Source organism: Nannobrachium achirus (assembly GCF_963921795.1).
Source record: "Nannobrachium achirus genome assembly, chromosome: 19".
NCBI classification, from domain to species: Eukaryota; Metazoa; Chordata; class Actinopteri; order Myctophiformes; family Myctophidae; genus Nannobrachium; species Nannobrachium achirus.
In genome coordinates, this window is record NC_137826.1 from 28,284,959 (window position 1) to 28,429,137 (window position 144,179).

At 41.8% G+C, this 144,179-nt stretch overlaps 8 protein-coding genes across 14 annotated transcripts in view; 5 read left to right on the forward strand and 3 right to left on the reverse strand.

Moving 5' to 3' along the window:
- The window catches only part of ncor1 (nuclear receptor corepressor 1), a 69,719-nt gene extending 54,718 nt beyond the window's left edge, over positions 1-15,001 (forward strand). For 3 of the 5 annotated variants that reach the window (XM_080749695.1, XM_080749696.1, XM_080749699.1), the window contains 21 exons: positions 2-87; positions 275-443; positions 537-662; positions 748-831; positions 1,331-1,581; positions 2,034-2,349; positions 3,909-4,136; positions 4,368-4,574; positions 5,004-5,153; positions 5,950-6,144; positions 6,755-6,896; positions 7,233-7,789; positions 7,926-8,042; positions 8,366-8,514; positions 9,105-9,334; positions 9,409-9,588; positions 10,131-10,273; positions 10,486-10,539; positions 11,384-11,587; positions 11,825-11,995; positions 12,692-15,001. In XM_080749695.1, coding sequence (XP_080605821.1) covers positions 2-87; positions 275-443; positions 537-662; positions 748-831; positions 1,331-1,581; positions 2,034-2,349; positions 3,909-4,136; positions 4,368-4,574; positions 5,004-5,153; positions 5,950-6,144; positions 6,755-6,896; positions 7,233-7,789; positions 7,926-8,042; positions 8,366-8,514; positions 9,105-9,334; positions 9,409-9,588; positions 10,131-10,273; positions 10,486-10,539; positions 11,384-11,587; positions 11,825-11,995; positions 12,692-12,894 — 3,962 coding nt within the window. In that variant the 3' untranslated portion in view covers positions 12,895-15,001. The remainder of the gene's footprint in view (position 1; positions 88-274; positions 444-536; positions 663-747; positions 832-1,330; positions 1,582-2,033; positions 2,350-3,908; positions 4,137-4,367; positions 4,575-5,003; positions 5,154-5,949; positions 6,145-6,754; positions 6,897-7,232; positions 7,790-7,925; positions 8,043-8,365; positions 8,515-9,104; positions 9,335-9,408; positions 9,589-10,130; positions 10,274-10,485; positions 10,540-11,383; positions 11,588-11,824; positions 11,996-12,691) is intronic. The other 2 variants (XM_080749698.1, XM_080749697.1) reach the window with 2 other exon arrangements.
- Positions 15,002-16,002: 1,001 nt separating this feature from the next.
- Positions 16,003-31,230, forward strand: p2rx5 (purinergic receptor P2X, ligand-gated ion channel, 5; the record flags this gene model as incomplete). The annotated part of the gene is made up of 11 exons (XM_080749362.1): positions 16,003-16,157; positions 23,679-23,829; positions 24,237-24,308; positions 25,685-25,760; positions 25,945-26,029; positions 26,312-26,392; positions 27,596-27,737; positions 27,978-28,111; positions 28,359-28,452; positions 28,579-28,644; positions 31,138-31,230. The coding sequence occupies 11 exons, from the start codon at positions 16,003-16,005 to the stop codon at positions 31,228-31,230; spliced, it is 1,149 nt and encodes a 382-aa protein (XP_080605488.1).
- A 4,116-nt stretch (positions 31,231-35,346) lies between these two features.
- emc6 (ER membrane protein complex subunit 6) lies at positions 35,347-37,008 on the reverse strand. 2 transcript variants are annotated; one of them, XM_080749674.1, is made up of 2 exons: positions 36,826-37,008; positions 35,347-36,208 (listed from the first exon to the last, which is right to left on the reverse strand). In XM_080749674.1, the coding sequence occupies exon 2, from the start codon at positions 36,156-36,158 to the stop codon at positions 35,826-35,828; it is 333 nt and encodes a 110-aa protein (XP_080605800.1). In that variant the 5' UTR covers positions 36,159-36,208; positions 36,826-37,008; the 3' UTR covers positions 35,347-35,825. The 2 variants fall into 2 exon arrangements, with proteins under 2 accessions (XP_080605800.1, XP_080605799.1); XM_080749673.1 differs by having other exon boundaries at positions 35,347-36,211.
- A 171-nt stretch (positions 37,009-37,179) lies between these two features.
- Positions 37,180-46,434, forward strand: shpk (sedoheptulokinase). Its single transcript, XM_080748822.1, has 7 exons — positions 37,180-37,444; positions 37,619-37,760; positions 38,482-38,656; positions 40,146-40,298; positions 40,667-40,842; positions 42,260-42,460; positions 44,950-46,434. The coding sequence occupies exons 1-7, from the start codon at positions 37,304-37,306 to the stop codon at positions 45,342-45,344; spliced, it is 1,383 nt and encodes a 460-aa protein (XP_080604948.1). The 5' UTR covers positions 37,180-37,303; the 3' UTR covers positions 45,345-46,434.
- Positions 46,435-46,497: 63 nt separating this feature from the next.
- Positions 46,498-68,776, forward strand: trpv1 (transient receptor potential cation channel, subfamily V, member 1). 2 transcript variants are annotated; one of them, XM_080748795.1, is made up of 17 exons: positions 46,498-47,186; positions 47,667-47,838; positions 49,823-50,068; positions 50,317-50,474; positions 50,576-50,728; positions 52,913-53,050; positions 54,076-54,374; positions 55,031-55,210; positions 55,551-55,703; positions 56,294-56,389; positions 56,500-56,570; positions 56,936-57,101; positions 57,226-57,292; positions 57,721-58,076; positions 65,842-65,963; positions 67,436-67,548; positions 68,180-68,776. In XM_080748795.1, exons 3-17 carry the CDS (start codon positions 49,848-49,850, stop codon positions 68,290-68,292), a joined length of 2,406 nt encoding a protein of 801 aa, XP_080604921.1. In that variant the 5' UTR covers positions 46,498-47,186; positions 47,667-47,838; positions 49,823-49,847; the 3' UTR covers positions 68,293-68,776. The 2 variants fall into 2 exon arrangements, with proteins under 2 accessions (XP_080604921.1, XP_080604922.1); XM_080748796.1 differs by lacking the exons at positions 46,498-47,186; positions 47,667-47,838 and having other exon boundaries at positions 49,952-50,089.
- Positions 68,777-69,622: 846 nt separating this feature from the next.
- fam222ba (family with sequence similarity 222 member Ba) lies at positions 69,623-108,964 on the reverse strand. Its single transcript, XM_080749825.1, has 3 exons — positions 108,839-108,964; positions 83,883-84,010; positions 69,623-73,437 (listed from the first exon to the last, which is right to left on the reverse strand). Exons 2-3 carry the CDS (start codon positions 83,962-83,964, stop codon positions 71,693-71,695), a joined length of 1,827 nt encoding a protein of 608 aa, XP_080605951.1. The 5' UTR covers positions 83,965-84,010; positions 108,839-108,964; the 3' UTR covers positions 69,623-71,692.
- A 5,338-nt stretch (positions 108,965-114,302) lies between these two features.
- On the forward strand, positions 114,303-122,122 carry eral1 (Era-like 12S mitochondrial rRNA chaperone 1). The gene is made up of 11 exons (XM_080748410.1): positions 114,303-114,532; positions 115,896-116,054; positions 116,240-116,367; positions 116,463-116,540; positions 116,634-116,680; positions 117,002-117,063; positions 117,205-117,317; positions 117,770-118,072; positions 118,791-118,940; positions 119,370-119,450; positions 120,499-122,122. Exons 1-11 carry the CDS (start codon positions 114,436-114,438, stop codon positions 120,619-120,621), a joined length of 1,341 nt encoding a protein of 446 aa, XP_080604536.1. The 5' UTR covers positions 114,303-114,435; the 3' UTR covers positions 120,622-122,122.
- Positions 122,123-126,691: 4,569 nt separating this feature from the next.
- The window catches only part of LOC308304538 (flotillin-2a), a 24,542-nt gene continuing 7,054 nt past the window's right edge, over positions 126,692-144,179 (reverse strand). Inside the window, exons 3-11 of the mRNA XM_080749162.1 lie at positions 140,137-140,227; positions 136,149-136,272; positions 135,129-135,247; positions 134,892-135,005; positions 134,449-134,568; positions 134,118-134,332; positions 133,347-133,530; positions 130,090-130,239; positions 126,692-129,424 (exon numbers count right to left, since the gene is read on the reverse strand). Of these exons, the coding sequence (XP_080605288.1) occupies positions 129,374-129,424; positions 130,090-130,239; positions 133,347-133,530; positions 134,118-134,332; positions 134,449-134,568; positions 134,892-135,005; positions 135,129-135,247; positions 136,149-136,272; positions 140,137-140,227 (1,168 nt within the window). The 3' untranslated portion in view covers positions 126,692-129,373. The remainder of the gene's footprint in view (positions 129,425-130,089; positions 130,240-133,346; positions 133,531-134,117; positions 134,333-134,448; positions 134,569-134,891; positions 135,006-135,128; positions 135,248-136,148; positions 136,273-140,136; positions 140,228-144,179) is intronic.

The following is a 144,179-nucleotide window of genomic DNA, read 5'->3' on the forward strand; positions in this document are numbered from 1 at the left end:
GGAGGCCCATTGCCATCCATGCAGGATGGGAGAGGCAACCCTGCCAAGATGGGTGAGGGTCTAGCTTTCAGAGGATCAATCACTCAGGTAATGAATATATTTTGAGTGTCTTTTGTGTGGATGTGTTTTGCAGACATGCAAAACTCATCTGTAGTCAAATATATGCATGACTGAAAATGCATCTGGCTACCACTGGCTGGATTGGTCATGTGTATGGATGTCATGTTTTTGGTTTGTCTGCCGTTTCTCACACCTCTTGCACTTGCTGTAACAGGGCACGCCAGCCCTTCCTCAGTCCAGCATTGCTGCTGACCTCCTCAAGGGCACAATCCCACAGAGGCCCACAGAGGACCTGAGCAACCCAGACAAGGCCAGGGGAGAGCAGCTGGCCAAGGGTCATGTCATCTACGAGGGAAAGAGTGGCCACATCCTCTCCTATGACGGTAGATTCTGTGTGATTATTCAAATATTAACACATCTTTAGCCAGTCCATGAACAGGGAACATTAATGTTCATTCATTATATTTCTCCAAAAGCTATCAAAAATCCCAGGGAAGCCACCCGCAGTCCCAGAACAGGCCATGAACTGAAACGCACCTATGACATGGTGGAAGGACCCATGGCTAGGGGACATCCTGGCAGGGAGGGTGCGCCATTCGAGGGTATGTTTTGTTGATTGTGGCCTTATATATGCATTGCTCTGTGCATTCTTTTAAAGTTGGGTGACGGTATTGCTCTTTTTCACAGGCTTGATTAGCAGAGCCTTGCCTAGAGAAGGTGTTCATGGAGATTCTAAGGAGAGGCCGCTGATGTCCGGATCCATCATGCAAGGTGCCTACATTTCTAAAGTTCAATAGGGCTGCACATATTATATTTATAATGTTGGGATATTAATTTATACAATTAATAATGATGTAAAGCTACAGTCCTTAAGTTTCGTCAGTCTCCCTCTCCCGACAGAGAGAGGTCATTGTAATGATGTCGGAACAGCAATACATATCTATATCTATTGTCCAATCTGGTGTGCCATCTGCTTCAAATAACCATATTGACATTGTCAACTAGTTGGTGTCCTACCCAACATCAGGGTCAGGGACAAATTGCATTCTATTCATAAAAATAAGTCCTGGATTGCAGCTTTAACAATATTTTTGGTATCTTAATTTTGTTTTAATATATAAAAAATGACTGTTTGGTGTGTGCAGCCGATATCATGATTCATATCATAATCACAACATGCAGTACAGGGAAAATATCACAATATCCTTTTTGTCCATAGCCATGAGAAGGAAAGAATAGCATACATTCTACATTCTGGGTTTTTCTACAGGGACACCGAGGACTTCTGCAGAAGCCTATGAGGATAGCTTAAAATATGGGAAACAGATCAAGCGGGAGAGCCCACCCATTCGTTCGTTTGAAGGGGGTATTGGCAAGGGTAAGCCATATGAAGGAGTGAACACAATCAAAGAGATGGGCCGCTCCATTCACGAAATCCCACGACAAGAACAATCCAGCCAGGACAACCGCAAAACACCAGACATGTCTGACCGTAGGGTTATGGAGGGTTCTATGTCTCAGGTAAGAATTACTATGACTTTTTACTTAATAAGAAAAATAGCAATACCACAATTTAGAAATATTCTGTTAAAAGTGAAAGTCCTGTATTCCAGGTATTGGCATTGGTACCAAAAATAAAAATTCTCAATTATTTTGCAGAATTCTTTCAGAATATTTTCTAAATCTTTTAAATATGACAGATCTACACGCTCACAGTGCATCCCTTTGTGTACTTGTAGATTGATAGATTTTTGCATAGACAAGTATAACATGAGGCTTAAGGTTAATGTACTGTATGTTGTAATACTAATCAAACTCTGCAAAGTAACTTTTCAAATAATTATAGTGGAGTAAAAATACAATATTTGCCTCTGAGATAGGTAGTAGAGTAGACGTATATAAATTATTGACAAATTGACATACTCAAGTAAGGTAAACGTGCCTCAAAGGTGTACTTCAACTCTGTTCCTCAGATGCATCCTCTGAACCAGCCTGCTTTGAAGCACAACGTCAAGTCTTTGATAACCAGTCCCAGTAAGCTGCCCCACACTATGCCCCAGCTAGAGGCTATGGAAAGAGCCAAGTACGAGGAGAGCAAGGCAGCGGCAGAACGTGCCCAGCGCCAAACCTCCGTGCTCAATTCCACCGCTTCTGTACTGCGCTCTACACACCAGGAGAATGCCAGGTCACAGCTCAGCCCGGGCATGTATGAGGACGCCAACGCTCGCAGGACCCCTGTCAACTATTCCACAAACAGAGGATCGCCCATGCTGGGACGGGCTCCAGAGGGTATAATTCATATACCACCATCATACAACACACACATCAGTGCCCTTTGAGTTCCTTCTCCATTCAGTATTCTTCAGAGATATTGAGCTTCAAAGTTTTAACTTGGTCAAATCATTTCATATTTATAAGTTGGAGGTGGACCCAAAGGACGTCGGGGCCAGGGGTCATCAATATGTGATCAAAATGTCAGTGGCAAAGACTTGGTCTTGTCCATAGCAAATCTTTCTTTTTTACACACATAATGTTCTTATTTTGATCTTAAGACCCAATTACCGAAGTCTCCAGGTTTTCTTCAGAATATATGACACTTACTTACTATGACACTAGGCATATTAGGAGTCCACTAGTACTAGTGGTTCTCAAATGTTTTATTTTCAAGGACCCCATAACTCTGAGAGTGTACAAATGCAGATCCATTTGGTTCCATTTGTAAACTCTCAGAGTAACAGACCTGTTATGGTCATTCAGGGCTAGCTCTTTTGTGTGTTTCTGGTAATATTATTGTCCACTCATTTTGATGTCCGTGGCAAGAATTTAACCACAAGCCAGCATGGCGATGACCCCTGGTTGGGGCAGCATAGTGGAACACTGGCCCACCACGTCAGTGAGGCCCAGGAGTGGCCGTGCCTCCTGCATGGTGAGCAGTGGTGAGGCACTCCAACAATAATAGTTGGTGGTATTTGCAGGTGGGAAGCCAGCAGGGAATTGTCCTTCTCCCTGCACTAGTGACACCTAGTGGTTGGTCTTGCAAAATTAGAATCAGGATTTCATATAAGGTAGTTGCTAGAACGCCAGTGAGAACAGCTGCAAAGAAACCTATGCCTACTGCTTTGGCAGCCAATCATGTCCATCCCACAACAGGTTTTGAGCTTGTAGATTGGCTATCTTAAGTGGTTAAGAAACTGTTCCCCCCCTCTGTATTTTCGAACCATTTGTGAGCCTAGTTCAACACGAAGGGAAACTGGGGAAGATAACATGAACCTCCAGACATGTTTTACACTCTTCGATAAAACTACACTGTCCATGTGTATTGGGGAGGCATGTAGTTGTCTGTAAAGATCTATAATGTAATGATCGCATAAAATTACATTTTCAAATACAATTATCCTGCATAGTTGTAACATAACATGCAACAGTCAATTATAAATATGTAAACTCTTAGCTCTTAACTCTTAGCACTACAGTAAAATCAATGACCATACATGAAGCTAGTCAGCATTTGTTTTTGTTTTTTAGGTTTCTTTAGAACTTTGATTATATTGTGTTTTCTCTAGATAGATATCCATTTACATTGTTATATTGCTGTTAATGTACTGACCTATTATCTTGTTTATTATTGTGATGTTGTATCTGCTTATTGTAAGTCGCTTTGGATTAAAAGCGTCTGCTAAATGCCTAAACTGTAAACTGTAAATAACTAATTTAAAAATAGAAACACCTAGCTTGATGGATCAGGTCATTTATTTATATAAGCAATTGCTTTGGGTGCACAGAGTTGGACCTGAATGTTTCATGCAATGTGGTGATACCATTTGTACTATGTGTTCATCTCTTTGAAGGAGGCATCAGCTCTGGGAAGCCTTCTCCACATGATAGGAAGAATGCCATGACTCCAACTCAGAGGGACAATGTCCCGGCCAAGTCCCCAGTGTCAGGGGTTGACCCCATGGCCTCTCATAGCCCCTTCGACCCCCACCATCGCTCTGTTGGCCCTGGAGAAGTATACAGAGCTCATTTGCCCCCGCACCTGGACCCTGCTCTGGCCTTCCACAGAGTCCTGGATCCTGGTACTGCACACAACTTTACACTCAGTCTCTACTGACACACACATCTACCAGCAAAACAAAAATAGGCCAGATCCTCAGTAAATGAAACGAGGGCAGATCAGCCCAACTAATCCATAGGCACTGTGTTGTTTCTGCCGCAATTGACGTCAGCAGTAGCGATCAGTGTGAACCTTTTGTTCATGTTCTTGGTGTGGGGCCTTGTTTTCTTTTGCCCTTTTCCGTCCTCTACAGCGGCTTACATGTTCCTCAGGCAGCCGTCTCCAACAGGCTACCACAACACCTACCAGCTGCATACCATGGAGAACACACGGCAGACCATCCTCAATGATTACATCACCTCCCAGCAGATGCAAGTCATCCCCAGGCCTGACCTGGCCAGGGGCATGTCGCCACGGGAACAACAGCCCATCGCTATCTCTTACCCAGGTGGAGCTCGAGGTACGGTTCTCTGCCTGCTGAACCTCCCTGACCTGCTGCTGCAGACAGGAGAGAGGCCATTGAGCAGGAGGGGCTGTAGTATTCAGACGTGTGTGCTTTTAAAGTAGTGGCTACCTTTTCCAGACGCTCAGAAGCAAATGACCCTGACAAATTTGTTGATTTGTTTGATATTTTCGGGGGGCTGCAACTGATTCGGCTAAGACTCAATTAATCGATTGGGTTTGGTCACACAAACTTATAGTTGCTGAGTTGGTCGCCTCGTAGAAGGTGACCGCTATTCCACTGTCTTTGCAGCCCTCGTTCCTTACTCACAAATCTGTAATTGGGAGCACTAACAGATCATGGTGATGGGTTATCTATACGGTGTTCATAAATTGATGGATTGGTTCTTGTTGTTCACCGTTGGCCCTTTGCTTCTGTCTGTAAAAGGGATAATTGATCTAGCCCAGATGCCTCCAACTATCCTGTTGCCTCACCCTGGGGGAACAATTAATCCCACTTTGGAACGCATCGCCTACCTCCCTGGAGCTCAGAACCCTTTCCCTCCTAGGGCTTTCAACCCAGCTTCCATATCTCCAGGTGAGGACCCCTCCCTTCCCCCTCCCTACTGTTCCCTTTCCCTTCCCTGACCAACCCTCTTAAGCACGCTGCCCTGCACTACCCTGAGGTCTGAGTGAGAGTTGGTGCTGCCTGTCCACAAGCATTCAAATGCCATTTGAATGATGCCTCAATCAACAAACGTCGGGAGAAGATCTCTCACAAAATGGCCACTGACAGTCCTCTACTATAACCTTTTGTTTTTGTTTTTTTCCTAAGGAGCACATGTGCTCCTAAACTGAGAAATCTTGGGAGCACACAGATAAGAAATTCAGGAGCATGATGAGTGATACTAAAGGAATCAGCTAAACTTAACTTTGAATTTAAAGCTACACATGCTTCTTCATTCAGCATAGTTATTCTTTTTGCAGCATGGTTAAACTGTAGAACCCTGTTTTTTGCACTGATGAAATGCCTCTGAAATGGTAACATAATGTTGTAATATTATTTGTAATTTGCTCTGTAATTTCACCAAGAAGCTGGTGTTCGGCATCACGGTGAGAGACAAGTTTCAGACTTGGTCAGTAAGTCACTATGACACTGTATTTAAAGCTGTCTGAAAGCCCACCCTCCCACCCCCTGCTGAGGATCCCAAGTTTGGAGCGCATGTGAAGTGAACCCCTTCTCTGTGTGTGTGTGTGTGTGTGTGTGTGTGTGTGTGTGTGTGTGTGTGTGTGTGTGTGTGTGTGTGTGTGTGTGTGTGTGTGTGTGTGTGTGTGTGTGTGTGTGTGTGTGTGTGTGTGTGTGTGTGTGTGTGTGTGTGTCTTTGTGTTGACAGGCCACCAAGCCCACATGGCAGCCACTGCTGCTGCCAATGCTGAGCGTGAACGAGAGAGGGAGCGTGAGCAGCGGGAGAAGGACAGGGAAAGGGAGAGAGAGCGGGAACATCAACACAGAGAGAGGGAACGTGAGCATAGAGAGAGAGAACGGGAGCGTGCAGTGGCGGCTGCTACAAATGAATACATGCGTGGAGGTGAGCTTGCGTCATGCTAATGATACTTGGGGCATTATTTTCATAATGAGAATAATGAAATTCATGCTTACAAACAGGTATTTGAAATGAAACGTACTGTAATACCAGTAAGACGCACAAGGGCGAGGTCGCGCCATCTGTCTTGGCCATATATGGATTCTGTTAGTGTGGTTTTCCTAACAGGGCATCATCTGGGATACAATCCCTTTTATGCCCATATATGAAGATCCCTAACAGAATCCCTTTTATACCCATATATGGAGATCACTGCTCTGGGTATCTGACATGTCACCTGTTTATGCCCATATATGGAGATCCCTGCTCTGAGTATCTGACATCACTATGATGTCACCTTTGATGTCACAGTGATGTGTCAGGGGAACCACAGTGTCAGGTGTTACCCGTCCGGACGGACGGATACGGTCAAGCTGTGACGGTTCTGATTGTAATCTGTTGTTATGTTGAGGCAATTAACACTACTAATTGTGTATACTGATTCTATTATATTATAGTAATATATTATAGTAATGAAATATTGGACCGTTTTCCAAATGTGATATGTTATACATGTCTTTGATTCTTGCTGAAGTCAACACTGATTGTCATTCAGGTCCAGAGCAGCCAGGCAGGCCAGGGAGCCGAGGGTATCTACGTTCCCCCTCCCCCTCTGTGAGGTCACAGGAAGGGGTGGTGCAGCAGCGTCCCAGTATCTTCCAAGGCACTAATAGCAAGAGTGTCATCACTGCTCTCATGTAAGTCTAAACATACTCTAACCGTTGAAAGAGGTCTTAACTATACATTTTGGGGAATTTATTTATTTGAGTTTATGTACCTTTATACTTCATTCTCCCACATTGTAGTCTGCAGATGTTTTATGCAGACAAATCACCTGCCATTCACTAATTCCACATATTTCTTGGAATGCTTCACGGCATCCAAACAAAGGAACATGCCTGACACCACCAATTTCTCTTGAACCTGTTTTTGAGCGGTGCTAACCGCTTAACACACACTTAATGAAATAAACTCCTAAAAGGCGCAGCTCACTTCACTTTTTTTTTTATTTTTTATTCTCTCTCTCTCTCAAGGCCACCTTCATCGTCGGCATCCCAGGGCAATTCTCGCTACAGCACCGCAGCTGACGCCCTGGCTGCCTTGGTAGACGCTGCAGCCTCTGCCCCACAGATGGACGTGTCTAAGGTGAAGGAGGGCAAACACGATCGTGAGGATGACGTGTCCTCATCATCGTCCTCATCCCAGGCTCGGCGAGCAGCTGAGCAGCAACAACAGCAGCAGCAACATCAACAACAACAACAACAACAACAACAACAACAACAACAACAGCAGCAGCAGCAGCAGCAGCAACAGCAGCAGCAGGAGGTAGACAGGCGCTCCATGCAGTCCCCCTACAGTGCCATGTCTCTGCCAGGGGGGAAGCCGCACCCGTCATATGCAGAGGGTCCTGGCATGGGGGCCAAGGACAAGGTCCCCCAAACCAAGTCGCGGATCGAAGAGGAGCTTCGCACGCGCGGAAAGACCACCATAACGGCTGCTAACTTCATCGATGTCATCATCACACGGCAAATTGCCTCAGACAAAGACTCCCGAGAGAGAGGCTCCCAGAGTTCTGACTCTTCTAGCAGTCGTAAGTTGCAATAGCTTGGTTTGCATCATCAGTACATACAGTAGACCTTGGGACTGTTTTATAAGCTAATCTAGTTGTTTCCTTTCATCTTGTCTGAGCATTGTTGGTAACTTGCGTTTCAATCTGTGTCCTGCAGTGTCATCGAATCGGTATGAGAACCCCAGTGGAGGAGCAATTGAGGTCATCAGCCCTGCCAGTTCTCCAGTGCAACCACAACAGGACAAACCAGAAGATAGACAACAGCAGGCAGCAAGTAAGAACACTAAGCCCTGCCAAGTTACTGCTATAGTTTAATTAACCTCCTGCTGGACTTTTCAGTCAATTAATAGGGGGAGGGGCATAACATTTGCAGAGGAACATGCTATCTCTCCCAGTTCTGCTCCCTGCTGAAGAGTCTGTACAACCTGTACGAGTTGCTAGTGCAGTGACAGAAAACACCCTCCTCGGCCGGCATGGACAATTGCGTTAATTGGTGCACCCGAAACCAAGTCCACAGTGTGGTGAGCAGGAACTTTACCCCTGTGCCACCAGGATGCCTTCACCTGCCTGAAACTGTCTTTGGTCTTTACCCTCCAGGCATGCGTCCCTTTGACATGAGCCGCTACCGACCGCCAGGAGAGCCACCGCAACCCATGCCCCAGCAGCCCCCCTCCTCCTCCCAGCAGGACGGCTACTCACAGGTTCCCAAGACCCACCGGGTCATGACCTTAGCAGACCACATCTCGGTAAGTGTAACTTGCACACAAGGCAGCGTAACGTGGTTGTATATTGAAGGCGAGTGGTTACCGGGTATTTTAGTATTATTTAGTCACGTCTTTCTTTTTGCCAAAAAATAGGGAAACAACACTTAAGTGTTCATCAGTCTCATGTTAAGAACCATATTTGATCCATACACATGTTTATTTTCATCCAGATTTAGCTGCTATATGTGGGTGAACATCACATCAAAACCGCTAGCATAGCAACCTAAACTAAACAGCCGAGTAGTGCCTGGAGAATAGAGGGCGCTTGTTGCCTTTACAAGCCCCGCCCGGAGACATTCAGTCACCGTCCTATGCATGCGGGCGGTGCTTAGAATCAAACTTTCCCTTCTCTAGTTCAGCCTCACAGCACTGTGGAAAGAAATGACGCACCTGGCTTTGATATAAACTGATTCAAGGTGGGGGTTATAGTCTCAGATACCACGGCAATTAAAGGGAAACCAGCCAATCAGAATCAAGGAATGGAACTAGACGTTTTAGAATCTGAAATCACTCACCATGTTTGCTAAATTGTTTCTTGTTACTTTTTCTGTCCACCTGTATCTGTCACACAGCACATCATAACCCAGGACTTTGCCAGGAATCAGGACCCTCCAATGGTCTCCAGCTCCTCGTCCTCCTCTACTAGTAACACATTCCAGAACGTGATGGCCCCTGTGTCCACAGCAGGCCGGGCCAAGTTTCCCAGCCGTTACAGCCCAGAGAATCAGGCCCAGGCTCCACTCCATCAGAGACCCTCTAGCAGGGTATCACCAGAGAACATCCCTGATAAGTCCAGGGCCAGGTATGTTAACATGCCAGTGGCCTGCAGAAATAAATCCAATAAGTCCTTTATCTCACTCATATAACATTTTTTAGTCTGTGTCCCCATATATCTGTTCTCCACAATTACAGGCCAGGAAAGTCTCCAGAGCGTGGAGGGAGGCCAATGGAGAGCTATGAGCCCATCTCCCCTCCCCAGAGTTACCAGGGTATGGATAAACAGGAGGCCGGTGGACCGCCATCCCAGAGGAGAGAGGCGGAAAACCCTGAGATCAGGTAAAGGAGCTGCACAGTATTGATTTTCATGTTGCTCGACTTAAATATCTCCTTTGTATTCCTTTTAGAAAGTAGTCGGGTTATGATGCATTCAAAGATCTGTTTTTGTCATTACCTGTAACATCTTCTGTTTTATGTTTTCTTTTTGCGTATTCTTTTATTTTGTAAAGCACTTTGTAAACCCTGTTTTATAAAGGTGCCATACAATTAAAGTTTATTGGGGCCCAAGCACTGGACCAAAGAGGAGAAGCCCTATTGAAATACAAGGAATTCAATTATTAGGGACTGAGCACTGGGCTAGTGCAAAGCCCTGTTGAAATGCAAGGAATTATTATAATTATTTAAACAACTTTTTGGAAAGCCTAAACATGTTCAAAAAGTGGTGCAACTTTGCACAAGTCGTGAACATTGACATCTTTTATGGGTCTCAATTTCAAAGTTGAAGCCCTACTTTACCATTTCACCTACATGTACAAAATGTGGTACAGACATGTATCATGTGCAGACTCTTTAACTCTCTCCACCTTTTCCATACCTATCAGGGGTGATTCGCGCTCCCCAGGGAACATCAGCTACCTGCCCTCCTTCTTCACCAAGCTGGAGAGCACCTCCCAAATGGTGAAACACAAGAAGCAGGAGATCTTTCGTAAGTTGAACTCTTCTGGTGTTGGTGATTCTGATGTTGGTAAGTGGGTCTCTTCTTTCTTTTCTTTTCAACTAACCCGCACGCATCATTTGATGTCATGTTTGCATGTAAGAGGAGCACAGTAACCCTGGCATTTTTCCCACCGTTCTTTTTTTATTCTTCATTTTTTACAGGGATATGGTTGCTTTGCGGCAATTGCACCCACTCTCCAATTCTCTGCTTTATTTTGTGATGATTATTATGTCTTTCAGGAAATGCACAGCCAGGCACAGAGATCTTCAACTTGCCTGCTGTTACCAGTTCAAGTAAGCAGTCATGTACAGTTAACCCATCATGCACAGTTAACCTGAGTCCATTCAAGTCACCTTTATTTGTAAAGCACATTTTAAAATAACAGAAGTTTACCCAAAGTGCTTCCCAATCAAAATAACACCAAAGTGAAACCAAATGGACCCTTATGGGTCCATTCGGTTTCACTTTACACTCTCAAGAGTTAAAAATCTATAAGGATCCATTTGGTTACCAACTCTCCATCATTTAGCGAGGGACCACTTGGAACCCCCTCAAGGACCACTGGTGGTAGCCTGATAAATCAGTCCGCACATCACCACCCCCTGTTGGTGGGTGGTGTGTAGTGTGGACTGAACCCGGAGATATTTTATTTTATTTCAAGCTCGCCTAAAGAGCGGGTGAATTGAATGGGCCAATCAGGGCTGTAGACTTGAGGCACGTGGTAGGCTGGTCCGGTCCCAGCCCCCTCCCTTCGGAGCTGTTCTGCCCACGTGAGAGTCCGTAGTGGACTCTGATTGGTGCTCTTCTGCCCACGTGAGCCCACGTAAACATGCAGTCATATAATATGTTATGAGAAATAACGTATTTTTGCAATGTCACGCCACGTCGCCGTCGCGGGCTCTAAGCGTGTGTGTATGTGTGTGTGACGTCAATAGGCTTTACCCCGCCCCCGCTGAAGTAGAATCTCCGTCCCCAGGCTCAGACTCAATCCCAAAACGAAGTGTGTGATAGAGTCTGACGCTTGCAGTCAGGCTACACTGGTGGTCCCCGTACCACTGGTTGAGAACCACTTGAGAACCTCCGTCCCCTTGTGTGTTCTATCTCATGTTCCTGTTTGTTTTGTTGTGTGATCTGCAGACAGCATTAATCCCAGGAATCACTCCTTCGGTGACCCAGCCAGTAACCTGGGCCTGGAGGACATCATCCGCAAGGCTCTGATGGGCAACCTGGAGGAGAGGCAGGATGAGCACCAGGGAGGAGCAGGCTCTCAGCCTGGCAATAACAACGCATCCTGTACAGGAAACGAGGCACGTCAGGAGGCCAACCCATCGCCTAATATAGGTGAGGTTTTAACTCGTTGTACTGCTTCAATTTAAAAATGTTGTCAATAAATATTCAATTAATCAAAGGTAAAAATCTCTCTCTCTCTCTCTCTCTCACACACACACACACACACACACACACACACACACACACACACACACACACAGTCTCAGGAGATCCTCTTATGTGTTCAGCTCGGTCACATATTCAACATGTATTGCTCACAGTCCTGGATTCTGTCTGTTGGGAATACAGGCAAGCAGAAACTTCAGAGCAAAGCCAACAGCCGGAAATCCAAGTCGCCTAACCTGGGTCAGGCATATGGGAGCAGTGAGCGGCCCTCGTCAGTGTCGTCTGTCCACTCTGAGGGAGATTACCACAGACAGGCCCAACCATGGGCCTGGGAGGACCGGCCCTCGTCCACAGGTAACTTGTGCACTTAAACTGCAACAGTGTCACACTGTATATGCTACCAAACAGTACCTGCTCATGTTCATGATGGTATAAATCACTGTAAGCTACACTCTAGGCCAGATTACACTTTACGCATTTGTTGATCTGCGAAACTCCAGTAGGGTCATCATGACATAAATTATGTCACCAGCTCAGTTACGCATGGATATCTGCATGTCTCCCAGATTTTGTGATTGCGCATACTTTATGAAGTTGCTGACTACTCAAGTATGCTGACTACTCACTCATGTGAGAACAGACAAATGGACACTGTTTGAGGAGAGGTTGAGTGTAGCATTACATGCTGTATGAGCATATAACAATAAAGAACTTGAACTTTGTTTGTTGGCCAGTTTGTTAAATAGTAGATTACAAAATATATAACAAAATATAAATCTGAATAAAAAAATGTATTCTTTAAGCTTTGCTGAGGTCTGAAGTCTTCAGAGAATAACAGAAATGCACAGAAATAATCGACACAGGTTGGTTAACTAGGACAAGTAGACCTCACAGTGGCCTCATTTCATAACACCAGTCCATCAGTTGTCTGGAAGAAGCTCACTAGGCTATGCCGTGTATTGAGTGCACCCTGTGTTGCTCTTGAATGCATGCGTATATGCAATAATAAATAATCATTATTATTAATAATAATAACTTGCTTCGTCCCAGGCTCCATGCAGTTCCCCTACAATCCTCTGACCATGCGCATGCTGAGCAGCACCCCGCCCACCTCCATGGCATCGCCCACCATTCAGAGCCAGCAGCAGCAGCAGCAACCTCCAGCGGGGGCTCCGGTGGCACAGCAGCGTGTCTGGGAGAGGGAGCCTCTCCTGTCGGAGCAGTACGAGACACTTTCAGACAGCGATGACTGAGCTCTGTCGCAAGAGTCCCATACCAGAGAAGAAGCCTACATTAACGCTGTTGTGCACCCCTCCCATTTCCCTAGAAATTAACCTCACTTGCTGGTGAGTGTAGGATCCAAGGGGGAAGGGGGTGGGGTCCCATTTGTTGGTGCTATGGCGCCCCCTGGCTGATTTGCTGGAAGAAAAGCTGCAACTTGTGTGACAGGCTGGGCCCTCCAGAACGGACTTCCTTTGACCCTGCTTGTTGTGGGAGGGGTAAATAGAGTACATGAGAGCTGTAATAAAGATGAAGAACTTTTATGTAAAAAGGCAAATGACATAAGAGACAATTTCAGAATTTTGTTTGACTTCTGTAAAGAAAACCATTGTCTAAGAAAATCATTGTATGTAAATAGAGTAACTTTTTGCAGTGTTTTCTTAACTTGATTACTTCTTATTGTAATGTTGCTTTTAAATTGATCCACTTTAAAATGGAAGAGGAGGGGTATAAAACTTTAATATCACAGTTAGTCCCTTCCTTTCCATCTCTGAACACCCCCCATCTTTTACTATACTGAAGCTAAGAGAGACCCTACTTGACGGTGAGTGGAGCACAGCATTGTAAACCCGCCATCCACCAAGCACCACCAGAGCCTGAACATTGTGGAAATTAGTGAATGAAACAAACACACAAGCTAACATTTCATGTAACATTGTCATTTGATGCCTGTCTCTGCAGTTGCAGAGACGATGCATGGATTGTAACAATATCGTAGAGGATGGTTGTGTCACCCCCATTCTAGACAGAAAATAAATCTTTGGAACAAGTTGAGAACACTGGTGTCGGAGCAGATAGGTGAAAAGTCTGTTATAAGCTTAATTTTGCCGAAGATGATGTTCTTATGACTACTTCTGGGCCCCATGTTGATCTGAATTATGAAAATTGAGCCATTTTCTTTCCTTTTCAATAAAGATGACCATGGTGTTAAGGTATAGCACAATCTCACCTATTAGCTGTCTCTGTGGTTTCCAACATGCACGGAACGATGTGCTCTGCATTGTCATCATGGTAACTAAAAAGTATGTCAGGAACTTTTTTTTTTTTTTCTTGAGAGAGATTTTCCCATGCCTTGTGGCTTGAGAAAGAAGGCAGCTTTAACTAATTTTCTCAGAGATATACGTTGATGTTTGTATTTGTTTGTTTTCTGTAGTCCCTTTTTATACTGTCCTTACAGAAATCTGAACTCAGTGTAATTTGTCTTTCCGTTAGACAAAAAGACTAAACTAACCAAACATAAAGAATGGTCTGCACCATTGTTGCACTTTTTGCTTTTTTGCTTTTTAGCTTTTGACAACAAAAGCATACTATCTGTTGTGTAACTTATTCAGTCTCCAGCACAGGAGTATATTGAGGTGTGCTTTAACCTTTCCCGCCACTCATGGAAATCTTGACATTTTTTGAGTTCCCGTCTTCTCTTGTAACTGGTACATAATTTCTTCATGACTCTTGCATCACAGTCTGAATTTTTTGTGTATGGTACAATTCAATGTTTTGGAGCTCGCTGTCACAGCTTATTCGAGATTATGACCTCTGACATCTTCTGCTTTTATTATATCCTGGATTGATAGCAACCATTTTTTTATCAGCAGGCATGACACTTTGGAAATATACTAGGTCAAAATTTAAAATGAGTAATGTTTCTTTGCAAGTCCCTTTGAGCTCTTGTGACCCCATACCATGTTTTTGGTTTCTTAAATAACAAAAATCAAAACTTGATATTTCCTTTCCGTTTTTATTATGAATAGTTTGGTCATAGCTCATGTTAAGATTTTTCAACATCAATGTTATTCATCCTGTTTCTATGGGATGTTATGTGTTTACAATGGCAGTGACAAAAAAGTTTACAAACTTGAATCTAAAAACAGAAATGAAGCCGAAAAAGAATTGGAGCACCTTTTCAGCTCTCTATCAAACACACAGTGGTGACTTTTATTTTATTTTTTTGTCTTTTTGAAATCGAGACTTGAAAACCCATGTATCCTATGATGTTGAAATGCAATGTTTGTATCGCACAATGTCTCTTAGTAGTCTATTACAAGAGTTCAGACCAATCAAATAAAGTGGATCAGTTCTCCACCTCTGAAAATGTGTTTTTAATGTTGGATTGTTGGTCTGCTTTAGATTCTGGTTACGGCTGTTTCACCATACATCCATGGCACACATGCACAGATGCCTTTCCTTTCAGGGCACTGGAACTAGCGAGAAGTTGGGAGTGATGACATGGATGGGATGATCAGATACTGTAACGGTGGTTAGTCGCAGGTGCCAATACCTGGGTGAGTGTGTTACAGATGTTTACTACTACTTTTTAACATAGTAGATGTAATTTCTAGTGTTCTGGTGAATTCATAGAAGTATCCAAATCTGTTCTTTACAGCATAATGTGTGTGTGTGTGTGTGTGTGTGTGTGTGTGTGTGTGTGTGTGTGTGTGTGTGTGTGTGTGTGTGTGTGTGTGTGTGTGTGTGTGTGTGTGTGTGTGTTTAATTTCTGAGCACTTCTCAAATGCGCCATGCACTGGTTTTGAGAAAATTGTATTAGGGCTAACATACTGTTTCACTGGTCTGGTCTGCTCCAGTCAGAGCGTTAGAAGGACCACGCAGAAAAACATGACTGGGCATGCTCTGGACCAGAGCTAGGTCGTAAACTGCTATAAGTATTCGTAGGGATTAAAGTATAATATTATATTACTGGCTTCTTCGACTGTTATATCACATCTATCTGGCAAGTGCGTCAGAACATGTCATGGACAACAGCGACCTCTAGCGGATCTTTGAGGCTACTGCCATGTCTGTAAGACCGTGATCCTACACAGCGATATTTAGCCATAAATCAAAACTCTTGTAGAGGTTGCTTATATTGGGACGTTAACTCTCTACAAGTAAACGTCCCAAATATAAGCGACCTCTACAAGAGTTATGATGATTTATGGCTAGGTCTGGACAAGACCACATTGTCCCTCACCCCATGGCTTTGCCTGTTGCGTGGAATGTCATGTCAACCAATATAGATGTGTGAGATCCTCTACCAGCCTGGAGATACCCGACTGTCGCACTGTGGTGCTGGTGCAGATCGAAGAATGGCGAGCTGTTGGTCTTGGAGGGACAGCTGTTGGCCAGGCTATATCCGTAATTTTTGGTATTATAAAGCAGAAAAATTAGTCATTGCCGAAAACAGAAGAATTGGAATACTGTTTAGACTCTATCAAGTAGCTGTGTTGGCATACATAATTGGGTGAGCATTGTCTGTCATTCAATGTTATTGTTATATGAGTTTTAAAAAAGGGTCTCAATGTAAATAAGCCGCACGTGCTTTCCTAGCTTATCCTTTTAGTTGACCTTGTGTGAACTGTACTGTCATGTATAGCCTACAGTTTCTATACTTTTTCCTATGCAAACTTATAATAAATACTTCAGTCAATCCACCAATTATTTGCGCCTGCATGCCCTTCACACACATTCATCATGTAATGAGCATGTTATGTATGGCAGTGACAAAAACGTTTACAAACTTGAATCTAAAAACAGAAATGAAGCCGGGAAAGAATTAGAGTAGCCTACCTTTTCAGCTCTATCAAACACACAGTGGCGAGTTTGTCTTTTTGAAATCGAGACTTGAAAACCCATGTGGCTATGATGGGACGATGCATGACACTCATGTACCTACTGTACTGTACTGTACTGTAGGGGAAGAGTGGGATAAACAGACACCCCTGTATCTATAGGCAATGGAACACATGTATGGTCATGTGACCATTATATTTTCAAGCCCCTTGAATTTCCCCCAGGAGAGGACCTGATAGTGCTGTGGAAAACATCATAGCGTGTCTTTCAGTCCAATTAGTTAATTCTGGGGTCAATTCAGTCAAGATATCATCAGATCAGATAATCTTCATGTTCAATGTCTTGTCTCTTCCTTTGCTGCATTTTAAGACTGTTTTGTTTCTCTTTATTTGTTTCTCTCTCTATCTCCCTTCCGATATCTTCCGGTATCTTTTTCTCTTCGGGCTAATGACTAGCCTATATATTTCCAGGATGTTGTCTATCCCTCTCGATGACTCTATTAGGGCTGTATTTTGATTGTACCAGCTCTTATGACTTAACTTAAAGGGGAAAACCACCCATTTTCAATATTGAACTATGTCAATATACCTTAGAGGAGTTGTGTGGAAATTAACCCCCCCTTACTGTGTTGCCTAGAACTGGAGGATTGATTTTGGGGTTTGTATTGCAAAGTAGTCTACAACGGTGTGATGTCATCACACTGGTGTTTTTTTGTTTCTCCTCGCTCTATGGTATATTAATGCCATAGTTCAATATTGAAAATGGGTGGTTTTCCCCTTGTCAAACGGCTTCTGCGCTGCACCAGAGCATCGAGAGGAGAGCTTAGAAAGGGAGGAGATCTTCTCGTCTGTTTGACAAGTAAGGGTGCCTGTGAGGTCAAAACAGCGGTTTGGTTGGTCTCAGGACGTTGTGTAAACACAATCCAATAAAAAAATACTAACTTTGAAGCTAAAGATATAACCGCACTAGAATAAAGTCTATCTACTCTGTTAGTTATGAGAGGGCCCGCCAAAATCTAGCAACAGGGGCAGCCGAAATCTAGCAAGAGGGGCAGCTATGAAAAAAATCGACTAAAGCAGGTATGAAGGGGTATGATAAAAGGCAGATTTAACCCTATATGTGTTTTGGTCTGAACGACTCCTTTAAGACAATCAAAATAGAACCCTTTAAATCTCTAGATTTAGATCCCCTTTTTATAATCTCCTCCCTCGATCCATGGGTCATACAGAATTGTATATAGCCCATAGGGAGGCCTATGTCCTACTTACAGTATGCACCATATGCGCCAGCAATTTATACCAGTAAGACTTCTTAATCTGGAGATAAGCGACCGTCACCGCCACAGGAATTATAGGAAATGGGACAGATCCATGTTGATGACATGACTGAGATACTGTGTACTGCTTTGCGTGATTTTCGGCCAAAATCTGTAGTAGTAGTGTCCAAAAATGTGTTTTGCAAAAATCGGCCTGATGGTGTCGCTAAATGGGACAGATGCATGTTGATGACATGACTCTAGAGATACTGTGTACCGCTTTGCGTGATTTTAGGCCAAAATCTGTAGGAGCAGTGTCCAAAAATATTGTTACTGTTTTGCAAAAATCAGCCATAGTGGCGCTAGAAGAGGGCCATGTGAAAAATCAGGGGCGGAGGTTGTGATTTATCCCTAGTAGGAGTGTGTGTGCAAAGTTTGGCATCAATAGGGCCAATGGTGGCAGAGATAAGAGTAGGGCAAAAATGTGACGTGACGGACAGACTGACTGACACCTGGTGGAGGTTTTGGTAGTAACTGCGACCTGACGGTCGCAATCAGGTCCACTAATTGATGGTGATGTCACCAAGAATACTGGTTCCTCATTTGCTGTTGATGGTGATGATGATGTCATCAACTGGTTGATGACACTGGTTGATGATGTACTTTGTGTTTTTTCAAGGGTCTTCCCATTAGATCATCGGAGGGACAGACAGACAGACAGACAGATAGATATAAATCATACATGGGCAACAGGCGGCCCTGCCTGGGGCCACATGCGGCCCCCACCTTCACTTAATGCGGCCTGATATATTGTTGATTTCAGCTGTTACAATTCCAAACATTACCTGTGATAGATAGTACATCTATACTGTGTTTTTAGTTATCATTTCTATGTGTTTAATGTTCTCTTATGCTGCTATAAGTCTGAAGTGTGAAAGTTCCCAGGACCCTTGATGTAAGAGTGAACAAATGTAGCCTCATGTTACGTTTTAGGAAGTGTCACCTTAGGTGAGACTCAAGATGTTTTAAATATATTCTCCTCTGTTGTTTCGCATAGTGGCGTGACTTTATTATCTCCTGGTTCTCGTCCTCTGTTGCCCATTTGTGTTTAGTTCAGCTGTTTTAGCGAATGACAGCTGGGCGGGGCTTATGATATAATGGTCTACTCTGTAATGTTAAGACAGAATTCTCATGAATAAACCAACGGAACGTCATATCATAGCCTATACACTTTTCTCCTCTCGTCTCTATTTATTATCAGTTTAATGATTATTTCCTACTTAACTGCTTTAATTCCGTCAGTCTAGCTTAATGACTTGTATAGTAGTATTAAAATGTATTTCTTTATGTCCAATGTATTTGTATTTAGGTATGTATTTTTTTTCTCTCTTATTTTCTTTTCTTTACATATCTACTGCATAGTACTGTGTTCTATTCGTCTGTCATTCAATGTTATATGAGATACTTTAATGGTTTCCTGTTGAAATAAGCTTAGTCTTTTCAGGATCTCCTTTTAGTAGACCTTGTACCAGTGAACTGTACCGTCATGAAACTGTACCTTTTCCTATGCAAACTTCTAATAAAGCCTTCAATCAATCAATCAAAAGGTTCATAAAGTTAATGAGTATATAACTAAATGCGTTTGAAATTAAATCAAAATGTTAAATTTCAGGATTCCAATTCAAAAATAGCAATAAATTATTCAGGATTCCAATTCAAAAGAAGCAAAAATAGCCGATCTACAAGCTCAAAACGCATCGCGCTGCGTTTTGAGCTTGTAGATCTGCTATTTTTGCTTCTTTTGCATGAAATATAGACCTACTAGAATGACAAAGTACGATGTAGCAATATGCAATGTGGCCCTCAGAAGTGAAGCTGGAAATATAGTGGCCCTCGTCGATCGCCACCATCAAAGTTGCCCACCCCTGATATAGATAGATAGATTGCTCATTTTGTCACACTTTTCAAAGTGGCATGCACTGGTGTGGTGTTGACTCTGTTGAGAGGTTAACATACTGTTTCACTGGTCCATAGTAAACTGCAATTAAGCGTTCGTAGGAAAGACTATATAATAATATTATAATTTAAGATACTGGCTTTTTCAACTGTTATATCGCATTCAATCTGAGTTCCCAGAAGTTCTTTATATCGCATTAATCTGGTGCGTCAGAACATGAACAACAACGACCTCTAGCGGATTGCTGAGGCTAGTGCCATGTCCATTAGACCCTGATATCCTGCCATAGAAGTCTATCCTACACAGCGATATTAAATAATGTCCTTCCTTTGTGTCCTGTAGTGTGACGCTCCAACATTGACCTAATAAGATATGCCTACATATATTTCCACTTGCTTTTCTTTAGGCTAGTCTACTGGAATCATTATCTGAGTCTAAACAAGACCACATTCTTGGTTTATGGACCCCTCACCTAACCCCTGACTTCATGGGTTTGCCTGCTGCGTGAAATGTCAACCAATATAGAGGTGTGAGCTCCTCATAGCAGGCAGCAGCCTGGCGATCCCCGACTGTCGCACTTGAGTTCGCCGTGCACGGCGTGCAGAAGAAATGGCGAGTTGTTGGCCAGGCTATGTCCGTAATTTTTGGTATTTTAAAACAAATAAATTAGTCATTGCCGAAAGCAGGAAAATTGGAATACTGTTTAGACTCTATCAAGTAGCTGTGTTGGCATACATAATCGGGTGAGTGAGCTGCATGCATGCCCTTCACACATTAATGTAATGAGTAGCCTATATTACAGTGTACCTCAGTATAAGTAAAGCTACTTATTTGACAAACTATTGACTATTGAGCCAATAAACTGGCATTTGGTAGGCCTATTTGATAGATTAACAAAAAAGAAAGTCTAACTAGGCCTACTCTTCTATGAGACAATTGATGCTAAGGCCCATTCACAAGTCCTAACAATTCATTAGAGGGCCATGGAGCGACTCCATAGCCAGTAATAAGGTTAAAAATATTTTAAAAACATAATGTCATAGGCCTACTTACTTACTTAGTCCTACTAACTAACTAACTTACTTACTTACTCTTATACTACTACTTACTATGCATTACATTGCCACTGACCCAAGTCCATATAGTCTGTTTTTTGTCTCCACCAGCCGAAGGCTGAGGGAGAGTATGTTTTCCCCTCCGTCCGTCCGTCCGTCCGTCCGTCCGTGCGTGCGTCCGTCCGTGCGTGCGTCCGTGCGTCCTCGCAGTTTGTGAGCAGCTAATCTCAGTCACCGTTGGCCCGATCGCTGCCAAACTGAGCACACACACTCCCTGGATGCCAATCTAGAACCTCTGCCCCACATTTTTCAAATCAGCCTCATGGTGGCGCTATAACAGGCCGATTTGTGTGGCCTGGTTGTTACCAGCTAATCTCCGGCGCCGTTGGCCCGATCGCTGCCAAACTGAGCACACACACTCCCTGGATGCTAATTCAGAACCTCTGCCCCACATTTTTTATTTTTTATTTTTTTATTTTTCCATAGGGTGAAATACCATTATTAATAATAGCACCACAAATGGAGCATATTGCCATTATCATTAATCAATAATGCTATACAATATTGCAACTTAAAATATTCATCTAATTCCTCATAATAAAGAAGCATAATACTGCCTAGTCATTAGTATACGGTATTATCTTGAAAAACACATGTATGTATTGTTATATTGTATGTATATGTATGTAGGCCTATACTGGGCGAGCGCTGGCGCTTTGGCATGGGATCAACTTTGACCCCAAAAACTCACAGACCTGGTTGGTTGTTTAAGTTGGCCAAAATGTGGTCATATTTTCCCAGATATGGAGATGACTGACGTCTGACATCATAGATGTCTGACATCATAGAGGTCTGATGTCATAGACCACATGAGGCTTAATTATATGGATCTCCATATATGGGCATGATATATTCATATTAAATATATTTCACAATATTTATGGCCTTAATCTAGTAATAATACTGTTACCATTGTTACTCAAATCCTTGTATATTATTATATATTCAAAGAATATTCGATATTCAATGATTTATTGTAAAAACCAACTCACACCTGATTTGGAAGTTGTTTACTATACACGATACACCAAATCTCTTCACTGAACAGAGCAGATCTACAAGCTCCACAACACAACATGTTGGGGGCTTGGAGATTTCATGCAGGTTATGTGTGCTCAAAACAACAACAAGAATGCTGAAGAAATGCTTGCCAACCAATAGATCCAAACATTGAATCTGAATAATGTTGATGTGTTGATGAAGCATGTATGGTACATGAACCACATGACCTGTATGTTTCTGACCCTTCATTGACGCAACTCTTTTTGATCTCAATGGCTCGCACTGACTGACCTGCCCATTAATGCCAGTTTGTGCCAACGTCCATATATGAGCTGAGCATATTTGCGTGCCCACCACACTGTCACAGACATTGGGGGCCCACCGCAGGCACTGACACTTTATACATAGTATAAGCAGAAAATCAGCTTGCCTGCTATGTTGCTAGGGTTATTGTGTTCAGGTTCCAGTTCAAAGCATTGGCCAGGTTATTGCATGGGTGAAATACTTTGGCTCCCTCACTCCATCCATCCCCCTGTCCATCATTCCCTCCCGTTCCCTCCTTTCCTTAAGTACGATACAAGTTAAGTTTCACAAGCCTATATGCTCAGCTTTCAGGCTGTGATTCTCTGGTCTGGGAATCCAGATGCTCCATTTGATGATCTATTCCACCACAAGCAGACCATTGAACTGGTAATGTGATTGATTTATTGGTCACAAAGGTGTGCTGGTGGAAGAAAGATCTCAGGGGGAAAATTGCAGTGTGTAAACGGGGGGCCCTGGCAGTATTAAGCAGGGTTGTACAATGTGTGGCCGTCAGGGGCCCCTCAGGCCTGGGAGACATAAACTGGGTGTGGCCCCTGGGGGCCCATGGCAAAGTATGTATTGTTGAATGACAATAAAGTTATCTGTCTATCCATCTAGTATTACTTACTTTTACTTACCATAGCAATAAGTCCATATTGGCTTATTCCATTTATTGTGTGTTGTCGTATTAGCTGATGTGTCTGAAATAAGTTGCAGTACCTAATACAGAACAAAAACTTGAGGTAATTTAGAAACCGTGTCATTACATTGTTTGTCCAGAAAAGTGCACATCGATTACATTGTTTCGATTGCTGAACTCATCCAAAAAGGGGCACATTGAGCCACACCAGCTACCTCCATATACGGTACTATCAAACTGCAATCTAGTGGGAATTTATGGCACCATTACCCATGCAGTTGTCATGGGCATGCATGGCTGGAAGTTGGATTAGAAAGATCTCAATTGCAATGATGGAAATACAGAATTGCTTCCCTAGATGTTTGTTTTAGATGTCTTCTTTTATTATTCAGATTTTTTTAGTGCTTGACTATTACATATTTCTTAGATATCTATTTCTTTGTTTTGTTGAGGATGAGAGCTCCTGTAATGCCTTAATTTACCCTCAGGGATACATAAAGTATATATCTATCTACAGGACCTACTGCATTCGTGTAAAATGGAACATCTTGGATGCAACCATAAAAACTGCAGTCTCCCTAAATGCACTTTTGGGCAAACCTTTCAAATGACACCAGTGAACCTTGGCCACCTTGTATGGTACCAACCAATCCTGTACCGGATGGACTATACTAGTCTGAAGGAGATCACCATGGAGTTCATCTGCAGTATCCAGTGAATACTGAGCACATGGTCAGACACTTCCTAGTCCCTTCACTTAGGGCTATGAATCTGCTTTCTTTGCAGCTTAAAAGTCCTTGGAGACAACAATCATCATGTTTTATTGGAGCTTTTTTCTGATTTAGAAAAGATTCAGATTCATGCAGAGTATTCAAAAACATGATGTAACTCTAACCTGAAGGTTTCAATGTATTTCACAGGTGGGTCTTTCTCGTAAAGAAGGGGTACCAGGAGAGAGAGGAAGCTATTCAAAGCTCAGTCATTACCAAACTCAAGGGGGTTACGCTAACCAACAGCTCCCACACTGGGCTTCACCTTTGGGGTGCTGAGGATTATGTCATACCGCCAAATGTAAGTTCTTAAATAGAATTTGTGTGTGTGTTGTTTGTGTTACATTGAGATTTCTGGATTTTATAAACCAGATCATTCTTAAGTCAAGTAAACAAATAGCCACTTCCCTGACAGCATAACAAATACAGGCACTGACTACAGTATATAAAGCACAATGTATAAGAGACAGAATTTACCCCCTTTCTTAATAGATACAACTCTATTGAACCTATAACCAATTAATTCACCTTTGGTTTGGTTTTCTGTACTGTCTGATCTCCCAGGCTGCACTTCATTAGTAATACAGACTTGCGTGAATTTTGTTAATGTGTAGGAATGCAACACAGCTGTTGAAAAATGTCTACACAAACTATTTTTAATTGCACAAGCCATAAAACATGAATGTCTGCATTTATTTCTTTTTGTAGGGTGAACAGGTGTTCTTTATTGTCACAAATTACATAGAGACACCAAATCAACGACTTGGGTTCTGTGCTGAGGTGAGTATATACAGTATTGTTGTGCCAACATTTCAGCTTGCTTTGGTGTTATAGATTGGTAACTTATAACATTTATTATTTTCTTTTTTCCTTTTCCTTGCTTTATAGCAAAAAGCTATTCATGGTACATGCATGGCACAGTTTCTTGATGATGGAATGTCAACATGATCATTTATTACTTGTCGTCATATGCACAATCCTTTTATTGAAGCATCTAGTTTGATTACAGATGTTCTAGAAAAGTGTTAGGATGTTATATACAAGTTTGTCCTCCTCTTTCAGCCTGGTGAAAGCAGCATGCATTCCCTCTGTAATCCCCCCTGATTGTGATTACAAATGTGCGACTCCTTCCTTAGTACATATTGGAACCAAATATAATACTCTTTGTCAGGGACATGCTGGGCCCCTGATTCAGCCCGGGAAAAAGAGTTGGAGAGGCCCTCATTTGTTTTTTGTTATATTTCGTCGTTTGTCGGGTGGAAACCTTGTATGTCCAAAACCGTTTGTTTTGTATTTATCATTTTAAAAATGATTTAAACTAGTGAAAACAGCCGATCTACAAGCACACAACGCCTCGCATCGCGAGGCGTTGTGTGCTTGTAGATCTGCTGTTTTCACTACTTTTGTGCAACAACCTTGTATGATGAAGCAGGGCTTTGCTTTGCGGAAAAATGTATACATTTGAAACTTGGAGATACAAGGTTTCTGTACGACAGTGACGATTTACTTTGTTGGCCGCCCAGCCCCCAAAATGGAACGAAGGCCGACATTTTATTTTACATTTTTTCCTAATGAACCGGCCGTTCGGGAGTTGTCCCGCTTTTCCCAATGGCCAGCATGTCCCTGCTCTTTGTTTTGGACACATTCAACACAAGCTTATAATTTTCCACCCCTGATTGTGATTGCAAATTTTGGAACCAAATATAATACTCTTTGTTTTGGACACATTTAACAAAAGCTTATAATTTTCCACCCAGTCCAACAGTTTCATAATTCAATATGTAGTAACAGGTAACTCACTGAGGATGTGTAGTTTAGAATCGTCAGCAGCCATTAGGACTGAAGGACAGAATTCTTTCAGTAAATTATTCATGATCACGTCCAGTGCTGCATTAAACTCCATTAAAACATCACCAACCTTAATTTGCTGCATCAGTTTGATGCAGCCACTCATCCATCATATGTATGTGATTATAAGATCCAAACATTTGAGATGATATCTTGTTTGTACATTGTTAATAGTTTCTCGCCCTTCATTTTCTGTGTTACAGCTGAGGAGTGTTTGAGGGGTGTTACTTTCATTTGACATCTATAAAAACACTTTAATAGATACTTAGATATTTAATAGTTTGCGTTATATTTCTTGTCTCTCACAGAGCCCCAAGGTGCCAGATGGACAATGTTTAAGAGATGATGACTGTATAGAGGGTGAATCTGTAATAGCTGGCAACGGTGAGGTCTGCTCATTTATTAAACTATAGCAACATTTTGTATCTTGGAGGAGAACCCTATTAAATTATATTTTATTCCCATTTGTAATTTGTTTAATAGTTTGGTTACATATTCCCAGCTCATTGAAAATTCTTTCTTTCTTTCTTTCTTTCTTTCTTTCTTTCTTTCTTTCTTTCTTTGTCAGGAGTAAAGACTGGATTGTGTGTAAACAGCACTGGGAGCTGTGAGATTCATGGCTGGTGTCCTGTTGAATACAGCAAAAGACCAAGGTGAGAATCCCCCAGAGTTTCTGTCATCCTATTGTAAACGTTTATCTATCAATATGTATGTATTATGAGACCTCTGTGAATTCACTCCTTACTATTAGAGCTTGCTTGCATTGCTGGTAATCCTAGGCTTTAGGCTTATTATACGGCTGCATTTAAACTGTAGATATGTCCCACTCACTATAATTGTTCGTATTGACTGGTATACAGTATTTACGTAACTCATTCTATTTATTATTGATACAGCATGGTTTTAACACAATTATTTCTCCCTTTAATTTCCAGGGAGCCCTTATTGTCTGAAGCAGAAAACTTCACCATCTACATCAAAAACTTTGTCCGGTTTCCTAAATTTGAATTCTCCAAGTGAGTGAGTGTTTCTTAAGTGGTGCTGACTACCACTGTGCTACACTTTTGAGAACAGGGAGTAGAGACATGCTGAGCAAAGGGGGTGTAGGTATCCTGATGCCTGGTTGGAATAACTTTGTGAGTGCAGAGGAACGTACTATTTATACCCGCCTATAGTATATGGCACTGGCGAGAGAGCAGTCATCTGAGATGTCCTTGACAGCAGGCCATGCCCTGGACAGGTGTCAGATCAGAGGGGGCTTTCCTCAGTGGTGGAAAAAGTACTCAAATGTTTTACTTTAGTAGGAGTATCAATACTGCAATGTAGAAATACTCTGTTACAAGTAAAAGTCTGGGATTGAAAATGTACTTGAATAAAAGTACAAAAGTATTGGTATCAAAATGTACTTAAAGTACCAAAAGTAAAAGTACAAAATGTTTGAAAATAGCTGATCTACAAGCTCAAAACGCATCGCGCCACATAGACACACTATGCATGCACGTAGCACATGCAAAAATAAAACCATTGTTGGAAAATGGAAATAAGGCATTTAATTCCTTTATTCTATGTATACTGTGCAGTGTGCATGCATGGATATGCTATTCATTATCTGGGTTAGGCAGGCAGTGGACCTAAAGCAGAAAAACATTAAAAACGATATGATGCAATTGTTATTACTAATATTGTGAGTAATATCGATATCGAGGTATTCAACAACGTTATCGAATATCGAAGGTTTTCCTAATATCGCCCAGCCTTATTACAAATACCTCAAAATGTTACTTAAGTACAGTACTTAAGTAAATGTACTTAGTTACTTTACACCACTGGCTATCCTGCAGCCCTGTGCTGCTCCCACACTGGTGTTGTTTTTCCATGTTCAACAATAAAGCGTGTGTGACAGCACACAGTCCATGACTAATTCATCAGTCATGATCTCAAGAGTTATTACGCAGCCATAAGCCAAGTGTTTCATTGCAGTGCACAAATAGTGTCAAATGGATTGTATGGAGACTTGTTTCTATGTTTAAAACGTGACGTATGTGGTCTGAGAATGTCATAGCAGTGAGAGAGAAGTAATGCATTTGACTTTAATAAGTTACTTAAAATGCTCAACACCACCATGCTTGGAATGTGTTATGTAGCTTGGTGTTAGGTATGTTGAAAGCTTGAATTTGAAATGGCCTAATTCTGTAGTGTATTGTAACCTTTTCTCTTAGGTCTAATGTCCTTGACACGTCTGATGACTCATACTTGAAAAGATGTTCCTATGACAGAGAGAACCATCCTTACTGCCCCATCTTCCGCCTGGGAGACCTAGTCAGTTGGACAGGACATGGTTTCCAGGACATGGCTGTTAAGGTACAAATATACAAGTAAACCGCCATAATGGCGAGTGGCGACTGTCAGTCTTAAGTCCTTGTGACTTTACTTCACTCAACAAAAAAAGCACTGTTCACTGTTCTGCAACATCCTAATTGTCTGTTTCAGAACAAGGGCATCATGGGTGACCAAACTATTGACATTACATAGTACAGCTGTATACTGTATTTGTTGAAATTCTTCATATCATGCATAACGTCTTTCTCTTTCTCCCCCCAGGGTGGTTCAGTTGGTATTCTTATTGAGTGGAACTGTGATCTGGATAAGGATTTCTCACTGTGTAACCCACAGTATAGTTTTACACGTTTGGACATGAACTTGAACAACTCTGTCACGTCAGGATACAATTTCAGGTAGATATTTTCCTATGCTGTAAATGTGGGTCTTTTAGTACAGTGTACAGCACCCCAAACAGGAGACCCATTTTTATGGGTCACGACTCAAGCAAAAATCCCACTTTCTTTAAGTACATAAAAAAACATATAGTACCGTATATAAATGTCTAATCTCTCTTTTGGATCTCGACCTGAAAGGTTTGGGAACCACTATACAGTATATAACTTTTATGAACTCATTCATTTCATGAATTATTTCCCCCAGATATGCCAAATACTATAAAGACGAAAATGGCGAAAGCTATAGGACTTTGTATAAAGTGTATGGGATTCGCTTTGACATAATGATCAACGGCAAGGTAAGACAGTGATTCTTTCTTCAGAATGAGTAGAGAAGTTTTGGTGTTGATTTACATATGAACACCAATAAATAAACATATATACATGTACATATCACTCTTCCACTGTTCTCTGCTGTTTTTCAGGCTGGGAAATTCAGTATCGTTCCTATGTTAATTGCCCTTGGTTCTGGCCTTGCTTTGATGGGTTTTGTGAGTATTGAAATATTCATTTTACTGTATACCCGTGCGTGTGCGTGTGTGTGTGTGTGTGTGTGTGTGCGTATGTGCGTGTGCATGTGTTTGTTAGTTAGTTAGTTTATTTATTTCAGTCATGATATAACAAAACAACAAGATAACTTTTGGCTGAAAAGCTGCAGACTGAAGCCGAAGCCCACCTTATTCATATTTAAATTAATTGACACTATAGAAAAAGGAAACAAAAGAGAAAACAAAAAAGAACTGCAAGTCTTACATATCAGAACAAACTAAACAGAACGTAAAGAAATATTATTTGGCTTTGCACCAATTACACAGACAAAATAAAAACTAAACAAAACAAAAAACAATTAGTAAATACCATTTACTAATTACAATATAACTAGCTCTTACCCGTTCAAAGATATGAGCTCTGAAATGATGTGCAGTGGGTGGGTTATGGGGTGTGCACTGTGCACACAGTATATGAGGGATGGAAAGTAACTTTAACTGGTGCTTACATGATAATATGTAGGAGCATCAATGTAAGAAATACCCGTTTCGTTTAATGGCTACAGAGATACTGTGTACCGATCTGCATGATTTTTGGACAACATCTATAACGGGGCCAGACAACCGACCCCCCCCCCCCCCCCCCGCCCGCCTGCGCACACACACACACACACACACACACACACACACACACACACACACACACACACACACACATACACACACACACACACACACACACACACACACACACACACACACACACACACACACACACACACAGAGCTGGTTAAACATGTTGCCTCATGCTAGATGCAGAATAGATATGCCTCAAGCTAGATGCAGAATAGATATAGGTACACCATAAAAAATGCTAATATACAGCATATGATTTGTGAAAGTGACAAACGGGCTTCACAGTTATGTCAGGTGTGTTCATATGCTTATGGTGATGCGATTTCAGATCAATTGCTCCAGCCACTGAGGAGAAACGCTGTGACAGACACTCAGACACTCAGACAGACAGACAGACAGACACTCACTCAGACATTCTGAAAATTATATGTTTGATATATATTTCTAGTATTACGTACTTGTTTCATATTTATAACTAGAAGCAGTGCTCTTCCGAGCACAGGTCTCCACCAGGTCAGGTAGTGCTGACCTGGTGGCGCTAAATGTGAAAAGGGTGCCATGTCTTCTTTGGACTTTAACGGCAATGTGACGCTGCATGCATGATTTGAGGCATTTTGTTTAAAAATTTAGTTTGGCAAAAGTCAACCTGCTAGTGGCCCTATAACAGGCCAATGTGCAAAGTGTGGCATCTGTTCCTTGACCTAGTGGGAATGTGCTTGCAGAATTTCTCTGTAATCATAAGCTGCGTTCATGATTTAAGTCACGAATCCTGCAAACTTTGGAAGCCAATGTTAGCCAATTAGGATGGAATATGAAATATCAGACAGATCTGTCTTGATTACACGACTATAGAGATACTGTGTACTGATTTGCATGATTTTTTGATAAAATCTCAAGGAATAATAGGACAAAATGTGTTTTACTGAAGTCGGCTTCCTGGTGGCGCTATAAAGTAGGGCAAAGGTTTTTCCTTGGCCTTTAGGGAGTGCACATACAAAGTTTTAAGTGGCATTTATTCCTCTGCCTATTGGAAATGTGCATGCATAGTTTCACCAAAATCGCACACTGCGTTCATGATTTCAGACATTTTATTCAAAACTGACCAATCCTGTAAACTTTAGAAGCCAGTTTTAGCCAATCAGTATGGAAAATTGGACAGATCCATGTCGATCACATGACTGTAGAGATACTGTCTACAATTTTTGGACAAAATCTCTAGGAGTACTGCCAAAAGTTAGTTTAGCAGAAATCGGCCTCCTGGTGGCGCTAGAACAGGCCCATGTGAAAAACATTGGGGCAGAGGTTCTGAATTGGTATCCAGGGAGTGTGGTATCCAGGGAGTGTGTGCACAGTTTGGCAGCGGCCAACGGTGCCAGAGATTAGCTGTTAACAGACGGACGGACGGACGGACGGACGGACGGACGGACGGACGGACGGCTCTCCCATGCCGTTCGGCTGGTGGAGACAATAATAATTGTTTCATAAACATAAGAATAATACATTTTCCAACCAATTGTGCAATCTCTCTATCTCTCAACCCCAAAGTTTTAAGTTATTAACAAAAAAGGCAATGCTTAATGAGTTGATCTGTGAACATATATGGTTACTGATTTTAACTGCACTCCTAGCTTATCTATCTTATTTGAGTTTTCTTTTAAATCCCTTCTTAAAACATTTATGTTTTTATTTATCAGAGAACTTTATATTTTATACAAGTTGTGTTCTTTTGCTTAATCTATTTAACATTTTCTTCAGTTTTATGCAAAGCACTTTGTTTTGATAATTGTTTTACAAATAAAGTTAATTATTATTGGCTCGCAAATACTACAGTTAGGTTTTCAACACTATTCATTTCTCCAGGGAGCCTTTGCGTGTGAATTGATACTACTCTACATGATGAACACAAGCACCATCTACCGAGAGAAGAAATTCGAAGTCATCGATTTCAAGTAAGACTCAGTGGTAGTTTCATTTATGGTGTTTGAAAAGCCTGAGCTCAAGATGTGAATGCAACCAAATGGACCCATTGCATTTGTACACACGAGTTGAATTGACACACATTGCTTTCTGTAAACTGAAATGATGTGCTTGACAGGAAAGAGATAGAGCGGGCTAACTCCAAGCAAAAATCCTCAAAGCCAGGACACAGTCACAGAGACAAAAAGTCCAGGAAACAGGCAGGGGATCAAGCAGATCCCAACTCTCTGAAGGATGAGGGAACCCGTGATCCATCTGCTTCTTCGGAGACTGAACAAACCGCGGAGGAACAGCCCACGATTCCTCGTAACACTGGACAACGATACTCTGCTATTATGTCACAGCCTGCTGGAGAGCCTAAACAGCACATCACTTTTGGGTAACTCAATTAACAGCTGATATACCACAGTGGTCATTGTACAGTATTAGGGTGTGGTATAAACAAGAAACTGTGATTTTCACTTCTCTTCAATCGGCACATCTGCTCCATTGCATATAAATGGAGCAACCCTTACAGCTGCACAACCAGTAGTAACAGCTAAACACCTAGAATGAACATACGTAGAACAGGAAGCTGCTTAGATAGACTTCTTGAGATGCATTGTGGGTAAGAGGGCGTATGAGAATTAAAGGGATATTCCACTTTCAAAATGGAGCAGTGGAAGGGCCTCTCTCCACATACATACCCATTGTAACGTCAAACTCCATTTTAACCATGATAGATTCATTAAAAACACCCATTTTTTTTCTGGTGACTTATTTTACCCTCCTAATACGTGAGCAGGCCGTGTTTTTTCGATAACCTTTTTCATTTATTTTTTATAATTATTTGGGAAAATGGAAAAAATGAAATACAAAAAAATAATTATTAAAAATAAATGAAAAAAGTTATCGAAAAAACACGGCCTGCTCACGTATTAGGAGGGTACTATGAGTCACCAGAAAAAATAATGGGTGTTTTTAATGAATCTATCATGGTTAAAATGAAGTTTGAAGTTACAATGGGTGTGTGTGTGGAGAGGCCCTGGGCCTGGAGGGCCCAGGGCCAAATATCTAAATATTCAATCAAGCTAATTAAAAACTGTTCAGGGTGTTCATAAAAGCCTGATTAGATGATAAAATTACCAAAAGTTTTTTTGAAACTGAAATATCCCTTAAGCTTGTAGCCAATGAGAATGAACATGAGGTGACGGACTGCTCTGTGGGAGTGTGAATGAATTAACCTTGTTAATGAATGAAGAGGGGGTCCGGGGAGAAGCAACAACCATATATTCTGACTCTCCATATATAAGAGAACTTCAGCAGGCTCTATTTCATAAAATATTTCAGCTCAGAATAACCACACCCATTTAGATTTACCGTATTTATTGCAATGCTATTATCATATGCAATGATATTGCATGCTGGAGCATGTTATGATTTAAGGTAACTTAGCCAGAGGAACAGGTACTGTAATATCATGCTGTGTGTGCCTTCTCCAGGAACCCAGTACAGATATACTATATATATTAGTAGACAGTGTTTTTCTTTTTTTGCAGGCAATTGCAATTCATTTCGTTTTCCATTTTCTAAAGCATATCTACTGTGCCAAAATGTGTAATAAGGTGTCAAAACCTTCCAAAGTACCTTAAATGTAGGCTTGTGAGCTATGATAAAATGGGAAAATGTCTAAAGTTGTCTACACAATAATCACTGTAGTGTGAGTAATTTGGGAGACATTTTATGTGGGTCCAAAGAGAGAAATGGTGACCACTGTAGTATCATTATCAAGCAAATTATAATAACACTGTGTGAAAGGTCTTATACAATATTATCTCGACTGAGCCATTGTGAAAGTGATAACGGCTTTTATCTGTTAAACCATACTTTATGCACTATGTTGTATCGGCTGGGATAATTGGAGTTTTATTTTGCTGTAGTGTTGTGGCTATTAACACACAGCATTGAATGAGTGAAATGCAAATACTGTCATGACTTATTAAGAGGCAAGATCCTATATAGCATGTTGTGTACGTCATAGATTTGTGTTCTGATACAGTATATTGAAATGCAAGGAATATCCTTCATCTTTGTTGCTCCTGTTTATATTTATTGAATGGTCTTTTTGTCATGTAGTTTTATCCTATTGACCAAATGGCCTTATATGTATCATAGAAAACATGTGAGTATGTCAGTCAATCAACAGGTGTTATGGCAATATTTATTTCAAGTCCAATAAGATTTCTTAGCCATAGTACTAAAAAGGAAAATCAGTCCAACACAATTCCTATGCATTGCACTCTGTGTGTACACTGTACAGTGATTCTTTACATTTGGTACTATAATTCACATAGTATGTATTTTATTTGTCCCAGTCCTGGCCAATATTAATCCCAAATAGTCAATGCAATTCTTAGTCGCTGCATACTGTTGTGCTCCGAGATGAGGTCCTATAAAGGTATCCCAGGGCTGGTTCGGAACACCTCCACATTGAGTTAGAAAACACTTTTCCCGAAATTGTATCCAAAAAGTAAAGGTAGTTCCACGCTCCCAGACTGTGGTTTCCTATCCCACGGTACATAATTTTTGTAATGTTTTCCCATTCAACCGGAACTGTTGCCAGTACTATAGTCTTGCGTAGCCAGGGAGCTTTTGCATCGCGTTAGGCAACAGTCTGGCAATCCCAAGACTACGCAGAGGGCTTTTCTGAATTTAATGAGACTAAATAAGCGATTAAACCGTTTTCCCAACGCCCTGGTGCAGGTGCATGTTCTATATGGGGCTATGCAATTCTGTGTGTCGTTCCATGAAGTCAGTACTAGGCCTAATGTTCAATAAAGAGGTGTTTTAATCCTGTCTGTGGCATGATTCCATTAAGGTATCATTTTCAGAGCATGGGGAATCCAAACATCAATGTTGACATTTGCAAAGATGCCTGTATGGCCACCATTTTTGGCCATCTTAAAATACATTTGTGTTTTATCTGGGCCTCTAGACAATGTAGAAACATAATACAAATACTAATCATGTTTTCTGGGTCCAGGGATCCAATGAAGAAGTGTCAGAAGTGGCACCCCCAATGGGTGACCACGGAAATAATGATAATTGTGCTTTAAAAACAGTGTTAAATATCACTTGCCAACAACAAAGCAGCATGTTATGTAAAGACACAATAATAAACACAATTCTAATTCAGGTGACAGGTGCCCACTCCTCCTCGTGCCCAGATTTCCCTAATGACCACTCCTATGGGTACCCACATTTCCCTAGTGCCCAGTTTTCCTGGTGTGGGCACCAACTTCCCCAAAAGTATGGTGTCCAATGTCTATGGCCTTTTCCCTAGTGCCCATCTTTCCTGTAGCAACCCAAATCATCCACATGAAAATGTATTTTCTGGCTGGAGTGGGAGATTATAGTGAGACCCCTGTTACTGAGCAAAATTATCTTAACTATAGCAATTCTGATAGCAATTACTATCAGAATATAGAGCTTTAACTTTGACAAAAAACATTGCTTTAACCGGAAAGTATGTGTGTACTTTGCAGTTTAACTGAGGGCATATTGGTGACCCCCCTCCCCCCATAACTTTGAACTTGAATTGAACTTAATATCTCCTGAACACTATGAATGATAAAAAAAGGTGAGCACAAGTTAGACTGGTTGCTTAAAGGCAATGCTGTTGTGAAAGTGATGAGTATTAACATTTGTTATCTGCTGGAGCTGTATTGCAAAACATTTGTTATCTGCTGGAGCTGTATTGCAAAACCTGTCACCATGACAACGGGAGGGACCATTAAAGGGCAGTCCGTACCGTCTCCGAACATCAAACTTTTCGTCGAAAAGGTCCGATTCAACTACAAAATGACGTCACTACTTCTGAAAAGCATTACCCCAAATTAAGAGTTCGGAAAGCTGCAGGTCGGAAAGTCAGAACTTTCCGACGAGAAGTTTGTGTACGGAGACAGTATGGACAACCCTTTAAGAGCCTACATAGCATACTGTGTAGAATATATTCATGTTGTGAACTTCTGATGTTGATGCAGGGAGTGAAATAATTCAAGGAATACCCTTCCTCTTTGTTGTTCCTGTTCATATTTATTGAATGGTCTTCGTGTTAATGTATAACAGTCATACTATGTACAGTAATGTTTTATCCTATTGACAACAACTGGCCTTATACTTATAGAAAACATAACTAGTTAAGTGTGTCAAAAGGTGTCATGGCAGTATTTCTTTCAAAATATCCAATATGATTTCTTAAATAACCACCATAGTACTAAAAATATGGAACACAATTATGCAGTCGATTTGATCCGTTTAGCTACAACCTAAGTTGCCTACATTGCAGCGGCGTGTAACCATCTATGGGTGTCAACAAAGAGCAACAGTTAAACTCTAAATAAATTAACACTCGCTGCTAAGTTTAGTGCAGGAGGGATATCGGAACATATAATTAGTGTGTACAGTAAATCTTCACATTTTATCCACTGTAGAGTACACATGATAGATTTCAAAATGTAATTAATTGCATATCTACAGTACAAATAGCAATAGTATTAAGGACACATCTGTTTCATCATCATGGCATATCATTAGTATACGTGCACCATTCCATAAAGGAAAGTCCAGAATAGGACATAAGTGAAGAGGCCTCCAACGAGGCCGCCAATGAAAAGCACCCGGCGAGATTTGAAGCACTTGTTCCACCGGCGTCCCGCTTTGAGGATGAGCAGCAGAGAGAGGAGGAATGAGGCGAGGAAGTAAAAGATGAAACCATAGAGTCCAGTCAAGCCGAGGATCCCTGCGGTGGCTCCCGACAGGGCAGATACTGAGGTGCGGCAGTAGTCCAGCACGGCGGCGTTGCCCCTCACAGCAATCTCACTGATGAACTGTGGTCCCTCACGCTTGGCTATCACTCCTGCCATGTCAGCGAGCCTGTCTCTTCTTGTCAATGTCCAGAGAAAGCTGTGTGTTGCTGCTGGAATAAAAGCAAATCACATCAGTTGTCAAAAAAGGTGGTTGACAGCAAATTAATTCCACACAGTCTTTACAAAGGATGTATACATAATAATGACAAAGTACTAGAACCAGGCTTCACAGACAAGCAAGCACTGTGACTGACTTCACAATGTATGCTACTGCAAATTGGCCACGTTACTTACATCTGTATTCTGCATCTTTGATTCTACTATTCTATCTGAGTGAGTGTGTGTGTGTGTGTGTGTGTGTGTGTGTGTGTGTGTGTGTGTGTGTGTGTGTGTGTGTGTGTGTTGAGTACAAAAAGGACCACTCTTTGCTTTGGATGTAAACAAGTCATAGTGCTTTCTTGGGTTTAAATTCTATTAGTAGACCTGTATCTGAAATGTACAGTCCTGTGCTTTTCCTATGCAAACTTATAAAGGAAATCTGGAGGTCTCAGTTGGAACTGTTACCCCCGCGACCCGATTCCGGATAAGCGGTTGAAGATGGATGGATGGATGGACGGACGGACGGACGGACGGATGGATGGATGTTTCAATCAATCAATGAATCAATGTGTGTGTCGTTAGCTTTAATGCTAGCTTCTTTAGCTGCTTGCTAACACATTCTCACCTCCTGAAGCGTCACAACGATGTGCTGCTGCGGTGTCCGCGTTCACTCCTCCACGAGCTCAACTCTCAATGTTCAACCAACAAGCGACACAAGAAAGACGATGTGTTAGGAATGTAATATTGTAATAAATAACGTTCAACATTCATCTAATATGCTCGCCTGCCGTTGTTCAAAGTCGGCCATATTATTTTCGAAACGCATTGTGGGTAAAAACATTAATGAGCGTACAAACGTCATGTTGGATACGTCACGAATGATACAAGGAGAGAGGAGACGTTATAATCATGGTTATAATATATAATGTATCCATTTACTGCCAGTTGTCTTGTCTGCTATGAATGGCGACAACGGCACCATAATAGCACAGTGTAGCTTTTACAAACGGCGCCCTTGTCCCTTGACCAAGTTGTGGACTTGGGACTGCCCTTTTTAAGTCCAATGTACAAAACAGGAAGACTACTGTCTGTCCGTAGTAGCCATGTCAAAATATGTCCTGGGCATAGATATAGGAACCACTTCGATAAAAGTTGTTTTAATAGAACATAGCTCTAAATCAGTAGTTACGCAGTACTCCTTGCCAACAACGTCTGATATCGTAGACGATGCAGAAATATTACAGGTAAGCGAACATGATGCACCATGGCATCACATCACCACCACGTCTGAGACAAGTGTTAAATATCGGTGTGTGTGTGTGTGTGTGTGTGTGTGTGTGTGTGTGTGTGCGCGCGGGCGCGCGCGTGTGTGTGCGTGCGTGCGTGTGTGTGTGTGTGTGTGTTTTCTGTCATTATAGGCTAAAGAGCAGGATACTGGCCAAATAATAAGAACCCTGAACAAATGCGTCTCTTTTTTGCCGAGAGACAAACGACAGAATGTCATCGGAATCGGAGTGTCTGGACAAATGCATGGTGTTCTGTTTTGGAAAGCAAAGAGTGGTGAGAATAATGCCATATTGTGCTTTATTTATGTTCTCTGACTGGCTCTCTGATGCTGTGCAGTGGTACTTAGTTCCCTCTGCTGGTTGTCTGGAGGATTGCACTTTTTTTTGTCTGGTATTTTGACAGATTTCCAAGTCACTTTAATAAATGAAGTTATAAACAGTAATCTACAATATTTCAGTGAAATTAAATGTCTATTCAATAACAATTAAATATGTGTATTTGGAAATTAAATTGCTGAATTATTGTGACCATTAAATGGTACAAATGATGAGATTCTAAATTAAGCAATTCACTAACAGTATCATTTTGGATCCTCTTCTCTGAGTTTGAATGAATATTTGCCCTGAAACCTCAAACCTGATGAAAGCATGCTCTCATCATAGGAATATGCAATATGAATGGTGTCCCTTGATCTAAATGAAGTGCTTCCATCCCCATAGAAAAAAGACAATTGGGTTTTACTTTAGCCCATACTGTTGATAATTTAGGATTTATTTTTTTGTTTTCTTTTGAAATAATGTCTTACTCGTGAATGAAGTGAGCAGAAATTAAGTTAAATTAGTAGTACTATTAGTACACAGTAAAATCCTAAAAGTATTCATTTTACCCTGAGAATGGAACCAATTACAGATCCATTTGATTCCATTTGTACACTACACTCTCAGTGTTAGATTAGGATTTTACAACCCTGTATTAATCATCTTTGCCTTTCTAGGTTGTGACTGGTCCAACGGAGATTTCTTCACAGCCAAAGACTCCAGTCAGCTGATCACCTGGCAGGATGGGCGCTGCAACAGTGACTTCCTGTCCTCTCTTCCAAAGCCACGCTCACACCTCAGTGTGGCCACTGGGTTTGGCTGTGCCACTATCTTCTGGTACATGAAACACAGGTCAGTCTACTCATACCTCATTCTACTTGCCCCATTTCAGTTTCTGGTCACATATAAACTGACACCTGTTATTCTAGGCATTATGGAGTGTTTTGAGCGGTGCAAACCGCTCCTATAAGTGGCTGTGCGTGTGGCGGTAGCCCTTTTCCTCAGCGTTTTGCCATAGTAAAATGTGTGTGCGTAGCATCATGTTTGTCTAGTGATGTCATATGTTGTATGTCTGTAGCCTTTTTCCTCAGCGTTTTGCCATAGCAAAATGTGTGTGTGTCCGTAGCTGTGCGTGTGTCCGTAGCCTTTTTCCTCAGCGTTTTGCCATAGTAAAATGTGTGTGCGTAGCATCATGTTTGTCTAGTGATGTCATATGTCGTAGGAAAATCCCAGTTGGGCGGTGTCCCAGTTGGGCGAACAGACTGTAATTATTGTCCACGACATTGCGGCGCGAGTGCCCCCGAAGAGCGGGCCAGGGCCGCGCGAGTTACGAAGCCGTGGTGAATGCAATTGTTATTTACGGCCCAGGCCATAAGGCCTGGGCAAGCGCACGATAAACGCATGAATGGGATGAAGATCGCTTGCTTTACAGTCTGTTCACCCAACTGGGACACCGCCCAACTGGGACTCGCCCATATGTCGTATGTCTGTAGCCTTTTTCCTCAGCGTTTTGCCATAGCAAAATGTGTGTGTGTAGCATAGCTTGTACATCCTAGGCTTAAATCCTAGTCTGAAGATGTTATGCAAGCACGACCACTGCTCACTTCACATTGGGTGTGATTTTGTTATTGACAACAGACTATGAACGGACTATGAACTATGAACAGACTAACAGTTTTTTGCTCTATCGGTGTATCTTTCTTTGTTGATGCTGCTATTTGTTTATGTGAATGCACTAAACAACATGTTATATGTTTCATATACAGTGACAAATAAATATTGTATCTTATCTCAATGGTAAATCTGGCAGTTGAAATTGTTACATTTTAATAATTAGTGGTCTGCATTGGTAAATGACCTGCATTTATATACTGTGGCACCTTTATCCAAAGTGATTTACAATAAGCATTGCACTCATCCGTTCACACACCCACCGATGGAGGCAACCATGCAAGGAACCACTCTCTCATCATCATCATCATCGAGAGCTGTTAGAGTTTCATTGTCTTGCTCAAGGAAACTTCGACATGATGCCAGGAGGAGTCTGTGACTGAACCAGGAACCTTCAGTTGTGGCTCTACCTCCTGAGCCTGTCTTTATTTAATCAGATAAAAGATGTCAGATAAAAGATGGGCGATCCGGGCACCCTAGGTTAAAAGAGGCAAAAAAAATAACAGCCTTTATTTAATACAACACCAACATGTCGGACCTGAAATGGTCTTCATCAGGGCTAAAGGGTGATGAAGACCGCTTCATCGGGAGGGAATTCACAGGTAGACATTGATCTGTAACCATTTTCAATCCATTCTTCGAAATCTAAAAATATGTTCTCTGAACACAGACCAGAATTCCTTGCAGACTTCACAGTAGCAGGGACTATCCAGGACTATGTGGTGTCCATGCTTTGTGGTCTGGAGACGTGTGTGATGACCGCCCAGAATGCAGCCAGCTGGGGATACTTCAACACCGCCACTAACCAGTGGAATGTGGACATGTAAGCATTGGTTAAACACTTAAAAGTGTTTACTCCGTCATACGATGGTGTTGTGTGAAAATAGTTGATGAATTGATACATATACAGTAGGACCACAATGGTCCCCAGGACATTGTTTTGTGTTATGCTTTTAGCCTTAATGTCTTACTGTACCACGTGCTGTTAACATTTCTGACTAATAAAGTATTAAAAAACAAAACAAAATACTAGTGATGTTAGAATTGACTTTTGTGCATGTTCTGTCCTAAACTACTTTTGTGTGTGTTAAATTACATCCTATTCACACTTACTTGTATACTTACTGTGTCTGTATGCTGCATGTCAACTAAAAGCATCTGTATGTGTGTGTGTGTGTATGCATGCTTCAGTTTGAAGGATGCTGGCTTCCCTTTGCACCTGCTCCCTCAGTGTGTGTCATCCGGTTGCTTGGCTGGAGAGACGTGCACGGACTGGCATGGCATCCCTGCACACACACCAGTGGGGGCAGCCCTGGGAGACTTCCAGTGCTCTGTGTACTCCTGCATGACTGCCCACACAGATGCAGGTGAAAAGATATTACACTCTGAGAGTGTAGGTAGAGTTAAATTAACACAGAGGATTTTATTGTCCACACACAGAGTCGGTGGTTGTCAGTTTCGTTGTTTTTGTGCATAATTACCTTAGATATGCCTAATGATTTTTATAGCAAAGAGAGATTCACATCCTATTCAGGGTCGAAACTATCCAAATGCTGGAGAAATGGCTGATTGACAAAAAAAGAAATCTGCACACTGCTTCTCAGCTCCACTTGTTTATTACTGTTCCTCAGACGGTCAGACCAGGGGTCTTCAATGTTTTTCAAGCCAAGGACCACTAAACACCATTTTCCTGAGCACTCCCCTGTAGAGAGCGCCGCTGCCATTGCCGTGGTGTAGACAGCAGCCAGTAAAATTATTGAAAATGGGAAATACTCAAGTAAAGTACAAATACTCAAAATTGTACTTACTGTAAGTATAGTACTTAACACTTTGCTAGCCGAAATAGAATGGCTTGTTGATAGATTAGCCGTGAAATTTCTATTATTGTATTATGATCTGAGACATAATATTATGTTTATAAACATGAGCCCGCCACCCCTCCTTCTTGGACGTCGCCGTTGTTTTTTCGTTTTTTTCGATCCCCCGGTCGTTTGCTCACCATGAATATCTGGATCTCCATTGACATAGAGTGGCGGTTTTGGCCGAGGCGTCTTCTCCCCGTGCGTTTCGCGTGTGCGATCCGTGCGCATATAATCCAAGCATATGGTCCAGGTACTGAACAGTCGATGTGACCATTTTGGCTAGCTTAGCCCTTAGCACTCCAGCTATGCTAATGTTATCGTCTAAACAGTAAACGGACGGCTGCTAGGAAGCCTCTGCAGGGAATGGACCTGGCGTCACTTCCGGTTCATGTCAGAGCAGCCATGAGCTATCGATGGACGAGCGGTGACTAGGGAAGGTTAGACGATCGCCGATTTTCGGATAAAAATAATTTATTTCGTTTTTAATGACCCAGTACGGTAAAAGACGGTGCGGCTGAGACATCCTTGCTCAGATGTCCGGTATATTCCGGTTTTAATATTAAGGGGCTCCCCGATTCATGTTAATGTGTATTTTCAGACATTTAACCACTTAAACCGTCAATACTTTGTTAACGTGACCTCTCATTCTGTACTGCTTTTCCCCCCCTCTCCACCAAACCTTCACCAAACCAAAGCCAAGAGCTTGTATAGCTGCTCTTTTTGCTAAAGTTCTCCTAAGAATAGGGAAGCTAGGGTTCAAGTGGTTAATACAAAAAAAAAGTAGTAACTGTAGTAACTCTGAGGACCCCTTAGGGGTCACGGACCCCCTGTTGAAGACCCCTGCCTTAGACGCTTCAATCATAAGATCTTCCTCAGCAATTCCTAATAATTGTTTTTACTTCTCTCTCTTGTAATTTCCTAGTTCTCAACATAAGCACCTCAGCGCAGCTGACCTATGCAATGCCAGCAGGTTTCAACCCCCCAGATGTTCCTCAGCCTATGTCTTCCATCTCTCACTTCCCCTACTTTGATGGCTCATACTTGGCAGTGGCAGCGTCACTCAATGGAGGAAACGTGATGGCCACTTTTGTGGGGATGCTTGGCGCGTGGATGAACGAGCTTGGTACGTCAGTTTCACCTGATTGATTGATTGATTGAATACTCAGACCTGCCAACCTGTACGCATTTTGCGTAGTAAGCACGCATTTTTAGTCTCTGTACGCAGGTACGCAAACTCCTCTAACGGCTACGCATTATCGGGGGATGGTAACACAACACATTCTGCGTTGTGTTCGGTTGTGTTGTGGCTTAAAGTGAGGCAAAACATTTTTCTCCCTGCCATGTAGTTCCTCCCAGGCACCACATGAATGGTGTGTGAATGGGGCGCATGGCGCTGGGGAGCACTAGAACGGAAGCGATGCTCGTTTTGTCGTTAGAAGAAGAATTTAACCGATTGGAGGACGGAGTCTGTTTGTTTTGGTCATAGAGTTATAAGAAGGTTTTGGTTTAGTTCAGCATGCACGCATCTCACAGCGACGCCGACGAGTTATCAATCGGATACATAACGGCGATATTAATCAGATTAATGTAAAAGAAGATGATACGGAGAAGGGCCGTGGTGTCGTGCGAGTCGATGCACAGCGACTGTTCCCCCCCTCAGTGCTGCCAACGATCTAACAGGTAATAATAAAGTTTTAAAACCCTCCTCTGAGGTGAATTCACATGTCATAGCAGCCACGATGGTGAGAATTGGTGAAATCTTGTACTATGCCTAACCTAAACCTATCTTGCGACGCTGGTGAAACAAAACGAGCGGCTGCGCTCAGCCTGGAGCTGTTGTGTATGAAGTCCGTGTTATACTTCGTCATACGACGGTGTTGCAGCGAGCAACCAGTCGGAAAAGTCAAAACGTGTGACCCAGTTCTTTCTTAGTACAATGAACTGAAGCATACATTGGCCACGATTGGATAAAATACTGGGCTGCCTGTTCCACTTTAACTCGAGTATGAATGAATGAATTAGGCCGATGTGTATTGTCAAAAACATTAACAGTGAACAAATTATTTATCACCTGTGAATCTATGAAGACATTAATGGTCTATCAACAATGAGTAGCCTGCAGCCTATATGAATGAATATACAGACTAGGCTGTATGTGATCTATACACAATGTAGGCCTATATATTAATTAATGGATGGAATAGAAACCTACATGAGTTGTATACTTTCAACTTCTTGAAAATCATGCACAGAAATGTGGATTTATTTAGGCTGCTCAATTAACAAAGACACATGTTTATGTAAATAGCCTACTTGACAATGAAAAGCTATTTTGCCATTTGAATAACATGATTACATTGATGTATGTTCATTCATAAAGTCACTGGTGATAGACTGTTTTGCTAGTCTATTGTTAACTAACTCTGAGCAAGGGCAGTTAGTATATTTTATTAAAGATTTGTCAACAGAATTGCCAATGCAACATTATTGTATTGCCTGGTAATACTAGCCTACTTTTTCTCAGGACCAAATGGCATTGTTATTTAAAAGGTTGTTCTAACATCTTGCCTCCTCCTATTAGTGTAAGTCAAGACATGCAATGTGCTACATTTCTGGTGTGAAATTTTGTTAACATAACTGTCAAGGTCCCACCCAAAAAGGTGCATGGAACCCCCCAAAATATACGCTGTTTTGTGAGGGAAAACAACAAAAATTGCACCGCGGGCGCTGCGCGGGCGCTGCCCGGGCGCTGAGTACTCAAAAAAATTTGCCAGGGTTGGCAGGTCTGAATACTTTATTAGCAGTTTGCACACAAAAAAGCATAGGAAAGTACAGTTCACTACAAGGTCTGCTAAGAGGATTTTAAACCAAAGAAAGTCTATGGCTTGTTTCCATTGGGGTCCTTCACTCAATTAATCGAAACATTTATACCTATACTGTATGTACGCTTAATGTTCTGAAAATGTAAGAGAACACAGATATTTGATCTTTAACCCATTTAGAACGGGTACACATTATTGTGTATCATTATTTTATGCTTTAACTATTGAAAAATAGCAGATATACAAGCTCACAGCGCGGCACCGAGTGCCGCGCTGCGAGCTTGTAGATCTGCTATTTTTTTTAAATCGTGAAAATTAAAATTTTGACCCAATTCTATAAGTGTCTTTTGAATCCTTCTAAGATTTTTTGAAAAACCTATGTTTCTATGTCAGCAATCTGGCCAGCCATCGTCAAAGAAAAGGTCCTTTTCACTTAACTGGAGCTCAGTTAGTCTGTTCTTGAGAGACTACCATGTCAGTGGTTCTCAAACCTTTTCATGTGAAGGACCCCCAAACTGATATTTATTTGGCCACGGACCCGCATCTCAACATATTTAGTTCCAGGGACCACCCAGAAGCAAAATTTGATTTACCAACGTTCGCTTTGAAAATACATATATTCAAAGATTTGCACACATTTTCACGACTTTTTCAAAAATAGCAGATTTACAAGCTCGCAGCGCGGCTGTGAGCTTGTATATCTGCTATTTTTCACTGGTTAAAGCACTCAATAATTCTAATATAAACCCATTCCACATGTATGTACACTGTTCTGCTTTATTTCGCAAAGGAGTGGAGCTCAGTGATTCAAGCCTATACGAGAAGCTGATCTGCTGCGCTCTGAGCCAAGAAAACACCGATATGAAGGTAAGCCCCACCCTCCTCGGGGAGAGACACAACCCACTCAGGCTAGGCGAGGTGGTCAACATCTCCACCTCCAGTCTGTCCCTGGGCCACGTCACCAGGGCAGTGTGCCGCGGCGTCCTGGACAACATCACCGCCATGATGCCCGTTGCCCTCCTGCAGGAGGCGGGGGTGAAGAGGATCATGGGAAGTGGCAGTGCCCTCTGTCGCAACGAGGTGCTGAGGCAGGAGGTGGAGAGAGTGTTTCCTCAGCATGTGGAGTACAGTGAACACGTGGACTCTGCTGCAGGCGTGGCCATGGTGTTCTGTGACAGAGTCTGAACAACAGTAATGATATCGTTGCTGTCGGATGGAAAACCTCATGTCTAAAACTGTTATTCTGTGTGACACTGTAGTATGGCAAATTATGGCATTAATTTAAAAGAAATAAACACAATATATGAAGATATAAGGTTTCTGCCAGACAGCAACGATATGAATGAGGAGAATATATGTTTTAGTTGCAAAAAAAGCAACTCAAAAACAATATGAACATTGCATTTTTGCAATTTTCAACATTTCAACATTCCAATCATATTTTATTAAATGTTTATAATAATTTGTCTTGGATAATAAATGTTACATTTGCAGTTTAATTTATTAATTAGGGTAGTGTGATAAGGTATACAGACCTTTGTATGTTTTGTGGAATAATGGGCCATTCATCACTGAAATGCCTCCAAACCTAATCTGGCTAGTGCCTTTTTATCCAGGCATCAGTCCTGTTTGATTCATGTCCTGTAATGTACTCAGTAAAATCATGAGTGTACATTTAATGCTGAAAGTGTAAAAATGGATTGGGCTGGGGTGCCTGGTGGTGCAGCCAGCGGACCTGAGTTTTAATCTGACTCTCTTCATGTGTCCCCTCTCTCTCCTCGGTTTCTCAAGCAAAATCTGCCAATTAAAATAAAAACAATTGGTCGGGCCTATTTTTACACTCCCGAGTTAAATGAACAATTAGGGATTTGCTGTCTGCAACCTTCAAGTAGTTTAATGTCTCCTGCTCTTTCATTTCATTTCATTCCATGTTATTGTTTACATGCTGATTATTAGTTTATTGTGGTTAATTTATTTAGATTTATGAGACGGTTATGAGACAAAGTATATATCTTTTTACCTTTAGGGCCTAAAGGTACAAATATTTAAAGTTTAAGCCTACTTCTGAGAATATGCTCACAGCCCATAGAGTCCATGACAATAGTTTGTCAATGTCATGTCTATGTCATAGTTTTATTTGTGCTGGTGTAAGGTACTGTCTATACTGTAACCTATACTGTAGACCAGTACAACCACATGACTCTGCTGTAGTGCACTAGAGCAGGTGTTCCCAAACGTTTTTGGCTCAGGGCACCCCTACAAATACTTTTTTCATCCAAGGCACCCCTACATTATCTTAATGAATGTAGGGGTGCCTTTTCACTCCTGGCACCTTATATTTATGGCAGGTTTTAGCGAGGAAAACATTAAGATAATGGTTATTTTGGTTAGAACTGACTGAAGATTTAAAATTCAAGTTTAAACGTATCCTAAATAGTTGTTTTTATTGTTCAAATACATTCCAAATATTATCAAATTATCTCGTGGCCCCGTCACCCACTTTGAAAACCCCTGCACTAGAGAACTCTAACCAAGATCCCCAAGTTGTTAAAGGGAGGCTCTTGGTTGTTTGGCTCACATTCAGCATTAAGATATTTAACTAACAAACTAAATAAATCATTTGTTTAAACAACAATATAATCTGCAGCTCATTAATAATAATAGCACAGATTTATATAGCGCAAAGTCGCGTTACACAAAGAAAAGGAAGGAACCAACTTTATTAATTTTCTTTCATTTTTTCTTTTATGTATTTATCAATGAATATAACTCAAAATTGTTCAACGGCTTAATGTGGCTAAATGAGGTAAAAGCTAAATGACTAAATCTGAAAATGAAACCAGTGATTCAACATCACGAGACCTTCACAATATTTAAAGTGTGAAATCAGGAAGTGAAATTCAACAACAGATTTAGGTAAAAATAAAGATAACTTTTTGACTAAGGCAACTGATACCAAAATATCTAATTGTTAAAAGAAAGGAAATCAACAAGATGGACAGAAATTAATAAGTTCAACAAATAAAAGTGAGTGGAAAAGTTTAATGTGGTTTAATGTTGGTTAATGTAGCTTAATGACACTCACTTATACCAAAAAGAAAACGTTAAATTCCACCTATTAAGTACAACGCTTGAAAATAGCAAGTGAACAGAAAATCAACAAGGTGGTCACTGGTTCAACAATTGAAAATGACTGGAAACGATTATACATAATGAATATGACAGACTTGGTCCTTTGGAATAAACAAGTTAATGTTAACTCATGTCTATCACAGTACCGTATGTAGGTCATACATATAAACATGAATGATATATTGTTACAGTTAATTGCATTATTTTATTATTGTCTTAATCTTGTACGTTTTGTAAGGAAGTTGAGTAGAATAAATCTTTATATAGTGCATTCTCAAACCCTTGTATGTTTTCATTAATACTGAAAATAAAAGCGGAGGCATATTCTCGGCAGCTGATATCAACCAGTACCATGCCATCAGCCAGTTATTACAGGCAGACACTTTGAGACCGCACACTCAGTCACAGGAACACAGATGCAGTACAAGCTGAGAGCTCATTTAGCAGAAAGCATGAAGAGAGAGGCAAAGCACACAGGAAGCTCTGCAGAATATTTCTGATACAAAAAGGAGAGACAGGAAAACCTTTGACTGTAGTGTTCAAAACGGTAAGTAGTTACTTTTGATTTACTTACTAAAAGAATATGGTCTTGATCTGACTTTCTGGTTGTGATCTGACACTATATAAAAAGAATTGACTCGACTTTGTTGCAGAGAAATATGACTTGATTCTATGATTCATGTGAATGTTTAGAAGCAAAGTTACAGAGTGTTGTAAGGTTTCAAGTCTTTGCAGGGGCACTGCAGCGGGGAACAGAGGAACTGAGTATTCAGGGTACCAAGTGTCTTTCAGTGCTATTCTGTTGCATAGTCTGTTGGTCTATTATGTGCAAGGGGCCAAGACACAATTAATGTGTACAGGGCTGAGTGTTTCTTTACTATACCCCTGAGTATTTGATTGAAGAAGGGGGATGATTTGATTCCTGTATATCTAGGTCTTTAGACTAAAATGCATCCATACTTTTGTCCATTTGGAAATGGGGGAAAGGTAGGACAAAAGAAAGTGTTATGGCAGATGGGCATTACAGTGTATTTGCTATGGACTCAGTTGATAATTAAATGTAGAGACCGAAAGTATTTATACATGTATCGTATAGTTATTATGAGCATGATGTATCTGGGCTTACGCCTTCCTTATAGTAGTATGGCCATTGTTGCTGTCTCAGCCTGACCAAAGATAGTCAATACATCACTGGTCACAGAGCCTTTTAAGCTCTGAGACGTCCGGTAATGTGCTCTGATGCTCTCAGGACACGGTCACCCTATCTGGCTCTCTTGCCTCCCCCATAATCTCATCACCATTACAACATCTGAGCATCCCATGAAACAGAATTACACTGCCTGTGCATCCACAGCATCTGCCATACTACGATTTACACACAGAGGCTTTTTCCAAGACAACCACGTTGGATTTTGGACCATTTAGGAGCAGCTTTGCTTGTACAGTAGGATTTATACTGTGTACTGTACAGTAAGTAAAAAATACTTTAGAATCATACGTTTGTTTATCCAAGGTGTTATCCATGCCACATCAGTATCGGTAGTAACCTTACGACAATGGAAGTAAACATGAAATATGGTCTTTATGCAAAGAATACGGTACATACTGCAGGCTGTGGTGAGAATGATGATATCATTTGTGGGGACAAATCAAATTAAATGCTGTCTGATTGGTAAAGTACATTATGTTACTCAATTTGCGTTTCAGCAACAGCGCTTGTTATGAGGATTTATATTGTGTGTGTCTGTGTGTGTGTTTGTAAAAATAATAATGAACCACAAAATACACATGAATAATGCGCCAGGACAGAATGACATCATCATTATGGTCTCGACTGCACACACTCCTTTTCAACAAAGGGGCTTGTTCTTGTTGCATGTACTGTATGCATACACTTGATCGGTTTCTTCAAACCAACTCCATGTTTTCCAAACATACTGAATAGTAGGCCTATATGGTAGAATTATTTTTTTCTGTGCCAGCATATTCCTCTTCCCCTTCAGAGTTTCCATTGAGTCACCCCTTCCCCATTGTCTTAGTTGAAAAAGGAGAACAAGAAAAAGATTACTTAGTACGTTCCTTAAGAGATTTTTATCCTGCAAATCTAAAGAGTTTTTCTTTTCTTTACATAGATATTTGATTTGTTTTCAGTACAATTTATTGGAGGATGTAAAATATATATTTGTCTTCCATCAACCTTTCTCATAAATATTCATTCTGGAGGCAGCCATACTGAGAATTCTTTGTTTATTCTGAAGATTTTTTTTTTCCATAGCAAATGTGGTGTTTACTTCATTGATAGAATACTTCTGCTAAATAAACTCCTTTGTTAGTCATCTTGGAAGAAGCATCACATGTCTGACTCTGAATATGCCAGTACACTTAAAGGCAGAGTCTCTATTCATGTTCAAAAGAATAAATAAATGAGGAATTGAAGTTAGCCGTATGTTACCCATGAGTCATGTGTATGTGGAAGTACAAAGCTTGTTTTATACTTGTTTTATTGAACCCGTGTCTCCTCCATCTTCCAGAGGCTCTGTGGAGTACTAGGTCAGAATGAGCAGGCCACAGAGCCCCGGGGCTCCTGTGTTCTCTCTAGAGACAGACGACCGCACAGATGAGGAGAGAGCACAGGCTAAAGAAAACAAGAAGGACCGACTGGTGTCTGCACTGGGTATGAGCAGCTCCGACCCACCCAGAGCCCCCATGGACACTGAATACCAGGAGGAAATAGAAGGAGCCAAGCCCAAGATTAAATTTAATCTCACCTTTGACAAGTGAGACACTCCATGTGATAAGTAATACACTCTTAAGGACATTTTATTGTCTAATTATGAGCTAACAGATTACCTACTGTAGCAACAGTTACTGATACATACAGAGAACACTGTACCTGAGGATTTGCTTGTATTAGCAATGCTGCAAAAAGTCATAACCATATTGTTTCCCTCTTGGGAAATACACATATAGTTTTAAAATAATCCCTGTTGACACAAAAGCTGCAAACATATTTTTTCATTTGTAGAGAAATCCGAGGATTGGAGGAAAATAAAGAGGAGAGAGACCGCAAGAGATTTGACATCAAAAGGTTGCTTGAAGCAGCAGGCAGTGGGGATGTCATGAGGCTGGACGGCCTGCATCAGTACCTGCACCAGAACATGAAGAAACTCACCAACTCAGAGTGTGAGACACACTGTCTTCATTGTCATAGTTCAACAGCTGCTCTCGGACAACAGATTGTCAGGTTAAGTGCATAACAATTTGTCCTTTGGCTATGTCTTCAGATCAATCCTATGGCAAAAATGCCCTGCAGAAGGCTCTTCTGAATCTGAGAGATGGGCAAAACAAAGTGGTGGAATATCTCCTGGAGATTTGTGAGAGAATGGGAGACATCAGAGAGTTTGTGAATGCTGCACGCACAGACAGCTACTACAAAGGTAAAGTAGTCATGACGATGTGGCACTGGCTTTCAAGACATGTCGCACTCTCTCGTTGTCTTCCTGCTAGTCTTTCTTCCAGTCTGTCCCTGTCTCTCACAACTGAAACAGCCGACCTACAAGCACACAACGCCTCGCATCACGAGGCGTTGTGTGCTTGTAGGTCGGCTGTTTCATAGCTTCAGATACCTTCTGAAATGCTATGAGAATGATCTTAAATAAAGTATGTGAGAGACAAAGCAAATGGTAAATAATCAACATCCTCTGTGTATCACTACAGAATTGGAGGACAATATATGGGTACTGACTATGGTTGACTATAGGCTTCAATTCAACATTTCTGTATTTAAGTCATTAACCATCAAATAATTTGATTCATCCAGCTCAGGAACCTGGAGGATGTATATTTGAAATAGTTTAACGTAAATAAGTAAAGAAAGTTACATTGATATTGAACACGTTTTGGTAAGATTTTACTTATATTAATTTAAGCAACTTTTGAAATATATTTTGCCCATCTGTTCAATAGTCATACATTTTATTTAAAGTTATACCGTGTAACTTTTTTTATAAAACAAATCTTAAAATTGTCCTAACTGTTAAATCGCTAAAGTTTTAGAACCCCCACTCTGTTATTTTCAGCTTCTGAAGCCTTCTCTTTATATGTTTTCTATGAGTTGTGAGGGGGGGAGAATTTCCCGGCAAAATGATGTCATCTCCCACATGATACACTACCGGCCAATCACAGCGCCGATCATACACCACCGGCCAATCACAGCGAGTCTTGCTGTCTCTAAAGGAAGTAGCTTCCCTCAGCAACTGTGTTTACATTGGTGAAGGAATCTTGCTTGCTACTCCCTCAATCCTGGTCTAAAAATGATGGGAGACGGCTCTACGGAATCGTATCGGCGAGGCGGAGGTGCTCGCGACGGCCGCGACGGCTCGCGACGGCGGCGACTCCGGCCGAAAAAAGCAATACCGCTACTGACCACTAGTTGAGCAGCTTCCACAGTACAGCTTTAACTAGTATCAGTATTTCAAACATTTGCTCAAATACATTTAATGGACTGCTGACTGCATTTGTATAGTGCCTTTCTCCAAATACTTTTATAAAGTAATTAACCCATACACACCCATCCATACACTGATGGCAGAAGTAGCCTGGGATCGCTTCACATTTCGGGGTTTGATCCGGTCGGGAGCGGAAACCACTCTACGTCATGTTGTCGTCCTCAAAGGACTACAATTTGGCCGGAAAGATCAAACCGGATTCAGTTTTAACCCCAAATAATTCCCCTGCGCTCAAGGGCATACTTTTAGGGCCTACCTAATAAACCCCTTGATGCGGCGTAGTTTTGCTTTTGGAAATTTATTTTTAGTCCAACTCATAGCAACTGGCAAGACTACAAGTCTACTCGAGCATTTTGATAGGGATTGGGGAAACAAACAGGAACCAAAACGAGGCGACGCCGCTTCTTCTGCTTGTGGTTTCCGCCTAGACCGGATCAAGCGGCCCGTTGTAAACGAATACCAGGCTTTCCCCAGGAAAGACAGGTGACGCAAGGTTATGGCAGAAGAAACCATGCAACCCTGTTCAACTGGAGCAGTTCATTTAACACTTCAGGTGTCATAATGGTTTCTTTCTCGTGGCATGTTTATAGTGAATGTGGGCTATTCCTTCAGTTTCTCTAAAGGACATTTGGGCCTGTGTTATTGAGACCATTGGCAATTTGGCCTATGCATGGTGGTAGCAGATGACTTGATGTAATTTCCTCTTGTGTTATGTGACTCATGATTCTTTCTCTTCCTCTGGCAATAGTGTTGTGGGACACAATTTCAGTGCATATTAGCTATTATTTAAAATATGTTGATGATTAACTAATAATAATAATTCTCTATTAATGATTACAACAGACATAACAAATTAATACAAAAACATAGATATGAAACATATTTTTAAATATGTTATACTTATATTTGACATATAGGTTGGTCAAGTATGTTGGCAAGAGAAAATTAGCATTTTAGGGGGGTGTTTTGTATACCGGTATTCATCATATTTTGGAAGATGTTTTCTAGAACTATTATCATTTATATGATTATTAGTAATTTGTGCATGGATTATTTGACATTCCAGGTCTCCAAATATGGAATGACTCATGTATTGATGTGTAAATCCACCAGGTCAAACAGCTCTCCATATTGCCATTGAGAGGAGGAGTGAATATTATGTTGAGCTATTGGTCAAGAAAGGAGCTGATGTACATGCTAAAGCCTGTGGGAAATTCTTCCAGCCACAAGATGGCCCCAGCTTTTACTTTGGTGAGTGGTCTGCTTTCTCTGAACATTGGATGATACAGCTAAAACCCACAGATGCTGTGGCAGCCCAACCAATATGCTCTGTGCAGTACAGTACATAACTGAAGCCTTGGGTTTCCAGGAGGTGGAATACTTATTTCTTATTCCGATTCATTTTGGCATAGCTTTGTTTCATTGGCTGAGCAGCAGTTTTGAACCGTAATATATTTGAAGGTGTCATATATATGCATTTCCCAGTTCAAATCTGCTGCAGAGTCAATGAAACAGAGCTATGGGAAACGGAACCGGAGCAGGAAATTAGTATGCCACCTTCTTGAAACCCAGGACTTTATGCACAGAGTCTATACCCTCTAACTGTAACAAAGGGTGTCCCACACTGTAACTGTCCTAATAAAGTACCAAAATGCCATAGAAGTAGTGCGTAAAAGAAATGTTGAGCCATTACTCTGCATGAAGGGAATCATGGACTTGATGAAAATGGGCCAAACCTTTTGATTTTTCAAATTGATTTCATTATATCATTGACAACCATTTTAAACGATTCTGCTCTATCTTGTTTTTTTTAATAGTTCTTTTGTATTGTAATAATTTCGAATGAATTGAATAGACCATTTTCACAGCATAGATTTAGTAACATTAGCTATGGTGTTTAGGTGTGTGTGTGTGTGTGTGTGTGTGTGTGTGTGTGTGTGTGTGTGTGTGTGTGTGTGTGTGTGTGTGTGTGTGTGTGTGTGTGTGCGCGTGTGCGTGTGCGCACGCATGCGCACGCGCATGCGTGCGTGTATGCGTGCGTGTGCCAATGAATGAAAACACAACCAGAATTAATGTTAGGCCTATTACTTTCAGCTGGGTTTACTTCGTCAAAATGTCTGCTGTGAAAGGTCCAACAGTCAAATTATAGTGAAATTAAACTACCCCGTCAAGGACCCCCGAGGGTCCGCAGACCCCACTTTGAAAACCACTCAGCTGGATCAGAAAAGTAATTCAAAACGCTGATAAGAGACAAGTGTACTGATTTCCACCTACAGGGGAGCTGCCTCTGTCGCTAGCAGCTTGCACCAACCAGCAATCGGTGGTGGATTTCCTAATAGAAAATGAGTACCAGAGAGCAGACGTTCGGGAGAGGGACTCCCAGGGAAACATGGTGCTTCATGCCCTGGTGGTGGTGGCAGACAACAGCCCAGAGAACACCGCCTTCATCACCACCATGTACGACCACATCCTCACCTTCACCGCAACACTCCATCCCAAGCTGAGGCTGGAGGAGAGCGAGAACAACCAGGGCCTGACACCTCTCAAGTTGGCTGCTAAGACAGGCAAGATTGGGGTAAATAAAGACCAGAAGTTCATACGAGTAAAGCCTGATTTCTGCTTCACGGTACAAGGGTGTCACGTGCCAAAGATAGCAGATCTACAAGCTCACACCGCTGTAGGGGTCATCAATATATCAAAATTGTGTCTGTGGCAAAGTTTAGATTTTCTTTTTATGCTCCATTGTAATGTTATTTTGATCATAAGACCCAATTACTGAATGTCAGTCTCCAGGTTTTCTTCAGAATATGTGAACAATGATTTACTAAGACATTATGACACATTGGGAGTTCACTAGCACTAGTGGTTCTCAAACGTTTTATTTGGAAGGACCCCCTTAACTTTGAGAGTGTACAAGTGGAACCAAATGGGCCCATTGTACACTCTCAGAGTTATCTCCATTCAGGGCTAGCTCCTTGTGTTTCTGGTAATATTATTGTCCGCTAATTGTGTAGGCTGTCAGTGGCAAAAATAGACTTTTTACAAAAGGTTCCCCCACAATCCAGCAATCCTGCGCTGTATGGTCTTATGATATGGTTTTCATCTGCAGGCCCTATTATAACACAGCAATATTCTGTTATTCCAACACGTTATAACTACTTTGTGTGAGGTTTTCAGTCTTGGACAACTTTATTGTCGTTCCACTCTCTAATCACCATTTGTCCCTAACAGATTTTCGGGCATATTCTGGGTCGGGAGTTCACAGAGAGTAACACCAAACACTTGTCCCGTAAATTCACTGAGTGGGCCTATGGGCCTGTCCACTCTTCCCTTTACGACCTGGCCTCACTGGACTCTTATGAGGACAGCAACTCTGTCTTGGACATACTGGTCTATGGCAGTGACATTCCTGTAAGTCACATCATTACATTCCCTCACCTACCATAGCCATATTGTCATTTATTATGTGCAGAGATAGCATACATGCACATGTATACAGTATCTTGTTAAAACAATCAAAAAATACACACAAAACAAATACGATAAACTATAAAATATTCTCAAAATATATAAAATACACTGGCAAATGTAGTTCTAATTATTCATTGATGGGCTAACATGACTGTCTACCAGATTTTGAGGACTAAGATAACATTTTTACCTTTCTTAAGTAATGAAAGTGAAGTTTAATGATGTGTCTCTGTGTTCTTTTATTGTGGTCTGAAACACATATGTCACAAATGTCCTTCAGAACCGTCACCAGATGCTGGAGCTGGAGCCTCTGAGCAGACTGCTGGATGAGAAGTGGAAAAGGTTTGCATGCCCCATCTTTTTCTTCAACTTCCTGGTCTATGTCCTGTACCTGACCGTGTTCACCATCGTCGCCTACAACAAGAGGGACAAGGTGAGCCAGACAGCACAAGACTCTGTGAGTGATTGTTGCCAGTTCACAGTCAAACAAAATGTAATGCCTCAACTCCTACAATTCCAAGTGCTTTTTTTGGGGGGGGTCGCAGCCTAAAAAGGTTGAGAACCACTTCTACAGGGCAGTGGTTCTCAACCTTTTCAGGCTGTGACCCCCAAAATAATCATATTTCAACTGGGGACCCCCCACCCTGACAAGCACTAAGAGTTGAGGCAACATATTTCACGGTTCTATTGTGAAAATAGCAGATCTGCATGCTCACAACACTTCGCAATGCGAGATCTGCTATTTTCACAATTTCTGCCTCTAATATTTGACAATTTGGTCAATGTTTTATTCGTCATTTTAGAGATATTAAAAAGTCCTTAAATTGTCACTTTAGAAATGTGCAGATAACCTCATACACTTAAACTTTATGTTGGTTTGTTTACTGTTGAGTGAGAAAACAATGTTGCACATTAAGATAATCATCTGGGGACCCCTCAGAATAATTTGGGGACCCCCTTGGGTCGAGACCAACTTCTATAGGCTATAGGCTCACACACTGATCTTTGTTGTCTGATCCTCAGCCACCGTTCTCCCTTGAACACACCACAGATGGCTACCTTTATCTCTCAGGTCAACTGCTGCTGGCACTGGCATCATGCTATTTCATCATCAGAGGGGTATGTGGGTCTGTTTGAGTGTTCCGTTATGTGACTGCATCAAACTCTCAGAAATGGCACAAAGTTTATTTATTATGTTTATTTGAGTCTTCTTTTTGTCTAATCCCCAGATACTAGACATGAGGAGGAAACCTCCTAAGCTACAGACACTGCTGATTGACGGTTATAGTGAGATTCTTTTGTAAGTTGCCAAGCTGATTGTACAATATTATTGTACAAAGTTCATCCGTGCACTCTCTGCTTTCTAAACGAGTATAAAAGAATCATTGGAAGAGAAATATATGATATCACATCAGATGATTAGAGTACATGTGTAATATCTTTCTGCTTGCACACAAACTACGCATTAAAAGGCCCAACGTAGCATCTTTGATCACATCAGAGAACACTTTGTGCCTGCTTGTGTGTGAAAGCAAACCTATGTCATGGCCTGCTCATTATGCATTATGTTTCTGGCAGTGCAGCTGTGTGTTTATAAGCTGTTTGTGTTTTGCATACAATGTTTCGGATCTCTGGGGGATCATTGTTATATCTATTGTGCTTTAGTTTTGTGCAGGCACTCCTATTTCTAGCCTCTGCTGTGCTGTACTGCTTTGGGAGGCAGGAATACCTCGGCTTTCTGGTGTTGTGTCTCGCTCTGAGCTGGATCAACTTGCTGTACTTCTCAAGAGGCAATCAACACATGGGAATCTACAGTGTTATGATACAGAGGGTATTGATCACATCACATCACACACACCCTTCACTACAGCCGGAATATGTTGTAGCACTTTGAAAAGCAGTATAAATTGGGCTCAAGTGTGTCTAATACAGTCTTCTTTGTTTTCCTTTTGTAGATGATCCTTAGTGATATACTGCGTTTTCTCTTTGTCTACATCGTGTTCCTGTTTGGATTCTCAGCAGGTATTGCATGTTTTCTAAAATAAAAAAAATAAAAAACTAAGTCACTTCAAAAGAGATATCCACCATCTGAAATGTCTGACAAATTGGGTGCAGGGCAGGCGTGAACATAAGTCACTAGAAATATCATTGAGCCTACTATTTCAAGGACTTTGTCCACAAAATGGTACTATCTGTTATACGTCAATTCTGTTTCCAAAATGTAAGAATCAATCCTTTAAAATCTTCTATTTTGGCACAAAACGAGTGGAGACTCATGTTTTCAGAATCTGTGCTGATGATATTCATTCATCCTGCTGTGAGAGATACAGTGCTAGCTCTGAAAACACTGTAGCCAGTGTATACACAAATAAAGTAGTATAAGGCAAGCATGTCTATAAGCATGCATGTGTGCCACCCGTTCTCATAACTGTCCTCATTTGACATCACAGCGGTGGTGACCCTGCTCATAGAGCCTCCTCCCAGGGCCAACGACAGCACCACTCCACCCGGGAACAACATAAGCGGGAAAAGTCTTTATCGGCCACTGGCCCCTGAGGAGAGGGAGGAGTGTCTGAAACCCACATACAGAAACATCTCCTACACCACCCTGGAGCTCTTCAAGTTCACCATAGGCATGGGTGACCTGGAGTTCACGCAGGGGTACGAGTACAAGGAGGTGTTCTACGTCCTCCTCATCTCCTACATCATCCTCACCTACATCCTCCTGCTGAACATGCTCATCGCCCTCATGAGCCGCACCGTGGACCAGATCACCACGGAGAGCACCGGCATCTGGAAGCTACAGGTGATGCAGACCACAGAGCAAGGGTCTTCAACAGGGGGTCCCGGGACCCCTAGGGGGTCCTCAGACTTTTATATTAACCACTTTTATATTAACCACTTGAACCCTCCATATTCTGAGAACTTTAGCCAAAAATAGCAGATCTACAAGCTCACAACGCCTCGCAGGCTTGTAGAACGGCTATTCACGTCAAAGAGGTTTGGTAGAGGGGAAAAAGAGCAGACTAAGAACAGAGTGAAAGGTCAAGTTTATTATTAAGTATTGACGGTTCAAGTGGTTAAATATCTGAAAACACAAATTGACATGAATCCAAAATACACTGGTGATTGTGCTGTCAAACAGTGAACCTATATGGAATCTAGACCCATGTAATTGTCTCCACCAGCCGAAGGCAGGGGGAGAGTATGTTTTCGCCCCTGTCCGTGCGTCCGTGCGTCCGTCCGTCCGTCCGTCCGTCCGTCCGTCCGTCCTCCGAGTTTGTGTACAGCTAATCTCTGGCGCCGTTGGCCCGGACGCTGCCAAAATGAGCACACACACTCCCTGGATGCCAGTTCAAAACCTCTGCCCCACATTTTTCAAATGGCCCTGTTCTAGAGCCACCATGAGGCCGATGTTTGCAAAACACATTTCTGTACACTACTCCTACAGATTTTGTCCAAAAATCACGCAAATCGGCAGACAGCATCTCTACAGTCATGTGATCGATACGGATCTCTCTGATTGTCCATATTCCATCCTGATTGGCTGATATTGGCTTTCAAAGTTTGTAAGATTGGTCCATTTTGGACAAAATGCCTCAAATCACAAATGCAGATTGCAATTAACAAGAAATCGCGCACACAGGTTCCCACTAGGCCGAGGAAGAAATGCCACTTCAAATTTTTGAAATCAGCCTCATGGTGGCGCTATAACAGGCCGATTCATGGTTTTACCAATAACTCCACCGATCAGTTTCAAACTTTGTCAGCGCACTCCCTGGATGCCAATTCAGAACTTCTGCCCCACATTTTTCACATGGGCCTGTTCTAGCGCCACCAGGAGGCCAATTTGTGCAAAACTACCTTTTGGCCAGTACTCCTAAAGATTTTGTCCAAAAATCACGCAAATCGGTAGAGGACAGTATCTCTACAGTCATGTGATCGACATGGATCTCTCTGATTGTCCATATTCCATCCTGATTGACTGAGATTGGTCCGTTTTGGACAAAATGCCTCAAATTACAAACGCAGAGTGCAATTAACATGAAATCGCGCACACACGTTTCGACTAGGATGAGGAATAAATGCCACTTCAAATTTTTTAAATCAGCCTCATTGTGGCGCTATAACAGGCCAATTCGTGGTTTTACCTATAACTCCACCGATCAGTTTCAAACTTTGTAAGCGCACTCCCTATAGGCCAATTATTTGTTTACAAACATTGAGACTGAACGCACAGCTGACTGTATCATGTAATCAATTCCTAACAGATCCCCAAACCTGTTGTTTTGGGGAGCACTGGTTATTCAACCTCCTCTTGTGTGCTAGTGAGGTGCTCCCATGGGTGCGCCCTTATCGAGACATATATACTTCATTGCGCAACGGTGTTCCACGTCAACCGAGTAGCTGATATACAAACTCACATCGCGTCACCAATGCAACCCTTCTGAGCTTGGAGGTCTGCGGCTCTGCGCGCGACACCGTCGCAGGACGGAGCATAATTAGGCTTCATGGACTGCAGCTGGGCGAGCAGTAGACGCTCTGGTGATCCAGTGGATCGGGTGTAGCCTGGCTCCAGCCAATAGACCCGCCCACTCTCTGAGTGAACTGCAGCGCCAGCGGAGTCGGAAATCAGGCTAGATCGGGTGGGTGATCAAGAGGAGCGCTCCCTCTGTTCTGATGACGGTGAATAGAGGTGGGGTTTGAAGGACAACTGTTTTGAATCGCTATTATTGTTTACAATCAACAGAAACTAAGGATTATATATTTCAAGAGTGAGAATTTACAGTAAAAATCCTAAGCATTCTTCCTCCACACTGGGAGAAAAACGGCATCTGAAAGTTTGATGGAATGCATTTTTAAACACGAGTGCCATCCATTGCATCCTATGAACGGTGGGGTTCATTTGGTGCCGACCGGCGTGCGCATACTGGTTTATATCAATGTGACGTGGACCATTAAGGCATCTATAGGCCAAGGAATTTTTTTTCTTCACATCAGCCTTTTATAGCGCCACCTGGAGGCCGACTTATGTAAGACACATTTTTGGATATTACTCCTTCAGATTTTACCCAAAATTAACACAAATCAGCACACAGTATCTCTACAGTCATATGATCAAGACGGATCTGTCCTGTATTAAATATTCCATCCTGATTGGCTAAGATTGGCCTGCAAACTTTGCTGGATTGATCCGTTTCAAACAAAATGCCTCATATCAAACACAGCGTGCAATGGTAATGAAATTGTGCACGCACATTCGCAAAAGGCCAAGGAAGAAATTACCCTACAAAATGTTCAAATCAGCCTCATGGTGGCACCACGAAAGGTCTAAGATTGGTGAAGAACACATGCCACCCTTTTTACAGTGGCCTATTATACCACGACCAGGACGCGTGGCTGGTGGAGACCTGTGCTCGGAAGAGCACTTCTTCTAGTTTGTGCATGCTTCCGTTTTTTTTATCAGCAGGTCTGGAATTTCATCATTTTAGGGGCAAGGCCACTTGGCCTTTTGTGTTGTCCATTTTTTGAGGGCACAAAGGCCAAATGCCAGGGCAGGAAGGCCACCAAATAAAACAAGATTTTAGTCCATTGAAAGAATTTGTAGAATTAAGGGTTAGGGATGATAACCTAATCTGCAGTGAAATAGATAAATGATGCAGGCTTGCCAACACTCCTGGATTTTGACCCCATCTCCTGCCATGCTCCTGGATTGGCATTGGCCCCATCCAATCACCTGCTAAAGAATTTGAAAAAATGTCCCGCCCCTTACATCTGGCGCAGTCAGGTTAGGTGGCTCAAGGTCATAGGTTCAAATCCTGCATTGTGAAGAAGACTGATATCCATGTTAGTCTTCAAAAGAACCCAGGATCTCTGGACCAGAGAGAAGTAGTGTCTCTTGATGTTACACCACAGGTTTATTTACAGAGTCAGTTTTTGAAGGATTATATTTCAACCTTCTAAACATGCTTCAGAGAGAATGCCCTTGGGAGGATTTGAACCCACAACCTCTTGCTCATACACAGTGTCTTAACTCAGGGAGTCACCATGCTCTCTGTTTGAACTTACAGCCTCTGGCTCACATAGACAGTGCCTTATCGCAGAGAACCACCAAAGTCTCAGAATTTACCCTGGATTTTCCATCTCTTCCAAGTGTTCTTCTGGATATTATTCTCCAAAATATGCTGCAGAGGGAAGAGCAGGATGACCTTGGCTGGATTTGAACCCAGGAACTATGGCTCGCATTTGGCATTTTAACTTAGGGACAGAGCCACCATGAAGCTCTCTGAAGTTTCTCTTCTGTTGTAATTTGTTCTTCCGGTTGTCACTCTTCAAAAGGGGCCTTGGGATCATGTACAGATCAGCGTCTTAAATGTGTTTTCTGTTCCATCAGAGGTGTCTTTACTGTATAAGTACGTTTTAGTGTTAGCATGAATGTTAGTGAGATAAAACAGCAGGGAAACCATTAAACACAGAGGGTGGTAGCTCACTATGTTAACACACTGTTCGTGTGATCCAGAGGTTGTGTGTTTGAATCCCACTCTGCTATTTACGCTGAAGCTTTACTTAAAAGACCAACATCCATAAGAAGAATTGCACGTCAAATCTGCATCAGCATGGCTAGCGTAGTGGTGGAGCGGATAAATTGTAGTTACCTCAGTGCTGGCTGTGAGCGGGCCACAGGTTCAAGCCATATACTACCTCACAGTTCACACTTCCTGGGAGAGGAGAGCCTGTGTTGTTTCTGAACAATAAAGCTAAGTGTTTATGTAAAAGAAATCCATGGCTGAAATTTTAAACGAGAGATTGATTGAAGAATTTATTAGAAGGTTGCATTGGAAAAAGTACAGTTTCATGACAGTCCAAATCACTGTACAAAGTCAACTAAAAGGATATCTTATTTACACAGGAACCACTTTATGTATCTCATATAGGCCTAACATTGAAGGACAGACGGATAGAACACAACAGCATGCACCGATCAAAAATTATGTCACGTCAGAATCAAGGCGAAACACCTGGAAAAAAGTGAGTCCCAAAATCAAATAGGCCTACCCAAAACATTTACGTGTCTGCGGACAACATCGACGCTGATTGGCCGCTTCTTTCCTCAATTCCTCCATTCCTCCTCGGTGGAAAGCCTGTGCCATTTCCTCAGAGAAGGCAAAATTGGTGGATTTTTTCAACTTGGCCAGTTTTGAACGAGGATGCTGCTGATAGAGGTGTGTTGGTATGGACAGCTGATCGTATGCTGATTGTGTGTGCGACCCGCAGTGGACACAGAGGAATGTTAAATAAAAGCCTGGGTTTCCGAGGCTACTGTAGAAAAGTCATCATAACAACGTCTTTGTTGTGCAACATTGAATTATGGCTTTTGGATTGAAATTGAAGCGTTTAGATGGCTGCATGTGGCCTATAGAGTATAGACCTAAAGGCCCATTCCCACTGGGCCAGATAACAGATAAAAAAAAATCTCTTTCTCCAGATAAAAAAAAATATTTCTCCATTCAAGTGTATGGTAAGATACAGATAAAAACAATATCTGTCACAGATTTAAAAAATCTGTGACAGATGATTTTTTTTTTATCTGTATCTTACCATCCACTTGAATGGAGAAAGAGATTTTTTTATCTGGAGAAAGAGATTTTTGCGGGAATGGGCCTTTACTCATGAAAACCAGTGATACTGTCTTCTATGTTTTGCAAAAGTAAGCCATTTACCATGAGAGGGAGTGGGTTGTTGGCTGATTTACCACTGTTGGGTTGTGGCACAAGGCGAAGCGACCTCGAATGGTAAATTGCTTTTCTACCACTTTTACCATATAAATGAAAGAAAACACAGTTGTAACTTGCAAGGATCTTTAGTTACAATCATTAATTGTTTCAGTGGGCGGGGTCCACAATTTGGGCCCACAATTTGAATTGTATTTGGTCACAGACCCCCATGGGAAGAGATGTAGATTTATACAGATTGTTATTTAAAACAGCAACAAAAATTGCATTCCTGTCAAAAAGTAAGGCAGGAATTGAACTTATAAGATTTTTAGACCAGTGAGTCACTGAGGTTTTCAATATTTTAACTGGATAATAAAACAAAAGGTAGAGTCCTGTTTCTATTGCGGTTCTAAAACATTCAAACATCTAGACAATTAAGCAACAACAAATAAGAACAAATATGCTATTAAAGATCTTCTTTTCTTTTTTCTTTTGTAACGTTGTTTGTTGTTCATCTAAAAAGAAACAATACCATTTTGCTTCAAGCAGCAAGTAGCTTAATGAGTTAGGATACTGAGCTAATGATACAGAGGCTGTGGGTTCACGCCCCACTGATGATCTTTCTTTAGAAGACTGATTTCCAGCAGGTTAACTTCAAAACTAGTTCAGAAAGCATTGTGAGATGACCTCGCCGTGCTGGCGCAGCGGACTAGTAATGAGGTCTGTGAAATAGAATACCTTTAATAGGTTTGTTCAAATCTGGCCGTGGTCGAGGCAGGGTCTGCTTGGGGTGTGTGGGCAATGCATGCAAGATCATACAGTTATTCACTTAAGTAATGACTTAAAGATGAGAAGTCATTTTTAAAGATGTCTTACTTTGCTTCAGTCATCAAATCTGTACACCATTTGGCAATTTAAGGCTGAAATTGTACCAACGCTAGTAAAGCAAGCCTGATAAATGTATCAAACAAAAAAAATTAACAGAACACAGGGAAATATTATATTTCTGTTAAGAAGTTTTGGGGGGAACCCCAGACCCCCGTTGTGGAGTTCCATGCAACCCCACGACCCAAAAAAGTGAGTCCCAAAATCAAGGCGAAAAACCTGAAAAAAAGTGAGTCCCAACAAGGCGAAACACCCGGAGAAAAGTGAGTCCCAAAATCCCCCCAAATCCCCCAAAAAGTGAGTCCCAAAATCAAGGCGAAACACCTGGAAAAAAGTGATTCCCATCAAGACAAAACACCCGGAGAAAAGTGAGTCCCAAAATCCCCAAAAAGTGAGTCCCAAAATCAAGGCGAAGCACCTGAAAAAAAGTGAGTCCCATCAAGGCGAAACACCCGGAGAAAAGTGAGTCCCATCAAGGCGAAACACCCGGAGAAAAGTGAGTCCCATGAAGGCGAAACACCCGGAGAAAAGTGAATCCCAAAATCCCAAAAATCCCCCAAAAAGTGAGTCCCAAAATCAAGCGAAACACCTGGAAAAAGTGAGTCCCATCAAGACGAAACACCCGGAGGAAAAAAAACTCATGCAAATGAGGTCCAAGTCAGACCTCCTATTCATTTGTAAGTTAGTCTTCAATTGTTAAAATTAAATTAAACTGCCGATTTGAAAATGGAATATGTGCTGTGAGTGTGACAATTAGACTACTACACCATTCAGTCGCACATCTCTTAGTAATGTTGAAGTGTTCATTAGTATGTTAGCTCTTAGTTGATAAAGTTAAACACCTCAGCATTGAACCATAGATCAACTGGGACTTGAACTCAGGTCTCTAGGCTGAGGGTCCAATGATTAGGCCACCATACTATGCCCCAGTCACTCTTCACTCATGTCTGTTACTCTTAGTGGTGTTCTTTAGGTTGTTTTTTTTTAGACTTGAAAACATTGAACCGTAGGAGAACAGGGATTTGAACATAAGAGTCTGATAATAGATCAAGTGCTGTTGACCTCAAAATAGTTTTGTTGCAAGGAGTTGCATGACAAAGCATTGGTGTGGTTTGAGCTTTAGCGTTGTTGAAGAGTTCTTTTGTATATGTTACCCTTCAATTATTAAATTAATTAATTATCTCCTGGATTCTGACAGTCCAATGTTGACAGCCCTGAAATGATGGTATTTACAATCTGATCCATGCTAGCCTCGCGTAGCCAGGCTTACTCATCTGCGAAGAGAAAAGCCTGGTTACGACCATAGGCTGAAACGGCATGAAAAGGTGCTACTTCCGCCGGGAGAATTTCACCGGAAGACTGCAACGCATGACGTAACTTCCGTTAACTGCAGCACTTCCGCCACTTCCGGTGTCTGCAGGTTCATGCCATTTACATCGCCTATTGTGGCCAGGGTGGATCCATGCTCAGCCCAGCACCAATCAAAGTCACTGGATTGGTTTAAAGAGGGGGACTCAGGGGAGTTCATATTTCAGAATCAAAAGACACTGTTGCCTACATGAAAATAAAGAGACACTGTTGTCTATTATTGTCAAGAAAGGGACAGAGGAGAAAGTGGTACAGTCAGCTGGGGCATTAAGGCCACTGTGGCCTCAGGTCATGCCAATGTCTTGAGGAGCACAAGACCAAACTGAGGGGCAACGACGGCCATGGCCTTCATGGCCTCCCTGAAATTCCTGCCCTGGTGAGAGGGTATGGGATGGGTATTCACCGAAGTAACAATTAAAAAATAATTAATCATTTTTGGTCATTATAGTTACCATCATTATTGCTATTGTGAAAATGTGAAACTTGCTGAAATTATGTTGCAAGAAAATGTGCAAGAAAGAAAATAAATAAATGACCTTGTTTTGGTGGAAAGAGCAAGCAAGGTTTTACCTCTAATATGTATGATGTTAATGTGTTCTTCAGAGGGCCATCACCATCCTGGACCTGGAGAAGTGGCTGCCTCACTGTGTGAGAGAGAAGCTTCGCTCCGGGGTGCAGAAGGATCTCGGTGCCACAGCTGGAGAGGATCGTCGATGGTGCTTCAGGTTTGTCCAGTAGTTACGTCTCATTCAGTGCGGATGACAATAGCAGCAGGCAATGACACTTAACAAGATGGACAAATACATCCATACACTTGGTCTTATATGACAAACATGGTTGGATATTTTGCCAGTAAATGTCTTGTTGGGTTGTACCTGCACTGCTGATCACACATGACATCATCACATATAGTGTTAGGGTCTTGGTTCTGTCGCAAAATCGCACTTCCTATAGGCATTTCCTATTCATTGTTACAGTAAATTAGTGTTGACCAGTATCATGGTCAGTATCATGTCAGTATCATGGTCAATATCATGTCAGTATTATGTCAGCAGCATGTCAGTATCATGGTTAGTATAGTGGTTATCTTGGCCTTAGGATACATTATGTAAGAAATATCACATTTACAATATTTTGAATTTTACATTGATTCCTTATGAGATATGCTGTGAGAGCCCAAACATGCTTACTCAGTTATTCGTTATGTGAAAGTCCTATGATGTCTATGACATCTGACATCATACCCTTTTATGCCCATACTTGGAGATCCCTGTCTGTAGAACCAGCCACACAGATATGGGCTGTCTTGGCCATCTGTCTTGGCCATATATGGATTCTGTTGGTGTGGTATGTGGCCGATGTGGCCTCCATAATATGGGCATTCCCATATGAAGTCTTGTTGGATATTCTGTTAGTGTGACCTCAGAGCATGATGTCAAGAGTGACAAACCCATAGAACCACAGTATCAGGCGTGACAGACAGACAGAGATACATACGATCAAGCTGTGACCATTCACATATTAACTAACTAGTACAAGGACAAGGACAAGGGCCTGTTAAAAAGACTGAATACTAACATGGTAACCCGGGGCGATCGTGCTTTCGCCGCTCGGGCACCTAGGTTATGGAATGAACTGCCAGTGGAGCTACGGTTAGCACCATCCCTGCCTAGGTTCAAGTCATTATTAAAAACGTACCTTTACACCAAGTGTTTCCTATAACCGTGTAAAGAAGTGTTTTTGTACACTGTATTTTTTTTTTTTTTTTTTTTGATTGTGTATCATTAGTGTTCTATGCTTTGTTGTGTTTTCTGTGTGTTTTTTTTTTTTTTTTTTTTTTTTTTTTTTTTTTGCTGTATGTTGTTGTTTTTAATCATGTTCTGTGAAGCACTTTGTAACGCTGTTTGGAAAAGTGCTATACAAATAAAATTCATTATCATTATCATTATCATTAGTAGTGTAACAAAAGGGGTTTAGACTTGAATAACAATGAAGCCGAAACAAAGGGTTTTGAAAATGCACGACTTACTCAATGTGAACAATTCAGATGCTGCTATGAGAGTAGAAGGTGATGGGCTGGCCTGGCCGCTGACGTGCAGTGTGCCATGTTCCTCAGTAATCTGTCTCCTTCTCTGACAGCTGACTGATGTGTTGCGCGGCACACTATAATTGGTGCATGTGTCCTCTTGTGTCTCAGAGTGGAGGAAGTCAACTGGAACATATGGAACATAAACCTGGGCATAATCAATGAGGACCCAGGGGACCGCGATAGAGCCTCCATGTCTCCCTTACACAGCCCTGTCAGCAGAGGTACATTATGGAGAAGATGTGTACTCAAAGTTTCTCTGTGAGGAATCCAGTGGTGGAATAAGTACTTAAATATGTTACTTAATTAAAAGTACAAAGTTACAAGTAAAAGTCCGGAATTCAAAATGTACTTGAGTAAAAGTACAAAAGTAGTGGCATCAAAATGTACCTAAAGTACCAAAATAAAAGTACTTGATATTCAGAATGTCCCATTTCAAATGTTCAAATGTATACAAATCTTTTGAAAATGCGATGCTTTGTGTGCTTGTTGATCTGCTATTTTCAAATGTACATAGGGCCGAAGTGATTAATGTATGTTTTGTAATAATAATCAGAACCTACAAAGTAACTGCTAACTAAAGTTTAAAATAATTGTAGTGGAGTAAAAATACAATATTTGCCTCTGAGATGTAGTGGAGTAGAAGTAAAAACACTGAAAATTGGAAATACTCAAGTACGAATACCTGAAAACTGTAGCCTACTTAAATACAGTACTTAAGTAAATCTACTTAGTTACTTTACACCACTGGAAGAATCACATAACTATGTATGTACACAGAACTTGAATGTGAGTGTTTTTATTTTCCAGAGATTGTCATGGGCATGTTTCATTGAATTTCTTGTTTGTCCACAGGGAGGAGCTGGAGAGGCTTCTTTAGGGAGGCCAGCCGCTACACTCAGGGAAGACATCGCAGACACACACAACAGCCAACAGAGATGAGCCCTCTGTCCAGCAGTCCAGTCTAAAGAGACTGGCGGAGATCGTGCACTGTTTAATTTCCTCTCACCTTGGCTGACCTATGCGGGCGTGATGCATTCAACCGTATCGATGTTTCTTTCATTTTCAGCTCCCCACAAAACACAGCCACAGGATGTGATACTGGGACTGTTCTGGCATTCTTCATTATGTCCCAGATGAGACCTAGTTTAATACTGCCATATCAGGTTATCGGTGCTAAGGAAATTACTGTACCGTATTTACTGTATTACTGCTGACATACTGCAACAAGTGCTCCCTATAGTGATATCTGTGCTGTTTAAATGCCGGGATAATCACATCAACGGACTTGGGAGTGTTCATTCCAAGGCTTTTGAAATCTCTGTGCTTCCATCATCTGTGCTTCCATCATCTGTATTATCAGAAGAAAGGCCATCATTGTGCTATTAATATTGTTCCTGGCTGCTTTTGCTAAAAGATCTTGATAGTGTGCTGATGAAAGCGTTGTGCCTGCCCTCCCACTGTGTGCCCTTTATAGAATTCCCATTTTCATCACTGCCAGACTGACAATCTATTGCAGCCATCCTCATGCAGATTTCACTGCTTGCTTTGTCTACTGTACTTCTTGTTTCCATGAGACAGAGGCTTGGATCGATGGCATAAAAGCAAATAAATGGGTGCAATTACTACCTCATGCACTGGCTGTCAGCCCTATGCAGTATGTGGCACGGAGAAGGCGGGGAGGGGGCCTTTACAACACTTTGGTCAACCTGGTTTTTAAACTGCTTTATAAATAAAATGTACTTTACTTTTTTAGCAACACACTTATACATAATATTTCCTTTAGATTTGTGATTAGGGGACATTCTTCAGTAGAGATTTTTAACAAGATTTGTGTTTCTATCCAGTTGAACACAGGTTAACAGTACAAAAGCTATTTATCCAAGATTCAACCGCGACGAATAGCAGAGGTCAGATGAAATCTTTCAAAATTAGCTCCTTTTAGTCAGTGACCACTGTGAAATTGCATTTAAATCAGTGCTGTCCCCAAAAAGCAGTGATGGAAGAAGTACTCACATTAAAAAATATATATTTCAATACCACAATGCAGAAATACTCTCTTACAAGTTAAAGTCCTGTATCAAAGTAAAGCTTTGCAACATGTGGGCTTGTAATAATAACCTAAATCTACGAAGTAAGTAGTAACTAAAGTTTTCCAATAATAAAAGTAAAAGTACCACATTTACCTCTGAGATGTAGTGGAGCAGAAGTACTGTATAAGTATTGAAAATTGGAAATGCCTCAAAATTGTAGTAGTCACACCAAATGAGACAATTAGGCATCAAAGTGGAACTCATATCAAAGCATAAATTAGAACTTTATTTTATTATTACAATATTACAAAAAAGAGTAGCACAACTCTCACTCTCTTGCCTCTTATCTGTCGTTCAGAATGACACAAAAGAAAGGCTTATGGACCTTCTTCCATTTCACAGCAATAGTACAAGAAACAAAAAAAGAAAATAAGATTTAAATAACAAGCAAATCAAGTATTTTAAATAGTCACAATTGCAAACTGAAGCTTTGAAACCTGGGGGAGGGGGAAATGTTACAGCCCAGTGACTACACATTTCTCTAAAATATATAATTACAAAATATTACTCCATTTGTTGCGCTCCATAAGAACGAATCTCTAAGGAATTGCTTTCTATTCAGAAAAAGATAATTCTCAAATAAAGACAAAATAAGAAACCAGAAATTACTGTTTATATGTATCCTTACCATTTTTCTTTCATTATTATTATTTGGGGTTTTCATTAAAACCATGCTCATTTTCAAAAGGAAAGGCCAAGGACCAAATACTTAAGGCTTCTTAAGGGGTGTTAGGGAAGGATGTGGACAGAACATGGGCATCAGTGTGTACACACTCACACAAACATACATACGCATACGTATCTCAACTCCACCCACATCAGTAGGTAACATTCATACACAATCATTACACTTTAAAGTTACAGTAGTCTAGTAGGTAAGCCAGTGTACAATAAAATAAACAATGCATTTGCCGCTTCCACTTTAACTTAAAAGTCCTTTGTGTACCTCCTTGCAAGTGATCAATTTGGTCTTTTCAAGCACACTTCACATCAGAATCAGTAGCGAATACAACAACATAATTCAGTTAATCCTGTGATTTTGACTAAAAGGTGGATCAAAACTCTGGTTTGGTTAATAGTCAGGTTCTAATTGTCATTAGTAACACTTCTATTTATTCTGCTCCAGAAATTAGTTTTGTCCAACCAACACCCTTCAATACCCGCCAAACAGAAAATATCAACAATTCAAGTAATATATATTTTTGTCGGGTAACAGAAATGATCGGAAAATAGGAAACCAACATAATCATGGCACATCTTCAAAAACAGTATGTCCTTGTTAACCTGACTTTGGCCATTTAAGGTGTCAGAATTAATATTTCAATACTTTCTTTTGCACTAAAATAAAGCATTTCACACAATCATGTTGCCAAACCTCACTAGTATTGAAGAAAAAGGGTTATTACAGACACCTGAATTCAATGCAGCATTTTGAGTAGGACAGTTGTCCATCCCCTGCTGGATCTAGATAATTAGACTATGTACAAGACAACCTGATTACATACTTCCTTAAATGACAGAGAGGAACCTTGAACAGTGACCTGATTCAGAAACAGTCCTATCATACATATAAATAATTACAATTCAAAAGAACAAAGCCTCTTTGTACATGTGCATACCATACGCTTCTCCAGCTGTACTGTGTAGCGTTCAGTGTCGGGTGGCTGCGCACTGAACACATCATTACTCACCCTCTCTCCTGATGTGGCTTCAAGAGGAAATTGTTATGATTGTGTTTAATCTTGAAGTCACTATTAGATATTTGAGTGTAAACACTAAAAGGAAAATCTGCCTGATAAAAATAATAATAACAATAGTCAGAGCCAAGAATTCCTGACGAGACCCTGTAAAGACAAAAAGATCCTTCGGATCCTGTTTGTTATCTGTCTTTTATGCATAACGGTAATCTACACACAAGTCTGAAGTAGAAATAACTCAGGATCATTTAAGATCCAGGCACACTGCTAGATAAGTAAGATGGCGTAGTCAGGAACTGCAGCAATCACACTTGTAAGAAAAGTTCCCTAAAGTGCCTTTTCAAAGCACTCATTTAAAACAAACAAAAGAAAACATAAATTGATCACTTGCAAGATTGACTGTGTAAAGAAAATGGATCAGAAAAAAACCAAACTACCGCTTTTCATTAAATATATTAATTTATCCTCTTTTACATTAAGGGACATTTTGTTTATCAATTCAATTTGTATTTCACGTTTCCTTTCTTAAGACTAAACAAAGGTTTATTTGATAACTGTTGTGTAGACAAGGCCATAGCTTATCTGTACCCTGGGTGCTGGATGAGAGCCACTCTACCATCCCCAACCTCTGGACCTGCCCTGCTCATGGGCGGCCTGTGCATCTTGCCCATCAATGCAAGATTCTGATCTCGGAAGTAGGGCGTCTGGAAGTCCCCGCCCAAGTAATCTGCCGTTTGCATCAGATTAGTCTGGGCGGAGGAGGCGGAGCCTGTCCCTAGCCTGTAGTGGGGCCCTCCAGGGGGCCCGCAGTCTATAGTGGTGGCCCCCCCGGGGCCTCCACCGTGGAATGGCATGGCCAGGTCCTGAGACCCGGAGCTGTCGCTGTTGGGCGTGGGCAGAATGCTGCTGTTCCAAACGTGGGACTGAAAGTAGTGGCCATTGGTGTAGTGGGCCATGTGGCCAGGCATGCCGTTGTTGTTGACAGGAGGAGATGGGGTGGGCTTATCTATAGGAGGTTTGAGGGGGTAAGGCTGGCCCACACACACCTCTGGGGGATAGCCCATCCCATTACAAGGGAAGCCTGGATCCCGGGGAGGCTGTTTGCATGAGTGGCTCCCACCATTTTGAATGTGTTGTAGGTGAGCCAACGGGTGCTGATTCCAAGAACACAATTTCTGTGTTTGTTGCGTGTTGTGTTGATGTGGTTGTTGTTGTTGTTGTTGTTGTTGTTGTTGGTGTTGTTGGTGGTGTTGTTGTTGTTGTTGTTGTTGTTGGTGGTGATGATTCTGGTGCTGATGTAGATGCTGTTGGAGGTGGTGCTGTTGCGTGATATCATTGTGGTAGGCGGGCAAGCAGTTCATGGCAGCCATGCAGCCCCCCGGGACAGTGGCCTTCTCTGGGGGTCCGATAATACAGTTGGGTGGTGGGAACCCGGGGGTGGCGGGGTTGCTGTGCATGGAAACCCTGGAGCAAGCGCTGATGAGCAAGTTGCGACTGATGGGGCTGGGGTTGGCGATTTGGCCCTCGCACATGGAGGTGGCTCCAGCACCCTGGGCCCGAGCTTGGCAGAACTGGTTAATCTGATGCACAATTGTGCTCAGATCAGCCTGCCGGCCCTGGTGCAGGCCGGCGGCCATAGACAGCGGAATGGTTGAGGTAGAGACGGTAACATTAGGCGGAACATCGCTATCTGGCAGCTTCCTGCCCCCCTGCAGGCCAGGAGGCAGTTGCTGCTGCTGTTGGATCATGACCGCAGGGAGGCCCTGAGGGTGGCTCAGGGCAGGGGGCTGAGATAGAGTCTGGGGTCTAGGTGGGCCCTGGGGGTGCTGGGCCATGGGGGGAGGGTGTCTGAGACCCTGCTGCTGCTGAGGGTGCATCTGTAGAGTCTGGGAGGGGTGAACCTGTGGCTGGGGGGGTATGTTCTGCTGGGGCCGGGTGAGGCCCTGGGGAGGCTGTTGGTGGAGGTTTAAAGTGCTGGTTGAAGCCACTTGGTAGGGCGCTGTCAGGGGGTTCATGATGACCTCGGGGTGCAAGCGGGCCCGGGTGCCGTCAAAATCCTTGAGGATGCCCTTGACCATGGGAACCTTGATGACGGCGAGGAGGCCGGCCTTGGCACTGGCCTGAGACGGAGGATAAGGGCTGTAGCGCTGGCCTGACGTGTCAAGCCCGTTGACTGTGCGACGCACGTGGTTCCTCTGGGGGACCTTGACGCTATTGGGGAAGATTTTGATGGTGAGGGGGTTGTTGGCAACCTTCTTAGCATAAGCATCCAATTCTGCAGGGGTTGGAAACTGAGCGGATCTCATCCTTTGTGTGGTGTCCCCTGGGGTGGCAGACAGGACAGTAGAGAGAGAGAGAGAGAGAGAGAGAAGGCAGGAGGAGGAAGAACAGAACAGAACAGAACAGGGGAGAGGAGGAAGCACAATGAGGGACAAGTTAATCTAGGTAAAAGACAACATGGCAGATTTTCCTGTCAAAAGAGCAGATCAGTGGTAATCTGAGCAGCAGAAAGGAACCTGATTTGGACTTGGTTCTCATGTTCCACAATCCGGCATTTCTCCTCCCCCCAAAAACAGAAAAGCCAACAACACACACGACAGCGCCCGTCTTGCACGGACAGAGGGATTTTTAACACCGTTAACGGAAATGTTGCAAGCAGCCCATTCCGATTTATGTTCCAGCTCTGCAGCAGCAGCGTCAGTGACTTTTGAGGTCGTAGCCTCTTAGTGGTCATAATTTACATAGACGTAGCATTAAGGGGTAACAATTCCATTCATTGGGGAGGGAGTTGGACTGCCTGCTACTGAATCACAGACTAAACAAAGAGTGAGTGAGGCACGGATGATCCCCTGTGGCTGCTGTGGGGAAGAGAGATAGAAAGAGAGGGAAGAGAAAAGACAGGCAGAGAGCAGAGCTCCATGACAGCAGACAAGTAATCAGACACAGCAGCAGCCTCTCTGATCTGTGGAAACACCTCCATGGCCTGTTACACCTGCTCTACAGCACTACAGCTATATTTAACAATGCCACAGTAATCATGTCTTTATATGAATTATGTGAGGTCGAGATAAAGAGAGGGGGGAGCGTGTATTAGCTTGCCTAAAAATGAGTGTGACATGATTACGCAGGTGCAGGGCTAATGTGCCAGTGTGCATAACGTCCTTGCTTTAACTCTGGGTGGATGGGATTGCATGTTTCAATCAAAAGCACGGTTGGACCATTTTCTCTGGTAATACGATAAAAGTCAGTGATAATTGGTTTAGAGAGGCTGCTGCCTTTAGCCATTGTGATAGGAGCTGAGGACGGGCTCTTCTCCCTGCCTTCCTCTCTCTTTCGCCTATAGGTCTCACTGCCATTGTCACCCTGGCCAAAGCCTGACCTACTTAAGACTGCACAGCTTTAGGACTGACAGGCATGGACACCGCACGACGAGTGGGAAGGAGCCCTGATCAGGTTATTGGACAACATTTAGCACACCGTTTTGAGTGTATTTGAAGAGGGGTAAACGTCATCGCTTCATTCGAAGCAGAGGTCGTGGTTAGTGGTTACAGCGTGCCGAGCTGTCTGTTTTGTTAGGGTGTGATATCCTGAAATGTCAAGCAACGCTAGCAGAACTGTGTGGATGTGAATGTCGTTGCCGAGCGTCACAGCGGGCAGTCCGAGCTGCAGGGACGAGGCACAGAGCTCTGTCAGTGCTGACACTGTGACGCTAGGAGTTGTGCCAACCGACTAATTAATTCCCTCTTTATTTGCGAGCAGGAAAACAATGGGTAGCAATGAGAGGGGCCGGTATGGGGTGTCACACAGGGGGCCGCTGTGACTAACTGCTCAGCCTGCTGATGGCAGCCTCATTAATGCAGGGGTCTGGGCCAACACTCTCCATCACAGAGGCCTAATGCCTGCCCCGGAATAAATGCCGGGGTAAGCAAACACAGACAAATGAACATGTGCGCGTGCATGCAGGGCAGGCACACACACACACAGACACACATGCAAACAAGAGGATGGACTTCACCTGTCAAAGGCAGGTAATGATTAATGGCCTGATTGTAAATGGCATTGTCACATCCAATGACATCGAGGCAGATCGAATAAAAACCCAGCCGTTTGAACATAAGAAGGGCCAGATATTGCTATGATTAAAAGGCAGATTATTCTTCTTATTCGATAATAAAAATAACATTGTACACATGTAATTATGAGATTATGTCCTCGCTCCACTACTCTCTCAGATGACTCTGTCTTTAGTCTTGACATCTGAGATGAAAATCAATTAGAAGGGTTATCTCTGGCTTTAAGTCTCTGACAGATTTAAGTGACAACCTGTCCAGGTGTGGGCTTTGTGGGACAAGAGGATTCGAGATTCACACAAAATTAGAAAAGTGATCTGGAATACACAGTAGCAGGGAATTAGTACACACCAGTGACTGACTAATGAAAGCACAGCACTTCTGAATTATCAAGTGATCGATAACATTTTTCAAGACCAACATGAACAGATTTCGCAGGCTTTACTCCCTGTTCATTCCTTAACGGATTGATATTCCAAAATCGAACCAAGCAAACTAAAGCAAAGCACTACACAATGTGCCGCTAATACAAGTAGGTCACATGATAAATTTACCAGTTAATTTAATGAGTTTGAGAAGAAAATGAATGGACCATTAGTCTTTCAGTGATATGGACCAAGCTTGGTTTAGCAGAAAATCCATCATGGCAGAAACAATGAATCATAAGATTTATGAATCTATGATTAGAAGTGAAATCAAGTCCAGAGTTATGTGCTTTTCGTAAAAGCTGAACATTGGGAAGGGCGTTGTTAATTCTAAACGTGAAATGATAGGGAAACTGTATTTTTGCACACACAAAGGGACTGAGGAAAAGAAATGCACAGTTAAATTGAGAGAAAAATCAGCCACCAAGTGCAGTGTAAAGCAAGAGTAGTGTAATTTCGAGCAAGAAAGAAGCCTTGGTCCCTATAGCTCCATTGTTAAGGTCCCCCATAAAGAGATAGCTGAACAGCAGCTAGGTATAACCACCATTAAGTTAATTGTAACAAGTTCCTTGTAGACAACCCATGTTGTTCTTTGTTATCTTACATATGTTGATCATATTTTTCTTTGTGTCTCTGCAAACACCCCCCCCCCCCACCCCCCCAAAAAGAAGAGAAATGGCAGTCAGTTACACTGCACTCAAAGGACAACAATAGAAAGGTGTTTTATCCTTTTCACAGATATGTACAAATATATGTTACTTTATTGTATATGCATTTAATCTTTGTCAATAAACAAGAAATGACAGTCCTTTTATACAAGCTTGGTGAGGTGATGACTTCACAGAGAATGCTGCAGGAGAAAGTAACGTGAAATCTAATAATATATACATTCACCCTTGTTTTGCAAAAAAATGTTAGCATACTGTGGCACCTAGGTGGCTGACGATCTGTAGACCAGCTTTGCAAGCTGGTAAAATCATCAATCAATTCATGTTTTGTAAATTACCTGTTTTAGAGTAGTTTCTTTCCACACTGAATACATTTTACCTGTTATTATAACTGGTGTACTATTTTAGAACACTGAATGCTCTTAAATTGAGCACACTAGCTTTTACGAAACATGTGCAGCTTATTAGTATTTCGAACCTGCACCTGCAGCCTGCATCAACAGCATCAAGGGAGGGTTAATGAGGAAGAAAGTGAGGTTGGAAGGGGGGGCTGCTAGTGTAGTATGCTGGTGGAAATAAACACATCATCTCTTACATCTCTGGCTGAGCATGTTCCCTGGGAGTTGAAACAGTCTGGCCACGCGTTAATTACCCCACAGCTGGCAGGCTTCTCTTATTAAACCAACTTTTCACCGGACACAGTTTAACCATTTTCACCCTAGTTGCGACCGTCAGGTCGGGGTTTACTATCAAAACCTCCACCGGCTGTCAGTTTGTCTGTCTGTCAGTCTGTCCATCACACGTCACGTCACACTTTTGCCCTATTCATATCTCCGCCACCGTTGCCCCTATCCATGCCAAATTTTGCACACACACTCTGTGACTGCCAAACCACAATCTCCACCCCTCGTTTCTCACATGGCACTCTTCTAGCGCCACCATGAGGCCGATTCTTGCAAAACACATTTTTGGACACTGCTCCTACAGATTTTGCCCTAAAATCACGCAAAGCGGTACACAGCATCTCTAAAATCATGTCATCAACATGTATCTGTCCCATTTCCCATATTCCCTTGTGATTGGCTACCATTGCCTTCTAAAGTTTGTGTATGCGACCTGACGGTCGCTTATCTCCTGATTTAGGGAGTCTTACTGGTCATTATAGGTGATTATCTTTCCAAACATTGTGATCTACAAGATCACTCATAGACCGTGCATTGCGTTACAACGCGTTGAGCGCTTGTAGATAGGCTATTCTTGACTTAAAGGAAGAAGAAGAAGAAAACAGAGCTTAGACGGTTAAACAGTGGGTGCCAGTAGCTTCAAGCTGCTCGTAATGACACTTTTCACACAGGGGCAGGAGATTGGATCTGAGACTTCAGTGTCAAATTAGACGTGTGATTTCAGATTTATACAAAAGGGCACCTGTGCCCCCTTTCTGCAGCCTTTCATACTGCCTGAGCAGAACCCTTTCCACACAGCAGTGCAGGAAACCCCAACAGATTGAGAATAAAATAGGAGACAGGAAAGGTAAGCTAGCCAATTCATCAGTAGGGCCATAAGATTAATGTACAGTATTTAAGTATGTACTGTATCTACTGTAAATAAATAAATGAAGATCGGTAATGTGCCCCAGCTGCGCTCACTTAAATAGGCAAGAAAGTGCTATTAGTAAATGCTTCATGTCTCCACACAGCACTAAGGGCCACTTCCAGGTACTTCTATCTTCATGCCCAGAGGACAAACTTTTTCTGTGCTCGAGTATTTTGTTGTGTAGCTGATCCATTCCTTCAGCAGCCCTCACAATTTCACAGTCATCATCTGTTAAACACCCCCCACCCCCCATGATAAATAAAGCAGCGGCCCCGGCCTTGCCTCTGACAGCGACCTGCAAGCTCGTAACTTTAAATGACTCTCCTCCTGTGCACATATCCACCCCGAGGTGAGGAGGTAGAGCAAAGCAAGGCGATCTGGAGCTCCGGGTGAGAACGGAGTGAGAGGAAACTGCACAAGAGACAAGATCGGATAGCTGCAAGGATAGCGCTCTTCTCGAGGCACATATGGGAAATACAAATTGAAGCTAATTATGTGAACTCCTTGCCCTAAGCCCTTTTCTTCCTTTGGGAATGTCAAGTCTAGTGAATAAGGATTTCACATGATTACTAGTCCATGAATCTCACCTAAAAGCAGACACATACGTACATCTCTTATGAGCCGTTTAAATTATCCTTTCATTGTAATACCAGTCATTAAAAAGTGTGACTCCCTACCCTCCTTCAAAACCACCATAAAAGAGCACCTCTCTACAATTTGCAATTGGACCTAGGCCTAGCATGCCAAAAGAAATTACCCCCCACTGTTTTTCTGTAAATATACTTTCTTTGCTCCTAGTATTCATGATTTCTTGTATAGTATTGTATGTCTTTATGTCTTGATGAATTGAATACAGCACAATGGAAACAAGCCTGCAGGGCTTTTTGTGTTATCCTTTTAGGATAACACAAGGATTTATTGTATAACTGACTGTACCACTGAACTTTTTGCAAACTGTTAATTAAGTAATCAATCAATCAATCAATCAATCAATCAATAATGCCTTCTGAGTTAATCTAACTATAACTTACACTCTTAAGGGGAACACGCACCAGCTGCGGGCGGCGCACATCAAAACAGCCGCCCCCATTATTTTCAATGACCATACCCACGCCGGCGGCGTCAGACGTGCGCAGGCGAGCGTTAACGCCTCGCCCGCCGCCCGATACACCACTGTTCTATTTCCAGGCGTTGAAAAATGTCCACAGCCTGTCTGCAGCCGGTGTGTGTTCCCCTTCAGAGTTAAGTAAACACTTGAAGAGGGAGGATGAGGTCTGCAGCATGTGCACAAGGGAAGGGCCACTGTTTGGTAGACCTTCAAGGGACAGATGGCCATGACACAGCAACATGCATAGGATTGTAGAAGTCCTGGGGATGAGTCACAGTGACTGGACAAAAAGCAGAGAGGGAGGTGACCCGAGGACATATGGATTTTATCATAGTTTAGTTTAGTTTTGCTGTGGCGCTCTGATAAAAATGATACTGTGCAAATGAAATACATCCCCCTACGGCTTTTGATGCAATACAGTGCCTGCTTTTAATACTTTCAAGAGCAGATACAAAGGAGAGCCACTGTGTTGAGAATGAGGGGGGAACGAGGCACCAGCGGGAAGCAACTAATGTGGGATGGATGTGTGGGGGGGGGGCTGCTGTGCTGTGTGATTCACGTCCAGTCAACGAAACAAAATGTCAGGTGGGAAAGAAAAACCTTGAATCAAAGTGCCGTTGTATGGTACACTCAATAGGACTAGCTGATGGCTGTGCCATCCCATGTCACTGGCCTCCCTGGGTGAGCCAATAGACGCTGGCACTTAGCACACTTCCTCACACTCGCTGATCTCCTGGGGGTAGACTGATTACTGTGATTCTGAAATTACAGTCTTGATGAGTTAGAGAGAACATTTTATAACTAAAAAAAAAGAAAACTGCAGAAGTGGGTCAGGCTGGGAACTGAGTTTCCACAGTGGAGGGGAGATTAGGCAAGACAGAAGATGAGATACAGGATAATTCCTCTAGCCATCTACTGTATGAGGCTGGGCTTAGGACCAGTCACTGATGCTCATGTAAATAAATGTTCACGCATAACGTAGTGTAAATAATAAATATATACATAAATAACACATATGATACTTTCAAACTAGATTTTCAAAAAGGCACAATTAGAGTTCTCGACTGGCCTGAAAATTAAAGCCTGGCCTTAACTGGGCCGGCCCGAGGCTGGGACCGGCCCGAACAATACTTTAGGCCCGAAACCCGGAAAGGTTTTATGTGCTTAATGTCCTCAAATTCACGCATCCAACAAGCTTTGAACTGAATCCTTCCGAAGTTGTGAGGGACCAATCAGTGCCCAGTATGCAAATATGGGTGGCTCTCACCAGAGGCTTTCTTTCCATACAGAGATTCCACACTAATATCTACACAGTGATATTAGTCTGGCCATGCCAGGCTAATATTAGCATACCAATAGTTAATGGTTTTGTAAAGTGCAGCAACACTACTAATCATTACAAATATATTGACATTTTGGTAGATTTCTGATTAATTTCATGGGCAAATCGACCGATATCAATACTGATATTGCAAGACAAGTTTCCAGTAGGGTTTACCTTGCACCTGTTATACAGTAACTGTGATTTTCTGGGTACAGATGCAGACTTCTAAAAACAGTGCATTCTTATTACCTGATTTAATAGGCATACTGATTCACATATTAGTTCAAACAATTAAAATGTAGTCTTTTTTACTTGAATGTGCAGTCTTCATCATCACCAAATGTTTTTTCAGCTTCACATTCAAACATAAATAATATAAAATAAAACATTGGCTAAAAGCGATATATTACTTTGATATCGGTTCGATACAGATTAATTGTGCATCCCAATGACAATGCTATAAGCATTAACATGATTCCATTTGCCAAGGATGTCAGTAGTCATCAGCAGTGTTGGGTGTAACGGCGTTATAACTAATGGCGTTACCTAACAGTGTTAGGTTTGGGGATAACAGAGTAACTTAACAAGTTATTTTTGCAATTTAGTAGTTTCATTACCAGTTACATTTTCCAAAAATAATGGCGTTACTTATTAAGACCTATAATTCGCTGTTCTTTCTGTTGCCACAAAGGAAAAATAATCCATCTGACACATTTGCGCTGTTTCCTGAATGAATGAGCTCTTCTCTGTCAGAGGAGCCTGAGGAGGCATGCATGCAGGGCCCTCCCTTTTAACACAGAAAAGGGTGACAGACCAGAAATGTGTTGCAGTCTGTGGTGGTTGCGTAGTCATTTTACAGTTTACGACAGGTTACGAATTTTAGTGTAACAGCGGGTTACACGGCCATCTATTGGTGACATAAGGAGAACTTATTTGTGCACATGTCTTGTTTACATTAATTTACAGTCACGCACAACATGGCAGGGCTTGAGAGAAGCCCTTTAGTAAGGCTGTGGAAGGATTCACACTATTTTTGGATTTACTGGTGAAAGGATAGATCAACGTCATTACATTATCCATGTTGAAGCTGCATGCAGCCACACACAGCTGACAGCTCCACAACACTCCGAGTAGGCTGCACTCTATTTTATGTTTACCAAACGTCCTCGCAGGTGGGTTTTAATGGTCGATAATGGAAAAGTAAACTAACAACTTACTTTTCTCAGTGAGTAATGCAGTAACGTAACGGATTACTTTTTAATGGCAATAACGCTGTAACTTAACAAGTTACTCATCAGTATCAGTAATCTTGTGTTAATGCTCATCTCACACTAAAGCACTGGTTCCCAAGCACTGGGTCCGGACCCATTTGTGGGTCGCAGACACATTATAATGGTTCCCTTAATTATTGTTTCATACATTTAGTTCAAAATATTTTCAATAAACATTCCCAACATTTTTGGAGCTGTGTGAAACACAGGCTCCCTATACGTAGCTTTGTGGGTCTGTCTGTGTGTATGTAGCCTGACTTGTAGCCTGACTTCGGCACGCTACTAGTCCCACAGTTTTGCCACCACACACTCGCGCCATATGTCAAATCGACCGGCTTACTCGGGAATCGTGGGCTAGTAACTTGCTAAGAGAAAGGTTCAATAGTTTAATTGATATTAATTTATTAGTGAATTAATTTTCCCCATTGACTTATAATGGGAATCGCAAAAACTCACATTCAATTATTTGTCTCTCGCAAACCATAGGGGCTACAGTTTCAAGACTTGGAGAGGAGGTTCATAATGATTTCAAGGATTAAATAAAACATAATTGTGTCATTTGGCCGCATGGTGGCGCCATAACACCCCACTTTACGTTTTGGCCTGTAACTCTTGAACCGTAGGTCGGAAAATTAAAAATATTTTTTCCCTGGATTCCTTGGGTCATGACGCATCTCCCCATATAGGCCACGCCCATTTGCGCCATGATAGATTTTCCGCCATCTTGAATTTTCTCCAAAACACACTTTTTGCTCCTTTTCCTACATATTTTCTTCAAATGTCACAAAAATCGGTACACATGATCCACACACACACACACACACACACACACACACACACACACACACACACACACACACACACACACACACACACACACACACACACACACACACACACACACACACACACACACACACAGCTCCACTTCACACGGGTGTGATTTTTTTTTTTCATGAATTAAAAACAAAATGCAAAGATTTTGTCAGTAATTTCATGAAGAAATCTAAGAAAAATCTAAGAAATTCCATAAATTAGAACACAAATGTTTAAGAAGTAGTGAAAATAGCCAATCTACAGGCTCACGACACGGCGCGAAGCATCGCATTGTGAGCTTGTAGTTCTGCTGTTTTCACTAGTTTGGGTTCCGGGCAAACGTCTAATTTCTCTTTTAGATAACGGGAACCACTGCACTAAAGGAGCCGACTAGGCAGATTTAGTCAAAAGATTCACAGTCAAAGATTTTCCATGTTTCACACGCGATTGCAGATTAGTTTTCAACTTAGCTGGCAGACAAAACAAACTGAGAACGCACCCTAAATGCTCACCAAGGTCAGCCATAAGTCCTAACAGTGACAACATCTGTCCAGACTAGGGATGGGACGATATGAAATTGTCATATCACGATTATTGTGACAAAAGAAATCACGATTTACGAGATTATCGCGATAATTAAAATCCATTATCTTGGGGCAGAACATTTGCCAAAAAATAGCAGATCTACAAGCTCACAACGCGTCGCATCGCGACGCGTTGTGAGCTTGTAGATCGGCTATTTTTTGGCAAAGACATTTGATAGAGTGAAAAAAAAGACTGTATCAAGAATGTACATTTTAAGTACCTTTTACCAATTATAGAGGGTTTAAGTGGTACCGGATATGCAGCTCGGCAATTAAAAGGTGAATTGATCCCAGAGCATGACAGAGGACGAGGAGGACGATATCACGATAAATGTAATCTCCACGATACGATTATCGTGAGTGTTTTTTATCCCGATAAACGATAATATCGCGTATTCGTCCCATCCCTAGTCCAGCCTAGGTCAGATTCAGCCTGGCTGTAAAGACTGGATTGCGTGGTCAAACTGGGACAATAATCAGGACAATATTCTAGTACTGTATGTACCTGACATTTATTATTGCAGGATGGGAACAGAACAGGGATGGGGTGGGGAAATGGGGAGTGTGTGGTTGTGTGAGTGTGTGTGCATGCCTGTGTGCGTGTGTTGTGGGCTGGGGTGTTATCCAAGCATATTATCAGTTCATTCTCATTTCCTTGAGATTGCATTTATCATATCCGAGCACAACACCTCTTGCCGTCTCTTTTGGTTTTAACACAGAGATTTGAGTAGTAACCAGTCGGCCCATTCGTCTGAGGATGTGGATAGTGCAGCAGGCTTTTCAAAGCCTGGTTTGTGTGGGATGGAAACAGTAGCTTGTGTGTGTACGTGTGTGTGCATTTGTGTGTACGTGTGTGTACGTTTGTGTGCAATTGTGTGCGCGTGCGTGTTGTCAGAGCAGGGTACTTACATTTCTGAAGTCCAGTGTTCATCTGCGTGTGTGGGAGAAGCTGGAGGGAGAGGTCACCTGGCCCTGGCAGACAGGCCAGCATTTCACACAGACACTAATGCAACATGGGACACTTGCTTCTCCTCACACTGCAAAGAGAGAGAGGGGAGGGTTGGGAGAGAAAGGAGAGGAAGGTCAGCAATCAGACAGAACTGCAAGGCAGCGTTTGTTGCACAGCGATACAGAGGCTGGGTCCAGAGACTAATAGAACTCTGAGGCGATCCCCGGGGCCACGGTGGGCTGCAGGAGACATCGTTACCTTTCAATTAAAAAGTGATTCACACCTGGAAGCGTCAGGTAAGGTGTCATTTGATGCCAATATCAACTTCAATTAAACATCAAACAGCTGAAGTAAAACGGGCAGACTGGCCCCGAGGGCCAGGCAGCTTTCAGATCGACTGCGTCCGCCCCGCCCTGCCTCACATGTTAGGCAGGTTTCTGGACTCTTGCTGGCGGCGCTGTACTCTGCCTCTCCTCCTCTCCACCAGACCATGGCAGCAGGAAATTAATGACTCCTGTACACTCACAAAGAACACGCTCAAGAGGCCCCGGTGCTGACAAGTTAGTAAGTCTCCGATCGATACTACAGTTCTCCCGGACCCCGGGGGAGGCCTTTATTTTGGGGACATCAAACAATGGAGCAGCATGGGGGGAACAAATTTAATAAATAAATAAACAAACAGGGCTACAGTTCCAGTAAGTGGCTGCCACTTTGTGCAATAACCTGATGTAATGGGGAGAGAGAAAACAATGTTAGTCACGCTCCACTTGGCTTACCGCTGTATTCAAAACACCACAGATGCTTGCTTAATCAGCGCAGAGGAACAAGTCGGGGAGCAAATTAAGTCTACAGAGTCCGCGCCCTCCCCGTATTGCTGCGTGGCGTCCGTCCGTACAGAGGTGGGTGGGGGGGGGGGGGGGGGGGGGGGGTGGGGGTTGGATGGGGGTGGAGAGCGTGCACAGGAAAACAGCGCCTATGAGAGAGGCAATTACCCACAAAACAACCTTGGCATGCCTGTCTGCCGCAGGGTGATGGCTTAAAAGTGTCTGTCCCCTGCAGAGAAAAAGAGGCAAGTAGAGAAAAGCGCGAGAAAAGAGAGTGGGGGGTGGAAAGAGAGGAAGATGAGCATGGGGGTGGAAGGAAGGAAAGAGAGAGAGTGTGTGTGTGTGTGTGTGTGTGTGTGTGTGTGTGTGTGTGTGTGTGTGTGTGTGTGTGTGTGTGTGTGTGTGTGTGTTTGCACGCGCATGCGCGTGTGTGCGTGCCTGCGTGCATGCGTTGCTGGGAGAAGATCAACTTGGTTTAAAAAATAAAATATAACACAAGCTCAAAAAAGGTCAGGATGACAGCTCATTTAAATCCTCCCAGCAAGGAGAAGAAGAAGGGGGGGGGGGCAACCCTTAATGAAGCTGCCAGTTCCACATAGATACCTGAGAGCTGTGCACCTCAGGGCACTACTGGGGCAGGGCGCTCATGCGTGTGTGTGTGTACAAATTGGGGGGGAGAACGGGGTGATATGTAGACGACAGAGAGACAGTCTTGAGATAGATCTGAGGATTTGCTGGTGTTCCAATGCTGGTGATGCTGCGTCACCATCTTCCCCTTCCCTCTCCCTCTCCAATCCTCCTCCACCGCTCCTCGCTTCCTGATTTACAGCCTGGGCCGCCATATGGCAGCAATCCCTGCCCTCGATTCAATGTGTCACCATGCATTAACTTTAATTGGCCTGATATGTTATTCTTTTCCCCCTGGCCTTGGGAAGGATTTTAGGTACATAGCGCCTTGATGTCAGCAGGCGACATTTCCAGCTCCCACTCATTTATCAGGGCGCCAAGATATCTCACAAAGATAACGGCCATCTCTTTGACAACAAGGCAGGTTTCAGGTGGCGGAGAAAACTAAATATCAAATACTAACGTCTTTTAGCTAAAGGGCTTCAAAGATAGCACAGTGGCAGGAGAGTAAATTGATGTAATAAAAAAGAACCCTGCTACTTTATTTGTTATGAGAATACCCACATCAACATCGCTGCAAGCACAAAAAGCCAACAGGCCATCCACCCGCGCCCCCCCTCCGCTCTCCCCCACAGCGCCACTGAATGTCAGAAAACTGGGGAGTGCGACGGCAAAGGTCAGTCTATGGTAATGCCCCAGCTGACACCGCTGCTGCCTTACAGCGGGGCGAGGGAGAAGGTCTGTCTGCAGACAGACTGTAGCCTGATGTCCACCGACTCTCCTGCCAACAACACCGCATCCCTCTCTGCCACAGGGACTTCAAATATACGTCACGCGCCACACTCTGGTGCTTTCTACAGAGGCACGCACGCACACACACACACACACACACACACACACTCTGTATACCGAGAAGTAAGACAGCAGCTCCTGCCTGGCAGTGGATGCCCAATCAGAGAATGAGCCTCCTAAGGTCAGAGATGCCACTCCGCAGGTTGCTGTGTGAGTACCCAGCTGGTCCGTGTTGCAGACTACTGCAGTCCAAATTGTCCTCAGGAGAGCCGGGCGATGTTTTTTTGTTTGACCAGACCTTGATTCTCTGGTCAACCAGTCTGGCATGTGTCAATCCCAAAAGCTTACTAACCATGATGTGAAGACGAAAGCATGTTCCTGAGTGGAAACGTCTACGGGGGCAACCCTGAGCCAGCTGGGCAGGCACGCAGAACGTGGGAGGGATTGGCCCAGTGGAGTTAAGCCAGGCGTCTCACACTATCAACCCCACGCAGACAGACACACCACAGGGTTCACAGGGTATTAGGGGCCCCCGTGACTCGGCAAGTCTCCACCTGCTACTTATAGAAAGCATCCTAGAAGTGTGTGAATAACTGAGTGGCCTTCTTTCAAGACGAATAAAGGCGAGCAGACAATACGGGACTTGAGCTGCAGTGATGCGCACGGCGGCTTGTGTCATGTGTCAAATTGCTCCCATAAAAGCTGACCTATATTTCCCTCAAATATCCTTCACAGGGAAGAAGGAGAGGAAAAGAAAGCCGTCTGAAGAGAAGATGAAGAAAAGAAAAAGAAGTAAGAAGAGTGCAAGCCATTTAGCAAATTATATCAGTCAACAACATTTGCGTGCTTCTCATTTTGGTCAATATCCTTCCTGTCAGCTGCAATCAGCATTTGCTCTTTGGTAAGTGTGGAAAAGCATAGGAAAGGAAAACAACAAGAAACACTAACCACTAATGTGAGAGAAACACAGAGGAGCCAGCATAAAAAAATAAGCTCATTAAATAGATGCACACAAGGAGAAAAGGTGAAAGAGTCCGTTTGGTTGTTGGTTGAATATTAGAGCCCTTTCTCATCCAATTAAGCACAAGCAATTAGGAGAACCAAGTCACCATGTTGTACATTGCCTGTGCTAATGGCTGATGGAGAAGGGAGCTAAAGTGAAAGCAAGGCTTCTGTTATTTAATTGCATGTTTACCCCCAGGTTATGGGTCTGAAATAGAGCCAAGGAGAAAAATATGTTGCAGGAGGATTCAATGCAAGTCCAGTGTGTTGATTCTCCCAGGGACAGAGAGCGAAATTACTTTTCTTCACGAGCTGAGAGCGTCTGAATGGGAGGTAAAGAAATAAAAGGAACATGGAGGAGTAGAATAGCCTTTTACCCTTGAATTCCAAGCCAAGCCAGAGTGTGCTGTCAAAAGCAAGGGAAGAAAAAGCCTTGGTTCTTGTGCACATTAGTCAGAAGTGACTGTTCACATCAGTGTGGCCGTCATTAGCCCATCAGGCATTTTTGTTTAGTTTTACAAACAGCAGAGACGGAAGAGCTCATTCTGTTGCGAGCAGAGGACCCAAGACAGGCGTTCTCACACAACAGATCCTGATGACTCCAGCACATCCTGAGGTGTGTGGGGCAGGCGGCACACACGCGCGCACACACACACACACACACACACACACACACACACACACACACACACACACACACACACACACACACACACACACACACACACACACACACACACACACACACACACACACACACACACACACACACACACACACACACACACACACACACACACACACACACACACAAAACAGAGACCTCTGATCATACTGGAATGCAATCTCACAAAAAAGCAGAGTGGTTGTGTGTGAGAGATGGCTAGATAAAGGGTGGAGTGTGATAAAGGAGAGGAGTTGAGTAAGTCGGCCCACACCAAACAGCGCGCGTGCACACACACACACACACACACGCGCACACGCACACGCACACACGCACACGCGCACACGCACACACACACACACACACACACACACACACACACACACACACACACACACACACACACACACACAGGACAGTAGAACACTGGTCTCCAAACATGCAAGACAGAGGGTGTCAGGAATAAATCTGTCAAACATTGAAACTGTAGCAGTGGTGTGAGGAGGCGAGCGCTCTCCTTTAGAGCAAGCGAGGGGGAAAGGTAAACCATTACTGTATGAATGCTGGGAAAGCAACGGATGAAGAACTGACAGCTCCCCGAGGTAAAACAGTGGAGGTGATTGGAGAAAGTAGGGTGCATAAGTCCACACTTCGATAAGCCAACTCTTTGTCAAAGTGTCAGATACGGGACGTCTGCTCCTTCATGACTAGGTCAGCAGCAGCATAACAAGAGAAATGGAAAATGAGTAAGTCCAGTGGTTCCCCCCAAAAGTAGCAGATCTACGAGCTCACAACGCGGCACGAAGCTTGTAGATTGGCTATTTTCTATTGGCTACTACTTCTTAAACATCCACTTTCTAATTTATGAAATTTCTTACATTTTTCTGTTATGTATTCATGATATTACTTTGAAAGATCATTGCATTTTTTGGGAAAGTTTTTTGAAAATATTTTGAAATAAGACAAAACGTAAGAAACAAAAAAAATCTAGGAACTCATAAAAGATGTGTCCACGAGCCCGCAAATGCGTCCCGACCCAGTGTTTGGGAACCAGCGCTCTAATCAGTCAGCGGCTTCATTCTTCCTCTCGTCTAAAAATCAGTGGCCATGATCACAAACGTCCATGGCTCCACACCCAAGGGAGATGACAGTAGAAATAGAAGTGTGTGTGTGTGTGTGTGTGTGTGTGTGTGTGTGTGTGTGTGTGTGTGTGGGGGGGGGGGGGGGGGGGGGGGGGGGGGTCTGGCTTGGGCTTCTTGGGCTTCTATCTCTGCCCCTTTGCCAGGAGGTGTCATCATTAGGCCTGTCACAATTATTACATAATCATCTAATCGCAATTATTTGACAGAATCGTGATTATTTTTCACAATCGTCATAATCGTTTCCATGTTGAAAAATGTTCATATATTGTGGAAATAGCTCACAACACGTCGCATCGCGATGCGTTGTGAGCTTGTAGATCGGCTATTTCCCCTATCAATGTTCTTTTTTAAGTAAAAGGTTGTCAAATATGTCACTAATATATTTGGATATTTAGGTTATGTGTCATATCTACCATGTGCAACTTCAAAGCCTAAAAGCCAAACAGAAATGTAATTGTCAACGACAAAAACACAATTAAATCGTTAACCGCAATTATTTAAGTGACAATTAATCGTGACAGCCCTAGTCATCATCATTACCCTCCCATGCTCTTACGGCCAAGGGAAGATCCAACCAAAGTCTCAGAAACATTCAGGTCCGGATCGTTCCCCACGAACAACCACTTCTGCCCACTTAACCTCTCAATGCGACCTATAAATGTGGGTGACAGCAGGATGAAGTGACTGCAGTCTGCAGCCACGTGAAGGCTGGCCGGGGTCCGAAGAGACGACCTACAAATGCCAGCCCCCTCCCTCACTGTGTATCATTTGACAGGCGTGTTTACACCTAATGGAAGATGAAGTGTAGACAGCCTTCCAAAACAGAAAGAGATCCAAAGTCAGGGGTGCCAGCCTGGTTATTTATTTATCTGACGCAAATCCATCCAGAGTGTCAGGTGCTGGGCACGCCTCGCTGACGAATAAGCCAGCCCTCTGTCAGACATGACAGTCCTAAACCACTGGGGTGTGTGTGGGTGGTGGGCTGACATGGAGTAAAGAACAGAATACTGTACAGGGTACATTTGTTGTTTTTTACATGGAACCCCACCCCACATTTGATTCTGTCTCTTTCCCTCTACACCTCTCCTAATTCTGATTAACACGACGCAACAATTCAAATTAATCAGGGGCTGTCCTGAAACCGTCCACAGCAATGGTCTGGTGCTAGAGCCATTACTCACTCTGCAGTGCAATTAAAAGAGAGTACCTCTTGGCAGTTGAGCTTGAAGCACTCTGAAACTGCTGAAACATAGCCTGGTGAATTGGGTATGACAGATGACGGCAGCGGGGAGGCACAGTGGCACACAGGAGTGCACGTAAACACCACAGAAGAGACTCTTTATCTTCTGCGGAAACTTGAGCCCCTGTGCCAGCCATCAGATCGTGATGAGAACTCGGAGACAGCGTTCGCGCACATGAGAGCAGTGCTGATCCTTTCATGTCCACGTCAGATGCCAAATCAATGTTATCTTCTGCCTTATCAAAAGGACACAACAACGTGCTGGGTCACATTCTGCTGTGTCAGTGATGCCACGCTGTGGTATTTGGTACAGCGCTGTGCAACCACCGAGGATTGCATTACCACTAACCAGATACCTACTCCACTGTGTGCATGCTGCTTTTGATCTCATCTGTGGACTAAATGGTTGTATTCTGGTAAGCGCCTAGAGTCTCCCCTTAATTAACACTACACTGCAAAATCCTGAGTGTTAATTTAACACTAGGGGCCCTATTTTGAACCAGGTCTTATGCCTTATGCCTTAACTTCTTTACCTTTTTTTCACTATTTTTAAAAACATTTTTAAATACTTCAAATGCTGATCTACATCTGCACGTTGTGAACTTGCAGATTAGCTATTTGAAATATTTAAAAAACAAAGACAAAATAGTAAAAAAAGGCAAAGAAGTTAAGGCATAAGGCATAAGACCTGGTTCAAAATAGGGCCCAGGGTGTAAAAGTTGAACCGTAAGGGTCAAGTTCCAAGGATTTTACAGAGTAGACTTAAATGAGTGGCTATATTCAATAGCCACTTCGACCAAAATAATTGCTCGCCTGAACGGATCAGTGTTCATTTTGTTGACCAAGACTAAAAGACTAAGAGTTTGAAATTTAGTCGACTAAGACTAGAGATTAAACCATTTCAGAAGACTAAAACTAGATGTGTTATTTAAATTTAAAAAATCTGAATTTGCTCTCAAAATTAACACTGGATGCAAGCATGGAAATGCCTGCAATGCTAGCGGACAATGTTGCCCAAAAGATTCGCTGTGGCCAACCGTTCAGTGTTAACAAAGCAGGGGACATGGGGAATTGTGGCCAATGTTGTCTCTCTCTGGTCCTAGAAAATGAAGGGATTTCTGACAACTGCTTTCTCGAGCTTTTTGTGGTGTTGTTCACATATCTGAGATACATGCAGGCTCAGAGGTATAAAGAAAGCAACACAAACACAACCTTTGACTGACTGAAATACAGATACAGTATGATCTTCCACACAGAGAAAAGAAGAATCAATCTTGTGAATGCATTCCATGCTCTAAAAGCAAAACAGACGATGACAAACAAACATAGAGACACTGCGATCTAGAGTTCTCACTTTCGATCCGATTACCGATATGGTAGAACTACGCCAAAATAAAAGTCTGGGTTTCCGAGGCTATGGTAGAACTAATATCGATCCGATACCGATATATGAAATATGATATATAAATAATAATAAGTACAATAATTAAAACTAAAATAGATGAACATATTTAGGATCGTTCATTTTCGCTGCGATCAGATCCAAGTTTTTTGGCTGATATCGGGCCGATATCCGATCTGAAGATCGGATCAGCGGCATCCCTAAAAAAAATATTTATCCACAAGTTTCCGCGGGAGTTTACTGGAGACTATCAGGACCAAACTTCCGGGTTTAACAGCAGACATACAAGCTCACGTCGCGTCGCAGATGCAACCCGTTGTGAGCTTGTAAATCGGCGGCGGAACCTCGGTGCAGACGTTTGCGCAATGCACTATGGGGCGTAGGAAACTCGTGGATAATTGAGAAAATATCTTATTGTGACCGCCAGGTCGCAGTTACTATGAAGTCCGTCACGCTGCTCAGAGTCAGCTGTGTCTGATTTATGCTGCTCAGTCAGCTGTGTCTGTTTGGGGGGAACCTCTGTCAGAACAGTTGATTAGATCCAACAGATGGCGCCAGAGCGCCACTGGAGGAAAGGCAGGGGTGGGCAATATGGCGGCGCCAACAGGATGCATTGCTGAAGCAGGTTTGTCCGTTTGTCCAAATGTCATTTTGTTTCCCCACATGATCACAAATAATAATCAACCTCCTGAGCCACAGCCGCCACAAAGACCGTGCCCGTCGCTTATCTCCCGATTAGGGAGTCTTACTGGTACTTGTAAGATGTACAAAAGTAGGCCTTTTATTCTAACAGTTTGGAAAATATCCTACAATAATTAACAAAGTTGGTGACAAATAGGACTCAAACAATATATTGGTCTGCGGACTGTATTCTTTTTAATATTGGATGTTGCCATGTCCATGTCTGCCCTCAATGTTATGAATAGCTCTGATAAGGAGGATACTCTGGTTAACCACAATGTCAATGATTGTTTTTGTAAGGATTTTCCATTTTGTTTACTTTCAACCAATCTTTCATTTAATTAAAAGAAAATATGTTGTGGACAATATTACACACATTTTGGCTATGTATGTTTGTGTATGCTGTGAAATAAATAAATTGGTATTATTTATTATTACAATCTGATCCATGCTCAGCTCGGCACCAATCAAAGATACTGGATTGGATTAAAAATGGGGACACTGGTCTACATAACAAGAAAGATACACTGGTGTCTACATGTTGGCAAGACAGAGACAGAGACAGAGGAGAAAGTGGTAGAGTCAGCTGGGGCATTAAGGCCACTGTGGCCACAGGCCATGCCATTTTTTGGAGTGGCACAAGGCCAAACTGTGGGGCAACGACGGCCATGGCCTTCCTGGCCTCCCTGAAATTCCTGCCCTGGTATGAAGACTTCATACTGTTCAATACCAATGCAACATTTTGATGAGTAGTAAGTACTTTACAGTATTCATTTGATCAACAATAATTGTTCTCTAGTTTTTTTAAATACATTTATTTTCACAGGATTTTTAACATGGCATTAAATAAAAGAAGAAAATATCAGCTATCTATTGGCAGCTTCCCGTCGGCATCAGCTTTCACAGAAACGTACTAGCAGAACCTTAGTGACAACTTAATCACATGCGGGGCCAAATTTTCAGTAAAGGTCAGTTGGCCAAAGTGTCCACTGTCCAGGAGTCCAGGAGGAAAATTAGGAAATGTTAAATACTTAAAGCCATACTGTGCAACTTTTTCAATTAAACAAAAGTATTTTTTGATACTCTTTCACTGGTATTTTTCACAATGATCATTCCACACAAATGTGTTTTTTGGCAACTTCTCTAAACAATAAACATTATTGAACACTATTTTTATTCGCAATCGCCAAAATGACGTAGGCACCAGAAATGTATTTATTTTTTATTTAAAGGTCAATAAATACAGTTTCTGACAATGTATTGTTACGCTAAAAAATATCATCTGGCTCAAAAATACCCTGCAGCATTCCTTTTTGGAGCGTTCCCTCCATATAGACAAACGCTTAAATGACAACGGAGAGAGAGAGAGAGTCACCACAAAAAGACTACTAATGAGAATGTTACACAGTATGACTTTAAGCCCCATTTGATTTTGAGGTATTTCGTTTTTTTACAAATCTTGATAAATGTTGAGAGATCTTCTCTTACGGAGGTCCCTGGCACAACAACTTTTCAAATTAGGGGTCCACGCCACGGCCAACTAACTACATATCAATTTGGGGGTCCCGGACATTAAAATGTTTGAGAATCACTGGTCTGACAAGCACCAGCCTTCGCAGAGGTCCAGTCTCTCCATTATACATACGGCGTGAGGCAACCACAGCTTTTCCACAGTTAGAGGGGAAATGACTGCATGTGTGGACCGTGGAGAGAGCTAGAGCGCGGCAGTATTGTTCCAGCTGGCGGAAAATAGGGAAATGAAGATGGAGTGGTTTGATTCCATTTGTGAGCAGGTGCATCCATTTTGTGCTCTTCCCCACGCCCACCTCGCTGCACTCAGTCAAGCGCTTATCAGAAATTGGACACCCCAGTGACAAATTGAGCCTGCGATTAAAGGGAGAAAGAGGGAAGCTTTGTTAAGTGCTACTGATTGGGATCCTAGGCTGTCCTCACATAGGAATCAGTGTGTGTGTGTGTGTGTGTGTGTGTGTGTGTGTGTGTGTGTGTGTGTGTGTACTTGGTACCGCGCCAACAGCAGAGCTGACACCACCACCTCCTATTCCATTCTCCCTCTCTCCAGGTGTTCCCACGGCTTACGTTTCTGCTCTGAGCACTCGGCAAACAAATCCAAATCAATGCAGCTGTTCCTCCCTCCGAGCACGCCACGTACACATACACACACCTACACTGGAAAACATAAATCCACACTAATACCTTCCAATGATTCTCCCCTGCTGGAATAATGACCTCGCATAGCACGGCCAGAACCTTCGTATTGACATGTGCATAGTGTTTAAAAGAGAGGGGTGTGTGTGTGCCTGTGTGTGTGTGTGTGTGTTCCAACTAGACCAGTGTTATTGACCCAGCATTAACCAGCCCTGGCCTGTTTGTGAGCGCGGCTGGGCTCAGCAGTGGTGTGGTGTGTCAGACAGGGCTGATTTAGGAGAAGGGTCAGAGCAGCTCTGCTAGGCAGAACTGTGGAGTGCTGACCCTCACAAATCATCCTAAAAGGGCTTAACGCACCAAAAAGAAAACAGCCACCAGTGTTGCACAGCACAGGCCCAGCGTTGAGAGATTTATCAACCATGCCATTATACTAACTAGCTCTCTTTCTCACACAAACACATCCATAAATACATACATTAGACATGCAGAGAAGGACACCTAAATGTAATGAGATATGCCATGTTCCTGTTTTAGCCTGCACTGTACACAGAGTTGGTTTTGGAGGATTGGTAGTTCTCAGAAATATATATCCTGTAATTCTGCATCACTGGGTCAAAACTGAAAAGAGGCAAAACAAAATACATGTTAAACCACTGAATTTAAGGATTTACATGTTAATGTCACAGCACCGTTACTTTAAAATGTATGAGTGAAAACTGACAGACACAGCTTTCAAAACCTGAGCCGTGTTTGTTGCAGAGATTGCATGTTAATGCATTACAGCTGCTCTGTTGTGATGGTCTAAACTCTGATTTCATGTTAACACACCGCAAATGAGAACAATAACTGCCCTACAGAGTAAAATGAAATCCACCCTCAAGTTACCTTTTGATTTCTACCTCTATGATGTACCTACCTACTGTACTCAGTACCAGCCAATCATTTCTACTCCTCGTCAGTGTGAGGTTGGTAAGGTCAGCCGCTCCATGGCAGCTCTGACATTCAGTGTGGACTACGGTGAGACCCAGAGATCCCCTCTCACATCAACACACCAGCCTGGGAATAAAAGAGCCCTTTCTCTCCTGGACTGGGCTGTGTGTGAGGTGTCTGTCGCCACGGGCAAAGAGAGCACAAGGCATTTTCAAGCTCCCCTTCATCTCCTGTGTGTGTGAGAGACCCCTCCACCCCGGCTCATTCCTGAACAGAGAGCGGCTTCTAGCCCCTGTACAGCCACTCAGCCGGTCCATGTGTCTGACGGGGAGTCAGACAAACACAGGCCCGGCATGGCAAACATCTCACCCCTGTGTCTGCATGGGAACATCTGGCCTTCTTAAGGCTGCTCCTGGCCCCTGTCAGAGCAGACCACACCACACCCAGTCTGACCGTCAGGCAGCCTGCATACCTACAATGTATCTAGGCATACAATTTATCTCCCAGTACATTGACCCAAAAGGAAAGACCCTTCTCACAACAGCAGTTTTGAGGGGTAAACACAGCTGAAGCTAATAACATAAATTGTGTAATTTAGGCGTTACTGTGTGTGCGAGCATGTATGCTGACGCACAGAAACAGCCAGAAAAATGGCATTAGCTATTAAGCTGCATTTACCCGTCAAAATGGCTTCTGCGAAAAGGGTCGATTGGTGGTGTTTTTCCAGCCCATATCCTACCCATAGGGCCATATCAGAGCAATACAGTTAGCCCAGTTGATCAGAATCCACTTCCCTATCTCCCTCTCCTGCGTATATCAACCTGCCCTCTCATACAGATCTCTCCTCCAGCTGTCCAATGATTAAAGACTGATGAGGTACGCTCAAAGGTCTATGCCATTGAACACAACATTAATGCACCCAGCAGCAAATTTTTTGCCATCGACCCCCCTGTTCCCTGCAATAAAGACAGAGCCATCAATCAGGCTGAGATAGCCGGCGCTAGACACGGGCTGATGAAGTAGGGGACTTTGGAAGCTAATGACGAATGGATCTCTCTCAGATATGGCCAAAGTCTACCATAGCACCCAGACAAGGACACTTGACCTTTAGCAAAACCCTGAACCATTTTCCGCCTTCATCCTGCAATGCAAAATGGAGGCAACAGAACACTAATGCACCATCAGACCACGACTGTACATGAGCCCTCCGGACAAGGGTGTCACACCAAATTCTGGGCCCTGGGTACAAGGATTCCCCCCCCCCCCCCATGAATGTTCTTCCTAGGGGGAGGAGGTTTAACCCATTTAGACTGGGACACATTATTTTGTGCTTTAATTATTGAAAACCGAGTGCCACGCTGCAAGCTTGTAGATCTGCTATTTTTGAAAAATCGTGACAATTTGTGCAAGTCTTTGAATATTTCAAATCCTTCTAAGGTTTTTATCTGGTGGAAACCAGATCTTTAAAGAGATGAGTTTGTGGCGAGACTTTCAGGCGACCTATTTGCCGATTGGCTGTCCATGTCACATGGTAACCGAGCTAGTTTCATGATTGGGAGCGGCCCTCCAGACGATGGGTGGACAGTACTGCATTAGGGCCAATAGCAGGGGACTTTACCTCTCCTCCAGACTATGGAATCCTGGACTGGTGTAATGAAATATTTTGTCCAGCAGGGAGCACCATTCCTTCACACTTCACAGGCCAGGCCCTGTGGTCACACATTTCTGGACACCAATGTCTGTGTAACATCCATGCATTCATACAACTGCGAGTCTGCCGCTGCGTGCTTGATTTGGCTGTACACGCTGACTTGTTCATCAGGAAACATGCTCCCTCGTCGATTGGATTTTACAAAACAGACCCGCGTCGTCACATTGAATCCTGTTTAAGAAGAGCTTAAAACACAACTTTCTAAAGTTACATTGATGACGTGAGGAACGCTAAAGTCGTCTTGGTTACATAGTAGGCTATGCGAAAATAACAAAGCTCAGAGTCGCAAATTCAATGATCGCTGCATCAGCACACACAAAACACGGGCGTGAGAGAAGTAAATGAATGAAATGGACATCACGTTTAGCCGATTCAACGATTCCAAAAGTCATACGATTGGAAGTTATTGCTGCATGCGGCTACATGCGTCTCATGCTGGTTTTGTTAGGCAACAGCCAGGGTCCAGGGAGTGCACAGAATTTTAGAGAGGCATGGGCTGACATTTCTAAAAGGGCCTTTTCATACGGATAAAAGTTAAGGGCTCAAGCCCCTTTTGCTGTATGTGCGCACGTGCCTGGCGACCAGCGCATCACATTACAGACTTATCATTTCAATCCGTTTCTTTGCAAAAACACATTTCTTTTAGAAAACATTTGTATTCTTGTTTCTCCCAGTGTTATGGTTTTTAATGTGTAAATATAGCACTTTATTATGGGGAAAAACGTGTGTAGGCCTATTTTCCTTTTTTAAATCGCTAAAATAGCGCATTTTTGAACACATTTCCTTAACGGTTAACGGTTAATTAAATGATAAGGCCTAACGGTTATCGGTTAAGAAAAAATCTCCATTTGGCCATCCCTAGACATATAGCCTACAGTAAGTTAGAATATTATGAAATATACATGAGAAAGAACACCAACACTAACTTCAACACACCAATCCACCAGATTTTAAATTGACTGTGTGTCGATTCTTGTTTGTTTCTATGTCAGTGGTGCTCAAACCTTTTCATGTGAAGGACCCCCAAAATTATATGTATTCGGCCACTCCCATCCCAAAATATATTGTTACAGGGACCCCCCAGATGCAAAATTTTAGTTACAAATGTTCGCTTAAAAAATACATATATTCAAAGATTCGCACACATTTTCACAACTTTTCAAAAATCGCTGATCCACAAGCTCGCAGCGTGGCACTCGGTGCTGTGCTGTGAGCTTCTATATCTGCTATTTTTCAATAGTTAAAGCATAAAATAATTAAGGCCCCTTCACCTTGGGCCCTAGTAACTCAGTCCCACTTTTCCCCCCTACCTCCAGAGCCCAGTTGACAACCACTGCGCCTTGGCCAGTCCTGTTCTCACGCTCAACCCATTGAGTGACCTTCAACAGGCCGGCTAGTCCTACTAATTGGGGTCTCTAAAGAGAAGAGCAAGCTGTCCGCCATGCTGCAACGAGGGAGGGCCTGCAGGGGCGATGAAAGCAGGAACCTTGTATTGTATTTTACGATTTGCTGAAAAAAGAATTAATCAGTGTTTGGAAAATAAATTAATTCAAACATCAATGCTAAACAACACAAATAAAAGATCCAATATACAGGTAGAGGCACAAAATAGAGTAGTAAAGGATAACGTCAAGGGCATTTGAACCCTAAGCAATACGACAATGAGCCATATAACTAATTTAAAGTCAATGATACTTATCAATGCATGACTCCTGGGGGTTTGCGTAGGGAAGGTCTTAAGGCCACTTTTAACCAAACAGATTCGTGGCCGAATCGGCGGCGGATAACGGCGGAAAGCGTCTGTTGCCGAACGGGAGCTCATCGGTAGGTTTTCGGCAGCGGGTCGGAACGTTATCGACGGAAAACTGGAAGACTGGACTTGCTCAGTTTTGTAGAGTCGCCCCTGGACGTCGGTGAATTGTAGTGAGTTGTAATGGACCATTAGTTTGCTACTGCTGCAGCAAAACCAAGCCTAAATAAGCCAGAGACATTTTCCCGTTGCACATTTTAACTAAATAGCATATTCACAATCTCAACTCTCAATTTCCTATACTAATCAACTCCAAGGCAACGCTAGTAATAGTGATGTGTGTTGTTTTGGTGTGAGGAGAAGAAAACTCCGGACAGGAAGCATCTCCGCTTCTGCTCCTCGGTTGCCAGATTCTGTGAGTTAAACAAGCGACCAGGTCTATGAAAACAAGGCCTAAAGAAGCGTCCGGTTTCACCTATTGAGCTCTATTACATTCGCTATTTTCGAAAAGAATGTTGAAAGCAAGGCCAAATAAGCAACTACAATTCAGAAACATGCCCAAACAAAAGTAACCCACAACTAGCAACATTATAGGAAAACAGGATCAAAGTCGCTTGTAACGAGCCGATATGGCAACACAGTGCGCATGCGCAAAACTGTACAGTAATTACAGTCGGCATACAGTCGGCTGGAAAATTCAATGTGCTTAGTTTTTTGCAGTTCTTTGCAGTTCTTTGCAGTCTGTGAACAGTTTGAACAAGTCTCCTGTTGTATTTTCGGTGTGGAGGCACCTTTATAAGATCTGCATGATTCTGCAACTAATCCATCAATCTAATTGCTCTCACAAAGAAAGAAAGAGCAGGGTTGATGTCCTTTACTCAAGAACATGGAATACAGCGATACAGATTCATGATTTAGTGCTGGCTTGGTACTCCCAACCGGCACCAACCTTGCCAAGTGTAAGACATGGTGATATGACAGCCAATGGGGATGACTACACTTTCCTGTCAGTGTGATTCGCATATTGTTTGTAACATGAATGGGAAGGATAATCTATACAGGACCAGAGTCAATCATGTCAGCAGGATACTGAAAGACTAAGAATAGAACAAAATAATCACTGCTAAGAATGTACTGTATGTCAAGGTAAAGACACAAGTGGAGGACTTGAACACTATACAATGAGTCTGATTTCTGAGGCAAAGCCTGAATGATAGCGTCAGTTCATGAGACATAAGATTTGAGTAGGGAGGGCGTCTGCAATTAATTTGCTAATCCATCAACCTAATTGTGCTCACCCACCAATAAAGCAAAGAATGGCCAGCCATTCAGAAGCAATGGAGCATGTTGTGGGGTGCGTGTGTGGGTCTCCATGGAGCCAGCAAGGCCACGGCCCCTTGGCCCTAAAAGCCTCGCCAGTGCTGAGTTGAATGGACTCTGAGTTGATCCACGCAGGCAGGACTAATCCATCCAAGTCCAAAGAATTGTTTAACCATGTTTGACTGATTAACCCTAAACCTCAAATTTTGCTTAAAATCTATCTGTTCAATGAACTCTCTCTCTCTCTCTCTCTCTCTCTTACCCTCTCATCATGCTGCAGTGTGTGGGTGGTAGTGGTGATGGATGGAGAGAGCAAGCAAAATAGAGATAGAGAATGAAAAGAGAAAGCAAACTAAAAAAGATGTGGGGCTGTAAAACAATCCATTTGGAGGAAGCATAGAGAAGTCAAAAGGAAAGCTTTTTTGTTGCGAGCTGCAAATTCTCAAAATGCACATAGCACATGAGTTCTCGCAAACCAGCTGTCGCTAGCATTCAAAGGTCAGACAACCCTCGCCTTGAGAGAATTCCAATAGATACTGTAGAAAGTCAGCAGCACCTTGGTGTGTTAGCATACTGCACTGGTATGTCGGTTTTTGCCAGCTTCGTGGGAGACGAAGATTTAAGGCACTCCCTGTATGGAGCAGAGGTTGCCAGGAAGATTAACCCAGCTTCCTTTTATAGCCCCTGACAAGAGGTTAAATCACACATTACAGCGCCTGAAATGCCTCTCAGTAATTAGATCAGGAATATTACTCTCTTTTTCCCCTCGCAGACTGCAGCTGATCAAAAGCCTAATGATGGTGTCAGTGCCACGAACAGCACTGGATGAGTAAATCTCCCTACTAGTGGGAAAGCAGTCTTTCAGGCACACTAACCCAGCTAAACTGCACTGGACATACGTAGTGTGTGCTTGCCACAAAGTACATGTACAGCACACCAAATAATTAGACTATAGGTACTATAGTTACTATATATATACTGTATTAATGCATTGTTGAAAACAATCATTATGTTACCCCGTTGGTAATTTGCCATCTTTTCGTCAGTGATTCTAGCCTTCTAGGTTATGGTTGCATGTCACACTAGTTTGTATACACGTTGTGTAACTGTGGGAGAAGCTAGTGACTACAAGTTATTTCTGCATGCCACCGAATCCCTTCCTCGCTCTGAGGATAGTGTTCTCCTCAAAAGGTGAGCTACTAAGCTAGCCTAGATCGTATAAGCACCTGGTCCCACGTTAGGGCTGAGGGGGCTATTAGCTAATAATTACAGACGCACCATGCATGTAAACCCTTTGCGGTGTGTCCCAGGGAAGTCAGCTATGGCAAGAAAGACTAGTGCTTCTGTGACTGAATGATTTGATCTGGCTCCAGTCCAGACTCATGAGTAGGCTACTTTGAAATGGGCCTTTCAAAGACTGGCCACCCATCTTCCATGCCCCCGTCTCGTCTTCATCGCAATCACATTCTGTGGCTGTTACAGTGCTTCAGGGCACATAGTCTGAGTAATACATAAAGGTTGTGCGCTATCATGATAGAATTTGACATTTTCCTCTACTAATTCAATGCTTCCTTTGAAAACAACCTCCCCTTCTCACACACACACACACACACACACACACACACACACACACACACACACACACACACACACACACACACACACACACACACACACACACACACACACACACAGAGAGAGAGAGAGCGAGCGTAATTCACAATGTACATAATGGACAATTTCATCATTTGCTCATGAGCTCAACGGGCGCAAACAAAGGAGGGAAATGGCAACAGATATGCCAATCACTGATTGTTGAAAGATGTCTGATGAAAGAGACGAGTACCAACAAAAACAGATAGCTTTTCTTTCCTGTGGCGTGTTCCATGTCGCCCCTGACAGCACAACCAACTCCTTGCGAAAAGAGGCCCGTGGGTGACAATAGATTCCCATAAGAGCTCTGACCCTGTCCTACAGCCATACAGGTGGCATGGCCCTAAACGCAGGAAGCAAAAGGGCTTTCACAGGATGCAGATTATAAAGTTATTTAGTTTCCACCCAAAGTCCTGCTTTCAAGAGGTCACTTTTAGAGCTACACAAAGAAAGCCATGGGTGTTTTTGCAGAGACCATGAAGTACATTTTCATGAAACCTTCGATGATAAAGGTCTATTTGTTTTAAAGACATTTGGCTCCAGTCAGTGCCTTAAAAAAGAAAGAAAATACAAAAGTTCACTTGTATACAACTTTAAAACTTTATGACAACACAGCCCGCACTGTTATTTCGATTAGTTAATCAACAGATTGTGTGTTGTGTGATGCCCTTCAACAGTTTATGAAGAATAACTCACTATGCCAAAGACAACATTGTTATTACAGCATGATAATAGAAAAATGCAAAAAGGAGATGCTAATATCAACAACGGTTAATAATATCAACAATTTATGAAGAATAACTCACTAGGCCAAAGACAACATTGTTATTACAGCATGATAATAGAAAAATGCACAAAGGAGATGCTAATATCAACAACGGTTAATAATATCAACAATTTATGAAGAATAACTCACTAGGCCAAAGACAACATTGTTATTACAGCATGATAATAGAAAAATGCACAAAGGAGATGCTAATATCAACAATGGTTAATAATATCCTGCTGTCGTTGAGTGGAGCAGAGTTTTATGAACTGTGATTACAGCCAGCGTCTCTCCAACCGGCATCTAAGGTTTGGACATCTCAGGATAAGCAGCTGGCTGAAGACAGCAAATAGGCGAGGACACATAAACAACTAAAGCCGGTCTGAGCATAACCCCCGCACCCTTGTTTACTGCCTCTCTTAAGTGCATTTCATCCCCACCGGTTTCACAGCAGTGGTAGTATTTCAGCATGCAGTACAGGGCGGCTGCTGAAGCCACGGGGACTATGTATGTACAGAGGGCTCAGTCACAGGCCAGAGACTGTTTGGACAATGTAGGTGTCTCACACACACACACTCCCTGTTTGGAATAACGATTCAGATCCGCAGCTAAAGGAGAGCTCCTGGCTCCTTTATAAGTGGAGGAGGTCCAATAAAAAGTAACAGCTGACTGTTTTTGACTGCTGCTGCTGCTGCTAACGCTTCAGAGGAAGTTCTGCTTGGCTCGACTCACCACATTGCTATCAGTGGTGGGGGAAGGAAAGAAAAGCCTGGATTTGCTTCAAACGGGCACTGAATGACATGCCAGAGATTAGACTCTGAAGGTCACAGCCTTCGCCTATCCTTTCAACTGCTTTTCACAACACAACCCTGGGCTCTTTTAAAACAACAAGAAGAATGTCATCTGGTTACTTTTCAAGGCACGGAGATAGCATTCACTCTGGCCAACAATGAGCGCTAACAGGACCAGAGGGTTAGGAGGTTATGAAGGGCCCCATTCTACCATGGCTCTCCAGCACACAGCACGCACACAAAAAAAGCACACCCACACACTGAGGCCTTGAGAAGTGGCAAAGGCGATGATAAACTAAGCGGGTCACGGCACTGACCGTTCACCTCTTTGGCTTCCTCTCAGCTCTGCCTCCATCCCTCCCCAGCACAGCACACCACCATAGCCAGCTTGTCCTCCAGGGCTGCTCAATGAGGAGGACCTCAGGAACATTAAGCTCAGCCACAGATCAGATCAGATCAGATGTATAAAAAAGAAATCGAAATAATTTTAATTTGGTGTAAAATTATAACATTTTACACCAAATTAAAATTATTTCGTTTTTTTTTATACAAAGGCCACACTTAACATCTTGAACCCTATTAAAACATTCAGCAAAAATAGCAGATCTACAAGCTCACAAACGTGTCACAATTTGTGTAAAGGGAAAATGTAGGGGCATAATTTATATAGACCTCTGGGGGACTCCAGTCAATAAAGTATATAGGGTTTAAGTGGTTACCCCCCCGCCCCCTGCTTAACTTTCCCTGGCTCTGCTATTGGCAGGAATCACAGTGCCAGTGGTAGGTAACGCTGGCAGTTGGCATGGATGTCGGAAAAATGCGCAGCAATAATGGCAGACTTGCTAATAGCATCTATTAGGATTACTGAGAATGATATGTGACTCGCTTGGCAACCTCTTGTTACAGTGAGCATGGTGAGGGGGGGGGGGCTGGGTGATCCAACTGGGGCAGCCTTATCGCATGCCATAAACAGATAACAGTATCTGCCCTGCTCCTCTGCAGTTCCTGTGAGATGGGGGCGCATAAACAACCTCTCCGTCCCCAGTGCCCCTGCAGAGAAGTCAACTACCCTGATCAGATGCACAGATGCTGCCTAGACCAGCCCTCATTCCTGCTGCTGGATGCTGTTGTTGCTGCACTGAACAAGTCACTAGGAAGCTTAAGATTCCTCTATGATTTGCCTCAAGCTGAAGACAAAACAATTTCATAAGGCCCTGTGGTCTTGGTGTTTATAACACTCCCAAGCTTGAGGCCTAGAGTTTGCTGATTATGCAGGCTGTACAGCAGGAGCATGCCTCTTTGCCCTAATTGGACCTGCCAGCTAGTCAGCTACCATGCGAATCTATGCAAAAAAAGGACATCTGCAGAACATAACAGTATCTGGGTTCAAATTAGGCTAATTCTCCTGCACTCCAACATGGCACCATGTGAATCACTAAACTAAATAACATGTAATAGCAAACCAACAGTCACAGACTTGCAAATCAATCCCCTGTTCAGGAAGGCCGGTATTCAGAAACTGTCACCAGCAAATGTGGACGTTTCATAGAGCCACATTCTTTAGCCCCATCCTGAGTCCTGAATCCTGTTCCTGACCTCTACAGTGTGACTACTAGTGACATAGCCCAGCCACACAAAGGCTACTGAACACCTGCCCCGTCTCTGAAAAACAGACTTGTACAGCTGAGAAGACACAGCGTGGCCTGACAGCTAGTCTCCCTGAGTGGTGGCTAGCTGTGTGGGAACGTGTGCGCCGACAGCTGCTCTGGTGACTGTGGAGCTGAAAGGTAGGGATGGCAGACAGATCCCTATCCTGTAGTCCAGCCCAGGGGTGAAGTGTAATTCAGCACATGGTTGAAATTCCAAAAATGTGAGTCATGTTTAAAAAAAAGGCAAATAATCTCTTCCCTGCATAAAATTCACAAGCACCTGCAAGAGATTAAAGAACTACAAGCCCCCGCTAGAATATGACAGCATAAAATACTATGCGTTGCAAAGAGTGCATGGTTACAAATTACCAATTCAAGCGACGCTTCTAAAAAGCAACATCAAATGCCTTGGCTTTTGAATAAAACAAAATGAGCGACGGCCAAGTGGCTCATTCCAGCACTGAAAATAAGCTGTTTAGCCAAGTTATTTCACAGTAAACAATCACTGAATCATAATTGTAACTAATCAGTGTATTCTAATGAGCTCTCAGTGAATCCCAACAACAGCTGAAACATAACAAAAGAAAAAAGAAAGCTGCCCAAGTTCCCCCTATTCATGCTTTGTACCTTGTGATCTGTTATTCATAGCCTGGCTCTGATGTCTCCGAGAAATACAGTATGGCTTTGATGTCATCCTCTTTTATTACTGCCGTTTGAAATATGCCTAATATTGGGATTCAGTATAATTTGGACCTTATGTGCAGAATGCTCTTGAACACAAAACATATGGGCAGCAATGTGAGGTGTTCTGAATGATGCCGTCTACTCTGTATAGGACTAGCATTCCCCTGCCCTATGCATTATGCCATACACTTACTACGAGCAAATAGCATGAGCTGAGAAACGGAGTAGGTGTACCTACCATATTCATACGGGACTCGCTACTTGGCTTTCATATTTCCACTCAAACCAGCTTAACCATGTAGGCATAAGTATATAATGTTCTCACTGCTGGACATTTTGTCACAGAATAATTCACCTAGTACTTTGGTAACTGATTTAAAAGGCATTATACTGTAAGCCAATTCTACGCATTCTCCTTTTTAATGAAAATAATCCTCTTTTCCCAAATTCTGAATCAATACAGTCCAATATATGAGCCACGAGTTGGCTGGAAAACCATTATAAACACGCTTTTTACATCTGTGTGTCAAGAGCAAAAGTCATGCTGCAGTGACAGGTCAATGAATCTACACGACTCATGCATATAAAAAGGGAAACAGTGGTAAGCATACATGACATGGTCCACCACCAGGCTAATGAACATATGCAATAAAGTGGTACTTTAATTGGGTTGAACATTTTCATTCCCCTGCATGCTGCTGACTGAGATAATATTCCATGAAGAATTCAACTCCAACATTATCTGTCCCTGACATATGTGTCGACCACAAGCATTCAGCCTTTTATTTTCTAGCTCTTCTTTATCAATAACTGCAAAAAAAGACAAATGATTTCAGTGTAACAAATAAAAGCAATGGTTCCTGAACCAAGAAATTGATTTATGCTCAACATAACTGTTATATGGGAAACATGGATTTACGTGTTAAGCAGTGCATTACTGAAAGACAGTTTATCCAGTCCTTGTGTAATAAATGAGTTGTTAGCCTTTGATTACATATAGATTGTACACCAATTAAGCTACTGCAAATTTTACATCCCTTGCTTCAGGAGGACATTTGACAGATTTATCTTTAAAAAGGCATTGACCCTTTTTGCATCAGGAGGGAACAGATTGCTTCATTTGGTTGGGAAAAATAGCACCCAGATGCGAAAGGGATCCCTCCTTTATGATAACTGCCGAGTCAAGGAGCCTGCGTTTCTCTGGAAACAAGGTCTGTAATTTAATTATCCACCCTTTGGAAATGTAGGGCAGCACAGCTACAAATGCAAAACTGCACTTTTGGGTATGAATGTTGTGCTCAAGATGGAGTAAAGCGTTCTTAAAACACAACAGCTGGAACCCCTCCCAGCTGTTGTGCTCCCATAGCCTAAATTAAATAAACTCTCATGAGAAGAGAAACATAACTGCACTACTGAAAATAGTCTTCTTAGTCGCACTTTGTTATATGCATGTTGGTGTACTTTATCTCTAATAACAAATGTAACAATCAACATTTCATAATCCTCTAATTATCTTACCTTGCAACATCATGATCAATATTAGCTGTTATTGAAAACATTGCTACAGGACGTGCCTCCAAGAATAATCTACTGTACTACTAGGCTACAGTATATCACACACGATTCACCGTGTGATAGACGCACCACCACGAGCCAGACTCAATATCCTTTAACATAACACAGAATTAAACTGTATAGATTAGGTTTGGAGCAAGAGACGTATCGATAAGACCCCATTTAGTTGAGTGCACGGTTAGGATTCCGGACATTTGATCGGACAGAAAAGAAACCTTATACTTTTAAGACCAAGAGCCCATTAAACGTTATTATGGCAAAACCTAATATTTCCATCATGATTATGTGAAAACTACTTCTCTGTGCACTCCAGTGCAGCACGGTCGGTGACGTCAACCTTTTATTATCTTTGCTTGTTATTGCAGGTGAACAGGATTTAATTGATTATCACCATCATCATCATCACCACAGATTATTCTTACAAGTACACTTCCAACTGTATGGCACGTTATTATTAGAATATAACAGGACCAGCCAGAGGGAAGCGCTTCTACATTGGGATGCCCATAATAAACTGCCATCCCTAAAATAAGTAAATCAAATAAAGCTCAAGCTGTGAGGTAACTGATGAAGTGATGATACATTGATAGCTCTGAATGACAAAATGCAAACAAGAATCCCAACTTCCAACCTAACTTTCTTATTTAGTCCACCTTCAATGCTTTGTCAGGAGGATGGTAATAATGTTAAGACGGTAGCTAGCCAGGGGGAGACAACACCTGCTTTATTATAGAATACAGGCTAACACAAATAATAACAATGGCAACAATTATGTGGCCAAAAGGGGGACTTTCAAGTGGAATGAGGGCATATCATTGACCACTTGCTGGTTGTTATATAGAACAGTGGTTCTCAAACCTTTTCATGTCAAGGACCCCCAAATTGCTACCTATTAGCCTATGGACCCCCAATTGAAAACATATTGCAGGAACACCGAATATTTTTATGGCTCTAGCAGTGATTCCCAACCATTTTAATTTCAGGGACCCCCAGTTTGACATGCATTAGGCTACGGACCCCCATTTAATGGCATTTCTATCTCTGAGACTCTAATTTATATTGTAAAATCAATGTTTATTTAACTCTGAGTTACAGAGCCATAAGGGTCTTGGTTCCTTAACCATCATTACGCTGGGGACCCCCTGGGACTCCCTCAAGGACCCCTGCCTGGGGGTCCCCGGACCCCTCTTTGAGAACCAACGATAGTCTAAAGACAATCAGACAGATTTAAAGACAGCTTTTAGAAAACACCTACCCTTCCACATTCACTGAACACGACACACAGCCACCAGACGTATATGTGGTTCTTGTTGTCGCTTGCCAAAAAAGAACAGATCTACAAGCTGACAACGCGTCGAGCTTGTAGATCTGTTCTTTTGGCAAAGCGACACCCCCGAGCGATGGAGTATAAATTAAGCTTCAGTTCAGACTGAAACATAACACACAGAGCCCCATTGTTACCGTGTCTGAACAATATTAATGGCACAAGGGAATAAAATGTCACGAAAATAGCAGATATTGCTATTTTCAAAGAAACGGCTACTTACTCTCCGTTCACCTCCACGAAAGGCATCACTTAGTACGTCGTCATCGTTGTTAAAAAAAATGACAGGTCTTTATTTTTTGTGTTGCCCTGCTGTTGCCCTGAATCACTGCTGCTGCCTGCTGCTGTCTGCGGCAGCGACTTCCGGACGCATGCGCACCAATTGGGTGCGTTCCAGATGGAGTAAATTCTGCGCTGTCCTGCGCACAATATCGCTGCCCCCCTTAAAGGTACAACCTGGATTGTAAAAAAAAAAAAAAGATTTTCTTTTAATAATATAGTATTATTTTCTTGAAATAATTCATTTAGGAACTTCCTTTATTTCCAAATGATACTGCATACATTACCAATATACGAACAAGCATTTAAAAGGTTGAAAAATGGATTTAACAAGACTAAGTGCTTAAAGGGTTAGATAGTTCACCCCAAAAGCCAAAATGTTTGTGTCTCCATAGGGAACAAAGGAGGCTCTTGTGTCTCCATATGGAACCACTGCTGGTCATCAAATTATTGGCTTACCCCCCGGCTCCACCGGGCGCGTCGAGCGTCGCGTCAACGTCAACGCAGGGAACGCTCCCGTTTTAATCAATGTAGGGTGCTCCACTGCCGACGTCAACGTCCGCGTCGGACGCTCAAATTCGCCCCGGTTCATTTTTTGACGGCGTCCGACGCCGGCACGACGCCGTCATTTTGGTGGAGCCCTAGCCTAGGATGCAACAAAAAACAACATATATCCATCAATTCAAGTCTCCATAGGGTGAGTGATTTTTGGTTGAACTATCCCTTTAGAGGTACAATGGATATTAAAAATGTGCAACATTTTATAATATAGTATTGTTTTCTTGAAAATATTAATTAACCTGCATCTCCTGCATGTGTGCATGCGTGCGTTAGTCACACCTCATGTCACATATCTACTGGCACTGCATAGTACTGTGTTCTATCTGTCTGTCCTTCAATGTTATATGAGATACATAAAGGTTTCCTGTGTAAATAAGCCGGAAAGCTTACTAGGATCTCCTTTTAGTTGACCTTGTAACAGTGAACTGTACTGTCATGAAACTGCACCTTTTCCTATGCAAACTTCTAATAAAGTCTTTAATCAATCAATCAATCAATCAATCAATCAATCAATCAATCAATCAATCAATCAATCAATCAACACAACATGCTCCATATAAGACATAATTCATTTGCACTGACCTGTTCTGACATCACAATGATGACTTGACCAGCTGAGCAGAAGGATATAGCTGACCTGTTCTGACATCACAATGACTCGACCATGCTCAGCGTTCTCAAATTAAGGCCTGGCCCTAACTGGGCCCTAAAGCACAATATCTGGGATGCCCATATATGGACATATTATGTCAGTCTCATGTGGTCTATGACGTCAAACATTTATGATGTCAGACATCTGTCATCTATTTGGGAAAATATGGCCACATTTTGTCCAACTTAAACAACCAACCAGGTCAGTGCATTTCTTTTGGTCAAAGTTGATCCCATGCGCTCGCCCATCAGTCTGCTGTCACCCAGGTGGATGCATGCACGCGCACCCATGTGCACACGCCCATGTGCCCTTTAGAGAGAGGTTGCTTCTCGCCCTCAGGGTGTCTTACTGGTAAACAATACTTGTACTATGCCCTTTGGAACTTACTTTATTTCCAAATGAAACTGCAGACATTACCAATATGAACAACAAGCATTTAAAGTGTTTAAAATGTATTTAACAAGACTAAAAGTGCTTACAACAGATCTGCTAGCAGGCTGCATAACCTCTGGTCAATAGTTTAGTTAGAGGGTTTTGTCAAATAATAAGTGGAACAGTTGTGGCCCAAGGGCAGCACTCGAGGATAGAGCATGGGTCGGTCAAACCAACATCAGTATGGGTGCACCTTGAGCCATATAGGAGCTATTTTGTGTTCAAAGTTGATATTTTGGTCAATTACTATCATCAATGCCATTTTGCATAACCTTCTATTATTCTGCAACACAGTGCAAAAAGCAACTGGGTTGTTATGCTGTTACCAGCAGAACAATAAGGAATAAACTAGGATGCACCTGAGGCTACTTGGCCCACACGTTGGTATTATTTTGTGTAACATCTAATATGTAACATGTTCAATAGTGTCACATGCTTTGTGATTTGATGAAATGCTCTATTTGTACATTGTGACATGTATAGCTCTCTAATCAAAGGCGTATCTGTCTATGACAACTGAAATAAATTACTCCATTACAAACACCACCCCCCCTGCCACCTCCACAAAATTGATACCATTTTGTCAATACAGAAGGACATAGACAAGTAGGTTGAGGGAATGCTTGAAAATGCATTGCCATATATATACTGTATATATACATATAATTACATATTACAAGTCAAGGTATATTATGAGATTTTATTCATTCTAAAAATACGTAATTATCTAAAACACGCAATGATCATTGGCAACTTGCAAATCAACATTTTTGGAGAAACATTAAGAAGGGTTCCTTGGTGCCTGGTGGTGAATACTGTATATTCCAAGCATATACTAGGCCCACAAACCTCACTTCCCCCGAAAGTGAAAGGACGGAGAACTCTGTCTGAAAGCCCCAATCACACAGCAGTGTGAGTTCAGCAGGTGGGGAGGTAGCAGCATGCAGGCTCCATCAGGCAATAATACAAAGTTAATGATGCAGAATGGTGTCTTTCTCCATACCAAAGAAGATGTCAATACAGGATGTTTAAGAATGCAGTTCCTAATTACGCTTTTTAAATTCACCAGTGATGTGATTGATGATTTCAATGGAAGGCATTATTGATCCACTTCACAGACAAGTCCTATCGATTGCAAGTGTAGAATGAATAAAACTTCTTTTTTTTCTCCTCTTTTTTCTTTCCAACCCCCCCAAGCGAGGGAGAGATTGTACAATCTGTACAATCAGAACATCAATGTGACCTATGGGTAGATTGGGGGCTAAATCACCTCTTTGTGCAAGTAGTCGGGTCAAGGTCTTATAATGCAGTTATTTGATGCTGGCCAGTTTCAACGCTGCCCATGCAGGCCACCCTGACAGTATTGCACTTGGCCCCCACGAAAGATAAAAGCACGATGTCACCACTATCTAATTTATCTTTTCACCCTAAAGGGGGAATTTATCTATCCATTTGTTAATTGGACAGCTCCTCTGCCAATAGTCTATCTGTGGGTCATCATCAGCATGAATACGGTTTGAAAGTTCTATTATAGAACTATTATATGTTGTGCAGCATTATGCCTCTTATTACATTCACTTTTGATCGACTGATGAATGCTTTAATAGTTAATTCATACCTCAGGCTTATATCATTTACATTTTTCATGAACTGAATTTTTTGTACGGTATTGTTATTTGAAAAATTGCCTACTATTGCACATCTAAGCAAGTTATGCTTACAGGCAAACACAAGACAATGTTGTCACAAAATATGATGTGACAGTACTGAATTTATGTCTGCAGTTGGCAAGACAAGTAGCAAAATGACTCGATTTGTATACGTCATTTGATTCTCTATTTCTAATATGTCTTTTCCTGTCAACACACTGTATTCCATCGCAATTATGTCAGATTTATTATAGGATCAATTGCAAATTGACTTGCAAAAGCAGAGAGGTTTTTCATCACACCATACTAAATCTCATTGGCAAGCGCACTTCAGATGGTAAAGTAGGCTGCAGTTATGATTAAATGGTCTGCAGGCACTGCCTTTTTGTCTTCTTTTTACAGAGAGCTCTTTTTGAAGGCCAAAGTTAATGCAGTCATAGAAAGAACTCTGATACACTCCCACGTGAAATGGCCATGTGAGGAAAGCCCTGAGGGAGAGAAAAGGCCTTGAATGTGTGTGTGCGTGTGTGCGTGTGTGTGTGTGTGTGTGTGTGTGTGTGTGTGTGTGTGTGTGTGTGTGTGTGTGTGTGTGTGTGTGTGCGTGCGCGTGCGTTTGTGCGTGTATGTTTTGGAGTGTGGGAGGGGAGAGGGAGAGAGTTCAAACATAACTGATCCTCAGATATCCCGTCGTTTCTGGTTCAATTGGAATTCTGCAGTAAGTGTCCACTAAAAGCTCTGTTTTGTTGCTCTTCCTTTTCTATGGTGCTTTCAGAGTTAGATGATGACAGATTGTGAGGTACTTGATATCCTTCATCATTCATCCCAGTGGAGGTGTTTGTTCCGCCCTGAGCAAGTCCTCGAGGACTAACAAACAGCCGGCATGTTTGATGGACTATGGGGAGACATCTGTTCTCGTTTTTAGAGACCGAAAACAATAGCTATGGAACAGTAATCATTCAATACACAAACTGTGTCCCCTTACCTTGCTCATTATAGACGTTCAGACTTGGGATATGAAAAGTCATCAGCTTGTCATTGTGCTGAATTGGAAGTGATGAGCTGCAGCACTTTTTGAAAGTGAGTAGCTATACATATATAGTCTACATATAGTGTTTTTCCACTGTGTTTTATGGTATATTGCTTTATTAACACTGGTTGCCAATATGATCAATACCTTCCCCACATTGTTCAGCAGCAGAGGGCTGCTGAACTTCAGTCATATTATGTGCATATCTGTACAAGAGGAATGTGCAGTGCAAGTTGATTAGTAGCTTTAGGGATAGGCAGACCCTTCTTTTACATTTAGAATTATGGGTTATCATGACTTGCATCAGCAGATGTGTTTGCGCATTGTAATGAGATCACTTGATAAAGCTATTAGACTCTGAACAACACATTCCCGATCCGTGCCTCTACACAGCAATGAATATGAGACATCTGGTCGCATACGTTAAATAACAAATAAGTTCCAATAGGCCTATTATTATTTTCAATGGTGGAAAATGTGCACATTTTTCACTTAAGTAAAAGTATCAATACTGCTATATAGAAGTACTTTGTTACAAGTAAAAGTCCAGAATTCAAAATGTATGAAAAGTGTGAAAGTGTTGGTATCAAAATCTATCCACCAAAAGTAAAATAACAAAATGTTTGTGAGCTGATGAGCAGATCTACAAGCTCACATAGGCTAAAGTGGTTTATTCGTGTTTTATAATATTAAAATGTATATCTGCAAAGTACCTATAAAGTTTTCAAATAATTGTTGTGGAGTAAAAGTAGCCTACAATATTTGGATATTTACTCCACTACTGTACATCTGAGATGTATAGTGGAGTAGAAGTAAAAGTATTGGAAATTGGAAACACTAAAAAATAAATACCTCAGTCAAAATTGTACTTAAAGTACCTGAGTACCTGAGTACATGTACTACATAGTTACTTTACACACCATTGATTATTGTGCTCTCCAGTCTCCAAGCTGTTTACTGAGGATTTGAAAAATAGTGGGGTCCTTATTGGTCGCTAGAGGGCAACAGTACCACCGCCTCGACTAAAGTATCTCAATGCAGACGCTCTTGAGAGAAGGCGGGGCGTTTCTTTGGTTGTGTCCAAGATGTCTGCGCCCTGCACAGTGTGTATAAATAAACAAGCTATTCGTTAAATACTATGTGCTTAAATTAGAGGTTTCGCTGAAACTGTGTGTAAATACACAACTACTGTAGTGTAAGCTTCTCACTGTTGGAAGAAAATGGCTTTCAGGGCGATTTTGAGAAGATCGGCCTGCATCTCCAGAGCGATAGTCATTTCTGCCCGACATGAAAACGCCTCATCTCATGTCAGAACGGGTCAGTCCATGCTTATTAATGTACGCGGTATCTGTTAGCGTATAGTGATGCTGTCTGTCCTCCTCACAAAAGAATAACGTTAACCTGGGTGTCGGTTTGGAAGCTGATCGCATCATGTCCTTGTCTGTGCGTCTGACGAAAGAGTATAATTTGCTTCATCATAGACCTAGACACTGTAGACAGTGTCTGTGATCTTCCTTCTGTAATGGATGGTAGATCACACACATTCTAGGGCTAGCCTCATCATATTTGTACTGCTGCTGCCGATTTTATTTTTATTTTTAAGTAACGTTATTATTATAACCTTATGTACAATAAGTGTTTTCATGTGATTGATTATGTATATATATATATATAGGCCTTTGTATGTGTGTGTGTGTGTGTGTGTGTGTGTGTGTGTGTGTGTGTGTGTGTGTGTGTGTGTGTGTGTGTGTGTATATATATATATATATATATATATATATATATAATATATATCATTAAGTTAAAAATAACCATTATTATTCCCGCCACATCTGAGGGCTGTACCAACTTTACATAATACAATAATTAAACCATGATAAACATTAAATAAAAACAACCCAACCAACGTATGTATTATAAGACGCCCTAATGCACATGGGCGCGTGCACATGCCACATGGGTGCTTTTGCATGTATACCCTTCTGCTGAGAGGGTCAAGTCATCACTGTGATCTCAGAACAGGTCAGCTATATCCATATATGGAGTCTGTGAGGTCAGATGTAGAGGTATTGACCAGCTCCTTAAATGGAGATCTAGACGATGATCCAGTCATCTCCATGTATGGATATCCAGGTTTTGATGAGGTCACTGTCATGATCTTCATATAGATCCAGGTGATGATAGTCAGCAGTCTTGATTTGCAAAATTAATTCTGTCCATTGCCAAATATGGGCTTATTATTGATGACATCAGGGATCTCCATATATGGGCAATTGGGCATCATGGATATTCAGGTGATGATTGTCAGCAGTCTTGACAGTCAAGTGAGTCAACTATGTGATGTCACAACAGCTATAGAGGCGTTACGGACGGACTGACTGACTGACGGACAGACAGACAGACAGACAGGATGTGCCGGTTTTCATAGTAAACTGCGACCTCGATATATATAAAAAGGAAAAAGTAGAAAAATAAAGAAAGTTTATATATTTGTAATATGCTGTATAGTGTCGGAATTTATATAGAGGGAAGAAAGCTCTCTTCTCTCTCTTCATAAATGTGGCTGCCAGCTTCATGATACATGAACACATCCAAGCAAGGCAGCAACATCACTGCTCTGCTGGCAATGAAGTGATTGAGGTGTTGATGTCTTTCCTTCTCTCTTTTTTCTGTCCTTCAGGATTTGTCGCCTGCAGCCCAGGGGGGAATGGTTTTAGCTCCACTCCTGCCTGTTTTATTACATCTGATGCGTTTTTGAATAGACTGGCGGCAGATAAAATAGCAGCAGAGACAGATGGCAGCTTTCATCACAACCAAGCCTCGGTTCCATCTGACAGCGGTAATCAGCCCACTGGCTCAATGATTTTAGCTACAGCAATTCATCTGAACGTCGCTAAACCCGGCTATTACCAAATGCTTAAACTCATAAAAGGCTGCTGGTCTGGCACTTCCCTTTAGTATGCAAGATTTAGTTCTCACTTACCTGTGTAACGATTTCTTATTTGGGTCATCATTTTGTCTCAGGTGAACAAGTGTCTCTTTTACTGAGACATCCAAATCAGCCTGAGAACTCCAAGGTTTTGAGTGTGGCAGTAATAGGTGCCCCAAATGCAGGAAAGTCCACATTGTCCAACCAGCTCCTTGGCAGAAAGGTTGGTACTTCGGCATATTACTAATCTTTTGGCTTCTTGAGTCAATGTACTTTCGGGCATTTCCACATTCTAACAGCCTCAATCCTTTCATTTAGGTGTTTGCCGTGTCAAAGAAAGTGCACACTACACGGTCACGGGCTCTTGGTGTCCTAACAGAGGAAGCTACACAGATAGTAAGCAGGGTTTTTATTTTATTTTATTTTATTCCTCAGATAATAAGTTGATGGTAACAAAAATCTCATATTCAATGCTACTTTTGTTTGTAGATTTTACTGGACACTCCTGGTCTGACCACCCCCTCCAAAGTCAAAAGGTGATGTCTCGCATTATTATTGTTTTAATTGGAAGTCTTTTGGCTATTAGTGGTCTTCAAGCAGTGATAATATGAGAGAGTGAAAAGTTCTGATAGATGCTAGTTATACTATGCAGATATTTGTTCACATAATGTTTTGTTATATAGATTTGTTTTTGCTTGGCCACAATTGCTAAGAATGTTATTAATAAATTGTTTTCTTTCCGCTCCACTTATCTGAGTGACCATTCAACCGCTGTTTGCTGACACCATTTACTTGTCAGGATAAGAACGCCTGGTAAATGGCTACATTTTCATTTGATTTTCCCTCTGTCTTCACAGACACCAGTTGGAGAGGTCCATGCTTGTGGATCCGTGGAACACTGTCAAAGAAGCTGACTTAAGTAAAAAATAATACAGTACTGTACTACATATAATTATAAGCTAGTTATAGGCCACGTTTCCTTTTTTTCATGATAATCTATTTGAGGTTTAAAATGTGTAAAAGGGAACCTCTGATTGTAACATTTCATGTTTATTGCCAGTTGTGGTCATGGTGGATGTGGCAGACAAGTGGACGTGCAACGCACTTGACTTTGAAGTTATCAGATGCCTAGCTCATCACCCTGACATCCCAGCAATCCTTGTTCTCAATAAGGTATTGTCATTATTTTCAGTCCAGGCCAAGAATGGTCGAGAAATGCACTCCATTGCCTTTTTTTTGTAGATATTTGAAAAATGGAGATCAAACAGATGCATAAATACAGTAATGTTGAATGTTACAAAAGATATACAAGATTTGTAGTGCCACTATTTATTTGATTTAAGTTATATTTATAGCAGAGAACCCCCCATAGGAAGTGCACCTGCTTTTCTTTCTTACTTTTTTAAATTCAGACTTGAAAATGCTACTATGAAACAGAGATGTATATTTGTCTATAATGTAAACAGCTAAATATGGTAATTATTCAAAAATATTTTTTTCTTTTCTTCTTTTTTTGCATAGTCAAAATATGCTCTTGAATGTCTACCATTTAATGGACTGGTGATGATCAACCCGATGATCACTATGGGGGGGGGGGGTTTCTGGGATAATCTTTCATCTCTCAGGTGGATCTGCTGAAAAGTAAGATCAAGTTGTTGGAAATCACAGCGGAGCTGACGTGTGGAGTGGTGGACGGGCGCAGGCTGCAGGTCAAGACTGCGATTAAGCCTCCTTGGGCAGAAAAGAGGCCAATCTCTGCAGAGCTGCCCCTTGGTGAGGGTCACACTGAGCCTGGGGGCAGCGCTGAGACCCAGTCTGTGCTCAGCACAGAGCAGCTGAAGGAACTGAGGAGCCAGCGAGGCTGGCATGGCTTCAAGGAAGTCTTCATGATGTCCTCTCTGGACAGGGACGACATTGACACTCTGAAGGTTTGGCTCATATTGTGTGTGTGTGTGTGTGTGTGTGTGTGTGTGTGTGTGTGTGTGTGTGTGTGTGTGTGTGTGTGTGTGTGTGTGTGTGTGTGTGTGTGTGTGTGTGTGTGTGTGTGTGTGTGTGTGTGTGTGTGTGTGTGTGTTTAAATCACAGCCAGAGAAGCCTACAGGGGAAGCACACATATTAAGCTTGACCACTTAAGCCCCATTTTCAAAATGTAAAAAATGAAAGAAAACATCCACCATGGGGCTATCTTTGTACAAATAAATGTAATCTCAAAAATAGCCGGGACGCCAGAGTTCAAGTGGTTAACTCATTGACTACCAGAATTAAAACATCTCTTTGGTCCAGGCTGTCAGCTTTCTGAGTAGTTTTCACTAACCTTTGAATATTCTGCGTCCCTCCGATCCGCTCCCGAGAGCCCTAGAAATACACACACAGGTGTCATGGAGTCAGAAAATAATCCTGGTCCATAGGTGACCATCCATTTGAAAGATAGAGGTTTTCCATCGCCTCCTAAAGACGAGGATCAACTAAACATTTTCCGGAAACTCGGGTTAGGCAGACAATGATTAATGTATACACTTTTGTACAACAAAGTACAAATCAAGCTATAGATCAAGAGATTCTTGTATGAATGTATGGCCTGTTGGGTGTTCATGCTTGACAATTGAATGAAAGGTGTGTTGACCAAATGTGTTATTTGACATCCAGAGCTACTTGGTTGCTGCTGCCGAGCCTGGGGCCTGGCAGTACCATAGTGATGTTCTGACAGACCAAAGCCCTGAGGATGTATGTACCAGCTTAATCAGAGAGAAGCTTCTGGAATATCTACCTCAGGAAGTTCCCTACAGCATGAAACAGGTCAATGAGAGTGTTAAAATAAATATATACAGTAGATGTATAGATATGTGATTATATTACACATGTAATTGTTACTAGTTAGTTTGTGTTGTTAAGATGTTGAAGGACCATACCGGTGGACTGACATGTTTAGCCATTGACCACTACTCATGCTATACAGTACTTGGCATTAGCATTTACTAGAGATCTAACATTACTAGAGTTGTGTTTTAGTGCATTACATCGTCATTATATAAGGACATGTATTGACAACCGTATGATCCTTAAGATTTTATCCACCATCCACAAAAAATATTTGAAGCACACTGTAATACCCACTTACATCTGTTATTATTTTCAATAATAATGTACAATATGTTACCACAAACTTAGCTAGCAGGGTGTTCATGGTTGAATACTATATTAACAAGCAAATGTCTTTGTCTTCAGTCCATTGACCTCTGGCAAGATGGAGCAAATGGAGAGCTGATTATAGCTGTAAAGCTTTATGTCATGAAAGACACTCACGTGGTAAGTGGGTTGCACATACAGTATCTAATTGTCACTGTCTATATATAAAGAAAGTAAATTAGGCTAATTTATGCTTTGCAGCACAACGCTGTGTACTTGCCGAACATTTATTTTCAGAAAGCGACGTCATTGTATTAAATTAGGATTTGGGCCTGTGTAGTGCATCAGAGCTTTAACTGTGTAATTCCTTACACGAGAGGGTTCATAAAAATCGAAGAGCCCAGTGTTAAGTGCCAGGTTCCATTTGTGGGGATGTGATCTTACATTGCTTTTCCATGCCATTCAATCCTATGTTTTGCTATTAGATTTCTCCCTGTGATCCTCAAATGTATATTTGGAGACTTACAGTAACACATGCATGTACCGTGTAATGGTTCCAGAGGGTGGATCATTATGTCTAATTCTAGACTAGAGCACGGTTCTCATTCAGCGCTAAGTGCACAGCATATATTCTTCAGGCAGGCTCACAGTTTGAGCTTATATAACAAGCAAGGGGATGCTGTAATTATGCTGCCACAGATGACACCTGCAATACATGTACTTCTGATTCATTAGCAATTTCGCATGCACACACATGCACGTACATACCCATGCACTTCTATAGTAGCTTGTAAATATTCGAGCACCCTTTCTAAAGCATCCATATTTGATTCAAACAAGATCTGCAGCACTGCAATGTTCTTCTACAGCATAGGTACTCAAGAGGGGGTCTGGGATCCCAAGGGTGTCCTAAAAATTACTACTGAGGGGCCGGCCAAATCTTTGTGATAGAATAATTCTTTTCTTTCCCCAAAATTGCAATGTCTCAAAATACACATTAACATGATTCCAAAATATTATCTTTTCATATATATACAAAATCAGAGAAAGGCTCATTTTAGACTGAAGTTTGATGTGATCATTGTAGATTTTCTTCATTCAGTCTCATCACGAACAAGATTTTCCATAGTCCTTGTCCCCATTTACTGTGGAATGGTCTATTCTATAAAAAAAGACACGGCAACTGCTCTGAATACTGTCTGGTTTTCATTTCCCTTCCTCTCCACAGGGAATCGTGATTGGAACAGCTGGCCAAATGGTGGCACGGATGGCCCGTGAGGCTGGAGAGGACCTGAGCAGGGTGTTCCTGAGAGAAGTCAAACTAAGGCTCTCTGTCAAACTGAAGCAGTGAGGAGGATGGAGGTAATGTGTAGTCATAGTCTGAAGAAAGAAGAAGGAACAGATCATCCTTGCAGGCTTGAGCTTTCTTTTTTTTCTATGCAAGGACAGACTGGAGGAGTAAAACTACGGACAGCATCTCATCATGAGTCGCCTATTTTCAGCTTGAAAAAAAATCCTCCACTAAAGCATATTACATCTGAACAGCTCAGATGTTTAGATACATTTTGCTTTGTGTCTATTGTTCAACTGTATTTGTTCAAATATGCTATGTAAAATGAGTAACTGTTATTTTGTTTGGACCTCACATTTGGTCCAGGTCTTTGCACTTGGTAATGTGGAAAATCTAAGAAAGTGGGTTTGAGTTTGTTGTAACAGCAGAGTGAGCATTTGGGGGGAACTAATAAAATGTAACGGTAGACAGGTTCTTTCTGGGGCTGTAGCATAGAGGTTACAGAGCCATTGCTTTTGACCATTGGCCTTACGTTTACGTACTTACGTAGGTTATTCAAAAACAGCCGATCTACAAGTGATCAGGTATTGAAAATATACCTGGGTATTATAATATAATACCCATGTCTGATGACATGCCCCAAAATAGGGACACCAGGGTGATTAAGTAAAACATTAAAAAAACAACAACATTGAATCATCAAATGGAGTTGATGGTTTATCTTGGGCTCTCAGAGTTTTTACTTGGCAGGGGCCTTGTGCTTACGTGGACTGTAGATAACTGAAGTGGAACCGGTCATGTCATTCACTTATGTCATTTTTAATATACACCATCCAGGATAAAGCCTATACTTCATTGTATGACATGTTGCTTGGCGAAAATAAGCATCATCATTGTGCAGCCAAGTATAAATTTGGCTAAATTTCCTCCACTCACTCTTCGCTTTAGTCACTTCCATTGCCAAATACTGCCTGCCATCCCTTCAAGTCTCCCTTTTTGTTTCCTTGCTTTTTCACTTTACTCTGCCTCGCTCACAAAGCCTAGCTCTGCCCCCAAGGACTGAATTGTCTCCCTAATGGAAGGCAAAATGGAGCACTAACCCAATGCTAAAATGGGTCAGATAATGGTGATTAGATTCATCCCTCTGCCCAATGACTTAGCTCAGTGGTTACTCTATCCAGGGCATCTTCATGAATAACCAGTTAGTAGCCTAAAGCAAGGGCAGAGAGGGAGAGAGAGAGAGGCTGGGCTTCAAGTGTCACCCCCTTAAGCTCTCGATTCTCTGCAACGGCTGCTCCCCAGTGATTAGACTGGCCGTTGCACTGCAAAGATCAGCACTCAGACAAGCCAACTGCTGCATACTATAGGTTGTCGTGACTAAGGTATGTCAAGCTGCGCACAAAAAGGGTCTTGATAAAGTATACTTGGAATGTCAAAAATGATACTTGCTTTGTGTGTATAATGACAAATTATTATTTGTTTTTGGAACAAACTTTATTTACATATGAATCAAGTGCACATTATTTGCAAATAAAACATAAATATACATTTGGCCAAGCTACATATTGTTTTGTATTCCAGTTTTACAATTTTACAACTTTGTAATTTATCCCTTATCCAGAGCTTCTTACAATGTGTAAGAGTGGAATAAAAAGCATTAACTTAGCATCAAATCTAGCATATAAATAGTATACTTAGCATCTGTCGACAAGCAAACTGCATACATTTATCTAAATATCATACAGAGGATAATTGATTGATAATTAACCAACATACATCTGGATAACATAACTAGCATATATCTACTGCAAATAGGCAACTATTCCTATATAATATATAATAATTCTAAATTCTGTCTGAAGTTCATTAGCAGTAAACCAATCAATACATTTAATTATTTTCCATCATGTGGTCACAGATGATATTGAGTCAAGGCCATAGAACCCTTACCATTGCTAAAAACTCAGTAATGGTAACGGTTTGATTGCCCTGCTCTGCTCTGTGCAGCTTGTCAATGTGTCATCAAAGGCCTGAAGGAGGAATGAAACCCTGGATAGTACATCATCTATACTGTAGTGTCTCTATAATGAACTTACAGTATATGATGATATCCTGTCCAGGGCACAAGATCAACATTTACTCATCTGTTCCCCGTACATTGTATTATCCTGTAAGACACAGACAGAACAAATAAGTGTATTGTGCATACAAACAAATGTAATTGAATACGTAAAATATTCTCAAGAATCCCAGGTTAATAGGGTGAAATACTTGGTGAAAATGATGTGAAATCCAGTGTGTGTGTGTTTGTCCGTATCTAATCTATAAAAGTATTTTGCACATCTACAAAGGCGACAGGTGCGTAGGAGAAGACCAAACAGGGCCCAAATGCACTGAAAAAACTCCCACCCTTGTCTTCAAATGCAATAAAAAGGTTTTAATGGAGACTTGGGAGAAGAAAAAAAAGAGAAGAAAGAATTATGTGAAATCCAGCAAATTTCTCCCCTAAAAGGAAAACTATTGTTGTGAAACTTATTGTTGGTATTTAGGAGGTTGGCCCTTTAATGTTTTAGGGTTTGAAAGGAAAGAGCATGCAAATAGAGTCCTCCAACGAACAGCTCTTTCATCCATTTCAGTACCATGAGGACCAATTAGGCCTCAACCGCATCATCCCTTTACAAAACCAGCTAGATCAGTGGTTCCCAAGGCTTTTCAGCTGAGACCATTAAGATCAAATGTATCGTATGGGTCTCCACAGGACTCAAACTTACAGATTAAAAATCCATTATGATTTAACCACAAAGCACTATTTAATTGTGTTTTTCTTTTTAAATTAATAATGAAAATCTTTGAAAATAATAATGAAAAGAATTGTAGGAAATGCTAAAAGGAAAATGGGACCCGACCCACCATTTGGGAAACACTGAGCCTAGTTTACACACTCACCTCTGCTTGGGTTCTTTAGGGTGGGTGATGATGCAGCTTGGCTTTTTTACCATTTATCTTTTCTTCTGGACTGCAAGCATCCATGCAGTTCACAAACTCCTCACAGCTGACCAACGTACCTCCAGAGCTTGACACTTAAAGACCCCCAGCTCATTAGCATAATGGCGATGACATCTGGGTTGGACCAAGGAACGAGGGTTGAACTCTTCTTATCTTCTCCTAACCCGATTGCCTCCATCCACAGATTGTCAACGCCCCTATCACACCCCAGTGAATTAAAAACGTATTTATTATTATTATTATTATCACCATCATTTTTTTTTATCTGTGTACCCTCTTTTATACAGTGTACTTTTTTGGTTTTAATGACATACCACAAAGACACATTTTATGTTTGGAATTAAGTCTCCACTCTCCAGTGTAATTCACTTTCAGTTTCAATGTCATTTAATCATAAGGGATGCTCACCTATACCTCCCAGCCTTAATGAGGTCAATTCTAATGCGATTCAAATAGATTATGCCAAATTAAACTAGGTGGCAAAGACCCGCTTTTTACACATGCCAGGAGGATACAAACCTTAATAAAACGCAGTAGCCTACACTATAAAAAACAGCGTTCAAATTTTGTGCCTCAGATACCTGGAATACATTACAGGCTTCACTCAAGTATAATTCTCTTGTTCCCCTAGGACGTTTTAAATCGGACATATCAACTTTGGCAAATCAAAACTGTACCTGTTTTAATTGATGTTGATAACTCATGTAATATATTTGAAAATCCAACATTATTTCTGGTCACTTTGAGGTTTCTGGTCTATTCTGACGCTCTGTAGATTTTCGCACTCACATAAAAACTCAAGCTCAAAATGTGCAAAGGGAGCTCAAATGAAGTAATGTTTTTGCTGCATGCTGGCTCAATATTTAAAGTTTGATGTGCCTGGACCTCAAATTTGCAGAATTCTATATTATTATTATTATTATTATTCATAATAATGCTGTATTGAATCTACACTGTTAACAAATTTCCCACAAGCTAATATAATGTCATATTATCAGATTTGATCTACAAACACCGCCACTGTTCTTATAAAAGTAAATATATGAGTAGGCCTATGTATGTAACCAAGGACAACTAAGCAAGTAATACCTCATTTAAGTTTAAATTAAATTAATTAGGCAAAAGCATTGCTAAATAACAAGATGAAGGGAAATATTTGAAGATGCAACTCCTGGAGAAGATTCTTTAATAGTAGTAATTATATCTTTCAACTGTATGGGTGTCGTACGTGCAGGCCAGGGTGACACCCTCACCCTGTAAGGACAGTGCGAGCTGGGACAGCTTGTTACCATGGTAACATACTCCCTGGTTGGGTGGGGGATCTGTTGGGGGTGTGATCAGTCTGGCTGTCCTCACAGATAAAGATGGAGGCAGGACTATCTAGGTGACTTGGGTTCCCTCCAACTCTTTATCTGTTGGGGAAATGCTTGTCCCTTTTCTATGAATCTTCAAATTGCATTCAAAGATAAGTGAATTCTGGCTGGCCGGACTTCATTAGTCAAGTCTAAAAGTGAAATGCCCCAACTGTGCAGCAAGCAAATTAGCTGATTTGTAACCAGTTTGATTAAATATATACGTAGCTTAAATGTAACTATTATGAAAATGAAAGAACTTTGAACATAATCATTGATGCCTGTGTTTTGATTTACTTATTTAATAGCAACTATTATTGTCATTCTAGATGCCCTACAAACATACCTTTTCATTTTACATAATACAATAAGTGTCAGCAACTTTGATAGTGCAGCTGCTCAAGGTGTGTGTGTCTGTATAGAGAGAAACATACAGTACATTAAATAGAGCAGGGGTCCTCCTGAGACCCACATTTACAAAAATACATTATGAATTAACCACTTGAGCCCTATTTAATAGTGAAAATAATTATTTTCACTATTTCTTGGAAGTATTTCAAATGTATGGATTCTTTTTTATTATGATCATTCATGACATTTTTGTAAAATGTTTTTCAAGGTCTTTTGAAATAATACAAATATATTGTAGGAAATGTACTGACCCATAACAATGGTTACGAGACCCACGAATGGGTCCCAACCCACTGAAATACAATATGATGTATAGGAAGTACAACCAAAACAAATACATTGACATATTTAGAGTTTTATAGTACTTCCTCATGACGGTTTTATATCTAGGACTTTCATGTCTTTAGTGTTAAGGTGTGTTTGCAGAATACAATTCATGATAAGAACTGTAGTCTACAATATGTGTACAAATGGGTTATTCATGGTACTTGCACTAAAAAACATTTCATAACTTGTTTCAATGATCTTATGTTTTGAAAATGTTTTTCTTGTTAGTATTATTTAATCAATGGTGCACTTTCTAACAGTCTACTCTATACTAATAACTTATAACATCAGTGTATGGTGGAATGGCTTCCGTGCAACAGAGGAATGGGTTCTGTCTAAATGGAAATCTTGATACTCAAACCCCCTTTTTATTTTAGGAAGAAATAAGCAGTAGCAATTTTAGTTTTACAGCAGCATGGTCAATGTACAACAATTATAGAGAAGTCAAAGAGATTAAACCCTCAAACATTTGGAAAATAAAATATTATTTTGGTGCCTTATAGTGTAGATGAATAAGGCAAATAATATACTGAACTTTCATACTCAAGTGAACAATTAAAGACATCTAAAAATAAATCCCAGTGAACTAGTAGTAGAATGTCCAGCAGATGTCATTGTTCCCACACCAAATAGTTCCATATTCTGCTGTGCAGATCATGCATTGTCAAAAGAGAAAAATAAAACCACCGGTTGTGATGGCTTCTAATGTATGCTTACTGTATACGTTATAAAGACTTATTCAGGCATTGTAAAAAATAAAATACAATTATCAGGGCCAATGTCAGAAATTCTGGTCCGGTGGGCCAGATGGTTAAAGTCCCCGCCCCCCCATAGTAACTATGAGGACCCCTTGTTGAAGAGCCATGGACTACTAGACTAAGAATATATTTGGTGAGGGTCAAAAATAATAGAGATCAATATGGCCAATTACATGATTAACTTTGAATGAAATTTAGCATGCCTTATGTCCTTGTCCGAGCATCCTTAAACTGTAATGAATAAAGAATAATGAGACGTACATTGTTGTGGTGTAACATTTATTACAGGGCAACACAAACTGTAACAAAGTCTTGATCACAGAAAGACATGTCACAGGAACACATGCTGAAAATGCCATGCTGTGTTAGTGTGTTAGTTTTCACAATGTCTAGTGACCAATGCAGAGTGATTGACAGACAAGTTGACAACATGAGGTTATATATATATATATATATATTCTGTGGTTCAGGTACAGATATGAGTTAAGGCATAGGTCTACAACATTTGGTCTTACTACATTACTCTCAAATGCCAGTTACAGGAACACAAAGCTGCCTCTACTCTTGACAGGACAATCCAAATCACAAAATGATTCTTTGGCACAAAACACAATGGCCAAAATAACGAACGAAACAAGCTCCGTGGGAATAATTTTTCTCAATATATTTAGAACATACCTGAAGCTACTTTGATATAGAACATCTCCTGTACTGTACAACTAAAATCTGTGTTCCCGTTTACATTTACAGAATGGCACCACAATACCAAAACAAAAGTAGAAATAAAATATCACACACACACACACTACAGAAAGTGAGGCGTTTCACACATTCCATGTGCTGAAATCAACAATTAGTAATCAGGCACACAGTGCCTTTGTCCCAGTTATGCAACAGGATGCGTCATCAGTGCTTCCCCAGGCTTGATCAATCAAACATGTGATATAATGGATTGGTCAGCAGACTGGATCAATTACGCAAAAGGGAGTTTCTGAAATTACATTCTCTGACCATAAGAAGGGCACTGTGTACTTTATACACTAATTATCCATTTCAAAACATAAAAGGATATAAAAAGGTAACAATAGGTTTAGACACTCCTTGAAATATCACAGTGTTGACATTCTGCAAAGACTTCAAAAATACTTCAACAAGATGGCAAGACTAAAGGTGGTTGCACACTGCTGCGTTTTTCAGCCCGAATATCGGAGTGAATTTCGGAGCAAGCAAATAAAAAATCAACCTCACGTTATGTCAGTCACGTTTGTACACTGCCGCCCGTTTCGCGCACCACTCGGTCCCTTGCTCTATCTCTCTCTCTCCTTGCCCTGAAAAACGCATTTCGCAACGAAAAACATTGTGCAACCACCTTTATTCAGATCACTAGAATTGTTATGCTTGCATAAAAATAACCAAAAGAGCAAAATTAAGAAGATTTCTACGGTCATAAAAAAAACATCTGAATAGTGGTTAGATTACTTGACAAATATTTTTTGTAAAAGAAAATACAATAAAAGCAAAAGGTTATGCCAATTCCATTACATGCCACATACAGCATACTGGATAGGCAATGTAGCAAAATATTACTCATCTGATTGTATAAGTATGCAGTCTAGATATAAGTTGCTGAACTCTTACTCCACTTAAAGGAAAATATAGCAGCAGATAATCACAATATATTCTCAAAGTAGATGAACTATGGACGCAAATTATTAGAACGATTATTTGAACATTGGCCTTAATAAATCTGGAATAGTAATGGTGGCGACTGACAGAATAAAACAGCATCACATGCCAGTGGAGGACCACAAATAAAATGTATTAAAGCTGTTATATGAGGTAATCCAGAATGTCCAGACAGGACTGCTGGATGGCTGCTAAGGCTAACCTTTAGAATGTATGGCTTTGTTGTAGTTTTTCTAGATTTGTGTTTTGTTTTTAATACATGTGTCCACAGCTCACAATGTTGAAGATACTGGCAGGTATTTTAACAGGACACCTTATTAAAACTGTCTCCCATAAGATTGACTTCTTGTGATAAATTAAAATAAATCAAACCATTGTCCTGAGGGTTTGGGCACTTGAGTGGTTGAAAAGTCCAAGTGAAGACCCTGTTGTGAGCCTTTATTAAACCTAATCTATATTCTATTAATAACAGTTTTTAAATGCATCACACTAAGGGCTTCAACCAATTGTCTCTAGGACTCAGTGATGTAGATATATCCAGCCAATATAACAGCTCTAAAACTAAAGTGAACATGTATACAGTAATTGCCCCTTTCTACACTGTACTGAGTTTATTGTGAGCTGTGTTGCAATTCAGTTTTAGCCTTAGGCTAATTACGAATCTGTGTAACCATATCTTACGAAAAACTAAGACCCCATGCACTGTACTCTGCTCCTCAAAGTGGAACATGTATTTGAGCCTAATGGTTATGCTTCAACTATACCAAATCTGACGAGGAGCATAGTGAGAGAAACGTCACTTTTTATATAAGCTATTATTTTAAACATTTAAGTAGAATACAGTGCGTGCGTATGGTCTACTTTCTTGCAAATGATTTTTGATTCCGTCCTGCATCTGTTGTACGATTTCAAACTGGGACCATCTGATGTGAACTGACCCCGACCCTGGTCAAAATCCCCTGCCAAAAGAATTCCGCCATTTGTCATGACCAACCGGGTGCAGAGTGGAAAGAAGCAATGAGTGGAAAGAAAGGGTAAACATTGAAAAATATATATATGGTCCTCCAGACATAAGGCACCAGGGATTTTAAGAAATGAAAATATCTCCTGAATTTAGAGTATAAAAACAGTCTGGGGATGGGGCGTCAAATGTTGTCCTAGTCAAAGGCAGTTGCCGTAAAGAAGTGTAAGGGGTTAGAAGCCAGAGGACCATGTTCATGCTTGTGGCAGATGTATATTAGATGATTTTAGAGCTATGAACTTCTGGACAGATCAGATGGCTGTTTGGCTTTGTGGGGACATCATCTGCTGCAGTAGAGGCATCTGAGGGATCAGAGGAAGAGTGGATTATCTGTCTGTGTCATGGAAACAATGGATTCCAACATTCCTCTGATAACAATGGGATCATGTGTTCTGGGATCTATTATCATGGCGCTGGTATGTGCTCTGGAATGGCAAGCAACTACAGTACATTCTGTAAGTCTTCAACGTTTACAGGCCAAGGACCCTAGCTGAGAGAGAGCTGAAGCAGGGACCCCAACTACATATTGTATAAATGCGTGATGCAGATTTTCATCGATTTCATAGATAGATTCATAGACTTGTTTGACAGCACTGTCATCAGTCTATGTTGGATTCCTTGTTAATGTGTATTTTCAGGCATTTAACTACAGTACTTAAATTGTCGATACTTTGTAAACATGAAATTTCACTCCATACTCCGCCTGTTCTTTTGTACCTCTACACCAAACCTATTTGCCCAAAATAGCCGATCTACAAGCGCTCAACTCCTCGCGCTGCCCCTGTTGAAGACACCTGGTATGTTCTGTCAGTAATTTGAAGCTGCATTTAATTTTTTGCATAAAAGCAAAAAACATTTAAAAATAACAATTAACATTTTTAAATGACTAATAAGAACGGAACCTCTTAGCATATTATACAGCAGAGGTCTGAGGAAACCACCACAGTGACCACCCTTCCTATCTTACCTTGGTGAGATCCACCCCAGTGAGGGCATTAATGGACACCGGGAGCTCAGCCAACAGGCGGTTCACTTCCCCAGTCACACGGCCTCCATCGCCACTCAAGATGACAATCTCACTGGTCCTGGCCAAGGGCGCAGCCACTTTGGCAGCGATCTGTTATGAAGACAACAAACAACATTTTGGTGGATTTCTTTATACTGTGAACCATTTTGAGTAACATATCACATATCATCTGTTCACATAATGTGTTAGCAGCTGTAACCAATGCCTGATTTTTATTTGGTTGCGTGCCATGTCGCACACTGAAAATAGCAGATCTACAAGTTCAGGACTTGACAGTAACTTCTGGAGGCATGCATAGTTTTAAATTAATTACATTTCTAAATTTACTTTGTGACTACAGAATTCTGTGTCATGTTTTTTCATCAGTCATAAAAAACAAAACAGACATTTCAAAAATATTTGGCATCATGTTTCATAAAGCATGTAATTTATTGCCATTATTACATTATCATTAGGGCCCGAGCACACACAGTGTGTGAGGACCCTATTGTAATTGCAAAGATTATTAGGGCCCGAGCACACACAGTGTGAGAGGACCCTATTGTATTTGCAAAGATTATTAGGGCCCGAGCACACACAGTGTGTGAGGACCCTATTGTATTTGCAAAGATTATTATTCTTCTTCCGCCGAATGAATCGTGTTTTTGAGCCGCAAAACGTACTCCAAAAGTTGCGCAACTTTGCACACACATCACAAGTGGCGAAAAATTTAGTATAAAAAAAAAAAAAAAAAAAGGGGGCGTGGCCTAATGGCGCAACAGCGCCCCCTACAATATTTCAACGCAACAGCCCCACTATACGGTTTCACCCACAAGTACGAAAATCGGTACACATCTGTATTGTGTCCGGACTCACAAAAAAGTCTCTCGGCGCCACGTCCGAAACCAAACAGGAAGTCAGCCATTTTGACTAATTAGTGGCGTTTTGGTGTATTTTTGGCCGTTTTCACGTGTCGCACTTTAACGAACTCCTCCTAGGGGGTTAATCGGATCAACTTCAAGTTCGCTCGGCATACTCAAGACACCTTAACAATGAAAAGTTATCAAAATCGTGAGTTTTCGTAAAACGGCGTGCCTGTGGCGAAGGGTCAAACTTCCTTCACCAAACAGGAAGTGCCCCCTCTTCTGATTGGTCCATACTTGATTGTTCCTTTTTTTGGCTGTTACTCTTCAACCGTTTATCGTACAGAGTTGTGGCTGGTATCATATGACTTGATTAAGAGTCCTTAACCTTAATTGACGCTTCCTTCGCCAAACAGGAAGTGCCCTTCACCAAACAGGAAGTGCCTCTATAACTCATGAACCGTTTGTCGTACAGACTTGCGGCTGGTGTCATAATTTTTTTTTCTCAAAAAAAATTTTTTCTCAATTTTTTTTTTCTCAATTTTTTTTTTCTCAAATTTTTTTTTTCTCAATTTTTTTTTTCTCAAAAATCTTTTTTCTCAAAAATTTTTTTTTCTCAAATTTTTTTTCTCAAATTTTTTTCTCAAATTTTTTTTGAGAAAAACTTTAAACTATCGTTAAAGTGCGACCCGTGATAACGGCCAAAAATGCGCCAAAACGCCACTAATTAGTCGAAATGGTTGACTTCCTGTTTGGTTTCTGATTGGCTGCTGGCCTTGTGACGTGGGTAGAGCTGCGAGGGCCCGGTCATTGCTGCTTGCAGCTTTAATTATTATTATAATTGCTCCTTTCCCCCAACCATAGAGGGGAAAATAACACAGCACACTGCATGCAGTTAGGCTTCCCCTGCACTGCTGCTAATGCTACCGTAGTTAACAGCCTACTTCAATGCTCCCGGCAGGCTCTTGACACCTGATGGGTAAATCCAGTGGTGTAAAGTAACTAAGTAGATTTACTCAAGTATTGTACTTAAGTACAGTTTTTTGGTACTTTTACTTACTTCCAATTTCCAATCATTTTACTTTTACTCCACTAAATCTCGGATACAAATATTGTACTTTTACTCCACTACATTTATTTGAGAAGTTTAGTTACTAGTTACTTTGCAGACATTAACCACTTAGGCCCTTTATAGTACCCCCAGGAATCCGTGATTCCGCGATCACAGAATTTATCGCGGAATTCGTGGCGGGAGCAGTTATTACTACTATTATAAAATGATTTGTACATGGTCTGGCCAATGGCCACCTTATACAGAGCCTGGGGGAATCGATTAGCTTCCCTCCTGCTAGTTGCACTGACACTGGATGGTCCCACGTTCCTGACAGAAACTGTGTCCTGAACTATAGTTCCTCTCTATGCCTCTATGGTCCTGGCAATAACAATGCTAATGCAGAAGAGAATTAATAAATATTACACCCATACTAGGTAGTATTTAGGCTATTCTCTAAAATGTGGTTACTATGGGCATGGGTTGGATGACAATATAGTCTTTGCAACAGAAAGTAATTATTAAAAACAATAACAATTTAAAATAAATAGATGTAATATTACATTTTTATTCTCAAAGATTATTCGAATATTCGATTATTCTAACCACTAATTACAATTAATTGTGGCTATTCCATGCAGGGTTTTACTTGATTATTAGAACTATACCATTTTTAGCTTGATAACTGATCATTTTAGGTCGTTTTTTTAATGTCCGCGGAATCAAGAATTGTTCTCCGCAGAATTCTGCAGAATCAGGATTGTTCGCCACGGAATCAAGACTTTCTTTCAGCGAATTCCTGGGGGGACTACCTATATACATTTTGGCCATTTGAAAATAGCCGATCTACAAGCTCACAATGCTTCGATTTTCATACATTAAATAGGACATTCTGCATAATGAGTACTTTTACTTTTGGTATTTAAGGGCATGGTCACACCAAAGTATGGTTGCCAGCTGATAAGCGGATTCTGCCAATGCATTGGGAATAGAGCGGACTTTTGGAGAAATCCAGAAATGGCAGATTTCTCATAAAATCGTCTCCTTCCCATTGAAATGCATTGGCAGGATCCGCTTATCAGCTGGCAACCATCATTTGGTGTGACCGTGCCCCAAGTACGGTTTGATGCCAATACTTTTGTATTTTTACTCGAGTACATTTTTCCTACGTAAAGAATAAGTGATGGCATCTAATTTTTGTGTGTGTTCATGTTTGAGCATGTAAAGAATTTTAGTGCTGTTTCCACCACTGGGTAAATCAGAACATGTTATGTTGGATGCTGGTTGGATGTATGGTGGGGTACCTTGGGCAGAGCCTCCAGGACTAAGGCTGTCTTGGCTGCTGCTCCATACTGCTGGTAGGCATCAGCTTTTAGCCTCATCTTCTCAGCCTCTGCCTTCCCTATCGCTTCGATGGAACCGGCCTCAGCCTCACCGATGCACTTGATCTTCTCAGCCTCCGCCTGCGCTATCAGCACCTTCTTGACCCTAGCAGGAGGGTTAGGAGAAATATTAGATACTGACATCTACCGAGTGTCCTCACTTCAAATAGCACTTAGATGAGTCACAGAGCTGGGAGACATGACATAAAGTAATATTCAAAGTGGATAACTCCTTTGATTGCACAGTTAAACGATGACAATATAATTGAATATTAAAACATTCAAATTTTACACCTTCATGTACTTCTCAACAACCCTCTACACTTTTGGTACATGCAAGAAAAAAAGATAAACATATCCTTCCCTAATCAGTGTGTGGTTGCCTAGAGGCAACAGTTCTTGTTGATTCTTAGTTCTTTCAAATATATTGCATAATTGAAATAATTTGATTTATCACACACACACTCAGCATTAATCTGTGGTGAGGGGAGTGATTGATAACTGATATCAGCCATAGGGTCACAATGAGCGACCTTGCTGCCAGAGACTAATATTGACAACATGGTTGGTTGTTTTTTTGACTAAATTAAGCTATGGGTATGTGATTTTGTGATATAATGCCAGGGTATTACTGTATATAATTTACAGTATATAGCCCAGCCTCCTAAAGTTAAGGTCCTGTGTTCCACTCACTTGTGCCCCTCAGCCAGTTGGTTCATCTTGTAGGCTTCAGCCTCGGCAGGCCTCTTCACCGTGGCGATGAGCTCCTTCTCGGTACGTTGGATCTCCTTCTCCTCGATGGTGATCTGCTTCTTCCTCTGCACCACCTCGATCTCGATCTCCTCCAGACGGATCTTCTGCTGCTCCTTAGCCGCCTGAAGCTCATAAGCTAGCTGGGCCTCTGCTTTCTGGAAACGTGTCAAGGAGGCAAATGGAGTCAGTACTGTATAGAAATCTACGTGTGTGCTTAGCCGACATCATTACGTATATATGAATCTTGAAAGGGCAAATTTGTGGTTTGTACCTTTGTGTTGACTTCCTGATTGAAAGAGGCTTTCTGCATCTCCAGCTCTCGTTTGGAATCGGCCATCCTTGTGTCTGCCAGGAACTTGACGTCCATCATCTCCCTCTTACACTCCGCTTCCTGTTGCAAGGTGGATTCAAGTTGGAGCATAAAAAGGGAAAAGAACGAGTCGCAGCACCTGGCCTGGCTTTAAATCACCCCCCCCCCATGCTGTTCTACCCTACCGGCTCAACTGCAAGTGAGAAGCCCCCACCAGGCAGGAGGAGGTAGACGTACATGCCCAGCTTCCTTCCCCCAGTTGTGTTTGTAGTAGACACTCGGCCAAGCCGGACACATCACAGTGGATTTGAACTCATAGATTCTACTGTGGTGCGCAGGTACTTTACCCCTGCGGCACCCAAGCATAAACATCAGCATTCAGCACCTTTTGAAAGCCATCTCACCCTGATGCCTGCATCTCTCTCTGCTTCCGCGACTCCGATGTCTGCATCCCTCTGCACGGCAGCCGTCTGCGTCTTCCCCAGAGAGCTCAGATACTCTACTTTATCATACACGTCCTGTCAGAAGGGAGGAGATGCACAGTATGGTTAGCACCATTTCAGTGGACATGGTTGACAGAAAATGCACTCTGAGACAATAATTTTGCCACAATGTTAATCCCATGTGAATGAGTCTCCCACCTTGATGGTGAAGCTGAGAATCTCGATACCCATGCGGCCCACATCAGGTGAAGCCACCTCCCGCACCAGACCTGCGAACTTGTCTCTGTCCTGGTAGATTTGCTCCACTGTCAATGTGCCTAAGATAAAGATTGGGATAGTCAAATACATTACAACTACGATCATGTTTCTATTGTCCTATAACATGTCACATGTTCACACCACCTTAGAGTTAGACCTGATGAATCATTCAACCTTTATTTAAAATTCTGTTGAGATTACACATAAATAACATAACAATACAGAAAGACAATAACAATCAGTTAAAATTGTTGACAGCAGTCAGTTAAAACAGTTGCATAAAGGCAATAAATGGTTAAGTAGATTCCTAAAATGAACAGAATAGATGCTAGGGTATTTAGTTTAAAATCTTGTTGCAAGACGTTCCAAGAACCAGGTGCAACAGTGTCTTTCCCAGTTCAGACTTTGCAAAAGGAACCAGAAGGACTAGCCATTCACTAGAGCGAGTTAGAATGCGACTAGGGTTCTGACCTAACATGGATGAAATATATGGTTAATTCTTACCAGGGCTTTATAAATGAAGAGGTACAAATGAATATTTTGTCTCAGTCAGAGAAGACCAGCCCACCTTATCATACACAATAATGAGTGTTGTTTTTTGTGTAGTTGTCATTAGTAATAAACCTCAGAGTTCGGTGTCAGGGCTTGAGTGTGGAGGCAGCTGCAATGCATGACATATATCCCCAATAGTCCAGTACAGATTAAATGTGGCTTTGATAAACCTTTTCCTACAGAGCATGAGGAAACTAGTTTTATTTCTATATAGGCAGCCAATCTTTTGACAGAGATTATCTATGTTTGAAATAAAATTTGTCATGCAACCATATACCAAGATATTTGAATTCCGAGACTCTCTATAGCTGATCCATTGGGGGTGGTGGTAAGGAGATCGGAGTAATCTATGTTTTTGGATTTAGAGAAAAATAACTCGACATGAGTGCCATCAGTCATCATGCCTACCGAGAATGGAGCGAAGGTGACCCTCAAGAGTCTGCAAGATGACGCTCTTGATCTCACTCACAGACTTCCCGAGGAACTGTTCACAGGCGTACCCCAGTAGCTCATCCTCAGTCATCACCTTCACCTGGAGACCAGGTGGACAGAAGGTGTCAGCAGAGCACACGTACACAACAAGCAAAAAACAAACAAATACAGACCTAATACAAACACAACACTCACATACTGTACATGCTCAAACATGAACACACACAAAAACTAGGTGCCATCAAATTCTCATTCTAGTAACTAAAACACAGATTCTAAAATACTTTGTCTAAAAGGCCATTTTAAAAGTTACTGATTATACACAATAATTTGTCATATATTCAGAATGACATTTTAAATCCAATATCAATACAGCTGAAAAAAACGTGATGCTCTGTTGCAACTTAAGCACTGACTGATGCAATACTGTATGTGTCTAATCTGTCTATGTCGTCTTGACACAACCTTGTAATAAGCTGTTTGCATACAGAGCATGTATTAAAAAGTAGCAGTGATGCATTGTACTTATAATACAATTGCATGATGATGTAGGATGGAGATGGCAATTCCAGTACATGTACATCAAGCCTTTGGTAATCATCATGTACAAAGGATTTAGAATAAAAAATAGCATGCACTGTGATGCACTATGCTTTTACAGTAAGCTGAATAAGAACACTTCATTAGTAGCAGGATTCGTTAAGTTGAGGGAAGGGTCCGGGAACACACATTCAAACCAGGGCAAGCACAGTCTTGTACAACATAAAGTATGCCTGGTTTAAAGAGAGATTTAAAAGATTTAAAAAATATACACAACAACATAATTGAGGGAACTGCTTTCTGAATGCATTCAAAACTCCCAGCTCATGACAATCAGTGTAACATTGTATCGCATTGGCTTTCTCTAATATGTATCCTTAAATGTTTTACTTTTCAGTAAAGAAAAAAAAAATTACAGTCAAATTTGAGTCCTTCACCTCATGCCAGGTCTAACAATATAGTGGCTAATGTAGTTATTGGACATATAGGATGGTTTTTATATAACTTACTGTTAGAGATTACAAAGCTGCAACTATGGCATTATGTCATTAGATTTGACAGAGTATAGAGGTGTTTCCACTCCAGAATGAAAGCTACCATATCTAGCCATTAGGTTGCCATTGCACAATGTTAAACCTGGACTGTTGTTTAGCTGGGAGCTGGCTCAACATGTTGAGTCATCTTTAGTTTTCAGTGTCAATCTTAATATATAGCAAGTTGAAGTTCATCAATAAAGGTCCATACACACCGGGAGTGTTTATTTCCTGCAATTAATAATACTTAATTGAAACTTCTGTTTGCGTTATGAGTACAGGTACATACACACAGAGCGCGATTATAGCGAGGTAATGTGTGCCAATTCTTTTTCGAAACAAGGTCGATTTTTCAGGCCAAATAAAATCGACCTGTGTGAATGAGGCATCACAGAAATAAAAGTTTGATGTGAAATAATCACAGCGCATTTTTGTATCATTTATTCACGTTGATCCTGGTGTGTATTGACCTTAAGAGTCAAAAGCCGTAGGCCTACAATTACATTTCAATGTGGTCAAAATATATAGCATCAAGTCAGGGAAAAAATAAAATAAAGAAAAAAGGGAATAATTATGGTTGGCACTTGAAAATTTGAAGATTTATGGCAATGGTCGGTCTGTGGTTTTCCAAATTAATCTAATGAGGAGGTAACTGATCACAATTCACATGTGAAAGTTAAAACAAACTAAACTCAAATGAAAACTGTACAGACTGAGGAAGGAAGGTTTTGTGTTATGTACTCCACTGCAGCTGAAAGTAAAGAGAGAGTGAGCTGGGTCCTTAGGCAACACATGTGGACAGGACATGGAGACCTCAGCAACATGCAGTCATAGCAGGGCTGAGGTCAGGGCAGCCAGGGCTGAGGTCAGGGAAATGGCAGAGAAAATGACATGGCATTCAACAAAACACAGAAAGCCAACCAGCCAAACAGACAACCACATTGCAGGCTCTCACACAGACAGCAGGGGGAGCTGTGGCAAGGCCAGCACTGGAATGAAGACTTGCGTGCAATGGGGATCCCCCGCCCCACGCCCCTTCCACCCCCGCACCGCCCCCCTCCAAACCCACAGGTCCTGAATTCAGTGTGAACAAGGACAAACACTGTATAGGAAATTACATGAAAAGACATGTTTTTCTACTCCTTTTCCTGCTAACCAGTATCCCAGAGTTGGTGAAGAATGATGTTGAATGATAATGTTTTTCGAATGGAAATGGATAAACTGTAGTTGGCCCTTAAGCGACCTTTCGTTTGCCAACGGGTCTGAGCTGCATGTATCTGTTCTGCATCTAGCTTAAAGCAAGACCCAAATTCAGAGTAAACATTTTTAACACAAATATTTGCTTCTGGGGGTGAGGTGGGGGTCCGCAACATATCATTTTGGGGGTCCTTAACCATTGATATAGGCAGATTCTACTAATGTCTTCTAAATCCAGTTTTCTAAAGAAAAAAAGGGGAAAAAACATATTATGTTGCTTCATCTGTGGTTCTCAAACTTTGTCACATCAAGGACCCCCAAAATGATATGTATTTGGCAGTAGACACCCATCTCAAAATATTTTGTCCAGGGACCCCCAGAAGCAACGATTTGAGTTAAAAATGCTCACTCTAAATTTGGGTCTATTCTGCATTTAGCTTAAGGCCCAAGAACAGTTGGGAAACTCTTTAAACTAGCAATGAACCAGGAGACTGTGCACACACTAATCCTGCTGCCATAGAAACTTCACATTAAAGGGCTGTGGTTTATGGTGGTCCAATCAGATAGCAGCATTTGGATCCTCTCTGGCAAGTGTGAAAAGTGTTTGTTCTATTCCTGACAGTGGGCTCATTGTAAGCATGGATGGTTAATTACAAAGAAGAAAAGAGGACTGCTGAACATGCACGTTTGCAACTATCAAGCAGGCATGGTTAAACTAGAGGAAGCTACCAATACAAATAATAATGGATCTCATAAGATAAATCGAAACCGTGCAAAAACTGATTGGCATTTAAGTTCAGTTTTTGTCTACATGTTGGCCAGGAGTAACAGAGTATCAATGATGTTATCAAAAACAGAGGAGATCATTAAGAATCTCACAGAGGGTGGTTAATTTCTCATTTACAAAATACCAAAAACAAGCACAAAAAAAAAATAACAAAAAGAAATGCACCAATTTGGAACAAAGATTTTTTAAATCATTTTAACAAATATTACAAGGTACTTTTGTAAAACTCAGGGCCAATTTGCATCACATTTTGGTACAAGCTTTTTAAAATAGGCAATCACAGGAATAGCATTCTATATGTGAGCTATGTTTTATCATCGATATCACCTTTAAAAGCTAATAGTTTTCTATCTCAGGTGAGTGTAACTAGAAGGGGAAAATTAAGAAACAGATAAATAATTAAATGAAAGATGAGCCGCATACTACTGAAACATACATCAGAGATCTGATAGAACCTATCTAAGGAATACAGAGGTCTGACTATACTTTGATACGAGGGACAATCATTCCATCATTTTGCATGAACCAGCAATTGTGTATAAACTCCATCCCTATGTGTCTTAATCAAGAACACATGTATATGAAATGCTTTATTCCTGATTTAATGTATGGAATTATAAACACACAAATTGTAGAATAAATAAAAACACATCATAGGCAAGTTAACCATTTGCTTCCATATCGGATGCACCTTAAATCTTGTGCAGGTTTCAAAAAAAAAGAAAGAAAGGAGAATGATTCACCCTCATATACAGTATACTATGTCTCTGGTAAAATGATCCCATTGGGTACAGGAGGGTGGCGGCGATCTGGGCAGGTCTGGGAAGGTGAGGGAAGGGGGCGGGGTGGTGGAGTCTGACCTGGCCTTGGACTGAGAGAGGCATTCCCGAAAAGTGTAGTGCTTTACCTGAGCCACCCCTGTGACAGTAATAGCTACACCCTCCGCTGTCTCTACATCATCACACTTGGGCTGCAGGGTCATAATCTCAAGGGTTATCCTGTGAAGAAGGTGGAAAAAAATAAAAAAATAAAAATTGGCATGTTCAGAGGGAAAGCAAATGAAGAAAGGGGACCAGAGCACAAAGAACTGAAATGGACCCAAACAAAACAAAAAGACAGAACGACTCCAGTTCAGTGACAATAGGGCTAAATGGAATGCTTTTTTTCAACAATTGAATTATCTTTGTGTCCAAAGGCATATATACTGTATATTTACATGTGCATGCCCACTTTCAATTTTGATTAACAGCCTCATGCAGATTTGTTTTTGCATTTGGTATTTTGCACTGGGTTTCCTTAGCATCCGTTTAGACACACAATTGTCAACAGTAAAAGGAGTGACTCAGTAGCTGTGCAGTGAAGCCCAGGTTAATGACAGCAGACTCTCTCTCCCTTTCGCTACAGAGGGAGAAAATGACACAGGACGGGGACAAAAACAGATGGACAGTGTTAGCTTGTTAGTTCAACCATTCTTTGAGCGTCTTCCCTGTTCAGCGCAAGCACCACACTCCCTGCCAGGATTTCCTTTTTTTTTCTTGCAGTGCATTACCTGAGCCACCCCTGTCACATCCAAAGGAACACCCTCCGAGGTTTCGATATTCTCACAGCGACAGAGGATGGTCATAACCTCCAGAGACATTCTATGCAGGCAGGCGGGCAGGCAGAATAGCAGAGGTAGAACATTGTTGGACAAGAGCTGTTAGGAAGGTCAGTAACCAAGGTCAAGGGGAGGAGGGGATGGGGGACAGGTGAGGGGGGGCAAACTATACTGTACTACCTCTCAGTTTACTGTTTTTCAAGCAAACTCTTATCTAAGGTATATTGCCTTTGACACTTGTAAAACATCAGCAACCAACAAGAAAGCTAGCTATGTCTTTGTTAATGCTAAAACACACCAGGACAAAGACAATCGTCATTTGTCAGTCAAGATCAGTCAGAATTTACTGCATTTCTGTGCCAGTTACACGTGAGATAATGGCAGCAAGGAGATTTTTATATATACCATATATGAATGTGTGTGTATATTATTGGCTACTGGTGCCAGTGCAACTCTTTTATAATAATGTTTTAAATTAAAGGCTTGACATAACTGGAGTTCCCAGCATCCTCAGAGTCAGAGAGAGAGAGGCGTTTTAATGCATCACTCTGTCTGATAACATGGGATTCGGTTGTTGTTGTGCCTCCCTCCCAGGGGAATTTGATCCATGATGTCATACAGTCAGACATTAACATGATTACAGCATCACGAGTGGGAAGCTACCAGACCCCGCCCTGCATCCCCTCACAATTCTGCTGTCCTTGCTGCTAGTGAATGCACACGGGACTTTTGCTTCATGTGACGAAGAAAGACCACTGCAATACACAAGCGCAAGCCCATAAATTCTACTCTCTTCTAACCTCTTCGTTAAATAGGGCAGGCACAGTAAAGGGTTATGCCATGCCATGTATTGGCTTAATGTGGTTAGGTTCTACCATCACGTTTCCTAGCAACTACATAAAAGAAGGGGAATTTATAGGTCTTGGGTTCCCACACAAAGACACATCAGGGTAGAGACAGAATAAGGCCGACACCAGACAAGGCAAAGCAGGTTAGCAAAGTAGAAATAAACAGACAAATTAGACAAGACATACTGTACACAAAATTATATACAAGGGCTACAGTATTGTGTTGATGTTATCAGGTTCTCCCAGGAACAATGAACTACTAAACTATTGTGGTTACTAGAATACTGTCACACGTTTGGGATTGGTAACTCATTTGATTTTTCCTATGGACAGCTCAATCTAGATTTGTGAACATATAATGTGAAAAAGCCCTAAAGATAAGTAGAGTTAAAGATCTCTTCCTCGAGTTACTTGACCAACAAGCAGCTCTCACAAAGAATGTGAGACTTTGAACTCAATTCCACAACCCTGACTGATGTAACATACAGTAGGAGCATGAGTTATTGTTTTACAGGTAGAGGTTTACCTATAAACCTTACAATAAGAGATATAAGAAAAAAGGTTGTCCATTGAGCTCACAAATTCCATCTCAATCATTGTCAGGATCATTACTTCAGGTTTTATCTTTTGATTTAATCACAGAGTAGAGCAGTTACCTGATTTCTAACAGACATTTGCACATGTTCACATACCATGTGTTTGTTTACTGTTTGAGATGACAGACAATGGCAGAGGGGGTTTAAGTTTGACTTGAAAGTTGACATGAAAACCATTGATTAATTACAATTTTCCCAAAATGAGTCACTGCGCTCTTTTATATCAATTGGCTGAGTTTATTCAATGCTCATTTACAAGATTTTTTTTTATCTTTCTAGTTTACTCTTTCAAAACAGCTGTTGTGAGTCAGTGTTTACACATTTGGTAAACATTAGCTTCCAATGTCAATGTACAGTAACAGTACACTCGCCTCTCTTCAATAGTAAGTAACGGTCGTTTCCATTAAAGGAGTAGTTCACCTAAGAAATGACTTTAGTTCTTTTGTTTACCTACGCGGTGTTGTCTTTGACTTAAGTTTTAGTTAAAATATTCCTTAACGTTGAACCCAGAATCCAAAAATGAAGAAAAAACTTGACAAATGAAATGGAATTAACCAGAGACTTCACGTGAAAACAGCTAAACTAACAGTATATAGAAAATCTGTCCAAAACACAGCTCATCTTATCATTTAGATTCTCTTAACTTCTACCGAGGTCTGCTAAGAAAGTTCTAGAAATATCACCAAAGATGAAAATGCATTTTAATGCATTTTAAAACACCAGGAAGCTAAACCCGGCTCATGCACAAGTGAAGAACGAGCATGGGCGTGCGTGCCTGACTGCCCGTAGGTTTCAACCTGAGCGTATTCACATGCATGAGCACAAGAGGGGAAAAACATAAGACAAATTAAAATCCTTAGAGATACAGACAGTGTATTCTATTACAATAGGTGCCTCGGAGCGCACCAGTACACAAATATCATTGACCCACTTCATCAAAGCAAGTACCAGCATTTTCTTATTTTGTGTCATGTTTTTCAAATCAGTTATTTTCATCAACACAGGTCGTATGATGAAATATAAAAAGGCACTCCAGTCTTTTCTCGAGTATGTTGTAACATTCCCAGCTCTCCACATTCAACTGACAGACAGCATGGTGTTGCATGGTTTAGACCTTAAGGCTTTTAATAGTGTATTTTCTTGTTCTCTTCACCAATCATTCGCCAACCCCAGGAAGTAGATAGGAAGGTAGGGGAGTAGGGGGTGGGCACTGGGCAGCTCTGGGCCGTCTGTATCACAGGCACCATTTTGAGGGAGGGCAAGCTTCCTCATGCAGGCCAAAGAAGGTCTCAGCAAGAACAGTCACCAACGTCATTTTAGGCTCCATGGCGCTCCATGGCCATCCGCCATGACACTTTGGGTGGCGGAAGTGCCACCCAAAATAACATTAGCGTCTATGAGCACTTTGTCACTTCCGCCACCCAAAAGTGTCATGGCGGCGTCCCATGGTGTGCCAACTTCCGGGTGTTGTCTGTTCCTGCCTAACCTTCCTTGATGCAGGCGTGTAGGCCAATCAGACGCAGGTGGGAATTTTTGCTATCTAGCAATTCCAACCGACAGATTCGTCGCACCATGGGTGCCAAATTGCAACCGGAGGTTCAGTAGAATGCACTGGAGCCAGTGGAAGCCTCATGAACAAACAATATTTCTCAACAATTGAGAGACCTTTATACAATACTCGTCTCAGGAAAATAAAAGAAAACATGTCACACATTTTCTTCTGCTGTTGATTTTAGATTTGAGCACGGTGTCATTTTATAGAGGTATCTAAAGATCACAAAGTATGTTTCAGAACGTGCCAAGTATCGCGAGACTATCCACCGTTTCCTGTCTGGCAACCAAATTTCGCGATACTTCCGAGACAGAAACTATTATTATTTACTTATTTAAATAATTATTTACTATATTT

Coding starts and splice junctions, on each gene's coding strand:
- eral1 (XM_080748410.1), top strand. CDS start 114,436: ATGGCTTTCAGGGCGATTTTGAGAAGATCGGCCTGCATCTCCAGAGCG. Junction 114,533..115,895: donor CTCATCTCATGTCAGAACGG/GTCAGTCCATGC, acceptor TCTGTCCTTCAG/GATTTGTCGCCTGCAGCCCA. Junction 119,451..120,498: donor TCATGAAAGACACTCACGTG/GTAAGTGGGTTG, acceptor TCCTCTCCACAG/GGAATCGTGATTGGAACAGC.
- trpv1 (XM_080748795.1), top strand. CDS start 49,848: ATGAGCAGGCCACAGAGCCCCGGGGCTCCTGTGTTCTCTCTAGAGACA. Junction 53,051..54,075: donor TGGCCCCAGCTTTTACTTTG/GTGAGTGGTCTG, acceptor TTCCACCTACAG/GGGAGCTGCCTCTGTCGCTA. Junction 57,293..57,720: donor CCTGTTTGGATTCTCAGCAG/GTATTGCATGTT, acceptor TTGACATCACAG/CGGTGGTGACCCTGCTCATA.
- emc6 (XM_080749674.1), bottom strand. CDS start 36,158: ATGGCAGGAGTGATAGCCAAGCGTGAGGGACCACAGTTCATCAGTGAG.
- fam222ba (XM_080749825.1), bottom strand. CDS start 83,964: ATGCTGGCCTGTCTGCCAGGGCCAGGTGACCTCTCCCTCCAGCTTCTC. Junction 73,438..83,882: donor GAACACTGGACTTCAGAAAT/GTAAGTACCCTG, acceptor CTGCCACCCCAG/GGGACACCACACAAAGGATG.
- shpk (XM_080748822.1), top strand. CDS start 37,304: ATGTCAAAATATGTCCTGGGCATAGATATAGGAACCACTTCGATAAAA. Junction 37,445..37,618: donor ACGATGCAGAAATATTACAG/GTAAGCGAACAT, acceptor CTGTCATTATAG/GCTAAAGAGCAGGATACTGG. Junction 40,843..42,259: donor GACTGCCCACACAGATGCAG/GTGAAAAGATAT, acceptor GTAATTTCCTAG/TTCTCAACATAAGCACCTCA.